This window comes from Amborella trichopoda, chromosome 1, assembly GCF_054954075.1.
Source record: "Amborella trichopoda isolate Santa Cruz 75 chromosome 1, AtrichopodaSantaCruz75HAP2 v2.0, whole genome shotgun sequence".
NCBI classification, from domain to species: Eukaryota; Viridiplantae; Streptophyta; class Magnoliopsida; order Amborellales; family Amborellaceae; genus Amborella; species Amborella trichopoda.
Genome location: NC_142336.1, coordinates 22,525 through 166,703, shown reverse-complemented (window position 1 = coordinate 166,703; position 144,179 = coordinate 22,525). Strand labels below are relative to the sequence as shown.

Here is a 144,179-nt window from a genome sequence, read left to right as displayed (position 1 = left end):
CTAATCCTATATGTACAATTGCTTACTCAGGTAAATTTACAGTTTACACGATATTGTTTATCTTTGTTATCACATAATCAAAAACAAAAATATTGATTACTTGGTCATGTAGTCACATTCTCTGCTTCTCATTCACTAGTAAAAGACTATGTTTTGAGCTCTAATTTGTGCCATAAACAGTATTTTCATAAAAATAATAATCACATAAATATGCATGTACATGATTTTCTTACAAAATTATTCGCTTTGAACAGTATTTCATTCACACAATGATTTTCCAAAATAACAACTGAAATATGCATATATTTGTTTAAGTTTTTTTAAAAAAGGCGAAAAAAAAATTCATACCTTCAATCTGTAACTGTAGCTTTGAAGAACACCGTGGGGAAAAAAGTTTATATTTTAGGTATTGTTTTGAAATAATAATTTTTTTCAAAAGCAACGTAGCAATATCTGCAATACACAAAAAAAAAAAAAAAAAAAAAACTCTCAAAAAAAAATATAGGTAAAAAAAAGATATGATTTTTTGATCTGATTTAAATCGTATTATGAAAAAAACGTGTTTTAAATGTTTCTATAAAAACTACGTGATTTTTTACCAACTTTTTCAAAAAGTTACCGTTGAAAATTGTTTCCATAAAAATACCGACTTTTTTAAAAAATCACCGTTTAAACGGTGATTTGTTAACTATGGGTAGAATAGGGTTTGAGGAACCAAGTTCCTATTTCAAGTTTCATCAAATGGAGCTCTTTTTTTTTTGAGCACAATGGAATAAGGAAGTTCTTTACTTTGTACAATAATAAGAAGTTCCTTCTTCGTCCCTAACTTCATGTTAACGAACACACCCTTAATATATTTGTCATTGTCACTACAACTTGAAATGGAACTATCAATAGCGATGTCACACTAAATATAACTGTGAATGCAACCATTAATGTTAATGTGATTTTCATTTACTACAAAGGTTCCCAAAGAATTAATTTGAGGAAAAAATTTTCTTAACACCTCATGCTCTTGAAATTGAACGTGCAGCAGCTGCAAGTAGATGGTTTCAAGTGTTTGAGGTGGGGGTAGAGGTTGATGGGGAGGCCCTTGGAGGGGGTGGGCATGGGGTCCACGCTTATGAGCTCGTGGGGGAAGAGGAGCTCCCACCTGAAATTGGTCACAATGTTGTAAAGGAATACGAGTATCTGAATGCGAGCAAAGTCTTTGCCAGGGCACATCCTAGGTCCTCCGCCAAAGGGGACGAAGGTTTAGGGTGCAGGAGGGCTGTCTCCCTCCGACTCCTCCTCCTCCTCGAATCTCGCCGGGTTGAACTTTTCCGGTTCTGGGAAGTGCTTGTCCATCTTGTGGGTCGAATTCATGCTCCAACCGAGCTGAAAAATTATTCCCCTTCTACTCATCAGGCCAGGCCCAGGCCCAGGCCCACAAAAAGGTTGTGGAAATTCAAAATACAAGTTTGAGTTGTAAAATGGCAGATACCTTCCAGCCCTTGGGGATGGTGTATCCGGCGTAGGTGAGGTCGGTTGAGGGCTTCCTATTGTTCCAAAAAAAGACTAGAAATGAGCACTTATGCAATATGCAGCTTCCTCCATGGCGCAATATACAGTAAAAAAGCGAAAGAGAAAGATTTTGTTTGTTTGTTTGCTTGCTTGTTTTTAGTACCTTAAAGTTCCTTGAATGGGAGGAGAAAGCCTCAGCACTTAATTCACCACGTTCCAAAAATACTTCATCTTCTGAATGTCTTCCCGGTTCAGCAACTGGCCTTGGGCCTTTGATTTTGCGATCTCCCTTTGCTCTGCAAATGCAAACCTCTTTCAAAAACACAAGGGGACCAATTCACGGAGAAAAACAGTGGGGATAGGCGAGAAGAAAAAAGGGAGCAACCTCGTAGGACTCGATCGTAGCAATGGGGGTTGTGGGCGAGGTGGAAGAGGAGCATGGCCATGGTAGAGCTGCTGGTGTCATGGCCGGCACTCAGCAAGAGGATTACATTGTCAGCAATCTGCTTGTCCGTCATCGAATTTCCCTCTTCATCCTTCACCTTCATCAGATGTGACATCAGATCATCCTCTTCCTCTGCTCCTACTACATAATTGCTCCTCCTGCTTTGGACCATCTTCAGCAACTATGCCCGTAGCAAGTCGTCGGATCTGGCCGCCCTGTAGTACTTAGTCCCCGAAAAATAGATGGGAAGCTGGAAGGCCCCCTTGGCCACCGTGCTCAACTCCTCCAGTAGCCTTGCTTGATCCTCTTTTGACCCTATGCTTGTGAGCAACCCGCACGCTACAGAGAAGGCATACTTCTTTATAGGTGGAAACGCATGCACCACTCCCCTGCCCTTCCAGTCCCTCTCGATGCGCACCTTGCAGAGGAGATCAAACCGAGCAACGAGCCTGTGGAGGGTGTTTGGCCTCAGGAAAGGGACCACCACCATCTTGCGAACTCTCATTGCCTCCTCCCCCAGCTACGTGAGGAAGGAATCCCCGAAGAGGCGGGCGAGTGATGAGGGCCAGCAGGTTAGGAGGAGCCCCTTGCTCTCATTCGAAAAGAGGAACTTGTTGCCATTGGGGCCACAGAGGGTGGCGATGATCTCCCCCAAAAGGTGCGTCTTGAAGACATCGGGGTCATGTCTAAGCATACTCTCTTGTACGAACAACTCGGGTTTCCCTGAGCGGCCAGAATGCAGGATGGCCAATGTCTCTCCGACTATGGGCCATCCCAAGCTTCCCGGAGGCTCACAACTGCTGCGGTGATTGGACCTCCTCGTCCTCGACTTGGACCACGCCACCGCCACCGCCAGAGTCGCAATGGCCAGGGTGAAGAACATCAACTCCCCCTCCTCCAATTTCAATTCCCACCTTGCCTCTTTGATTCACAATAATGGTGGATTGCGTCTTTGATTCACAAGAGTGGTGGATTCAATTGTTGCACCATGGAGAAGAAGCAAATGGTTGAATTGACCAATTGCAAAATACAAGTCTTTGTTATTCATTTTAGTTTATTCTTTATCATTTCTATTATTTAAGTGCGAGATTTTAAAAGTGAAAAAATAATTAGCGTGATCCGACAACCATTTCAAGTGGAAGAGCTGGACCTAATTAATGCCAATCTAGAGGACTTTTTGGTTTTGTGTTTTCACGTCGATAAAGAGGATGGGATTTGAGTAACTTTTACTTGTTCCTCATTCAGAAAACCAGTTCATTTACTGCTTGTTTGGGGGCATAGGCTTCACCGAGCGAATGCAGCACCTTGCGTGGTCACTAATCTCCACACGGAACGTAAAGAGTTTGGCTTAACTCATTTCTTAAGAGGGAATATTAAGTTTAGGGCAAGCTTCGTATGCTTCCCCTTCAGCATAAAATTTACATATCTCTCCCTATCCAACCATCATCCTCTCTGAATGAACGGTTGAGATGTGGCTCTAATCACAATGTTACGTCATTACACTATTTTATATTTATTTTTTATACAAAATATTCATACACCAAATTTTGAGCCTCCACTCCTCTCTTAAACTCCCACTTGTTGAAAAAAAAAAAAAAAACTCAGTAAAATAAAATGACTAAAATACGTTTGAAAGATTCAAGAGGTATTTTGGTCATTATATTTTATCGAAAAATTATTTTTAATATTTTTTTAGGTGTGCTCCATTGAGAAGATGGCATGTACCAAATTCATATTCATACAATTTGTTAAAAAAATCTAACAATAAAATACTATGAGGTATCAGATCTTAGATCAAACGGTTAGTAGCACACTTGATTTAAATTGAATGGCTGGATGGAGGGGGGAGTATGTATCTTCTATGTTATAGGGGAAGTATAGAAATCTTTTCCTTAAGTTTATATTAGAAACAGGCTCTGGCTTGAGCTGTTGGCGGTTGATGTCTAGGATGCAACTGCGATCACCGGGTACATTTCTAGATAGGAAAAGAGTCTACTAAGAATAAATTAGCAAGAAGAAAAAGCATGCTTTCTATGTTTCCCCTATAAAATAAAACTTATATGCTTTCCCTTATCCAACCGTCGATTCTGAATGGACGGCCGAGATAGTCCCAATCACAATGTCACATCTCTACACTATTTTATTTTTAATTTTTTATACAAATTATTTTAAAACCAAAGTTGGGGCTTTCAGCCCTCTCTTAAACTCGCACTAACTAAAATATTTTAAAAATATGATCAATAAAATAAAAATGTCCAAAATATTCCTAGAAGTTTCAAGGGGTATTTTGGTCATTATATTTTATAAAAAATTAAATATTGTTTTTCAGTGCGCCCCATTGTGAAGATGACACGTACCAAATTTCATATTCATGCAATTTGCAGAAAAAATTAAAAATAAAATAGTCTGAGATGTCGGATCTAGATCAAACGATGAGTGACTCACTTGATGTAAATTGGACGGTTGGATAAGGGGAGAAGTATATATCTTATATGCTGCAGGGAAAGTGTAGAAAGCTTCCTTAGAAAAAAAGGGGAAGTGTAGAAAGCTTTCTTAGAAAAAAAAAAAAAAAAAGGTCACAGAGAGTCCATGTTTGCACCACAAGCAAACATAAAGAGAAAAGACTCATCTTCGCTCTATCCCCCTTTTCAAAAGTTCTCCCAAAAAGATGCGTCTTATTTTTTCCTTCTCTAAGAGCATGTTTGATAATAGGAAGTTAGGGGAGGAAGAAAGAACTTCTCCATTACTGTACAACTCCCATTTGAAATTATGAGTAGCATGGGCTTTGGTGCAAAGTAGAGAAACTGGATATACGGGTGTATCTTTTCAGCCCATTTTTCAGTTTTGATTATTGGGAGTCCTAAAGGCTACTTTCGAGCTACTAGACGTCTAAGACAGGGTGATCTACTTTCACAATTTTTGTTTTCCATTTATGCGTAATGTTTTAGCCTAATGCTTAGAAATATTGAAAGTGCTGGTTGTTTTAATGATTCAGAGTGGCAAACAATGGTCCTTGTGTTTCACACCTTCAATGTGCAGACGACACACTAATCTTTTGTGGAGCTACTTTGGACCAAGTTAATACTGTTGATACATTTTTTAATTGTTGTGAAGTAGCTATGAGGTTGAAAGTGAAAATGGAAAAAACTTTGTAAATTGGGATACATTGCGATGATTAATTGGTGAGAGAATTGGTTGAAAGTTTGGGGTGCAAAACTGATGTCTTCCTCATCCCCTATTTAGGTTTACCTTTATCTGCTTCTAGGCTACCCAATTTGGTATGGGATAAGGTGTTGCAAAGGGTTCAAACCAAATTGGACTTATAGAAACCGAAGTACTTGTCTAGGGGTGGGAGGGTGATTCTCTTGAGTGGCCAATCTTCCGGTATATTTGATGTCTTTGCTGAAAATGCCTAGAAGTGTGACATGAAAGTTAGAAGAGATTATGTACAATTTTATGTGGGGATCTTTTGAAGGTGGAAATAAATATCATTTACTGAGATGAGATAGAGTATGCACTCCTAAGATAGAAGGTAGATTGGGGATTAGATAACTTCAGATTATGAATGATGCTTTGCTGTTTAAGTTGTGGTAGCGAAGTCTAATTTCTAAGGATCACCTGTGGTATCAAATACTTGGCACTAACTATGGGGTGGATCAGTATGGTTTTTGGATTGGTGGGGATAGGGGAAGTTTGAAGAGATCTAATTTCTGGAAAGATATCTTTTTATGCAAAAATTTGATATCCCCGAAACATTCGATGGGGAGTTGGTATGGGAACAAAAGTCTCGTTCTGGCAACACATATGGGTTGGAGAAGTTTCTTGAAAGCTAGCTTGCCTTGAGCTTTTTGAGAAGGTAGTGAATCTGGAGGCAAGGGTGAGTGAGGTCTATTCCATATTGAATAATAAATTGGTGTGGAATTTATGTTTCCCACACAATAAAATGGACGATAGAGTTGTCTCATATTATGCAGCATTATTATGGGAGCTTGAAGAATTGTACCTATCATGGGAGATGAAAGAAGAGATAATTCGGGATTTAGAAAGCGATGGAGTATTTACAGTTAAATCTATGTGCTCTCTTTTATTTCATGATGGTGGAGATGGATGCTGCCTCAGATATGGAAATGGCTTATTCCACATAAGGTGTATGTTTTTATATGGTTGGTAGTACAAGATAAGGTGCTCACAGTTGATAATCTCATTAAGTGAGGCAAAATATTACCAAATATTTGCTTATTATGCAAGTTAGACGAGGAGTCAAATGCCTATCTTTTTGTTCATTATCCTCTTAGCTTTGCACTTTGGTGTGGTTTTCTGTTTGGATTTAGTTTGCCTCTCCCATTAGGTGTTTTGGGTATTGTCTCTAATTTTAGCTTTCCCAGTTTATCTAATGTGGGCATTGTTATTTGGAAAGTTATCAGAGGGGCTGTGTTATGGGAAACACAGAAGGAACGGAATAGAAGAGTTTTTTAAGGGATTTCTTTGCCCTTTGAGAGGATTCTCAACAACGTTTCCCTTTCTATATGGAGATGGCTAAACGTAATTAGAGATTTTCAAGGTATCACACACGTGGATGTTATGCGCAACATCATAATCTTATACATCTAAGAACACTTAGCCGTAGATCAGTGGGTAGATGGTCTTCTCCTGTTGAGGGATCTTTTAAGCTGAACTTTGATGGAAGTTCATTTGGTAATCCGGATAATGCTGGTATTAGAGGAGTGATTAGAGATTATGTTGGAAGAGTTATTCTTGGATTTCTAGGACCTATAGACCAAGCTATAGCAAACTTTGCAAAAATGGCAGCTTTGCTACGCGATTTGAAAATCTTTAGAGAGAAAAATATCGGTAATTGCTATGTAGCATAGGGTGATTCCATGAATATAATTAACTGGTGTACACATAAGCATAAGGTGTAGTGGACTATGAGGTTGATGTGGTGCGAGATCTTGGATTTGACATGAGAGCTAGCAGTTTTATTTCAGCATGTTTTCAAGGATGCAAATTCGTGGGCTGACTCTCTCGATCGTTACAAATGATGTTCATATGTTGTAATTTGTTTAGATAATCAATAAATTTCTTAACTCTTGTCAAAAAAAATAAAAAATATAGCCTCACATCAAATCCTTGTTAGGAAAGTACTGTAGGCGACGAAAATCTCTATAATGGCTTAAAAATCAATTTTCAATACTGAAATTAAAATTTGAAACTAAAAGAATAGTACAGATCTTACGGATCTAAGAACACTTATTTTTAAAGCAAAATGGACGATTCAAATAATTATTTTTAAAGCTGGAAATCCTAATTTTCTTTTTCATTTTAGATCACTTGAGATGGATCATGTTTGGATATTTTGTTGTTAAGATGTTTATTTGATCATGTAAGAAAGTCTTGATCAAAATTATGCAGTTTTTGATGCATTGAGTGATAAAAATCACACACGCTTAGAGGGAGAAAAGGAGGAGGGATTAAGGAAAGAGAGAAGGAAAGGGATGGAGACAGAGGAATTTGACTGTGAAGGTACGAGAGAAAAAAGGATCCTCGCCTGCGTCTCTTTGTAGGCTTAGAGAGAGAAAATGGGACTCTCTCTCTCTTAGAAGTCGAATGCTGCATGAGTGTCCATAGCTTTCCCAGTTCCAATTCCAATGGGTTGGGGTCTGCGTTCTCACTCGAAGAACAGTGAGGGAACAACGCAAGGGAAGAGTTCCACTCCTCCTTTTTCGGGTCGGGAATTCGGCCTCCAGACTGCCCTGCTGCACTACCTCTCCATGACTTCGATTAAATGCCTCACTGAGGTTATGCTATGACAAGTGAGCTCAGACCTGCCGCCGGTGACCCCACCCACCCTGAAGAAGCTCTGGAGATGAGGAGGTCATTCCAGATGACATAACCTTCTTAGGGATGTTGTGCACATGCATCGAGTAGAGCATAAGCAGTTCGGACACTACAATTGCATGGTGTTCACACCCTGTAGGTGAGGTTTACATGAAATACACCACAAGTTGCAGGGATGCTGCGTGTGGTCTGTTTGGAGGTTGAAGAGAAAGCGGATGCCCTCAGCCGAGAAGGTGAGCATTGGAAGCGTGGCGAAGAGGCCATTCTCCAATTTCCCTCTGTAAAAATTATTGAGATAGCTGTTTAGCTTTTTTTAATGTTGACTTGAGGGCATCCCAGAGGTTATTGGTAAACTTACTCGCACACAGACACATACTTAAGCAGGAAAGAGAGACAAACATGGCAATTCCCTCTGTGGGAGTGAGTGGGTCCCATCCTACTTGTCATGTGCTGGCGCACTCTCTGATAGAGATTGATTGTATACACCACCCACCCCACATGGCTACTTTGGTTGTATAACTTGTGAGGCTGGTAACCTCCAACCCTCTTATCCCTTCTAAGCATACATACATGATACATGTATGGAGCCTTTCTGAATTGTATGTGGGATGCATCTCTTGGGTTATAGAAAGAATCCCATAAATCCTAGTATATAGCAGCAGACTCGGAGGCTCGCCTTTCGCTTTAACAGAAGAAGAGATGGGGTTCAAGGCAAGGTGCAGGAAGAAATTCCGAGGGACTGTGCGATTCTTGACGTTGGCTTACTCCACCAGCGGTGGTGGTAGAGATGATCTATTTTACGAATACGATCCGACTCCTTATGATGGGGGTTATGATCCAGATCTTACTTTCGGGAAGCCCCTCCCCGCATCCAAACAAACCTGCTATTCTCCTTCCAAATATTCATCGTCATCCTTTGAGAATTTCGACTATGGAAGCCTTCCTTCCCCTTATGGGGACTCCCAACCAGCAGCAACTACTACTATTACTCAAGAAGAAAAAGAGGAAAGGCCAACCCGTGATGAAGACAGCGAGTCCCACCATGACCCCGGCGACTCACATGGAAATGGAATAGAAGATGACGTGCTGGAATTGAGCGGGCCACTGGTGAACCCGTCTCATGGTGATGGTGAGGAGCAGCCAGTCTACCATGGCTATGGGTGGCCATGGCCGGAAGAATATGGGTATGGATATGGTTATGGAAGCACTGACCACGGTTTCAGAACTTCTCCGGCATCTGATTATTGGTGGGATGAGCCAAGCCTCTTTGCAGACCCTTTCAATTTGAGGGACTCCCTTCCCCCTTCTCAGAGCTATTATAATGGAAGAGTTCGCAACAATCAACAAGAAACTGAACAGGGAGGCCATGCAAGTTCATGGAAAGGGGCTGAGGAGTTAATGGATTCCATCTTTGGATCGTCAAATCCCAATTATGAATACCCAGCCCCTGAAAGGTCTGGCTATGACCAACACATCTATCAACTGGACAAACATGAGGAATCTTCATGGTTTCAAAGTTCATACCGCTATGCATCTTACTAGTGACTAAGGGAAGTTGTTCTATGTAAAAGTAAGCTACCTCTTTAAATCTTTTTTTTTTTTTTGTAAGCAATAAGCCAACTCTGTAAATTTTGGGTTCTTATCAGCATGCCTATCTTCCAAGGTGGACACTCAGCCACCCAGGGTCGTTGTATATAAAAAATTACCTTAAACCATGGCCTAAGTTGGGTTCTGCACTGGTGATATTTCCAATTTGAACATGGTTTTAGTTTATTGATTCATTACATTTAGAAATACATACTGGCATGGAACTGGACATTATTGTTAACCAACGTTTAGGAAATTGCCTTGGCTAAGGTACTTGACCCCTGGCCGAGGCGAGTAACTTGACCAAGACTTGGACTTGGCCAAGTTATGGACACCAATTTAAAATGTATGAAGATCAAAAAGAGAAATAGATAACTTTTCTAAAAAACATAAAAAATCAGAAAAAATATTTACAGTCAATAGAAATCAGAAAAAGTATTTAAATTCAATAGAAATCATTAGAAGGCTAAAGAAGACAAAAGAATCTATAAAATATGAGCTATTGAAAATTTTGATTTATACCTTGCATATTTCAGAAAGTTTTATAAAAGGGAAAAGATATAAATGATCCCAAATCATCCTCAAAACTATCAAAATCATCTAAAAACTCATTTCTAAGCAATGTATTGGGCACATCTATCTTTTTATATTTTTTAACTTTTTTTTATTTTTTATTTTTATGGAGCTTTTGGTTGGGGGGCAAGTTGGGTGCCCAACTCGCACCCAACTCACCTTGTCACTTGGACTTGACCGGGTCACGAACATTGTTGTTAACTCTTTGAGACTGATAATAGGATATTTCAGGTTAACACGTAGATGATTGGGTGCTTTACTCTTTGGTGCACTTCCTGGTTTATTTGTTGAGTTGGTTATGTCACAAGTGATTATTTTGATCTGTATGCATTCCATCTCTTTATCCAAGCTGAAGTGCTTATAATATCATCTTGATGCATTTAGGCTGCTGGGATCATGTCTGAAATATAGAACTCTCACCTTGACTTCTTGTTAACATAATTCTATTAGTTTTTTTTTTATTTTTTAAGGGAAATAACTCTATTAAGTCTTAACTCGTCAAAAGATAACATGCTGCATAAAATAGTTGTCATAAAAGTTTTCGATAGTAATATGTAATATCCAGGGCAATTGGTTCCTCATTCTGAGTTGAGATATCCATATGCGTCATCCCTTTTTATTCATGGTGTGCGCCAACTTAAGGTCACCATTTCTCTTGTACTGATGACGTCCTTGGCGGAAGGTTTTTCCCTTTGTATATTTGAAATATATTGTGATGATTTACATATGCCAACACCAGAATTATCCTCTTAAAAAGATTGAATTAATAAGCATTTTTCAATTGGGTTGAGATTTCCAAAATACTCCTGGAGTTCCTCTTCCGGACCCTTGTTAAATGCTTTTTTCAGGCTCACAAGTCTGAACCACTTCCACTTGGAAGTACCTTATCCCTCAAGAATTTCAATGTTTCCCATATGCCACTTTGTGCATCATCTCGTGCATTCTTTATGGTGACCAGCTGCTATTGGCTTTCATGATGGGTTGCAATAGGATGAATTATTTGACCTGTGCTCACAGAATACGGATTTTTTACAAGGAAGTTTGGATTTGTTGCTTTTGGAGTGCTGAATGTCTTTAGCCCTTGTAAATTTGGGGAGAAGATAGTTGGCTTGGATTTGAAGAAGCCTTTCTACCATTGGTGGGGCTCGGAAAGAGAATTTGGCAATGGCAGTATGGGATCATTTTGGTCATTTTGGGATTATATGGTAGGGGATTCAGTGTTCCATGGTAATTTGCAGTCTAGAAAATCCGAGTTCCCCCAGGATACTTGTTTTAGGGTAACTGTGCTAGTCAAAATTCGCATTGGGGATAGTCATTGAAATTCTAAGGCTGCATTTGGGAAAGCTTCCAGGACCCATCATGCGGTGTAATGGTGTTGGTCGTCAAAACTTTGTGGTTTGGTGCACACAACCCCATTCCTGCTGTAATGCAAAATGCTGCTAATAACTGGCATCTTGCATTGTAAAAAGGGATCAGGAGTCCTTTTACAATCAACTGTGTGGTGCATAGAAGAGGCAATAGAGATCTGTGCATGAGCTAGTAGGCCCATAAGCTGTAAGCTATCTGAAACAAAGCCTAAATATGGTTTTGTTTCAGATAGCTTACATAAGCTACAATTGTAATTAGGCACTGGTTTTATTTTGTTAGATGTCCGATTTCTTAAGATGTTATGCTCTCATTGTTTCAAGAAACTATTGAATCTTGATAAATTATTGAAGCGGTGTGGTGATTTAAGTAGAAGAAAGCAGTCTCAACCACAAATATACAGTGGCTTGCTAAAGTAATAATTCTATAGCTATGAGCAAGAAACCATCAGGCACCAACTGTGGATAAAGAATATGCTGTATGAGTGGAGTCTCACTCTGCAATAGAAGAGAAGTCAATGAGGCTATCCATTGCCAAGGAATTCTCCTCATGAAATTTTGGATCTTTGCAAGGAGAGTGAAGGGAATGTTGCATAGGCACTCTGAAAGATTTCTCTTAAGTGGTTGGGTTGCTGTTGTGACCCTGGGCATTTTTGTACTTGTGAAGGGATGTCCGTGGATGGTGAGATATCATCTCAGTAGCTCATTTGTCATGGTTCCCATTTTAAACAAATAACAATACTGTTAGTTTTCCAAAAAGAAAAAAGATAACATACCATGTGCATGTTTCTTATAGTGGGATGATTGTTTGTTCAATTCCTGGGTAGTAGGATTAATGGTTAGGATTTTGTCCGGTTGAGACCAGAAGTAAAAATGGAATTGCCAGAAACTGACAAGGTGAGATTTCCATTTCTTCATCAGGAGATAAGTACTTCCTAACAGAAAATCATACTGTTAGCTTGCCTGGTAAGATGATGATAAGCAAAAGAAAAAACACCACCATTTGTCACTTGTGTATGCTTTGTGTGCGTGCCTATTAAATCCATCTCTGGTGCAAATTGCCTCATAAGCTACAATTGCAATTAGGCACTGGTTTTATTTTGTTAGATGTCCGATTTCTTAAGATGTTATGCTCTCATTGTTTCAAGAAACTTTCTTCATCGGGGTGCATGATTATCTTGGCCAATATTCTCATGAATTAACTACTGGTGTTCGACAATGTTGCCATTGTGATTGAAGCTCTGCGCAATTGTCAGCCGGCACAGTTTCCGACCCATTGATGCCACTGCATTCAATGTATGACTTGTAGGACTGCATCCATGTCCTGATCGTCGAGAGCTTTTCACAACAAGTTTAGAGAGATTAGAGTGGATGCAGAAGGAGCGCAAGTCAATTATCTGCAAACAGTTGCTGCGTGAAGTCATTTACCTTTTGAAGCTATGTAACACTCAACTTACGCGGTGCTGACGAAATGGAGGCCAGAGTCACGACACAACATTGCGAGTGCTCATGGAGGTAATGAATAAGAAATGCGGCTTCTAGGTTGGTCCATCCATGCCTCTGCCAGGTCAGATCCAGCTATCTATTTTCATCAGCCAATATTTTCGGGTACATGGGTTCATTATCTGAATAACTGCCAGCTAAAAGTTCCTGAATTGCTTCCAGTTGGAAAGAGTGACCATTAGTGATAATCACTCCTGGAATTGCTAGTGTTATCTGGTTGCTAGTGCTCGATCTCATGTCATGCCTATAGCAGATGTGCTTTGTCGCATTTTATATATCAAAATGATTCTACCAGTAACCACTAAGTCACTAACCTTAGAAGCATTAGGTGACCGATAGATCCTAGAATGCATCTACAGTTGAACATAAGAAAGTCTTGTTGATTATATGTCTCCTTGATACCATAGGACTCTGTTTTTTGGTCGTTATCGTGGATATCAGTGAAGCACTTCACCAAGGAATCCGCCAATGCATATAGTTGTTGTAGAAGCCATTTGACCTAGTTTTCATCCCATGAGTCAGTGCAGAAGTATCTACGTTGTTGAGTATGATAGCCTGTTCTTCATGATGGCTTTGAACTTCTATTTGTAATTCAGAACGTAGAACATTCTTTCCTTATCCTAGTTGAGTACTGTCCAAATATTGGATGCCAACCTTATTTTGGTTGGGTGGAAATGAAATCGAATGTAAAGGCAATGAATGCGTGAAACCAAAAGCGTTGTCGATGGTATATGGTTTGGCTATATCAAATATTTTGGTGCTTTTCAATATGCAAATTATTACATTGAACCATGGAGAATAAATATCGGCTATATGTAGACACCCCGATCTCGACTGGAGAAGTTGCGGATAAGTTGAAATGTCCCAGGCAGACCACTCAGATATTTTGAACCATTCACCCCACCTAAACCCTTATGTAAATCTGGCTCCACAAAACCGATATTGCCCCAGTTGGATTAAACGCCTCGAAAGGCGGAATGAAGCAGATAGACTCAAAATCACCCGACTTAAAGGATTTTGCAGAAGGGAAGGATTTGGCGTTGCTCTAACGGCCGCCAAAGCTTTGCCAAGACCCGAAGACAAGGCAACTAAGACACCTCTGCCACAAAACAGGCGATTGGAACAGACAGAAATCTGGTGACATTGCCAATGAAAGGAGAAAAACTAGTGTTTATGAGAAGTGGATCCCAAATAAATGACCAAATTAGGTGCGCACACGAATATTGCATGGATATTTTCATCATTTGTTGAATGGCATAAAATGTGTGAAGCACCTGTGCTTTACATTTGCATTTTCTGAAATGTCAAGGTTTTTTCGTTTTATATTTCGAAAGTGGCTTCTTGTTTTTGATAGATCCGCCTATTTCAGTTTTTAACTTTGATAAAATAATTGTAGGGGATTTGATCTCATCACACATTTAAATTGAATTGCAGGAATTTTGATCTTTATGAACAAATATGGCTCACTACCATTTCTCTACTTGCTATCTCTTGACATTCTCTCTTCGTTTCTCTTCCTCATTCTCAACTCCTCTTCCGCATTCTCAACTCGCTGTCACAGCCCTAGTTTGAAACCCAACGCTTCGACCGTGAGGCACTTGTTTTTTGGTCCGTTAAGGACGAGTCAGTCGTCCCAAATGAGCACAACCACGTGCCAATCACAACTGATAGGCAATTGGGCCTAGTGCGCACCACTCACGCTAGCACCACTACTTAGTATGCACCACAAACACAACAATAGAAGCCAAACACACCACAAAAGAAGGACACACAAGTTGGCTCAAAGAGCCTTATCAATTCACTATAACCAAAGAATCCTTACAAGAGTACTCTTCAACCTTCCTCAGGTTGAGGTACAAATGAGGGTTCATTCCCTTTATATAGGCTCAAGGTTTTACAACCGACGGTTAGAATCAAGCCACATGTTATACATCCAATGACTAGGAACCCTATGGCCTTTATAATGTTCTAGAGCCCTCTACACACTCTAGCCCTTTAAGACTAGTCTAGAAACTCATTGGATCTCTCATGAAGGCTCTAAGCTTATTTAGAGCCTTTTGGGTCCAGATGATGAGAAAAATGGGTCTAAGTGCATAGTGTACAAGGCTTTGCTAGCAAAAGCATAGCGACATGTTTGGGGCATGGCGTGGCGCTGCAGTTTCGGGCAAAGCTGGTGGTTTTCTTGAGGGGGAGAGAATTTTATTGGAAACAGAAATAATATCGATTTGGTGAGAAGATTTGATGGTACGTAAAGGAGTTTTCTTGAGATATATGAAGAGAGTTGGGGTTTGTATGATAGGGCAGAAAAAGCTGGGAGGAATCTGGAAATTAGGAGGGCGGGATGTAATTTCCTCTAGGCAAAAACCTATGGATGTCCCTTTCGTTGCAAAGCATGCTGAGAAAGAATACATAAAGACTTTCGGGTCCATTATGGGCAACACAAAAATTACAGGACACCCAACATTTCGACCAAAAACCTGAAATGATTGAATGACTTTACGATATATATATATATATATATATATATACAAAGAAAAACGTGGGTGGACCATTTGAGTCCATTGTGATGGGATTAGGATTGAAGTTGAGATGATTATGTATGGACAAATATGTGGCGTAGGCATCTGAACTTTGTAAATCTTGCATCCGACTCTTTGACCGATAATCTTCGGCATAGGTTTTTGTCTTTTTTGTTTTGAAAAAACTTTATATAAGTGTGAAGCTCTAAACAGTCAAATTAAGGTGCACCTTAAAAATTTTACTAGAAGAGGTTGTTTTGATGCTCAAATATCCTCAAATTCATCATCTCGACCTCAAGATGCATGGACATAAGAAAAAATGGATTTCAATTTTTTGAAATATTGCAACTTCTAATGTATTTTTGGACCATCAATTTTCAAGATTTTCAAGTTTTCATAGATTTGCTCGATCAATGCTATTTTTGAATATTTAAATTTTATAATTAGAGATGAAAATATATTTTAAGGCTATCATAAAGATTTCCGGTATTGAAACCATATTTCTTAATACTATTTGAAAGTGTGCTTTACTTTGATTGTTTAAAGCCTTGGCTTTATACAAACAGCATCCATTTTTTTTTTGGTATTTTGATATTGGTAACGCAAAAAAATTTATTGCATCAATCAATCAATTTCTTCCTCCCTCCACTCCCAATTTGCATTTCTGCTGTTAAACGCCGACAATGTGTGAGCTTCCCCATCAATCTTCATATAAAAAATGGGGAGGTTTGTATAAGGTGCTCATCTCATGTTATACAAAAACAGCACGTGCAATGATTTCATGTCACCCTTGTATAGTAATATGATACAACAACATTAAAAAACCATGTTATGGCCATTTTTTTGATCCAAAATTTGAAATATATATTATTTTCATTCTAATGAGCAATCACAAAAAAAGTAAATTTGAAAACACAACCTAGAAAGTATTTTTTAGCTTAATTAACATAGGCTGTTCATTTTGGTGAGATACTTAGATCTAGGCCGTAGAAAGGTTTTTTTATTTCCAATTTTTTTGGATGGCTTTATTATCATTAGATGAACAATGTTAAAAAAGAAAAAAATGATTTTGAGTTTATAAAGCCTAAGATCTTGAAATTCACAAAATGAATGGTTTAGATTCGTTTTTATAGGGGACTCATTTTGACCATATATAAGGTTCAAATTGATTTTTTTTTTTTGGGATTGATTATCGAGATGAAGAGAGTGTGTGTGCAAAATTTGGGGTCATACAAATATGACAAACATGGTTTTCTAGAAATCATTGCTGCATTAGATCATTGCTCAAAGAGCACATATTTAAATTTTGTTGAAAGATGTAGTTTTAGTGTCCAAAACCTTCACATGGCTTGAAAATCTATATTCAACCAAAGTTATAAAATTTACAATTCTAAAAGTGGTACATATCGAGTAGATCTATAAACACTTTAAAATCTTAAAAATAGATAATCCAAATAACTTGTCACAAGATGCACTATTTTTAAGAATTGAATTTTTTATTTTTTTACCTCCAAGGTCGAGATGATCAATTGAAAAGTTTTCCAACTTAAGAACAATATTTTCTATTGGATTTTTTAGGTGCACTTTGTTTGTGTAGTATAATATGGTAGCTTGTATAAACTTTTTCCTATAAAATAATGTCACATCCCTTTAAATTTAAACTTTAACTACTAACTTAAAAGAGTAAAAAACCATAAACTAACAACTAATAATGGTTGGGTAGAATTTTATGGGACAGGCCTGGTCTAAACTCATAAACCTAGTTAACATGTAGAAATCATTGGGCGGAAATTTTCTTGCTAGCAAGGAGGGAGGCAGGGTGATGATCTGGCCATCAAATTAAAAAGCAAAGCTCAAAGGAAATGGCTTAATCATGTTCGCCAAGGCCATGTGTGAAGTTTTAATACATTATTCCTCCGGCAGTATTGCAGTTCTCGACCCCTTCAGCGCCTGGATCCTTGATACGAGAGATGAGACTGAAACGGACCATGATTTTGGAGCTTCGAACAATGTAGATTTAATGATCTTTGAAGAATTGAATGAATTATCAAAAAACAAGTTACAAGTTAAACCTTTTTTTATGATTTAGAAGTTTTGTTTTTCAAATTTGATGGTCGTTTGACATGTAAAGTTTGAATCCAAAATCCAACTTAAGCAATCAAAGTAAGGCATACCACCAAACTTGTCCAGAAGATGCAAATATGGTGTTGGAACTTTTATGATGGTCTGAAAAAAATTGTTGTCATCCCAAATTATGAAATCTAAAACTTCAAATCTATAAACATTTGAAAATATTGATGATGGACAGTTCAAATATGCGACAATAAAAGTAACATACACCTCCAAACCTGTCAAGAAGATACAAATTTGGTGTTGAAAACTTTTATGACGGTCTTAAAAAATTTGTTGGTTGTCCCTAATAAATATTGGGTTTCTATATAACTGTCAACAATAAGCAAACCTAAAGCTCTACAAATAGTACAGATTGAACAGAGTTATGAACACCTGAAAATCTTGATAATGGACGGTCTAAATATGCGTCATAAGTTGCACTGTTTTTAAGACTTAAATCTTTTATTTTATGGTTTGTATCAAAATATCTCGACGTGGTAATGTTCAATTAGAAGGTTTACAAGCATAAAAACAACTTTTTCGTGATGAAATTTGAAGGTGTGTATAGCCTCTTACGAGTCATTTTCCTTTTTTTTTATAAAATGTTCATGCAGAGCAAGGAGCGGGAGCGGTGCAGCGGTGTTGGAGGGAAGTAAAAAGGCGAGAGGGGTTAGTGGTTCATAAGATTCGAGATGGGATGATGATTGTGTGTGCTGCGGAATCACACAAATTGAAATTTGAAAGGCGAATCGGGATGCTAAAACAAAGTTTCACTTACTGACAAACGTCACATGCGAGGGGAGAGAGCATAGATTTCAGACAATTTTTTTTCTTGTTTTTTAGGGGAGAAACCATACCTGTACTAGTGTTAGAACCAATGCGGTGTCTTCTCTCTCTTTTTACAACTAAGAGTGGCATTAGGAGCAGTGATGTGGCAGTATCATGTCATCTCATCCTCTCGTGGGACAATTTAACTCACCCCGATGGCAATTTTTTTTTTTGAATAAATGGGGATGGCGACCCCCTACCCATTTTATTAGAAACTAAGAATAAGTTACATGGATGATCCTTTTACAACCTTTCTTTTTTAAAAAAGGAACAATAGCAACTTCAGATCAAAAAAAAAGAAAACGCACGACACACCATTGCTTTAATCCTAAACACTGCTTTTTTGACACTTAAGAATCGGCCTTCATATATATTAATAACAATGTATATCACAAGAATGTTTGGTAAGGGGATGTATTGCAAAGTCGGGAGAAAACCAAACTATGAGCAAATGTGATTTTGAAAGTAGAAAGAGGGGTGCACATGGGAGATGTGAGAGGAGAGAGACAGGGGAATCTTGATTGGTGTGGGTTGGACAGTAAAATTGGAAAAAAAAAAAGAAAAGAAAAAGGGCATACGTCGTTGGATAGAAAAGGAAGGGTGGGTAAGTCGAGGGTGAAAAGAGGGAGCAATCATAGAGGCAATTTGCTGAGCTCGAAGAGAGAGAGGGGTGGGCCCCGGGGATCCCCATTTCTTTCCCACCATGAAAAGGACGCTGTCTCCACAAGTGACAAAAGTATGGTGTCATTGATGATGAGCTCCACTCAAACGCCCATGTGCCCTTCTGCACCGTTTCAGCCTTTCGCGGGCCAAACGCAAAAATATTAATCCTTAGACTTTAGAGAGAGAGAGAGAGAGAGAGACGAGTGCACTACTCTCCACGTACTAAAAAGGCCTTATGTACGACTACCAAGTCACTGGCTCACATTTCAGGTTTTGCCTAGCAAACAATACGACTCAAGTATCTAAATCTGCCAATTAAAGGAGATGCAACTGCATCACCAAATTGAGAGAAAGAGAGAGAGAAAGCAGTAATAAGTAGTAAACGCAATGAGTGCGTGAGTAAAAAGTGCGTCATGTGATGAGACGGGAAAGGGCAGTAAACACCACACCACATCCCACAATTTTTTATCCAATAATAATAACAACAATAGCAATACTAATAATAGTTATATTTATATGTATACATGGGAGAGAGGGAGCCAAGGCCAAAAGGCTGCTGCCAAAACTCGGTTAAAGCAAAAATGTCTTTGGATCGCGTGCTCCTCCTCCTCTTTTATTAAAGTTAACAAAGTACACACTCACCTTGTTACTTATAAAAAAAAAAAAGAAATTTGTGTAAGTGTGAGGCTCTAAAATTTCATTAAAAACACCTTAGAGATATGAGAAAAAAAATAAATTTTAAGTTTTAAAAATAATGTATCTTGTATTATATATTTGGACTGTTAATTTTTTAAATTTTCAAGATGTTATAGATTTACTCGTTTTTTTATTATTTTTAAATTTAATACAATGCCTTTATTATGCCTCCCATGGGTGTCATCAGTGTCCAAAGGCTTGCTGATTGAACTTTGCCCACATGCTTTCTATTACATTACATATGCACATGTATACTTTGTCTATCATGGTCAGTTTGTTGTTGATTTGTTAATCATCATAGAAAGAATAAAAAAATAATATGAAGAAAAAAAAAGAAAAGAAATGGTGCAGTTTGTATAGAGCCTAGCGTTAAATAATCGAATTAGAACCAACCTTCAAAGAGTGTCGAAAAATGTGGTTTAAATATTAGAAATATTTTTGATAGTCTTAAATTATATTTTCATCTTTATTTAAAAAATTTAAAGCTTAAAAAAAAGGGTAGATCGATAGATCTATGAAAACTTAAAAATTAAAGGCCCAAAAATTCATTAAAAAATATACTATTTTCAAACTTGAAATCCATTTTTTTCTCATATACGTACATATTGATGTTGTGATGAGCAATTTGAGCATCAAAACAACCTCAGAAAATTTTAAAGTAGGCTCTAATTTTTTGGTTTAGAGCCCCGCACTGTATAAACTTTTTCTAAAAAACAAAAGGTTGGTCCTTAATCGTACTCTTTTTCCCCACGTGCGATCTGAGAGTTGTGCACACGCGCACCCCTTGAGTTAAGGTATGATGGGTCGTAGTGGTCCCTAACAGCAAATGGACGGTGTGGAGGAATCGGAGGAGACCGAGAAGCACGGACCGGCACTGACTATGTCCTTTTTTAAAGACCACAGTGACACCCTAGTGGCAGCACACATACAGAGAGACACAGTATTCACCCGCCATGTGACTCTCTCCCGCTCCTGTCCATTTCTGACTTTTCTCTCCGATCTCTCTATGCGCTATGGATACTCCTTTCAAAACCCAACACCATATGATCTCTATCATGAATATGTAAAAATTTAAGATGATAGTTTTTTGAAAATTTTTTATAGATCATTGATCTTTATCCCTTTTAGAGGGACCACCACTTAACATCTATATTCAATAGCGATGTTCTTTGAATTTTCCCACTTGACTCCTTTATACATGAGCTTTATCAAAATAATCATGAGATATGAGTTATTTAATATTTTATTTATATTATTAATTTTATTTTAAAATAAAATTATATCTTACAAAACTATGTACTATTGTGTTGATACAAAAAAGTCACATTCACTCGAATCGAATAGCTTGGAGAGCCATTTTTTTTTATGAACTTTGGCTAGGGTAGGGTAATAATAAATGACAAAACCGCCCTGCAAATGGTAAATTGTACTCGTGATGAATTTCACCGGCCTCCTCGGTGTGAAAGGCCATGGTAGAGAAAAGAGTAATAATATGCATGGAATCGTAGAAAGGTCAGCATGGTCCAAAAAAGAAAAAAAAAGAGTAAAGATACTAGTACTGGTCTAAACCCAAAAGATAGTGTGAGATAGATGAGATCCAAATAGCAGGCATTTTTTCACCATGAGAGTAAACAAGGCTGAATGTGAGACATGTCGACCCCCCTTTATTTTTCTATTAATTAGGGCATCAGCAAACGACAGGAAGAAGAGGAAGCAACAGAAAGATCCATGGCTAAACAGATCTCCGTGGGATATGCGAGAAAACGCTTTCTCTCTCGCTCTGTGTATATATGTACTGGCACCACGAAGAGGCTCCAATGATGGTTGTTGGGCGACGAATTTAGAGAGAGAGAGAGAGAGAGAGAGAGAGAGAGAGAGAGGGAATGGGAAGGAGGTACAGGGGGTGATGGAGGGTGAAGATCTTTCTTCGTCGTCTCTGGTTGAAGGCCACGGCAGGTGTTACCCCACCTATGAAAGCCCATCATCATCATCAGGTTACGGTAGATCCTGCAGCAGCAGCTGCCGGAGGAGAGGAGTTGGAAATGAGCACCAAGCTCACAACCCACAATATTTTCAGTGAGTGAATGAAGGTCCTCTCTCAGTCCTAATGGATCAGCGCTCTCCCCCTCTTTGATAAGTGAAAAAGGAGTCTTCTCTTCCCTTTGCCGCGGTGTCTTGAGCGTTATGACGAGGCCCAGAGATTGAATTAAATTTTGGGGCCAGGCACCTGAAATTACAAGTCCCTACCCCCTTTGCCTTAAGGTCAATTTCGTGAGCACCCTCTTGTGAGGAGAGGAACAAGATGGATGCCTATGAAGCCACTAGGATTGTGTTCTCCAGGATTCAGAACTTGGATCCGGAAAACGCCCCCAAAATCATGGGGCTATTGTTGATTCAGGACCATGGGGAGAAGGAAATGATTCGGCTGGCCTTTGGTCCGGAGGCTCTGGTCCAGTCCATTGTAGCCAAGGCAAGGAAGGAGCTGGGTTTGGGCTTGGCCTTGGGCTTGGGCTTGGGCTTGGGCTTGGGCTCGGGTTCGCGCGTAGGAAATTTGCCCAATACTTGTTCTCATTTGGGTTTGGCACCGCAGCAGCAAGCATGCCTCCCTCCTAGTACCTCAACCAGTACTTCTATGGTTTCCAGTTGGGTGGATGCTTTCCCAAATGATGAGGGGGAGGATGAGGGGGTTGGTTCTGATGTGCAAAAGAAGGTGGACCAACAGATATTGGCCCCCAATCCCTCCTACGCTGTCAGCAGCGGTGGCGGTGGCGGTGGCGGCGGCGGCCTGGTGGATCCGGAAAGCAGCAGCAGTAACGGTGGTGGTGTAGGAGTGCCTTTGAGCTTGTATCGCAGTAGTGGTAGCGGTGTTGACATGTTGTTGGATGAGCTTCACCTTCAAGACCAACTCTCTTTCCTCAATGACAACGCCAACGCCAACCCTGCTCTTTATGCCGCAGCAGCCGCTGCAGATAGCATGACCACCTGCGACAGCGGCCTGCTTTACTCGTACACCAACTGGGGAGCTATGGGCCTCAGCCCCCTCGGTGGTCACAGGCGTAGCTTGTCCGTGGCCGACATCTGCTGGGGTGGTGCTGCTAATTCTTCCGATGTGGCTCTTGCTAGCTCTACATCCGGCCTCGCCTGGAAGCCATGCCTATATTTTGCGAGGGGTTACTGCAAGAATGGAAGCAGCTGCAGGTTTTTACACGACGGCGGCCACGGCCGGGGAGGAGGAATCTCCCCTCCCACCTCCTCCTGTGAGGTTCTTGTATCCTCCGATGAGGGGGAGCACGAGCACCCAAATCAACAACAACAGTGCCACCCTGCCATTCCTCTCCTCCTCAGATCCAAGAGTCAAAGGTCCGTCTCCAGTTCCCAGCAGCAGCTTACTCCACTTTCTCCTTCTCTACCTTTTGCAGCCACTGCTAAATGCATGATCCCCCCATCATCCCTCGACAATTACGTACTGGGCAGCGAGGCTCACAGGTCCCTACTGCTTTTATGTTTTTTCCTTTTTCTGCTCTTTCCTGAGTTTTATTGTTTATCCTTTTTCTCTTCTCTCCAATTTCAACAAGCGGGACCTGTTTTTCCTTTCGTGTTTGAGGAAAGAAAACAGTATATACTGAGTCCTCACTGCCTGCCTGCCTCCAGAGTTCCACTGGCGGACGATGGCAACAAATATTTCTTTACAAGGTCACCGAGGAACAACAATGAGTTTGGTGGCGGAGGATTAGCGAGCCCCGGTTCCAGGCAAATTTACCTCACCTTCCCTGCGGATAGCACCTTCAGAGAAGAAGATGTTTCCAACTATTTCAGGTTCTTGCACTTTCTTTTCTTTAGATTTATTTTGTAGGAAGAGTCCATCAATCTCTCTCTAAAGGATCCACCGGACTGAGACAAGGGTCTCCCCCTTTGTGTGTCTTTTTTTCTTGAAGCATTTATGGACCTGTACAGGATGTGCGTATCCCATACCAGCAGAAGCGCATGTTTGGGTTCGTGACCTTTGTTTACCCTGAGACTGTGAAGATGATCCTCGCAAAGGGCAACCCGCATTACGTCTGTGATGCTCGTGTGCTCGTCAAGCCCTACAAAGAGAAAGGCAAAGTTGCGGACAAGTACAGGCACAAACCCTAAACCCTCTCTCTCTCTCTCTCTCTCTCTCTCTCTCTATCACTTCTCTGTTGAATTGATTAGCTTAGAGACTGATTCTTCTTGTCCAACCCCCAGGAAGCCTGCGGAAAGGGGAGACTTCTCACCAACCGGCCTTGATTCAAGAGATTCATACGACCTTCAACTTGGTTAGCTTTCATATATATGATGTTCAGCTGAAATTTCCTTTTTATTTTTTAATTTTTGGTGAACATGATAAAAATAGGATTTTTGTGATTCAACAGGAGGAGGAGGATCACGATTCTTCTATGATTCCCATGAAGTTCTGAGAAGGAAGCTGGAAGAGCAGGCAGATTTGCAGCAAGCTCTAGAGCTACAAGGAAGAAGGTTCATGGAGCTCCAGCTCCTCGATGTTAAAAGGAGGAGCAGCAGCAATCGCATTTCTGTTGTGAACCAATTTGATCACCGAGCTACTGGCCCCGCCAGTATTACCATAACCCCACCACCTAAGACAGCGGAAGGTAGGCTAGCTACTGGCTTTCCTCCTCCTTCGGGTTTCACAAGAGGACAAGGATGGAATTGGGTGGTTTGTTTTCCATGTATCATTTATATCTCTATTATTTTTCTTTCGTGCCTGCCAGATAACAGTTGTTTCAGCCCCCAACCTTTACCTTTGGATGGGGGGGGGTATTTTCATCATCAATTGGGAGCCGCGGCAGCAGCAGCAGCAGCACTTAACTCCCCAAATAAGGACTCCCGTGGGGTTTCAGAAGAGGAGAGCTCCCCCAAAGAACAACCTATTCCTTTCCAAGAAAGGTGATCATCATATATCTTTTAACTAGAAAAAAAAATCAATTCATCCTGTGATTAACAATAATCATGATCAGTTGCGCTACCGCGGATCACAATCTTCCTGATAGTCCATTTGCCTCTCCAACAAAGATCGGCGGTGCGTCCATCTTCTCCAATAACAACAGCTTCACAGCAACAACTTCTTCCTTCGCCCCCCCAACAACTGCATCCCTCGATGTGCCCCCGGCCTTCAATTCATGCTTCTTCCAATTCCCCAGGTTAACTTTGCTCTCTTGCTTATGAAATCCACCCACTTTTTCATGGGTACACATTACTAGCTGGCCCCTCCCCTCCCCTCCCCTCCCGAAAGAGACTGGGAATACATCAGATTTATTTTCACTGATTTCTTATAGGTTTTGCGCATCAAATGATTTGTCAGAGTGTGTTGTTAAAATCTTTTCTTTTTAAAGTTTAGTATTCATTTATTTTTCAATTTATGTGTAAAATTTAAAGGCCAACATCCGTCCCTAGGATCAATTTTTGAGGTGCGCTCGGGGGATGTACTGCAATAACTCTAGGCTCCTTGATTGATTGAATGAGTGGTTAATTTATTGGGACTTTCCATCCTTCAGGTTCTCTTCGGGTCCTGGTGCAATCGGAATGTGACTCGGGGGTGGTCTTTGGCGGAGTTGTAGTCTCAAACTTTGCAGGCGGAAGGGAGGGTGTACAAATAATTGTTTGCAAATTAACCACTGAAGGGAAGGGAAGGGAAGGGAAGGGAAGGGTGAAGAGTATAGGTAGCAGCTGGTAGAAGTAGACCCTACAGAGGCCTTTTTTGATATACCAAAGGCCTGCCCCACCTCAATTTCCTTTTCTTAGAACTACTCTCCCTCTCTCTAATTATAGACAGACACATACATGCGCCGGCGACAGTGGAAGATACCCGTTTTACTGAGCTCAGCGTATCGTCTCTTTACAGTAGCTGAAAATCCACTGTACAGTTGAATGACAAACAAAGCAAGGATGGAGCGAGCATCTGGAGGAGAGGATTGCCTTGTCTTTGTCTTGTGGTTATACAACACAGAACACACACCAACACCCCCAATGGCATTTATACAAAACATGAAACCATAAAAAGGAAAACTCTTTTCTCTCTCTCTAGCCTTGTTTTGTTTCGTCTTGTCCCGGACTCGGTGACTGCCTGCGTGTGTGGTTCAGATTGATTTGGTGTGCGTGTGTTTGTCTGTGTGTTCTTCTTTTTATATTACTGGGGGATCACATGGGCGCTGACATACCACTGCCCCGCCACGCCCTCACATACATCTACTACTCATTACTTTATGATCCATATGGGTTCTAACATAACAATAATGATATGGAAATGAAATGGAAAATAGATATCTGACGACAAAACAGGCGATGATGTCTGTCTTTCCGCCAGCTTTTTACCTAGTGTCCCAATTCTGCAATGGTCGTGGACCACGTCTCGGCTGTGGCCCCTCCCATCTCTTTTCCCGCTCCATCTTGCCACTCTCGACGCAAAGCCTAACGTCCTTTTTTTACCACAAAATTATTATCATCTCGTGGGAAGATATCGTCCTAATCACTGTTCAAAACAAAGGATCGGGCCGACTAGTCGGTCTTGGCTCGATCCGATTTCGACTAGATCGGTTGATTAGTGTCTCGATTTTTTTTTAAAATGCAATTTTGATAAAAAAATCTCAAAAAAACTCAAAAAATTCTAAAAAAAACCCAAAAAATTGAAAAATATATTTAAAATTTACATTTATTGTTCTTATATAAAAAAAAGCAAAAAAACAATTATAAGCATAATTGGGTTTCAGAGAAAGTGATTAGACATTTGAAGCAATACCTTTTCAATAATCAATTTGTTTACGATGCAGATCCAAACAATCTCAAGATGAGATGGCACACTAACTTTTCCACTGAGACAATACATTCTTCGTTCACCCACCTAAGGCATTTTCATCCTAGGGTTTTCGGCATGAGATGTTCCGGTGATTTAGGCAAGCTTGAAACTCGAGTTGGATTTTCCGACCATGTCACTTACCTTCAGAGGTTTTCACTTTTAAATTCTTTTACCTGACATTTTCTTTGATTTCTTTAGGGCTTCTTAAGGTCTTCTATAGGTTTTATTTATTTAGGAAAATGTTTGCCTTGTCAATTATGAAGATAGAGCTAAGGCAATAACGCAGTAATTATCATATACAAGTGTCCAAGCTCATTCGTTTTTAAAGAAATTTAATAAAATTTGAAAATAGGGAGAGATTTGAAATAGAACCCATAATTTAGAGATGTCATAATTTTAATAAAGAATTAAAGTTTATGAAAATACAAATATATAATGAATAATTTCGAACAAGAGAAAGATATTATGAAAAACAAATTTTTAGTTAGCAGTTTTAGCTTCTGCAATCATAGAGCCCTTTAAGCAGTTTAATGCCATGCAGCGATGGACAGATGCACCCGACCCTTTATGTCATACAGGGCTAGACGGATATACCGACCTTTTGTCTTACGGAGCTAAACATTTTTTGAATACACTCGACTTTTAACTCTATACGGGGTTAAATATTTTCATGTTTTGGACGTTTTCTAAATTGTGATTTTGGTTAGCAGTTTAAACTCGTGCCAACAAGGAGTATTTGAAAAATTTAGAAAATTAATTAAATGTTTGAAGACAGTCTTTTTTTTTTTCGTAAGAAAATTGCATAGGAAAACTAACTTTTGTCTTCGGAAGGCTCTGGAATTGGAGTAAGGGCATTTTTGTCGCCCAATTTTTGGGAGATACTAACAGTGTCACTTGGCGACATGCCTTGTGTCGCCTAATGATCTGGGCGCCACACCCTGTGCCGCCCAGGCTACCTCCAAAATCAAATGATTTTGATTCCAGAGGTTTTGGGGGTTGCCTTATGCTCCCTTCTTTTTTTTTTTTTCGGTTTTATAGCCTTTGCCCTTATTTTGGGGAATTTTTTACTCCACTGCCCTAGTTATGGGGTGTTTTAATTGTTAACCTTTTGTGTGCAATTGATTAACTGAGGTAGAGAGGGACATTTTATTTGCACACAGTTTTCAAACTGAATTTTGACATACTCAGCCCCCTTAGGTATAGGGTTTTGTCCCAAAATTCTAGTTAATGAACCGTCTTACACACACACACATATGGGGATGAGTTTGCCTCCTTTTGCCTCAAGGAATCTAGCTAAGAGAGAGAATGCTCTCGAACTAGCCAATGTCGTCATTGATGAGGTTCACCCATCTTCGATATGTGGTAGTTGGTAATTATACTCATATAATAGTGGAGTGCCTAGCCAGTTTCAAGCCTTCATAACAGGCATAAGAAGTTGGCTTCAAGAGCGACGCCAGATCGACTAACAATTTAAGCTCTTGTAGTGATGGAGGAGTCATTTCTTGATTTTAGAAAAAAGAATTTTGAAAATCATTTTTTTTTTTAAAGAAAATAAAAGACTAATTTTTAAAGCATTTTTGAAAGAGGGACGGGTCTTACAATTTTTGTCACATGTGGGCCCTTTGGTGGTTATTTTCTTTATTTCTTTGTTATTCAACTATTTAAAGAAGATGAAATGGATTTCCTTGAGAGATTATGAGGGTGCAAGAGTCTTGAAGTTTCCCTTGGCTTTTGGAGTTCTCATCTCGTGTTTCACAAAACTATGAGGAGTTCTTTGTGTTCTTGTCGGGTTTCCTTCTTGGAGAGGTCTTGATGTTCTTCCCAGGGTTTGTCGAAGTTTCTTGGGTCTCTAATTCATGTTACCTTCCCATAACTTCCTAGGTTGGATCTGTTGGGAACCTATAGGGATTAGGAGTTTCCATCGTACAGACCTGCTTATGTAGTATTGTTGTAACTTGCAAGTACCTGTTTGTACTTGAGGTTTTGGATCAGAGGCTCCCTATTGGATTTTTTCCCATTTTTCTTTATTACACGTGGTGCCCTTTTCGAGTTTTCACTTCCTTTTCTGTTTTGGAGCCAATTATGGGTAGTATTTCTTGAGATATATCGCATTAGTGGGATCGTTGAGTTCATATCCCTCTCCTGATTTTTTATTTTGTAAGAATTGTCTGCATGCACTCTGATTATCACGAATGACCCATCCCAGTTATGTTTGAATTTGCCTAATAGGTGTGGATTTGCAGGAGCGTGAAAAATATTTTTGAGTACCATGTCTCATTCTATGAATTGTAGGGGAACAACTTTTCTTTGGTACAACCATTTGATTCTACAATGGTAAGCTATGATGTTCTGTATTGCTCGTAGTCGTCTTTCATCAAAAGTATCAAGGGTAGTGACTCGTGCTTCAATCTTTGTTCCTCATCTAAATCATTATGAATGAGCACTCAGAGAGATGATATCTCAACTTCAATCCATATCATACACTAATGAGTATGGGGTCATGCCAATAGGAGTCTTTTCATTTGTTCAATAGGCCCATAACGTGTCATTTAACTTTTCGTGCCAATCTTTACCACCTTCTATAATTCTATCTATAATTCTGAGAAGTCCTTTTTTTGTGGCTAGTTGGACCTCGATCTTGTTGGGTACGGAGATCGTGAGCAGGGAACCAGATGTGGGGTCTGACCCAAGATCGCTCTCTTGAAAACCAATTTGCGCGTATGGGTTAGTGAGAGAGAATTATAGGATATAAGGTGGGACTTACCTCATAGTGGGTTTGTGACATACTCAGACATGCGTTGATGCGCTCTTAGATCACCACAGAAAGCCCCTAGCCTGACGCTGGTTCGGCTTTGACTCCCTTGCTACACTGCGCTTTATTAGCACACATGCATAAGATGGATTGACAAGTGGGTCAAAAGACCTCGACTTGTCGTTAGATGGGTGATTTATCAAGAGAATAACAGGGGAAAGTAAAAGGGGTGACGAAAGGAAAAACGAAAGACGACTTATTAATTTGACATCCTTTCGGCGCCATCTTAACAAACAACCTTATAGTGACAATATTATTAATAAAAAAAATATCTCATGAAAGAAGTAAGGAGAAAGAAAACGATGATGCGTGTGGATAAAAGAAGAACAATGCAGTGATAAAGGGGAAGACGATAAGAGGTATCGAAAGAGAGAGAGAAGATAACAGAGAGTAGAGAGACTGATATAAAGATAGAGATTGATAAAGAATAAAGAAGAGGAGGAGAGATAAATTGAGAGTGATGGAGAAAGAAGAATAAGAGAGAGGAAGAAAGAAGAATGAGAGAGAGAGAGAGGGAGATCGAAAGGATAGAAGGGAGTTTTAGAGAGAGAAAGTGTGAAAGAGAGAGAAAACGAGAGAGAGAGAGAGAGAGAGAGAGAGAAAGCGAAAGAGTGAGTGGGGGAGTGACGATGAGAGAGAGAATGAGAGAGAGGGAGTGAAGGCAAGAGAGGGAGAAAGAATGAGAGTAAGAGAGAAAGTGAAGTCAAGAGACAGAAAGAAAGGATGAGAGAGAGAATGAGTGAGAGGGAGTGAAGACAAGAGCGGGAGAAAGAACGAGAGTAAGAGAAAAAGTGAAGTCAAGAGAGAGAAAGAGAGGATGAGAGAGAAAGGGAGTATAAAGATGAGAGAGAGATAAAGCAAGAGAGAGTAAGAGAGAGAAGGTGAGATAGAGAGAACGAAGACGAGAGAGAGAGAATGAAAGAGAGTGAGAGAGAGAGTGAAGGTAAGAAAGGGAGAGAGGGAAGGAACGAGGACGAGAGAGTGAAGATAGGAGAGAGAGTAAAGATGCGAGAGTGAGAGAGAGGGTGTGTGTGTGAGAGAGAGAAGGCGAGAGAGAGAGAGAGTGAGAGAAGGAAAGAGAGAGAGAGTGAGAGAAGAAAAGAGAGAGAGAAGGCGAGAGGGCAAGAGAACAAAAGACTGAGAGAGAGAGTGAAGGCAAGGGAGAAAGAGGGAGAGAGAGAAGGAACGAGAGAGAGGGGGAGAGAGATAGAGAAGGAGAGAAAGAGAAAAAGTAAGAGAGAGAAGAAGAAAGGAGGGAAGAGGGGACCATGGCTAACCGAGAGGAAGAGAGGGAGAGAAAGAGAGAGAGAGACAGAGGAGAGGAGAGGAAACGAAAGGTGTCACATCCCAACTTTTATAATACTAAAATTCTTGAGATGTGACGGTTTATTCTTAAGGAACAAAATAAATTCTAAATTTTACTATATAATACTCCAAAACAAATTTTCCATTCACAAGTTTTCAATCTTTTACAAAGTTTATTTTACAGCTTATAATAACATGATGATGATGATGTCTATATATATATATATATATATATATATACAACTTTGATAGTACAAAAGTTACAAATACGAATTTATCCATGCCTACAAACTTCTCACAAACTACTCCTGCTGTACATACAAATAGTACGGCTACAATTATTCTGAAAAAGAATTCACAATAGCTTGATGACTCAGTAAGTGACCATCATTATTCTTACAAATCATGTTTAGAGTGTCTAAAAGAATGCATATTAAGCAGAATTTCGACATATTGATTTCATGCATTCTAATATATGCTATTAGACAGATTCATTTCTAATCTTACACATATCCTGTATTCCATATTAGACAAAGAAAATAAGCATGATACATAGACCATATGCACATGATCATATTAAGATCAACAATAATCTAAATTTAGCAGTTTAAAACATTACTTCAATCAAGTATCAAATATGATCAAACAAGCATTCACAACAACAGGAGCCCTGCAATAGAAGCACTAACCTTGGGTCCCAGGCCTCGGGTCCAAGTTCAAAACTTCTACTAGCCCACAGGAAGAAGCACCACCAACAGGTAAATCCGTTGCGTAGTGCCTCACACACGCACATAACCCAGCGCGCTTTGGTGCTTTTGATAGGCACTGGCCTTGCAAAATGCGACCCTCTCATATGCCCTCCTGGCAAGAGAGAGTTACACTACCAAAGGGGTCCCAATGAGTAGTGCTTCACATAGATTTTTTGGGGGAGCGACCACGTAAACACACACACTCCTAACTCTCATCCTATCATAGAGAGTTAAAGTCACAGCTGCCAGCACATATATCTCATCAGATGCATATTTCTATGCACACATATCTTATCATAAGCATGTTGCCATGCACACACATCTTATCAGAAGTATATTTCCATGCACACGCATCTTATCAGAAACATGTTTCCATGCACGCACATCTTATCAAAAGCATATTGCCATGCACACACATATTATCCAAAGCATGTTGCTAGAAGCATGTTGCCATATGCACACACATCTTATCAGAAGCATGTTGCTATGCACACACATCTTATCAAAAGCATGTTGTCATGCACACATATTTAATCAGAAGCATGTCTCATATATAAGCACAAGAAACATTAACATTTCTATACTATACATGTAGTCACAAGGGACATCACTATGTCATACTATCATGCATATAAATTCAAAAAACCTTATTATGTCAATTGTAGGTAATATATCAATGTAGTAGATATCAAGAAATATTAATATCATCTTTTCAAAATATCATTGAAATTATTAGGATAAATTCACATAAAGCAATTTATAGCAATCACTTGCACATAACACTTGCACATGACAATTACGCACAACACTTGCGCATAACACTTGCACATAACACTTGCACATAATGCTTACAGTATTTTTGAATGATCACATTACATAAACATGTAAAATTTATAGTGCAGAAACCCAAAATTTTAAACAATTGTTTTTCAGGAAAGTGAGGTCACTTGCACATAACAGTTATAATATCTAAAATTTATGCGAAAATTATTACAAATAAATACAGAAATATGTAAAACTTACAATATCAAAAATATTACAATTAAATACAGAAACATCTCTGGGAGTATTACAAAATATCAGTTTTTCAATTAATGAATTTACAGGAAAACTGAAGTCACTTACACATAAACTTACGATATCTAGAATTTATAACAATAAACAGAAATATTACAATCTTATTGAAAAAAGAAATATCATAATTTGTTGTATCTAAAATCCAGAACCATAAACGGAATATCACAATTTTTCTAAAAGTGAAAATATCAATATTCAAATAACTGTTTTACAAGACAGTGAGATCACTTACTTATATGTTACTCTAATATGTTGTCATCATTGCCGGAGTGGAACTGGAATAAAGGGTGTTTAATGTAGAGAGAGCTCACTGTAAACACTCATAACAAAAGAGAGAGAGAGAGATCATTGTAAGGAATGCTCAGTGTTCCCTGTTATCAACAATGAGCTCACTATTCAACAGTGGGAGGGAGAGAAAGAGTACGCCTTGTTGAGATAGAGTCCCAATCCTCCTTTTAAACTAAGCCCGTAAAGGGTCTTTTATGAGAGAGAGAAAGTATAGCATGCTAGAAACCATACCCACCATACCATTAAGCCCGTAAAGGGTCTTTTATGAGAGAGAGAAAGTATAGCATGCTAGCAACCATACCCACCATACCATTAAGCCCATAAAGGGTCTTTTATGAGAGAGAGAAAGTATAGCATGCTAGCAACCATACCCACCACACCATTAAGGAGCGGAGTTAGATGCCAATCCACTATTTCTTTTAATAACTTTATTTCTCGGATCATCAGATGAGCAATTGATGCCGTGGGTTTCCTACTCAAAGCGTTTGCTACCACATTAGTCTGGCCCGAGTGATATGGGATGACATAATCATAATCGTTTAACATGTCCATCCATCTTCTTTGCCTCATGTTCAACTCTTTTTAGGGGAACAAGTACTTGAGGCTTTTATGGTCCATTAACACCTCAAATTTGGTCCACAGAGATAATGACTCTAGATTTTCAGGGAAAATACTATAGTCGCAAGTTCCAAATCGTGTGTTGCATAATTTTTCTCATAGGGCTTCAACTGTCCGGAGGCATAGGCAATGGCCTTCCCTCACTGCATAAGTACATAACTGAGTCCTTGTGAGAGGCATCAGTGCAAACTGCAAATTCTCATTTTCTTGAGGTAAGGTTAGTATCGGAGCCGTGGTCAGTCTCCATTTTAGCTCTTGGAAGCTATTGTCATAGTCATCTGACCATACAAACTTCATATTCTTCTGTGTCAGCTGAGTAAAAGGGAGCGTTATCTTTTAAATCCTTCTACGTAGTGCCTATAATATCCTGATAACCCCAGGAAACTACAGACCTTTGCAATGTTTGTAGGTTTTTCCCACTGGATCACAACCTTAATCATAGAAGGGTCAATGACGATACAATCTTTAGAAACGATATGCTCAAGAAAGGCCACACTAGAAAGCCAGAACTCACACTTGCGCAACTTGGCTTATAACTTTTTTGACCTTAGAGTCTGAAGCACTACTCCTAGGTTCTACTCATGCTCATCTTGACTCTTTGAATACGTCAAAATATCGTCTATGAAGACCTCAACAATCTATCCAAGGTCCATGAAAATAACTAGGGCATTTGTAAGGACCACAATTTTCTCCCAGTCTAGTGACGCGCACGGCAATGGAGGGTGAGACAGAGGCCTAACGCTGTTTGGAGCATCGTCGCGTGTGTATAAGAGCTTTGTGTCGTCTGTGGTTAAGAGGCAAATGAAAGAGAAAGAAGACGCATCACCGCGCGTGTAAGGCACATCGCCGTCAATGTATCGTCGCACGTGCTGGTGGTAATGCCATGTGCGTGAGGACTATCGTCGTCTGTGAATTCATGGCCCAACGCCGGCCGTGTAAGAAGACGCAACGCCAGCTGTGTAAGGAGACCCATCGCCATCTGTGAATTCAAGGCCCAGCACCGACAGTGAAGCGAGAAAGAAAGAGAAGTAATGCCGTGCGTGAACCAGGGGTAACACCATATGTCTAAGAGGCATCGCCGCAAGTGTTAGAATTGAGTGGGAATAGACCGCTGGGACTGTTGGAGTAAGGCAGTCCATGAGGGACGTCCTTTTCTTTTCCCGTCTTCTTTTTCTCTTTCCCCTTAAAACACATGGCTGCCTTCTTTATGCCACTTGGAGGTGGCTTGTTGCCACCTCACCTCCCCCCTTATGCCACTTGGAGGGGGCTTGTTGCCACCTCACCTCCCTCCTTATGCCACTTGGAGGTGGCTTGCTGCCACCTCACCTCCCCCTTCTCCTTACACATTTATTACCCCGCTCTCTCTCTCTCTCTCTCTCTCTCTCTCTCTCTCTATCTCACAAAAAGACTCCCAACCTTGAGCCCTTTGGTTAGCTACTGTCCACCATTAAAGAGTACTTGTTAGAAGCTTGAAGGAGGAGACTGTAGAGGAAGTTTTGGAATACCAATGCATTGAGGTAAGTGGATCCATCAGTATTGCATTATAACCATAAGGATTCATGGATTTTTATACTTATGAGATGAGTAATGAAAGTGTATGTGATGTGGCGATTTCTTATACCTTGTTCACTGAAATTTGGGGCTTTTGTTTTATGATGAATGTGGATGTTGAGAATGAAAGTATGATTCATAAATTATGTAAGAAATGCATGTTTATGTGTGTACATTGGAAGAGAATAGCTGTTATCATATCTTCACCATGAAATTGAGGTTATGGAACATGTTCTTGAGGTATGTGTGGCAATACTGTGAAATTCCAAGATTGTACACGTCTTGGTAGGGGATTTTTAACAGTCAAATGAAATTCGACTGGCCTTAAATCATTGTCATTTGAAAGATATGAGAGTCTAGTAAAATGTTCGTGTTCTCCCACTGCTGAAATTATTTAAAAAAATAAAGTTATAGATCAAAATATATGCGTGTATCACAGTTGACTATTTTTCCTGGATTTTTCACTACATTGTAGTGGTCATTGATTTTAACTAATCAAACGAGGTCCATTTCATATCAAACCACAGTCGTTTGAAGGGTCTTTGAGTGGACTAAAATTTTCATGGAGAATTATTTTGAAATTCTTCCTAGATTAAAATTTATTCTTTATTTTATGAAAATAGGTCAATTATCACCTTGTTTGGCATGGACCTTTGAACAACCAAATGGAGCCCAAATGCTTTCAAATTGGCCTTGTTAGAAAGATATATGACTTGGCCCAAAACTGGATTTTGAAATTGTCTCAAAATACTTCACGGTTTGATAATTATAGTGATATGAACAGGTTATGTCACTGTTCTATGTACATAGCAGGGTACAACTAGTAAATCCCCATTTCCTTGAACCTCTAAGAGGTTAAATGAGGTCTAATTGTCTTCAACCTACCCCCATTTGAAAGATGGGTGTGTCTAATATAAAATTGATTTTGGAACCATCTTCAAATTCCAAACAGACCCAAAGTAACGACCCTAATTGTGAGTGTATGTCATTGTCTGTAATTGTAGGAAATGTGAATTGTGATGCTGCTACTGTCATAATGTGATATTGCTACTGTCATACAGTGATATTGCTACTGTCATAATTTGATACTGCTACTGTCATAATATGATACTGCTATTGTCATACTGTGATACTGCTACTGTCATACTGAAATACTGATATCGTCATAATGTAACACTGTTACTGTCATACTGAAATACTGATATCGTCATAATGTGACACTGATACTGCGATAGTGGAACGGTGATAATGTGATATTGTGATACTGTGATGCTGATATTGTAAGCCCTACTGATACTAACCACTACTCAATGAGCCACCCATTGGTAGTGGGTACTGTTATAGTGTGATTGTGAAACTGATACTGACTACTATGCAATGGGCCACCCATTGGTCCCCCCAAATCGTTATTAGCACTATGCATTGGGTCACCCAATCATAGTGTAACGCTTTCTCGTCAGAAGGGCACATAAGAGGATCGTGTCTTACAAGGCCTCTGCCTATCAAATACCCCAAAGCGTGCTAGTGACGTGTGTGTGTAAGGGCATTACAAAGTGGAACACCCACTTGTCCTTGTCTTCCCTCCTGAACGAGAGTAGAGATTCCATGCTACAAAATTTGCTTGACCTGATCGATGGAACTTCTATGTAAGGACCGCAATTTTCTCCTAGTCCAGTGAGGTGCACGATGATGAAGAGTGAGATAGAGGCCTAGCGTCGTTTGGAGCATCGCGACGCATGTATAAGAGCTTAGCACCGTCTGTGGTTAAGAGGCAGAGGAGACAGAAAGAAGGCGCATCGCCGTGCGTGTAAGGGGCAACGCCGTCTGTGCAATGCCGTACGTGTTGATGGTAACACCACGTGTGTGAGGACTATCGCCGTCTGTGAATTCAAGGCCCAATGGCGGTAACACCACGTGCGTGAGGACTATCACCGTCTGTGAATTCAAGGCCCAGTGGTGGTAACACCATGTGCATGAGGACTATCGCCGTCTATGAATTCAAGGCCCATCACCGGCCGTGTAAGAAGATGTAGCGCTGGCTTTGTAAGGAGACCCATCTCTGTCTGTGAATTCAAGGCCTAGTGTCGACTGTGAAGTGAGGCAGGATGCGAAGTAATGCCATGCGTGAACCAAGGGTAACGCCGTATGTGTAAGAGGCACCGCCGCAAGTGTTAGAATATACCGTTGGGACTGTTGGAGTAGGGTAGTCCATGAGGGACTTCCTTTTTTTTTCCCCTCTTCTTTTTCTCTTTCCCCTTAAAACACATGGCTGCCTTCTTGATGCCACTTGGAGGTGGATTGTTGCCACCTCACCTCCCTCCTTATGCCACTTGGACGTGGCTTGCTGTCACCTCACCTCCCCCATCTCCTTACCCATTTATCACCCAGCTCTCTCTCTCTCTCTCTCTCTCTCTCTCTCTCTCTCTCTCTCTCAAAAAGCCTCCCAATCTTGAGCCCTTTGGTTAACTACTGTCCACCATTGAAGAGTACTTGTTAGAAGCTTGAAGGAGGCGACTGTGGAGAAAGTTTTGGGATACCAGTGCATTTAGGTAAGTGGATCCATCGCCATTGCATTATAGTAAGAAGGATTCATGGATTTTTATGCTTATGAGATGAGTAATGAAAGTGTATGTGATGTGGCGATTTCTTATGCCTTGTTCACTGAAATTTGGGGCTTTTGTTTTATGATGAATGTGAATGCTGAGAATGAAAGTATGATTCATAAATTCTATAAGAAATGCATGTTTATGTCTATACATTGTAAAAGAATAGTTGTTATCATGTCTTCACTATGAAATTGAGGTTATGGAACATGTTCTTGAGGTATGTGTGGCATTACTGTGAAATTCCAAGATTGTACATGTCTTTTTGGGGGCTTTTTAATAGTCAAACGAGATTCTATTGGTCATAAATTACCGCCATTGGAAAGATACGAGAGTCTAGTAAAATGTTCGTGTTTTTCTTCTGTTGAAATTATTTATAAACATAAAGTTATGTATCAAAATATAAGCGTGTATCACAGTTGACTGTTTTTCCTGGAATGAAAGTGTATGTGATGTGGCGATTTCTTATGCCTTGTTCACTGAAATTTGGGGCTTTTGTTTTATAATGAATGTGGATGATGAGAATGACAGTATGATTCATAAAATTGTAAGAAATGGCTATTTATTTGTGTACATTGTAAGAGAATAGTTGTTATCAAGTCTTCATCATGAAAGTGGTTATGGAACAAGTTCTTGAGGTATGTGTGGCATTACTGTGAAATTTCGAAACTGTACATGTTTTTGTAGGGAGATTTTGAACAGCCAAATGAGGTCCGATTGGCCTCAAATTACTGCCATTAGAAAGATATGCGAGTCTAATAAAATGTTTGTGTTTTCCTACTGTCGAATCTCTTTATAAAAATAAATTTATGTTTCAAAATATAAGTGTATATCGCTGTTGACTTTTTTTCCTGAATTTTCCACTGACACTACTGTGGTCACTGATTTTAACTAACCAAAAGAGGTCCATTACCTGTTAAACTATAACCATTTGAATGGTCTTTGAGTGGGCTAAAATTTGCAAGAGAAATTATTTTAAAATTCTTCTTAGATTGAAAGTTATGCTTTATTTTATGAAAATAGGTCATTGTGGACAACTTTGAAAAAACTCAGAATTATCACCTTACTTTGCACAAACCTTTGAACAACCAAATGGAGCCCAAATACTTTTAAATTTGTCTTGTTAGAAAGATATATGAGTAAGCCTAAATTTTTATTTTGAAATTGTCTCAAAATACTTCACGGATTGAGAATTATAGTGATACAAAGTAGGGTATATCGCTTTTCTATGTACACAATAGGGTACAACTAGTAAACCCCCATTTCCTTGTACCTCTAAGAGACCAAATGAGGTCCAATTGTCTTCAAACTTCCCCTTTTGAAAGATGGGTGTGTCTAGTATAAAATAGGTTTTGGAATCATCTTCAAATTTCAAACGGACCAAAAGTTACGACCATAATTGTGAGTGCACGTCATTGCCTATAATAGTAGAAAATGTGAATTGTGATACTAAAAGTATGATATTGCTACTGTCATAATATGAAACTGGTACTGTCATACGATGATTCTGCTACTATCATGATGTGATATTGCTATTGTCATAATGTGATAATGCTACTGTCATATGGTGATACTGCTACTGTCATAATGTGATACTGCTACTATCATACTGTGATACTGTTACTGCCATATGGTGATACTGCTAGTGTCATTATGTGATATTGCTACTGTCATAATGTGATACTGCTACTGTCATACTATGATACTACTACTGTCATACTATGATACTGCTATTGTCATAATGTGATACTGCTATTGTCATACTATGATACTGCTATTGTTATACTAAGATACTGATATCGTCATAATGTGACACTGATACTGTGACATTAGAACTGTGATAATGTAATACTGTGATATTAATACTGTAAGCCCTACTGATACTGACCACTTCGCAATGGGCCACCCATTGGTTGTGGGTACTATTATACTGTTATCGTGAAACTGATACTGATGCTAACCACTACACAATGGGCCACCCATTGGTAGTGGGTACTGTGATACTTTTTTATACTATGATATACTACTGAATACTGTTATGCTGGCATTTTTTGACTGTACCTTGACCCACCAATGATAAGACTGAGGTCGGGAGGTGAAATTGGATAACAGGGTGGGTCGCACCCCCCAAATCTTTATTGGCACTATGCATTGGGTCACCCAATGGTAGTGTAACGCTCTCTTTCCGGAAGGACACATGAGAGAGTCGTGTCTTGCAAGGCCTCTGCCTATCAAATACCCTAAAGTGCATTGAGGATGTGTGCGTGTGTGAGGGCATTACGAAGTTGGACACCCACTTGTCAATGTCCTCCCTCCGGAATGAGAGTAGAGGTTCTATGTTACAGGATTTGCTTGACATGATCGATGGAACTTCTATTTCAGGAGTAGGCTCTTCTAGCTTATATTGTATAAAACTGTGAACTGTTAGTTTTACTATCCACTTAAAATGAAATGATTTATGATTTATGCGCTGCATGTTCATGATTATTGATCTGTGTTTATCCTTATATTGTGAGAGTATTATAGAGCATAATAGAGGAAAATTTATTGATATCTCTGTAAATTAATGAGTACTGTTAACTGCTATCACCGTTTATAGAAGTTGAAATGCAAGGGTGGAGATCTGATTATTGGGCTGTTAGCTCATTCCATATTTTTCTCACATGATTTTAAAGTGATAGTCTTGATCTGAAGGACGAACGATAGCTTGCGTGCCAAATGTGTGAAGTTTGAAGTTTTGGAGAAAAGATTCTGCAAAAGTTTTTCATAGTAGGTGTTTAGTAGCCATGATGTTTTCGTACTCTGTATTCTGTGGGCCAGTAGTGCCTTGAAGTGATTGTAAAAGAATTTTTTTTTGGTTAGAGGATGTTAATAGAAATGGCTTTGTTTTTGTGTTAATATGTATCTGATTAATGGATTTATTTTAGTTTTATTTCGTGGTTTTCTCTTGATTTCGCCTGTTATATGCATTGAGCCACTCCCACCTCAGTGGCGTTCGCGCCTCTGGTCGCAATCTTGCACTCTGTCGGCCTTCAGTAGGGGTCAAGGGGCTGGGTCATGACAGTTTTGGTATCAGAGCTGCCAGTATATGATTATTGACCTAGGAAGTTTTAGGAGTGTCTTTAGAATAGTTTTGCATAGGTTAGTAACTGGGTGCTGTGTCTTAGGCCAAAGATGACGACAACTCGTGCCAACAATGCGGGTTCCAGCAATGGGAATATAGGGGCCCTCGGGGAATTTTTCAAGACTTTCGGGGCCATGGCTCAAGTTGTGGAGGATTGTGAGGAGTTCCAACTGAAAATAGAAGGGAGAGTATGGCCCTCGCCATCTGGAAATGTCGGAAGGAGGGTTCGACCTCCCCCTAGGGGAGACTGTAGGGGAAGGACTCAACTAGGTGCGGTTAAGGTTCAAAAGATTTTTCTAGGGGACGTGAGGGAGAACCACCTTGTGACCGAGTGATGTCGGAGGGCGGGAGTGTGTTATGGTTGTGGCAAACTTGGCCACCAAATCAAGGACTGCTCAATAATGAAACCAAAAAAGCTGAAGGTAGGACCTCCACCTTGAAGACATTCTCAAAGAAAAGGGGATCAGAGAAGTGGTAAGGCCTTGAAGACCTCCTGTGATGACATCGAGCAAAATCAACTTGTACATTGTGACTTCTGTGGGAAGTAGGGTCACATGGCTTCTGAGTGCTAGCTGAAGACGAAAGCATGCTTAAAGTGTGGCAAGTCAGGCCACCTGATTAAGGACTGCCCAGTAATCAGGAACAAGTCTAGCCTAAGAACTCAAGGGCGGACCTTTAAACTTAGAGGAGCGGAAGCTTTGGCCTCAACTTCAGTAACCAAAGGTATGATTTTGATTTGTGATGTAGAAGTTAGAGTTTTAATTCTGTTTCCTCTCACTCTTTTTGTCACAGTATATGATGCATACATTATAAATGTTAAACCTGTACAACTTGATTGGTCTCTGGTAATATGCACACCTATGGGAGAATCTATAAAAACTAATATAATATATAAGCATTGTGGGGTTGTACATAGGGACATATGTTATCTACCTGATACTCCTAGATATCCAAGACTTTGATTTTATCTTAGGTATGGACTGATTGTCCACCCACTGTGCCACAGTAAACTGCAATGACAAGATTGTAACTTTTAGAAGTCCAGGCCAACCTGAACTGAGGTTTATAGGTATCAATGATATTTTTCCCCTCTACACATCATCTCAGCCCTTCAGGCTTTCAGCTTGTTGGCCAAAAGATGTGTAGGATACTTGGCTTACGTAGTAAATGGGGGTATCCAATCCAATTTAGAAGAGATACTGGCGGTGGGAGAATATCTAGGTCTTTCTCGAAGAGTTTACCTCTCTGCTACTAGTGAGGGAGATCGAGTTTGAAATTGAGGTAGCCCCTGATACTGCTCACATTTCTAAAAGCCTCTTACAGGATGGCCCCAGCTGAGTCAAAAGAATTAAAATAGAAATTACAGGAATTAATGGATAAAGGGATTCACTCGACCAGATGTATCACCATGGGGTGCATCGATTTTGTTTGTAAATAATAAAAAAGATTGGTCTTTGAGGCTGTGCATTGATTATAGACAATTAAATTAGGTAACGGTAAAGAATAAGTACCCCTTGCTCAGAATTGATGACTTAATTGATCAACCTTAAGGGGCCCAAGTATCTTCTAAGAATTGACCTCCGATCAGGTTATCATCAGCTGCGGGTTAAGGAAGAGGATGTTCCTAAAACCGCTTCCAGGACCCGGTATGGTTCATACGAATTCCTGGTGAAGCTGTTTGGATTAACCAACGGACCAGCTGTTTTTATGGATTTGATGAATCAAGTTTTTAAACCCTTCCTAGATGACTTCGTAGTGGTTTTTATCGATGATATTCTGGTGTATTCGAAGAGTATGAATGGGCATGAATAGTACCTAAGGATGGTGAAGTCTGACAAGCTATATGCCAAGCTAAGCAAGAGTGAATTCTGGCTTTCGAACGTAGCTTTCCTTGGGCATGTTGTTTCCAAGAACGGGGTTGTTATTGATGCTAGCAAAGTTGAGGCTGTAATTAAGTGGGGAAGACCAATGAATGTGTCTAAAATCTGCAGTTTTTTGGGTCTGGCCGGGTATTATAAAATTCTTGTGGAGGGATTATCGAAGATAACACTTCCCCTGACTTGCCTAACCTAGAAGAAAGTAAAGTTTGTATGGTCAGATGACTGTGAAAGAAGTTTTCAGGAATTGAAAAAGAGACCCGCAGCCTCGATACTGACCTTGCCTAAAGAGAAATGAAGATTTTATAGTTTATACTGATGCTTCACACAAAGGGCTTGGATTTGTATTAATACAACTAGGAAAGGTCATAGCTTATGCCACTAGGCAGTTAGAGCCGTATGAGCAAAATTACCCCACTCATGATTTGGAACTGGCAGCTGAGGTTTTCGCCTTAACAATTCGGAGACCTGATCTTTATGGGGCACAGTTTAAAGTATTCACTGACCACAAGAGCCTTGAGTACTTATTTTCTCAAAAAGAGTTGAACATGAGGCAAAGAAGATGGATGGACTTGCTAAATGATTATGATTGTACCATCAATTACTGGCCCGGTAAAACAATTGTAGCAGATGCCTTGAGTAGGAAACCCGTGGTATCAGTGGCTCACATGATGGTCCGGGAGATAAAATTATTAGAAGATGTAGTAGAATGGAATCGAACTTTGTCCCTTGGTAATGAAGTTGGAACACATCATCATGGACTTTGTGTTTGGCTTACCTAAATTGGGCTTTGAGCACGACAGTGATTGGGTCATTATGGATCGACTAACGAAAGCCGTCCATTTCTTACCGGTCCACACTGCCTATACTCTGGACAGATTAGCCCTGCTATACATCAAAGAAATAGTAAAACTACAAGGAGTACCTATGAATATTGTGTCCGACAGGGACCCTAGCAGATATGTTTAGGGCCTGTCTTACAGACTTTAAAGGAAGCTGGGATGATGACTTACCTTTAATAGAATTTGCATATAACAACAGTTTACAGGCCAGTATTCAATGGTACCTTTTGAGGCCCTGTATGGAAAGAAGTGCAGATCACTAGTTTGTTGAGATGAAGTCGGCGAAAGAAGACTGTTAGGGCTGGAAATTGTTCAGATGACATTGAGCATATTGCAGGACCTGACTTAGTAACCTTGTGATTATGCAATACATACTTTGAATGTATTGCATGGCCCTGATTGATGTTAGTAAGGTACCTGATCTAGGCATATTGCGGGCCTAACTTTATGATCGATGCTTGTAATGTGTCTGTTGTGTGGGTATGGCCAGACCTTATTCATAAATTGATACCACTAAGTCAGCTGGTAGTGGCTGATCTGTTGAGATTGCTTGAGGTTGAATGGCTTGATTTAGGTCTATGTGTGTCAACTTGTTAATGTTTGCATGCTTGAATTGATAGGGTATCTGATTTAATGAGGCATCTGATTTATTAGTGCATGAGACTTTGAGTATAGGCTATGAGATGTTAGGTATAAACTATAGGTAGTAGTTTTGGGCAGTGGTGAGTCTATGGCTACCCTCCCCCTATTGATTGATTTCACATGTATGATTTTGGGGAAAAAATCCTTTTTAAGGGGGGAATTATGCAAGGACCACAATTTTCTTCCCGTACAGTGACGGCACGGCGATAGAGCGTGAGACAGAGGCCTAATGCCATTGGAGCATTGCCACTCGTGTAAAAGAGCTTAGCGCCGTCTGTGGTTAATAGGTAGAGGAGAGAGAAAGAAGACGCATCGTCGCGAGAGTAAGGGGCAACGTCGTCTTTGTGAATTCAAGGCCTAGCGCCGACCGTGTAAGAAGACGCAACGCCGGCTGTGTAAGGAGACCCATCGTCGTCTATGAATTCGAGGCCCAGCACCGACTATGAAGTGCGGAAGGAAGAGAAGTAACGCCGTGTGTGAACCAAGGGTAATGCTGTATATGTAAGAGGCGTCGCTATAAGTATTAGAATAAAGTAGGAATAGACCGCCAGGACTGTTGGAGTAGGGTAATCCATGAGGGACTTCCTTTTCTTTTCCCCTCTTCTTTTTCTCTTTCCCCTTAAAATACATGGCTGCCTTCTTTATGCCATTTGGAGGTGGCTTGTTGCCGCCTCACCTCCCTCCTTATGCTACTTGGAGGTGGCTTGTTGCCACCGCACCTCTCCCTTCTCCTCACCCATTTAACACCCAGCTCTCTCTCTCTCTCTCTCTCTCTCTCTCTCTCTCTCTCTCAAAAAGCTTCCCAACCTTGAGACCTTTGGTTAGCTACTGTCCACCATTGAAGAGTACTATTTAGATACTTGAAGGAGGAGACTGAGGAGGAAGTTTTGGGATACCAGTGCATGTAAGTAAGTGGATCCATCACCATTGCATTATAGTCATAAGGATTCATGGATTTTTATGCTTATGAGATGAGTAATAAAAGTGTATGTGATGTGGCGAGATCTTATGCCGTGTTCACTGAAATTTGGGGCTCTTGTTTTATGATGAATGTGGATGTTGAGAATGAAAGTACGATTCATAAATTCTATAAGAAATGCATGTTTATGTGTGTACATTGTAAGAGAATAGTTGTTTTCATTTCTTCACCAAGAAATTGAGGTTATGAAACATGTTCTTGAGGTATGTGTGGCATTACTGTGAAATTCCAGGACTGTACATGTCTTTGTATGGGGCGTTTGAACAGTCAAACGAGGTCCGGTTGACATAAAATCACCGCCATTGGAAAGATATGCAAGTCTATTAAAATTTTATTGTTTTCCCATTGTCGAAATTACTTATAAAAATGAAGTTATATATTAAAATATAAGCGTGTATCACTGTTGACTGTTTTTCCTTGTTTTGCCACTGACATTACTGTGGTCACTAATTTTAACTAACCAAACGAGGTCCATTTCCTATAAAACCACAACCATTTGAAGGGTCTTTGATGGGCTAAAATTTTCATGCAGAAATTATTTTGAAATTAATCTGAGATTGAAAGTTATGCTTTATGTTATGAAAATAGGTCACTGTGGACAGTTTTGATAAAACTCCGAATTATCACCTTGATTGGAACGAACCTTTGAATAACCAAATGGAACCCAAATGCTTTCAAATTAGTTTTGTTAGAAAGATATATGACTTGGCCTAAATGTTTATCTTGAAATTGTCTCAAAATACTTCGCGGTTTGAGAATTATAGTGATATGAAGCAGGGTATGTCGTTGTTGCATGTACACATCAAGGTGCAACTAGTAAACCCCTAATTCCTTGAACCTCTAAGCGATCAAATGAGGTCCAATTGTCTTAAAACTACTCCCATTTTAAATATGGGCATGTCTAGTATAAAATTTATGCTGAAACCATCTTCAAATTCCAAACAGACCAAAAGTTACGACCCTAATTGTGAGTGCACGTCAATTCCTATAATAGTAGGAAATGTGAATTGTGATACTAAAAATGTGATACTACTACTGTTAAAATGTGATACTGCTACTGTCATATAGTGATACTGTTACTGTCATAATGTGATACTGCTACTATCATAGGGTGATACTGCTACTGTCATAATGTGATACTGCTACTGTCATACTGTGATACGGCCATTGTCATACTAAGATACTGATATCTTCATTATGTGACACTGATACTGTGATATTGGAACTATGATAATGTGATACTAATACTGTAAGCGCTATTGAAAGACACCACCCCTTCGAGGTGTCCTCCCAAATCAAGGTGTACCTTGGTCGTGATTGCGAGGCTTCAAAGCAAAGCATGCATTTCCAAGCATGCGCCCTCCTCTATAAAGCCATATCTCAAAGAGGCCTACCACAGTTTCGATGAGGCTTCAACGCAAAAGCATGTAATCATCAAAGCATGCGTCCGCCTCTACAAAGCCATACCACAAAGAGGTGTACCACAATTCCGACTGTGAGGTTTCAAAGTAAAGCATGCACTTTAAAGCATGCGCCCACCTCTACAAAGTCATATCACAAAGAGGTGTACCATAATTCCGACTGTGAGGCTTCGAAGCAGATCATGCAATCTTCAAAGCATGCGCCCGCCTCTACAAAGCTATATATCATAAAGAGGTATACCACAGTTCTGATTGTGAGGCTTCGAAGCAAAGCATGTAATCATCAAAGCATGCGCATGTCTCTCAGAGGCATACCATAGTTTCAACTGTGAGGCTTCAAAGCAAAGCATGCAAGGCATGCGCCCGCCTCTACAAAGAAATATCTCAAAGTGGTGTACCACAGTCTCAACCGTATGTCATGAGTGCCCTTATACTAGACCCCGTTACTGCCGAGGGGTTACTAATCCCCAATGGGGTTACACTTATGCCGCAGCGTGTCATCCTCAGTGGAGTTACATGAGGCCTCATTATTATCCCCGTGGAGTCACACTGGCCCTCCTAATCCCCAATGAAGATTTGCTTCCACTTGCCACTATTCGTAGGGCCATCATCTAAAGCTCTCTGCTTGTGAATAGTCTTAACTATTTTATCCCCAGGGAATCAGATTGTTATTCACATACCTATCCCCCATGGAGCTTTATCCACATGGCGACCCACATAACGGTCCAGATGCAAGACCCTAAACTGCACGGTCCGAACTATATGGCCTTAAACTGTAGCGGTGGTCTAGTTGTATGACCTTAAACTACATAGTCCTTGTTGCACGACTCAAAATGGTACGACCACGGTCCGAACTATATGACCTTAAACTGTATCGAAGGTCTAGTGGCACGACCTTAAACTGCAGAGTCCTTGTCTCACGACTCAAAATTGTACGACCATGGTCCAAACTATACGACCTTAAACTACACATCCATGGTCCAAACTATACGACCTTAAATTGTAGCGAAGGTTTAGTTGCATGACCTTAATCTGCATGGTCCTAGCCGCATGACTTTAAACTGCATAGCCATGATCCAAGCTACAAGACCCTAAAACTGTAATGCACTGCACGAACAAAGGGTCCATACGCACAACTCCAATCGAGAGATAGAACGCCTACTCGCTGAAAGGGTATTTCATCAACATCCCCAGTGGAGTTAGATGTGTGCAAGAGTCATACCTACCCCTTTAACCCGTACTGGGTGTGCTTCACATCAACATCCCAGTAAGAGTCACGTCTTACTACGACCCACTATCCCCGGGGATTTTAGGGCCCTTCTTATCCTCTCAACCCTCATGAGGTTCATTGTGCTCTGGCCTGTCATCCTCAACAGAGTCACATGCATGTCATTACTCATTATCCCCAAGAGGTCACACAGGACCTCCTAATCCCTGGTGAAGTCATGTCTGTCTGCCACTCCTCGAGTGCCGCCATCGCTATTTAAACATCTCACTTATGTACAGCCTTTACTATCTCTATCCCGAGGGAGTCAGATTGTTATCCACAACCCATCCTCCATGTAGCTTTACCTACTTGACGACCCATGCACTGGTCTGTACTGCATGACCTTAAATTGCACAACTCTGGTCCATGCTGCATGACTTTAAACTGTATAGCCATAGTCCAAACTATATGACCTTAAACTGCAGTGGATGTCTTATTGCACGACCTTAAACTACATGATCCTAGTTACATGACTTTAAACTGCATAGCCACGGTCCAAATGTATGACCCTAAATTATAGTGCATGTCCTGGCCGCATGACATAAAACTGCTTTGCCCAGGTTCAGGAGGCATGACCTTAAAGACGCCCCCACATACGTCCACACACCTTTTACATACATATTCGTGCACGTCTTCCCTAACCGACCAGTTCGTGTGCGCATACCACCTCCACTTCCTCCCCAGTGAGCCTACATACACGCGCATGCCCTTTACGTGCATCTTCATGCACACCTTCTCTAGCCGGCCTATTCGTGTGCACGCACCACCTTCACCATCATTACCATCTTTTCTTTTAGTGAGTCTTACCCATGCTCACCAAACGGCGAACCCTTTCGCAAGCCATACTCACCGTCAGCTAGTTGGTCACCATTGTTCACCACACCCACCATCCATCCATTATCAACTCTTCACAAGGCAATTTCATGCCATCTTCCCAAGTGAGTCAAAGTCATCACTAAGCCCACTCTATGGCCTCCACAAACTGCCATTCAGCACCACTACGGTTCAGATGTATGACCTCAAACTATAGTGCACGTCCTAGCCGCATGACGTTAAAAGGCCTCGCACAGGTCTCGAAGGCACGACTCTAAATATGCCTTCACATGAAAAAAAAAACGGGCATGGTGCACACCTAACAAGGGAACACCATGAGTAAAAATGACGGACGAGCATGGTTACGAAGCCATGAGTAAGAGAGTTCTGTGGAAAATAAAATCCAGGCACAGTGAAAGCCCCAAAAGGGCATCGTGAGTAAAAATGGATGAAAAAGGTGGACATGACCACAGTTCATGGGTAAAAGAGCCCAGAAATAGCAGAAGTTTGTGAAACCGTCTTTACGGTGCCACTTCTCCTGTTCAAGTGAAAACCCATAAAAGGGCGCTTGGACCGACAAGATAGGCTGACGCACGACCACCGCCTCAGCCCACATTCAATTTTCAAACAGTCACAATCCTGGCTTATGAGGTCTGCCTAAAATCCTCAAAAGCTAGCAGCCAATCACAACACCACATGGCTCATCAGGGAGTGAGAGTCGCATAAGATCTCCCAACCATCATGGCTCATCAGGGGGTGAGAGCCGCATAAGATCCCCCACATTTCAACATGGCTCATCAGGGGGTGAGAGCCGCATAAGATCCCCCACGTTTCAACATGGCTCATCAGGGAGCGAGAGCCACATAAGATCTCCAACCATCATGGCTCAGAAGGGGGTAAGAGCTGCATAAAATCCCCCACATTTCAACATGGCTCATCAGGGAGTGAGAGCCGCATAAGATATCCTAACCATTATGACTCATCAGGGGGTGAGAGCCGTACAAGATCCCCCATGTTTCAACATGACTCATCAGGGGGCGAGAGCCGCATAAGATCCCCCACGTTTCAACATGGCTCATCAGGAAGTGAGAGCCGCATAAGATCACCTAACCATCATGGCTCAGAAGGGGGTGAGAGTAGCATAAGATCCCCCGTGTTTCAACATGGGTCATCAAGGAGTGAGAGCCGCATAAGATCTCACAACCATCATGGCTCATCAGGGGGTGAGAGTCGCATAAGATCCCCCACGTTTCAACATAGCTCATCAGGGAGTGAGAGCTGCACAAGATCTCCCAACAATCATGACTCATCAGGGGGTGAGAGTCGCATAAGATCCCCCACGTTTCAACATAGCTCATCAGGGAGTGAGAGCTGCATAAGATCTCCCAACAATCACGGCTCATCAGGGGGTGAGAGCCACATAAGATATCCCATGCTTCAACATGGCCCATTAGGGAGTGACAACAGCATAAGATCTCTCCAGTTCAACAACAACAAGAGTCCTTGAGGGTGAGCACAATGACCAAAAGATCCCTCTTAAAATGCTAAGAACCATCACGAAGGCAAGAAACTGACGAAGCCAGGGTCTAACCTACCACAGGCTTCAGGGTATGCCTTGCCAAAATCCCCTAGCCTACATGGGACTAGACTTTCGGGATGGGTCAGAAGCCTCCGACTGGAGCCCCGCTAGACGGGACCTACAGAGATACCCTGGGCATCAAATGCAAACTTGGTATAGTAGCGAACATGCCGACCTAAGGTTCATAGCATTTGACCTTTAGAAAAGGCCTGATTCTGTCTGAGGTGGCCCTTATAAAAGCCTCATGCTTCAGAATAGCAAATAGTCCCTTGAGGGTGACGATATCAACAATATCCCTCAAACATCTCGAATGATTGTACTTCTCGATTATCTCGAAGGACAACATTCGGTGGGGCATGCTGTTGGAAGGTATTTTTCATCCACATGAGGCCCCCGCTCAATAAAGCCTAGCAAACAGTGGAAGTTTCGACAGTTTCAGAATAGCCCTAGAATTTGCCAAGATCTTCATAAGGTCTCTCAAAAGTCTCATGCTAAGTTTTTTCATAGTCAGATATGTCTAAGGCAGTACAGACTCAGAAATAGTTCCAGCAGAATTGGCCTTTAGCACTTTGAAACGATCCCTATAACTCGAGCTATAATTTCAGTATCTCAAATCGCTGTGGGACCACTACCATTGGATCTGGCACGATCGAAAATCTTCAGGGTATAAATTTCAGCTCGAACGGACACTCCAGGAAAAGGTTATAAGCAAAAGAGTGAAACGGGAGAGACCGTATGCTATTCCCGTGCGGCCACCCTGCAACTCCACGTCATGGAAGGGACAGTCACGACTAGTGACTTTCGAAGCTCATATATCACCCGTCCCAAGTCTGATCGTTCTCAAATTTGGTGAGCATGTTCGTCTAGTCAAGGCAAGCTATTCGATATGTAGCACGTCTTGTGACGACATCTGAGCGCGAAGAAAAGCTAGAGAGAAATTGTTGATCCGTGAAGAAAGTGCAGGAAATTCAGCTGCGTCGTGCCTCGCTCGAGCAGCCAGATCATGCCGCTCGCAAGCCCGATCGTTGCGAGACTAATTCCATCATATGCATATGGTCTCGTGCTATCACTGACCCTAATCCCATATGTGATGAACGGTCGGATTCTGCACACAAAGCAGACGAAGCGACTGCAAATTCAATCGCCGAAATTCCAGATTTCGGCCAAAATTCCAAAGTTGCAAAATCTTTTTCGGGCACGAATCAAACTGCGTTTGTTGCCCCACGATCGTAATGACATACTTAGTGTAATTCAGTAAAGAAATCACCAAAAAACATCAATGAACGAGTACACTATTGATTTGAAGTTTTAAGATCCATTCAAGTTTCAATTCAAATTTCAAGTCACATGATCGTGCGTTAAAAATACAATCCATGGCTCATAGTTGGTATCAAATCGATCGCCATGCCGATCCCTACAAGAAAAAAATCATCTTACGATCAACCGGGCATTAGAACGACCCCAGATCAGCCATGCAAGATCACACAAGTTCTAGAGCACCACATGGACTGTTATGGAATTCCATGAATTGTTAGGATGGGGCAAATCTGTCATTTTGTACCCTATTTTCTAATCTATTTTAATTCAATTTAATCTTAATTTCTAGCAATTAGGGTTACTTTTGATCATCAACCCATGTTTGGGGCAAATTTTATATATACGTATCAGCATTGTATGCACAAAAGGACTCAACCTTTCACAAAAGATAGAGTTTTTACTTAATACAAGTTTCTCTTTTTCCTCATTGTTGGGTCACGTTTGAGAGAGAAAGTGAGGTGAGAGAAACTTTTGACCGGTACCCCAAGGTTCGAGGTAAATCTTCTCTCTTCTTTTCTTTTTTTCCTCTTCTCTCTCTCTTCTTTCCTCTCTTCCCCCCTCCTTCTTCGTTTGAGTTCCTCACAGGGGTCATGTACGGCAGTGGCAGTGCCTTGCATGCCTCCCCTGAGGTTACACAGGTCGCGCATGGCGATGGCAGTGCCATGTGCGAGTCTCCTTCTCTTTCTGTTCTTATATCTCCCTCTCCCGGCGAGGCCTGTAGACGGCGCAGCCTATCGCCGTCCATAGACATAGCTTCGACGTCTTAGTGAAGAACCCAAACGACGGAACTTGCTGCCGCCCATAAGGGTCCTTCCTTGTTGCTTTTCTATAGTAAACGACGATACCCTTCGCCTCCCGCTAGAGACCTCGACAACGTCTACCGCCGTCCGCGAGCTTCCTTTGTGCATTCGGTACTTATCGCCGTCCTTCTGGCATCCCACGCCTATCGTTGTGCACCTCATGAGGATTACCATCATGCGCTTTACAAAGGACTATCGTTGTGCGCTTCATTAGAGACTATCGATGCTCAGGTGGGGGTGTGTTGTCTCCTTTTGTTGCCAATGGCGATGCCTAGTGCCGTCCTTAGTTCATTTCTCACTCTCTAGCCATGAGTAGTAGTGTCGAGCGCCGCTCAGGGGCCATGACGCTGCTATTCCACAATCGTGAGTGGCAATGCCTAATGCCGTCAAGACCCCATCTCTTTGCCGTCTCGTGTTTTCTTTTCATTCTCTTTTCTCTTCTCACTTGACTGAGGGTAAACTTAGCCTAACACCTATCAGTCTCGCTTTCGAGTAGTATTGCCGCCCTGCTGGTCTTAAGAACCATGCCCATCTTGCTACCACTCCGAGTCGATGACTTCCCAGTTGCCATGCTAGTCTCACCTCTTCGTCAAGTTTTTCTTCCGTTTTCTATCTTTATTTGAACCTTAATATTCATCGCCCTCTCGTATGAACTACATTGCTCTAAGACAAGGGTGGGTCTTTCTGATCCACTTGTCTTACAAATTAACCATAGAAGTTTGTATAGAAAGCAAGATGATTGTAGGTCAAGGGAGGCGATTTCGAACCAGCTAAAGTAGCAATGGGGCCTTCTTCGTGATCTAAGAGAGTGCCCATGCGAGCCAGCCCTAGTAAGTCCGAAACCCACCTTTAATTCCTCTCTCATCTGTTGGTATACCTACATTTCCTCTCAACAAGGTTCTGAGAGAGCGATCTCAAATCTCGGATTCGTCAGAAACCCGGGATACGTGCTGCCATATCATATAGATCCGGGGGGCAAGATCGAGGCACCTAACCAATTATCTCTATGGAGCCAAATTTGAGCTGTTGACGGACCATAAGAGCCTCAAGTACTTGTTCTCCCAGAAGGAGTTGAACATGAGGCAAAGGATATGGATGGACCTATTGAAAAATTGCGATTGTATTGTCCAATATCACCAGGGCAAGACTAATGTCGTAGCAGACGCTTTGAGTAGGAAGCTCTTGGTATCAGTGGCTCATCTAATGATCCGAGAGATGAGATTGTTAGAAGATATAGTGGGTTGGCATTCGGCTCCGCCCCTTATTAGTGTGGTCGGTATGACTGCTTACATATGGGTGGAACCCCAACTAATTCAGCGGGTTCGACTGACACAAAAGAGGGACCTTCAACTCATGAAGATTATGGAAGAGATGAAGCTGGGAAAGAGAGACAAATTCTCTATGAGCAGTGGCAACCTGCTGCGATTCACAAATTGGGTCCGCGTCCCGAATGATGAGGGTGTGATGAAAGCTATCTTGGAAGAGGCACACCACTCCCATTATACTATTGTAGACTCTCGCTTTAAATCTGGCAAGTTATGTGGTTTTCTTAGAACCTCAGGATAAAATTGCCTAGTAAACCCAAAATCCATAGGTCACACAATTTACCCTGTGAGCCGGAACCATTCTTCAAGCCCATAACCCAGCAGACGCCTGTTTTGACCCGAAATCTAGTAAACGCGTTGTTTTACGGAAAAAATCATTAAAAATAGTAAAAAAATCCGTTTTAACCCAAATTTCCTCTAAGAGCTTAACAAGACGTTGAGGAAGACAATAAAATTAAAAAACATCAATTTAGATAATTTTTGGTTTGGGAGACACGGGGTGTTCAACACAGGGCGTGTCGCCCGAGTCATCCTGCAAATGCCCTATTTTACCAAAAAAATCATTAAAAATAATAAAAAAAATCCATTTTGACCCAAATGTTATTTGATAGCTTCAAAAGAGGCTAAGGAGCACACTTGAAAAGGAAAATTTCAATTTGGAGCATTTTTTATTTGTAGGACACTAGGCGTGCCGCCCAGGCAACACGACTTGTGCCGTTTTACTCCAAATGCATTTTTATCATTTTTCATGTTTTTAGGGTTATATTGTGGGTGGTTTGGCCGTGTGATGCTATCCGCGTCGGTCAAATCCGAATTTTTAAAAACTAAAGATTGGTTTGACCAAGGGATTTGTTGGTTACAAGATGACTTTGCCCCAACAAATCCCTCGTTCAGATGAACTCACTTTGGGTGACTATAAAGGATGAAAAATGAGATGGTTGAGCGAGACGAGACTTTTAGAAAATTTAGGCTGGAAGAAAAACCTTAGGAGAGTAGAGAGACCTTCGTTAAGAAAACCCTAACCCTCATCTTAAGCCTAAGTAAGCCTAGACCGAGGGCACAACAACCCTAGATCTAAACCATTTCTAGGGCACAACCACCCTACTACTACCAGAGACTTGTTGATCGACATTTGGACCACAAGGGCAAAGGGAACCGGTTCTGATACGGGCGAGCCCTCGAAGGCTCGGGAAGCCGGGGCCATCTGGCCCGATTCGGTATTTTATTCTCCTTCATTTCTTCTTTTCTTTGATTTTATTTATTTTATTTTGATCTGGCTTTGATTCATTCTAATTGAAAATTGTGTTTTGAAATGCTTCGGATCACGCTGGTTCCGCCACAGATCTAAGAGCAGATCTACTCGTTTCTGGGCAGATCTGAATTCGATTGTTCCCACTTTCTCTACCATTGATTTTTCATTTATTTTTTATCAGTTGAAAGTGTCAGATCTGAGAGATCTACATCGTTAGATCACTCGATTCTGCACTACAAACTGCTATACATCCCGAAAGTACTAAGATGTACCAGGACCTAAAGAAATCCTTATGATGGAATGACATAAAAAGGGAGGTGCACTATTTGTGTCTAAGTGCCAATCATATCAGCAAGTGAATTCTGAGAATCAGAAGCCCACGGGGTTGTTGCAGCCCTTACCCGTGTCAGACTGGAAATGGGAGTACATTTCTATAGATTTTATCTCCGGCTTGCCTAGAACGAGTTCAAGACATGACATTATTTGGGTCTTTGTGAACCGGCTAACAAAAGTTACCCCCTTCTTACCGCTCTGCATGGCCTACACTTTGGGCCGACAGACCTAGTTGTACATTAAAGAGATAATGAGATTGCATGGAGTTCTGGTCAGTATTGTGTCTGACAAGGACACTTGATTTATCTCTAGATTTTGAGCTAGTCTGCAGTTAGCCTGGGGTTGAAACTCACCTTTAGCAATGCATTTTCACCCCCAGACTGATAGGCAATTGGAGAGGACCATCCAGACCTTGGAAGATATGCTAGGGCTTATGTCATTGACTTTATGAAAAGCTGGGATGACTATTTACTACTGATTGAGTTTGCCTATAATAAAGCTTCAAAGTCAGTATTCAGAATGCACCATTTGAAGTGCTGTATGGAAGGAAGTGCGAGTCACACATTTGTTGGAACGAGAATGGTGAAAGAAGGCTTTTGGGGTCAGAAATCATCCAGGTGACCTCAGATAAGATAGCATTGATTCAGAGAAGCTCATGACAGCTTAGAGTTGACAAAAGAGTTACGCCAATAGCCAAAGGAGAGACCTTGAGTTTGAGGTGGATAATCAGGTCTTTCTAAAGGTGTCACCTACAAAGGGTATCATGAGGTTAGGGAAAAAAGGGAAGCTGAGCGCACGCTATATCGAACCCTTTGATATCCTGGAGAGGGTCAAAAGCGTGGCATATCGACTTGCCTTACCACCCGAGTTGGCAAACATCTATAATGTCTTTCATGGATCTTTATTGAGAAAATATCAACTCTATCCATCCCATATCTTGAGATATGAGCCTATATCGATCAGAGAGGACTTAACCTTCATTGAGTGGCCAGCTCAGATACTGGATAGGAGGGTGTAAGTGTTGCATAACAAGGAGATTCCTCTAGTCCGTGTATTGTGGCAGTGCCATTCAAGGGAGGAGTCGACCTAAGAATGGGAAGATGAGATCCGAGAAAAGTATCCCCAGTTATTTGAATAGAAAATGTATGATTTAGACGACTAAATCCTTTTCAAGGGGGGGAATGATGTAACATCCAAGACTTTTTCGGTCGTTAATCATGTTTACATCTTGAATCGTTTCCTATTAATGCTTACCTCAATTTTCTTTTTTGATTTGTTGTATAACCTTTGTCAAGTGTTTTGAGTGGTTCCATGTTATTGTAGGGATCACAAGCTTTCCGATGGTACAAAAATCTCTCAAATCCGAGCTACCATAGAAAAACCATGATTTATACCCCAAATTGTTCTTTCACAACGCATCCCAATGCACCATGCATGCATCCCCATCCATGTATACACTCTTTTATGCATGAATCCCCATGAAAGCTCACCCATCCCTATGCACATGATTACTTCATGTATGACTGCCACACAATGTTTACACACATACTCTCTCTATCTTATCATATGCTCTCTCTCTTCATACATGTTTCCACCTTCATCAATGTGTTCTCTATGCTTGCTTATGCATGCCTTCTCTCCCCTCATGTATGATCACTTGTGTCCCATGTAGTACATACATGCTTCCACCCCCATCATTGTGTTTCTCATGCATGTATTTTTTCTCCTCATACATGATCGCTTGAGTTCCATGTGGCACATACATGCTTCCACCCCCATCATTGTGTTCCTCATGCATCATCCTCTCTCCTCGTGCATGATGACTTGAGTGCCATGTGGCAGATGCAATATTCCACCCCCCATGCTTATATATACCCCCATCCACTCATAAATTTGGTTTCTCTCTCGCCTCACCTCTTCACTCCCTCATTTTCCCCTCTTTCTCCCTTGTTCTTCTTCTTTTCCATTAGCCATTAAAACCTTCAATCCCATCAAACCCCCCTAAGCCTTAAACCTCTGAAGCTTGAACCCAATCCACTTGAAGCTTCAACTAAAGTGGAGCTTATAAAACGTTTCATCTGGGGGATTTCGATTGGAGTAGGTAAGTAGATCTAGTATCCATGGATTATGATGATCATTCAATGCTCATTTCAGGCCCTTTCGACGAAAAGAATACCACGAAAGTGATGGCTTTAGCGAGGCGATCGTTTTGACATACTATTTGATCCTCGAATAGAAAGTTTTGAGCCATTGATGAAATCCGGCAAAATATAAGAAATTTGAATTCTTAGATTTTAGATTTCGCCCGTTTCTTAACGTTTTGCTTTGATCTTTTTATCATAGAACGATAAAGAAGTTGCCATGATCATTTATTGACAAGAATGGCTTGATTTGATGACCGGGTCATCACTTTTTGAATTGAGGAAGTCGTTAGAATATGGAATCCGGTCGTCGAAAAATACATCTTTTTGCAACCTTAAATAATAGTTGTTCCGATCATTTATCAAATGTGATGCTTCCTTTGGATTGAAGCCCTCGACATCACGGTCATGACAGACCTATTTTCAAGTCGATCCGATGTCGGGGCTTCGTGATATGACCATTTGAATGAGAGGATCTCCTTATTTCAGAAATTTGCAACACATGAGCTTTCTTGGGCAACTTCACTATAGGATTTCTTCCGTCTCGGGTATTGCCATATATCAAAACGTGCACGTCGACAAGACAAATATCTTATTAAAATTTGTGCTTGATCCGACTTAAGATAGAGAAGTTATGGCCTTTTGAATGTGATCTTGAAATCATAAGACATAGCTTCCATAAATAGAAACTGGTTCACCGAGGGTGCGCCAGAATAGTGTTGAACTTATCCTTTTTGGGTAAGTTGGCCGCAGAATGGTCCAAAAGCGTTTGAATAAGTTGAAATTTGATATTTGAAGATTTTTGAACCATCTAAATCCTATGAAAGTGATCTGTTATTCATTTGAAGCTCCGGTGATAGGAATGTAGTTATAAGGTGCTCTTTCAGCATATGAGGGGCCGAATTTGAAAGCTAGTTTCGCGTCTGATCCATATTAAATTCGCCGAATCGTGACGAAACTTGGTGGGCATTCTTAGGGAGTCAAATGCTATCCCCACACATTTTTTGGGATCAAGCTAATGCCTTTCAAAAATTCACTCTAGATCAGGATTTATTTTAACAGTGCTTTCGTAGTCCGCAGGTATTTTTGTACCCGTGGGCCTAGGTCGCGATTAACTTCCTCCATATTTGCACTGAGGATACAAGTGTCAAAAAATACCCTATAACAGCTTGCCCCGCTGAATTTCGTGCTTCAAGAGAAGCGAGATGAACAACATTTGGAATCAAAATTGGTCCTTTGGCTTTCATTTTTCTTCTCAGCCACCGGCATCAACACCACCGAAAAAGGGGAAATCATAACACGCTTCTTCCCTGGGGTATGATTGAGGTGCTTCAACGACTGGGGGCCTTGTTTAAGGGCTTGTAGACCCAGGGTCGTCAAGACTTTTGGGGAGAAGAGATTTGAGCTGCTAGTGGGGGCTTTGCTTAAAGGTTTTTCTTCCCACTTCAGTCCAAACAATAAATATAAACTGCAACTGTAGTTTATCTTCGTTCACAGGGAAAGCAAGAAGACAAAAACTGACCCCAATCCTCCTTCAGTGTAGAATTTGAAGCTTGGGGAAGTTGTCTGCGCTGCATTTTGCTAGATGTTTCCCAACATATGAGTACCCGAGCAAAACCAAAGCTGTGAATTGGGGCAACGAGTAAAGGATGGAAAAGGGTTCTTGGGCGATAATGGAATGGGCTAAGACTAGGGTAGCAAGAGACTCGAGCACACTGTCCGGAAGAAAATGAAGATTCTCACTCGACGGAGGCATGGCATCGCTCCCTTCTCCAATTCTTCCCCTCAATTTGAAAACCCAGAAAACCAGAAGAAGCCCAGGAAACACTTTTCTAACTTCCCTTTTACCTTGTGGCCTACACTAAAATTCAGGCTTCAGCTCCACCAAACCTAAAAACTTTTGAGATGTAAGGCACAATTGTCGAGTGCTTACGAATCACTCGAGCTAAGCCCCATTTTTTTATCGTTTTACGTATAATCTAAACAGAAAGATTTGATTTTTCTAAAAAAACACATTAAATTTTTCCTTTTTTCATGGATATTATGTTGGCCCTCATAAAAGTTCGCCTCGGCTTATATTAGCTTGGCTCGGCTTAGCATAAATCGGCTGGGCTCAACTTTTATCAGCTCGGCTCAGCTAAAACAGCTAAATTTAATTCAAATAGAATAGAGTTTCATTGGCATGAGCCGAGACGAGCCGACATTAGCCAAGCTAAGCCGATATTAGCCGAGCTGAGCAAAGACAAATTCGCACCGTGCCGAGCTAATTTTAGCATGGGTAAAAGCTGAGCCAAGTTTGAGAAAATCGATACAATTGTGAAAAAATTATAAATATAAAAGTTATGAAAAATAAAAAATTTATTTAAATATGTACAAAATGAAAAAGGTATTTTTTGTTAAATCAAGATTTTTAATTTACTCACATTGTTACTTTACTTATCTTTACACCAAATTTCAATAATATTAAATTAATAAATAAATAAATTTATAGGGAATAAGTTTTATTTTTAGAAAAGTTAAAATACAAATTTATATCAGTACTATTAAAAAAAGCGATTTTTTGAAGACATGTTGTAAAACTCAAGAGTTTTTAACGAATTTAAAAAAATTGGAGATTTATTGAAAAAATCGTGTTTTAAACGGAGACTTGCCAACTATGATCTTTGCATATCTGATTTCTCATTACATTTTTTTAACCAAATCTGAAATATTCGCGATTCTTTAGCTTACCTTTTTGTTTGGTGATCCATATTTTTTAACCGACCTTTTGAAATAAAACCGATTTATTACCCAAAGTTTCATATGCCGATATTTTATTATTCCTTGGCTCGCTAACTATGATATGCACCTAGTTATTTCATGCCAACAATGGACATTTCTTATACTGATAATAATGCTCCTTTAAATGGTGTTTTTTGGCTCGTTGACACTAAGGGGGAAACAAAAGAAGAAACAAAACATAAAAACAAGAGCCTCACACAGGCAAACCTTGAGAAATTCATGCTTTATAAGTCATGGCTTCCCAAAAGAAAATAAAACCACTTCTAACTTTCCACCAAGTTCAGGCACAGTTAACGTTGACGAATGCAAAATGGATTCAGTAAGCAAATTCCCTATAAACATCACTCCTACCTCAATAATGCAACTAGCAGCCCTGTCCATTCATTAATCGAACCAAGATGGCCCAAGATCGACCAAAGAACTTCACATTTTACATGTCAATAAGAACTTTCAATGTGTCAGATCCTTCGAATTTCATAGTTCACAATTTAATAATCAAACATAATATATCCAATGGGGGAGGGAGAGCATTCATGCTATGCGAATTTGATGTATAGCTTTGTGCCTAAAACTTGAAATCTTTCTTCTTTGCCTTCCCTTCCTTTTTCCTACATCTTGCGCTTCCTCTGATTGAGAGAGAGAGAGAGAGAGAGGCTGGGCCTCCAATTCCTCTTCTTCCATCTGTTCCTCCTCACCCTCCAAGTCATCCCAATGCTTACTGCTATCAACAAGTTCCTCCTGCAATCAAAGGAAAATACATAATGAGACAACAATGATATTGCCCTCATTAAGAAAACTAAGAAAACCATACTAACATGGAAAGTCATTTTCCAACCAAAGAACTAAATAGCCTTAAGTTTTGCCAAAGCCGCCAAATCTCCAAGTATACATTGATACAAATTGGTGAATTTTTGTTACCAATATATATGCTTGTTGACAGCAGCTAGATATAACGATTGACCAACTCATTTGGTTCTATCAAAATATGCATTTGACCAACTCAAATGTCATTTGACCAACTCATTTGGTTCTATCAAACTATGCATTTGAGCAACTCATTTTGTCATTCATTTTTTATCAAATCATTAATAAGGCCATTGCAAGCGTTTCAAAAGCTCCCCAACCACAACCTAGCCTTTCCTCCCACCCAACCTGCAGCATTCCCCAACCTTACCATCTACAACCTAACCTTTTGGTTCGCTACCCTTGCAACGTCACTGCCCTTCTTCCTCCACCACCAAAAAGAAAAAAGTATCTTTCTATTCCCACAGACTGTCTGTCCATGCATTTTAGACTTCACCAAATGAATGTTAAATCAAGGTGATCCAAGCAAGCAATACCTCGCTCCATGACCTGGCTTGAAATTTCTCAAACAACCATGCAGTCAACTCCACTATCACTACCTACTCTACTCTTTATGCTTGACCACAAGCCTTTCCTCCCATTCCCTAATTCATAAGACTTTTTGTTTCCCACATAAATTAGAGTTCGAGAGAGAGATATGATTAACATGGAATAAAACAGTATTATGGAATGTGCATTACCAGGGTTTAATTAACTTCAAATCAATCTGGTCATGTATGTCACAATCAGTATTGAGATTGCCCATTAGAAATATCAAGTCACAGCATATAACAGAAAAAGTGACGACCTGAAATGGTTTGATAGTAGCTTGAAGAATAGTGAGGGTGTTTAGGGTCTTCCACTACATAGATGCACCTCTCTCTAAAAGATTGCTGGTTTGAATATCAAACCTCAATTCAGGTACAAGTTCAGTACAATTGAGCTCCAAACAGAAATGAATTCTACAAATAATGCAAGAGATAACTAAATTTGAACATAAAGTACAATCCCTACAAAAGGGCATCTTAGACAAAAATGAGACACAATATCTTCTCCAGTTCAATAATTACCTCTAGAATGAGAATTCAGGCACTCATGCAGCTTTTAGAGTCCAGCTAGATGCCAATCTCACAACAATTTTCACCAACTTTGTCAATGTGATTACTACAATAAAAAGTTCGTAAGTCTTAACGGTTACCCATAAGTATCAAAAAATCAATCCTTGTGGCTTTCAGTTTCGAAGTCATATACATCACTCTTCAAAAGAGATGGAAGAAACCATTTTCAACAACCAAAATGTCAAGGTTTTAGTTGAAATAAAGAAAATATGCCAGAACCTTCACAATCAAATATATCTAAAGAATGGGCATGTGTTTAAGCCAAGACAAAAGTACATTATTGCCTAAACCAGTTGCTAAACTTGAGGCTCACAAGGGGTTTACATTCATTTCCTTAAAAATCACGGAAAAACTAAAATTCCCATCCTCTACGATCCACATTTTCCTATCTGAACTAATACAGTTGCAGCTAACATTTCCTATGTTCTCAAAGACTTAGTAGTGGCTTGTCCATTGCTTTTCATTGGCTTGATAGTGCCTCTTTCACAATTGTTTCCTCACAAGGCAAAGCATCACTTGCTCACTAAAAGCATCAAAACCAATTGTCCAGAAGTAACTACTCCTCTAATTGGTTCTTCTGGAAAATTTTAAAAAAAAATTAGTTTTGACCTTCGTGAGTCAAAAGGATATAATGGCCAACACCATCAACGAACAACTAAATCCCTGTATTGCAGACAAAATTCAAATTTTGTTTTTGGTAATTGAAGTAAAACGTTACTTACAATTTCAACGGATTTCCATACATACGATACTGAGACCTCTGTTTTTGCCCAGATAATACAATGGTAAAGCTCCACAATTTTTAACCTAGGGTTCCTTGTTATGTCTCGTTTCTAGCATGGATAAAGCACTTCTGAAGCACCTTCCTTTATGCATATATACTAGAATGAACCATCCTATTGGTGATTTTAGAAATTACTCCAAAAGTTTTGACAATTGGTTGCCCCTTATATTAGTTAAAACTACCTTAATGTTTTCCTTTTTATCAAATGAGAGAATTGAGGGTAATTATGAATGAATACAAACTCTCAATTTTCAAAGCTCCCTGGTTGAATTATTGGGATCATGTGAATTTCAATTTATTTTATTTTTTTTCATTTCAAATTTGAGGGATGTATCCATCTATTTAGCACAGAACCAAAAAATTGAAATAATAAAAATTATCAAAAACCATTTCACCAAAATCCCTTGAAATACTTGTAGGACTATTTTGGTCATTTTCACTATTCAAATTATTTTTATAGTGTTCTTAGGGTGCATCTTTCTAACAACACAGCCTCTAAATTTCTGGTAAATTTGATAAGTAAAAAGGAAATAAAAAGTTTTGAAATTTGTAACTTCAGAGCATGCACAATTATAAATATACACACAGGAATCTTCATTGCCTATTTGAGACTAATGCAAAGCAGTCAAACTCACCAGCCAACTTTATCTTGGAGCCAGATGAAAGACCAATAGAGGTAACAACCAACTCTACCACCTGCAAAAAATTACATTGATTTAACAATAGAGGTAACTGAGAAACCATCTTGTTTCTTTTTGAGAAAAGGTTAACTGCCTGAGAAACCATCTTGTTCAACAAAACAAACAACAAAGATCTACAATGCAACCAGCAAAGGCAAACAAAAAGTATACAAAGTTGAATTTTCCATATTCAATGGTTATTTATACTTTTGTGGTCCCTTTTCAAAGTAATGACTAATCCCAACGTTTCATACTACCAAATATTCCATTGGCAGGTTGCCATCCGATTATGGGCATGAATCAAATCCCAAGTCAACTAAATTATTTGTGTCCTATGATGCAATTCATATCATCTCTCTCTCTCTCTCTCTCTCTCTCTCTCTCTCTCACAAACACACGCACAAGAAGAGGGAGAAATATGAACAACTAACTAAATTTGATCAAATTCAAGGTGAAATGAAACCAAATAGATGGATCTAGTAGTAAAAAGTTTTGAATCTTCTGATGAATCCTCCATGGATAAAACCCAAATGAAATAAATCCACATGCATCATAATTCTCCACTGTAGTCTGACGAAGCTATTTATTCATTTAATAAATCTATCAATCACAAGCTTTTTCAAAATTCTCCAGCCAAGATAGGGTCTACCCCATGATTTGGTCAGGTAAAGAATAAGGCAACAGGAGAGATCACCTAATGTCCTGAGAACTTTTTGAGATATCTCTGACTCGTATCTTTTGCACTCAGTATTAGTAGAGATTCTAAAGAAAACTGATCAACAAGAAAAAAATCTTACGGAGCCTGTTTCAAGTATATGTGAAATGACATCAAAGGACTTTATATGTTAGTATAGATAGTTTCAGTTGTTCTAGAATCAAGAAGTAGAAGTATTCAAGTAAACCTTCAATAGCGTGATACCAAGCATGAAATTATCATGATGGAGCACCCATCGTCTGATTAGGAATTGTTTCTTGGATTTCATTACCATCTGAAGCATGGTGAGTCTGTGGCTGCGGATGTGATCAAATAATATAAATGTTTGTTTGTCCATTTGCACGTGTGTGAAAGAGGGAATAAAAGAATTAGGATTTTTTATTGACATGGCAGGCCAGTCTCACACACTTTGATGTGTCCATAGACCACAATGCACTTCCAACAAAGGAAATCTGTGATCCTAGCTAGGGTCACTGTGACAGAGAACTTGCCAATGTGAGAGGCAACTAAGGCATGTTGAGATGGGTACCAGAGGACCTAGATACCGCCAGAAGGTCCTATTGCATTCAGAGCTAACCACTGGTAGGGGAAAACCCCAAATATTCTGAATTTGGGAGAGAGGGAGAAGGAAGGTTGGTTTCCACCAAACCAAGAAGAGACGAAGAATATTGTGAAACAAATTGATGAACAGTTTACCGTTTTCCTGGGTGACCCAAACCCCTTATATTCCAAATAAGGATCTTCATAGCATACCTAAGGGGCTGATGGCACTTTTGCTCGAGCGACGAGAATGCTGAGGAGTCGAGGGAATGGGGAGGACCTTAGCTGAGGGTTCTGTTTTCTCGTACCTTACTTTGAAAGAGTTTGGATAGCTCTCAAAATGCTCTCGAATTGGTGGCAGGAGCCTTACCTTTGGCATTCTTCAACTTACACTGGCGTCTAGATTCACTATCAACATTGATGAAGGCTTGAAAGGCTTCATGTGGGCTGTTGAACAGGAAGCCCATCACTGAAAGGATCTTGTGAGGATTGCCTTAGGCTTGGTCGATTGCGTTCATACAGCTAGAGTCTACAGAGACCGGTGAAGAAGATTTCGAGGAATAGGAGGAAGAGGGGTTATCAAAGGGGAGGGAAAGATGTGTGGGTGAGGAAGAAGGATGTTCTTCACTGAGATTGTACGGTAGCAGAGGGGGGAGGGGACCTTCAAATGTGGGAATGTGAAAAAAATGATAGCCAGGGGGGAATAGGAAGTTAAGGTGGAATTAAGGGTGAAGAGGTAGGCTGAGGGGTGGAATAAATGGCTAAGGATGGGCTTGATTGAGGGCTTGGGCATGAAGCCATTTGGTGAACAGGCTGAGTAGGCCTCAACATCAGTGCTTGATTAAGCTAGTTAAGAGTTTTTATGGAATTCTTTATTTGATCAAGGGTAAAAATGTTATCACACATTTAGTTTTAATCAGGACTTCTTTTTTGTCAATTAGAATTAAGATTCCTTGGAATTTAAGTAAGATCTTTTATTCTAAATAGTGGTCGTATTCAGGGTTTTGCTTTCAGACTTAGATATCATTTTGTTCAAAATCTTGGTTTCACCAGAGAGCTAGAAGCTTGGATTGTAAGCTTCCTGTTATTTCAATCAATTCGATCTTTGATTCCTCTATTCCTCTTTTTTCTTTCCACCATACCATCTGGTATTGGAGCAGTCCCGTTCCCAAAGCGTCTGTACAGTACATTTAAACCCACTTGTGGACCCTTGATATTGACCAAAATACACCCTTATACCCTATTCCTCATACAATTAAATCAGCATGCGTGAAACCTAGTTCCCATTTTGCAAGTTCCCATTCATTTAACTTAATTCTCATGCAAAATAATAAATACCATAAATAACCCAAAAAAGATGATAATCATGGGGCACCCTTTCATTAAATTGAGATACAATGTCAGTTTTCCTTATGAAAATAGTATTCCCCATATAATTAAAGTTCACAGCAGATCCTAAATCAATCCAATGTGATAAATATCCAATAATTTTAATAGTTGGTTGTATATTATGCCCAAGAAGAGCGGATTTTATTGTCAGCGCGGGTAGAAATAAAATTGAAATGAATGAAAATCATCTACTTAGTCACAAACCAAGGAAAGCAGAATTGATCTTCAACTAGGAAAAATGTAAAGGAAAAAATCCATGCCAGTTGAAATGCATGAGAATCATCTACTTAGTCACAAACAAAAAAAAGAACAACTGATCATCAACCAGGACAAATGAAAAGGCAATAAATCCAAGCCAATTTTAAAAGCAAGTACTATGTACTAAGCCTCTTTAATTTGTGCATTCGTCTGTTGCAAGGCCTTTTTCATTTTGACGAGTGTTGCTATTAGGGGAGTTTTGATAAAAAAATAAATACACAATATATTTTTCTTAGATACTAATTAACTTGGAAATGCATGTGCACCTCTATCCTCATACCATCAATTCAAGACAATTAAATTTGATATGTATAAAATCCAAAGGATAATTCTGATTCAAATTAAATCTCCCAAAAGATGACCAATGTAAGCCAAAATTTTTAACTTACCGTAGTTGACTTTAGTTCCTAACCAGCAAATGTGTTGCACCCATCACTTCTCCCTTTCCCTAAAATCTCTCCATTTTACATCCCAAGGGCTCATCCTTTCAATTTGTCTCTTTTCTCTCTCTCTCTCTCTCTCTCTCTCTCTCTCTCTCTCTCTCTTATCTCTAAATATAATTAAAGTCCTATAGAAATCGGCTTCAACCTAAGTCTCATCTATTCTCTTCTCTATTCTGTCTCTTAGACATTGATTCTATCTCCCCTTTCCTAAACCTCAGACCAAAAGAAGAACCTTGCATCTCACAAGTTTATCTATGCTATTACCAAGATTCTCTCTCTAAAGAGAGCATTTTTTTTGACAAACTCCTATGAAAACATAGTTATACATAAATTCTCTCCCATTCTACTTTAGAGAGCACCTCTCTCTCTCTCCCCCCTTTTCTCAACAATTGCCCTTACCAAGATCCTCTCTCTCTCTCTCTACACACGCACACACACACACACAAACAAAACCCAACAAAAACAGTGGTAAGATGGGGTTAACTACAGATGAGCCACCAGTTTTATAAAGTTCGATACTACCATAGTGATCTAGAAAATTTGGAAAGCCATCAGTTGTTTCTAAAGAACTAGCAGAACTAGTAAGACCAGTTCTCAATTACTTGTTAAATACATTTTTCAGAAGGTCAAAATAGTGGCAGATGAGTTGGCTAATTCGGAAGCAGACGCATCCAAGGATAGCTCATAGCTCTATGAAGCCATAGATCGTAGTCCTTTTTTCTCCATGGAGAAACATTCATTATAGTCTAGTATCTCTATTAAAAGAAAGACCAATAAATGGCAGAGGCTTGTGAATTTTAAAAAGTACAACTGAAAATTCACAAATATGCTGTCATTCCTAGAGACTTAAACAAATACTACTCTAAAATTGATAGATATCACCCTTATGATGTCTGATTTGGATAAGCAACAAGAAAAAATAAAGGCTTCATCTCCCATCTCAGTAAATAACATATCCACATAGAACTAGTGAGCCCTATATTTGCATAAGTTCATATGTTGATGCTCTGTTTCTCATTGCATGCCACAAAAGACTTATAGAAAGGAATATTTCCTAAGGTAAATATGCATTATTGAGAAAAGTTTCATTCATCACCTAGTTTTATGTTTCATCTTCTTCCAAAGGACTGACTATTTTTACTTTAAACCCCCTAGTTCAAGATGATAAGCCTTCTAACACAATATTGATGTCTATCAGCATGGAACACTCATGAGCACACACATAATCTTGCACATCCAATGGCAACAAAGGTTCATAATTCACATGATTTGGTTCAACAATACCATGGTTAGTGCATTATAATATTGAAGCATGCAAACTATCAATTCAGTCCAAACATTAAATATTAACTGCAACTGCAGTTCATCTTCGTTCACAGGGAAAGCAAGGAGACGAAAACTGATCCCAATCCTCCATCTTCGGAGTAGAATTTGAAGCTTGGGGAAGCTGTCTGCGCTGCATTTTGCTAGACATTTACCAACATATGAGTACCTGAGCAAAACCAGAGCCGTGAATTGGGGCAACGAGTGAAGGATGGCAACGGGGGTCTTGGGTGATAATGGAATGGGCTAAGACTAGGGTTGCAAGAGACTCGGGCACACTGTCCGAAAGAAATGAAGATTCGCAGTCAACGAAGGCATGGCATCGCTCCCTTCTCCAATTCTGCCCCTCAATTTGAAAACCCAAAAAATCAGAAGAAGCCCATGGAAGCACTTTTCTAACTTGGCTTTTACCATGTAACCTGCACTAAAATTCAGGCTTCAGCTCCACCAAACCAATGAACGTTTGAGATGTAAGGCACAATCGTATGAACCACTTGAGCTAAGCCCCATTTTTTTTATTGTTTTAGATATAGTCTAAATAGAAAGATTCGATTTTTCTAAACAAAAACACATTAAAATTTCCTGTTTTCATGGATATTATGTTGGCCCTAAAAAATGTTCAGCTAGGCTTATATTAGCTTGGCTCAGCTTGAAACGGCTCGGCTCGGCTCAGCTTTATCTGCTCGGCTTAACTAAAATATCTAAACTTAATTCAAATAAACAAGAGTTTCATTGGCCTGAGCCAAGCCGACATTAGCCAAGCTAAGCCGATATTAGCCGAGCCGAGCCGACATTACCCAAGCTAAGCCGATATTAGTCGAGCCAAGCTGAGACAAATTCACGCTGCGCCGAGCTCATTTTAGCACGGATAAAAGCCGAGCCTAGTTCGAGAAAATCGATAAAATTGTGAAAAAATTATTACTATAAAAGTTATGAAAAATACAAAATTTATTTAAATATGTACAAAATGAAGAAGGTATTTTTTGTTAAATCAAGATTTTTAATTTACTTGCATTGTTACTTTACTTATCTTTACACCAAATTTCAATAATATTAAATTAATTAATAAATAAAGTTACAGGGAATAAATTTTTTTAGAAAAGATAAAATACAAATTTATATCGGTACTATTAAAAAAAACAATTTTTTAAAGATCTTTAAAAAAACTCAGTTTTTAACGGATTTAAAAAAATCAAAGATTTATTTAAAAAGTCATGTTTTAAACAGAGACTTACCAACTATGATCTTTACATATCTGATTTTTTCACTACATTTTTTTAACCAAATCCGAAATATTCACGAAATAGAACCGATTTATTACCGAAATTTTGATATGCCAATATTTTATTATTCCTTGGCTCGCTAACTATGGTATGCACCCAGTTATTTCATGCCAACAATGGACATTTCTTATGCTGATAATGATGCTTCTTTAGATGGTGTTTGTGGCTCGTTGACACTAAGGGGGAAACAAAAGAAGAAACAAAACATAAAAACAAGAGCATCACACAGGCGAACCTTGAGAAATTCATGCTTTATAGGTCACGGCTTCCCTTCAGAAAATAAAACCACTTCCAACTTTCCACCAAGTTCAGGCACAGTTAAGATTCATTGACGATCTCAGAATGGATTAAGTAATCAAATTCCCATTAAACATCACTCCTACCTCAATAATGCAACTAGCTGCCCTGTCCATTCATTAATCGAACCAAGATGGCCCACGATCGACCAATGAACTTCACATTTTACATGTCAATAAGAACTTCTAATGTGTTAGATCCTTCGAATTTCATAGTTCACAATATATTTACCAAACAGAATATATCCAAAGGGGGAGGGGGAGCATTCATGCTATGCGAATTTGATGCATAGCTTTGTGCCTAAACTTGAAATCCTTATTTGCCTTCCCTTCCTTTTTCCTACATCCTGCGCTTCCTCTTTTTCTTAGCCTGCACATAGTTCAAAAAATTGAAACAAGAAAAAAAAAGCGAAAACCCATAGAACAACACGAACAAAAATTCCAGCCCACTCTAGAATGCACTCAGAACAAACATCTGCCACCATCTCACTGAAGTCCTTTGTGTCGATTTCATAGCTTCTCTTCTTCCCTTGCTTCCTCATACATGAACCATGTCACCCAATAATGAATAACTCACTCCCATAAAACGCATAAAACTTTGTACCCATGAATCAAACAATACATCAAGAATCTGGGCTCCTATTATTAAAAAAAATACCTTACTTTGCTGCCAAAGTAACATCATCCAAAGACTTTAATTCTTCCAACCTAGGAGTGACATCTACTTTGTCCTAATAGTAGCTCAACCTGGGTAAGGACCATGTGGAATCAGTATGACAAAATGCAAAGGATAATTGAAAAGAGGTCGAAAGAATTTCATATATAAATCTAGCCAACAAATCATTAAGTGCTTGCAGAGCAACACTAACATACAAAAGAAAAACTTTGTTTACCCTTTTAGCACCAGTTTTATCCATTGCCCCAAGCACATACCTGTCCAAGGACAAAAGTTCTCAAATGCTAATCAAGAGTTTCCCCACGATAAATCCTCTCTCAAAAGGGCAAAAAAAAAAAAAACTCACACAATGAGAAATAAGAAAATCCACAAAATAAGTCCTAAAATTGATGAAAATGATAGTCAAATAAGAAGGTAGTTAAGGTGCAGACATACATGTGCGTTGTTCCGAGTAAGGTTCCTGGTGCAATCCTTTCTTCCTTCTCTTCGAGTACCTTATTTGGAACAAGAGAAATAGAGTGTTGGACTCCGCAAGAATAAAATGGTAATCAAAAGATGACTAATAATGTAGCTCACTGGAAGATGGTGCCCAAAATCTTTCTACGTACTCACTTGGTAAAGAGGCTTCCCTGGCTCTTTCCTTTATTGCTTCGAAGATCAATGATGTCAGGTGCCTTCACACCAGTTGGCGCGCTGCGGCGAACTTAAAAAACTCAATTTATTAATACAGCAGTGAGAGAGAGAGAAAGAGAGAGAGAGAGAGAGAGAGGTTGGCAACTGATTGAATACCGGCCTCCAATTCCTCTTCTTCCATATGTTCCTCCTCTTCCTCCAAGTCATCCCAATTCTTACTGTTATCAACAAGTTCCTCCTGCAATCAAAGGAAAATGTATAATGAGACAACAATGATATCGCCATCATTAAGAAAACTAAGAAAACCATAGTAACATGAAAAGTTTCCCAACCAAGGAAGATTTAATTGCCTGCCCATGAAGTTTATTATAATAACACAGGATTTATTCTATTAATTCAACAAACCAATTGAAAATGGATAGGGAGAGCATTCTGTGTGACTCAAAAAACATAGATGTTACACGTGACCCCACTTCTTAGTTGTTTGATTCAAAATTGATGGCTACGATTGTCCATGCCACAATGTCATGCCAAACGCTGTTTTATTTTTCATTTTTTATACAAAATATTTTTGGATGAAATTTTGAACGTCCCATCATAAACTAGGGCGAACCTAAATAAAATAGAAAGCCATCTACTCAGATCTGATGGCTGAGATCAGGGGTCACATATATTATATGTGGGTGGGGTTACATAGAAAGCTTTCCCAAATGCATACCTCATAATTAGGTTGTTCTTGTTGTTGGACACCAAAACCGTCACCATATAGTGGGCGTCTGAACTACATAATAAAAATTTCACAGAAGCTGTCAGAAAAGAATAAACAATCGCACAGAAGAAGAATCCATACAAAATCTTATAAACACTACGACGACTTGAATGCAAGAATCATAGGAAGCTTACTTTATCAACAAGAGGCTTGCCCCAACCTCTAGGATGATAACCAAAGCTAGCACCAAGTGGAACAGGAGCATTCGGGCCAAGAAATCCAATTGAAAAACTATATCACGCATTTCAGCTACATTGCTCACATGTCTACACATTACAACATGAGATCAGATTTTTTAGGACATGAACATCCATTAATGAAGAGAACATCCAACAATCGCACAGAAGAAGAATCCATACAAAATATTATAAACACTATGACAGCTTGAATGCAAGAATCATAGGAAGCTTACTTCACCAACAAGAGGCTTGCTCCAACCTCTAGGACGATAACCAAAGCTAGCACCAGGTGGAATAGGAGCATTCAGGCCAGGAAATCCAATTGAAAAACTATATCACGCATTTCAGCTACATTGCCCAAGCAATCCATTTCACAGGTCTACACATTACAACATGAGATCAGATTTTTTAGGACATGAACGTCCATTAATGAAGAGAAAATAGAAAAGTTTAGATACCATATACAGATTACATTTTTTTTGCAAGTTAGCAAATGTGTATTTCACAATATAAAAGACTTTCAAAATGAGTACCATAGGCAAAAAAAAAGAGAAGACAAACCACAGGAAAAACAATTGCGGTGTAGGTGATTTTGTTTATCCTTCCTATTTTGGCGGATGCTTTCACTGGACCAGTGCGTGTAGTACGCTCGAACTAGTACATCTCTAAACAATTCATCATATATTTATCCTTTTGCCTTTTCTCTCCCCTGAAAATAGCCAAGAAAGGGTACTGAATAAGACACTGCAGATACACCATAAAAGGCCTTTGATTAAGGTTGCAGAAAAGAAAGAGGCAAAATATGAACTTGACATGTTTCTAGCATACAATGCTCATGAAGAATATCATTTTCAAATAAAGATAATTTGAAAGGCAAGAAAACAACACAAATATTGTGGTATATCAAAATGTAGCGAACAAAAATACTCTTCATAAGGTGGTATATGAAGTTGGACAGCTAACAAAGTAGCTTCAGGAGTCTTGATAGTATAGATACTTACAACGGCATCAAGGATAACTTGAGTGTCAAATATATCAGGGAAAAGCTGTTTTAAAAAAAAAAAAAAAAGCATCTTAAAAATTACTGGCCACATAGATAATCACTGCATAGATTCTGGCCTCCATCCACAGATAAAAAAAATACACAAACTAATTATTTTAATGCTTGTCTACTAGAAATGAGGGCCTCAAAATATTCAAGGAGTTCTAGCCATTTTGCTAAAAGATAAAATGCATATTTTTACTTCCAAACTATGTTAAAGGGCTTTGCTTTGCTTCTTTTTTTTTCGTGATTATTCCCAGAAGTAGAATCAATATTTCTTTACAAAACCTAAGATATACTTTCAGAAATTAATACAATTTCAAAATCCATTCCCATTTTCATGAACAACAAGCAAATGACAAACTCAACTGTAGATATTATGCAAGTTCCACAAGGAAAGCAAAGACTTCCTTTTTTCTTTATTTACTGTGGCACCCATTACTCTAATGGTTGCTTTCACCCATTACTAAATACATTTAGGCTGAGAGAAACCACTATATTCTTACTAAATGGTTGAGAGAAACCATTATATTCTTAGTAATGTATTTACTTCGCTTTAAGCTTTCTATCATCTTCCCAGTGGCAGCTGACCAAGGTTGTCATGTCATGGATGCAAACAAAGTTCTCTTTAGGCATGTTGTTTGATCCTAGGTTTAGAATGGAACTGTCCAATGATGAAATCCGAGACCTGATAATCCTTCTTTAACCCCTAAATCCAAATTTCCTTCCTCACCACGGCAAGGACAAGATGGTGTAGGAGCCAGCTAAATCAGGGTGTCTTTTGGCAGAACATCTTTCTATGAGAAGCTTTGGCCAAGTGATCTTCCCCTGCCATTGCCAGCAAGGTATGGCTCTCCCCAGCCCAGCCCAAAACCTAGGTTCTCGATTGGTTATTGATTAGCAAAAAGGCTCTCATGGTGGACCACATCCAGCATGGGGGAATACACTTCACTGACATATACAAATGTATCATGTACAAAATAAAACTAGGAATCAATTGGGCTAGTAGGATTTCTATTTGCGCCTGGAGACTAAACTAGTGTTTGAATATTTTTGAGCCCACTAAATCTCTCGAGGTGTCTTCCCAACACGCATTTGGAAACTTGCACAGCTTGGATGACTGCAGACCTGTAGCCCTGTTGCGAACCACCATATGGAGAAGAAAAGAATAGCCACAGAAAGAGAGGTTGTAAGGCAGGAGAAAGATAGAGAGAGGACCTTGCTTTCAAATTTGAGGAAAGGCATCGGTTGTACAGAGGCAACGGCGCGCTTCTTGACAAGCTTGATCTGCAACCTGTCACCATCCATGCTCACACTGCTCTGTAGAGCCCGGTGAAGCAGTCCTAGGTCCACTGCCAATGCACTGCGATCATCATTTTGACTAGAAATCCTGTAATCCTCAAAGCGAACCTCCTGCCAAAAAGGATCTATAACACAATCAATACCACACCTGAGTCAATCACTCATACATGACTAGCTTAAAAAAGGATACGAGTCCAGAGGTGACCAACCTTTTTGAATTGCGCAATGGCCTGGATGACATCACCATTAAGAAGATTGTGAAGCAGAATCGCATGGTCACGTGTCAAGTAGACGTGACAGACCCTACCAATCTTGTCAAAAGCCAGAATAAGTCCTGCAAGAACGAGGAAAGGGGGGGGGGGGGGAGAGAGAGAGAGATTATCCACCTTTTTCACCATCAAAATCTAAGAGAAATAGTACAAGTAACATTAAGAAGAAGAGAAGGAAAGAACAGCCACTTCTTTCCAGAAGATTGACACCATGGGGTCTGTGAAATGCTTTGAACTTCATTCACCCTTCCTCGTATTCTGTGTTTGCATTGTAATTGAGCAAATGCGGAATCTCACAGCCAGGATGCTTCCCCCTTTCACAAGCCAAGTGAAATGATAGCTCAAAGTTACTAACTCCCCGAGCCAAAATATTAGGAGCATCTTGAGCACTTCAAGAATAATAAAATACAGACAACTAGAGTACTCTGAAATGCAATTCAGATCATTACAAGCTATCCAATCATAACAACTAAAGCCAAATATGCATCTCGTGATAAACAACCCAAAGATCCCTGAAAACTCACAATTGATCATCAGGATTCAAAATATAGTGCATTCCACGTGCAATATCCAAGTCAAGTGATGCTTAATATCCATATAGAGAAGAAAATTGATGACCTACAATCTAAGCCTGTGTTTGATCTATGCAAAGGGAAAGACATCCCTCTATCACTCGGATGAAATTTAATAAATGCTCATTGGGCATCCAATTGTGCATTTGTTCACTTCACATACCAACACTTTGAACAGCATGTCTACATCTCTGATGAATAACGTCACAGAAAAGATAGAAAAAGAAGATATGCTAGCTTGGCAGCCATGAGGGAGGTATCGTATATAAAGGGGTATCCATAACTGGTAAGGCAGTCTATTTTCTTGTATCTTTATATAATTGTTTCATGTCTCAATTCAAATTAAGTCCAACTTGTCCTAGCTGGCAGTTTAAAGCAATGGCTTCGTATGTCATATCTCTTTGGGAACGGCTGCACATGTATTAAGATATTGTTTGTTTTTAATATCCTATACTCAGGTAGGTATTATATATTACGCGAGAGGAGCATCCCCCTATTAGTCCGCCACGTGTTCCCACCATGTTAACAAATCCCTCTCTTTCCCACTATGTAAGATATTTTTGGCCCCATTGCTTGAAGCTATAGCATCAAAACCGCAAGAGTTGCCTAATCATTGATGAATGGCCTTTAGAGAAACCAATCTCTTCGTAATATAAGATAATATTCATTGGTATGATGATAAAATATATGAAGATGACTATAAGCATTTAAAAATGTTACGATATGTATCATTCATACAATTAGAGTGCTCAAATCATATATGCCATCAACAAAGAAAATCAGGATTTTTCCCACTCCAAAAAAAATTAATAGATATTTCAAAAGGAAAAAAAAAGAGAAAACAAAGAAAAGCTCTAACCTAGTAAGCAATTACTCATTTTAATGCTCTAAAGGCCATTCATCAATGATTAGCCTTGGCAACTCTAGCGGTTTTGATGGTATAAGCTTCAAGCAATGGGCAACGGGGCCAATAATATCTTACACAGAATTAAGAGAGCAAAAAAAAAAAAAAAAAAGAGAGATCAACAAAAAAACCTGTTTCATTTATGTAAATATACTTATCATTTCTCTCGTTCCATTGATGAGCTCAGCCAAAAACTCTATAATGCTTCCAAAACACTCAGGTAAGCACCAGTAGATGCCATTCCTTAGAAGAATCTCTCTCTTAGTCATGATGCATATCTATGAAACCAAGTTGAGAGGGATGTGGTTTCAATACTGGAAATCTTTGTGATAGCCTTAAAATATATTTTCATCTTTAATTATAAAATTTAAAGCTTAAAAATAGTGTAGATCGAACAGATCTATGAAAACTTGAAAAACTTGAAAATTGACGGTCCAAAAATGTGTTACAAATGCATTATTTCCAAACTTGAAATCCATTTCTTTCTCAAGTCCATGCATCTTGATGTCAAGATGATCAATTTCAGGATATTTGGGCATCAAACCAACCTCTTCTAGTGAAAATTTTCAGGTGGGCTCTAATTTGATTGTTTAGAGCCTCGGCTCTATATAAATGTTTTCCTTTATTAATATGGTGGGAGGGAAGGAGAGTAAATTAAGGAAAATAAAGAGAGGGATTTATCAATAAAACACACAAAATCCTTGAAAAACAAAGGGATGAGACTAACTTCCACTGCAATCTCCTAGGGAATCACCCTAGCTATTGACTTTCCTGAATTCTAGGATGCAGGTGAAAATGAATTATGGGATGCAGGTGAAAATTAGTAGGGTGAAAGCTGGAAACCCTGTTTGATAAACTGTAGTGCTCGTACTTTCACCTGTTTGGCAACGGGAAAGCTGGAAACTGCATCTAACATTGTTCATTATGTATTTTATTGATATGATGTGCAAAATGCACTTTAATAACATTTTGTAAGTAAATAAGGTTCCTTCCTTTCATCAAACATAATAATACCAAACAAGTAAATAGATTCAAGAAATACTTTATTGTGATTGGAGATTTTATAAAAGTATGAACCGCCTTTGATGCTACCAATATTTACATAAACAAGAAACAAAATTGATTTTCTCAATATCAAAATTTCACTCAATACACAAGCAGCATGTAAGAGTAAACATATTCCTATTATTTAAGAAATAGATATTTAAAAGTTTAAAAGCTATCCATTCCATTTTGCCATCACACCAGTACATTATAGAAGATTTGCCACCTTTGAAATAGTAACATGAAAGCAATCACTCAAACAGAGAGATAATGAGCGAGAGAGAGAGAGTATAGCAAAGTTTTATTCCCAGAATGGACACAACTGTGTTGCAATGTCATGTTCGTCCAATCTATAACAGAAAATGGGCCTTGACATTCGAATAAACAGAATCAAATGTAGCTACATTGCAAAGTTTTATTCTCAAAATTGTAGAAATAAGTAGTGATGTTTAGCCTGTTTTTACAAAAGTTGCAACCCTACTAACTATTTGAGATTTCAATGAAAAATACATGAATTAGAACAAAGGGACCAGAAGCAAGCAATATTTGAAGTCTAATGACAATTCATTTCCCCAATCTATTATGCTAGAGACCCCATGTATGTGTGAGTTGTGACTTGTGACTGCTAGTTTAAGCAGCATATGATGCAAAAGTAGGTTCCAAAAGACAGTCTAGTTATAAAAGACATCTAACAATCAGCTTCTCATTTTGATGTTCTTGAAAGAGACAAACGTCATGAAGAGCAAAGGTCACAGAACTTTGATCAATCAACTGACTAATAAAAATTATTTTCAGAGTTAAATAAGGAAAGTAAAGATCACAAGAACTCAAAGACATGTGAATAGATCCTATCCTAACAATTTCGACTCATTGGCAGTGAAAGACTGATACTATCTTGAAAGGCAACAGAAGACAGTAAATTAGCATGCCCACAATTACATCAATACGCATTGATTCATTCAATAAGTATTGATTTATGCAAAATTATTGATTACTGATTCACGCAATAAACTTCATCAATAAGGATTGATCCATGCATGAATAAATTCCAATTGGAAATGTGACATGAAATGCGAGGAAAATAGAGCTAGCAAGCAGCGTTCTAGATGTCCATTTCATTGGAAGCAAAATCAAGCACAAGTTCTCAAATACACAGCTGTGGGACTCATCTCCTTTCTCTTTATTGCTTGTAACGCAGTCATGAGACTATTATAAATTTATAGGTCAATAGGCCAAGCAATTTAAATCCAGACCTCAGATAGCTCCAAAAATCCAAATCAATACCAGAATACCTCTCTCTCACACACACACTACCTTGTGCATTTTACTGCAGTCTCTCTCCAACTTTATATTCGAAGTCTCTGTCTTTCCATAGGCACAATCTGCTATAGTTGCGGAAACCCATCACTCTCTCATACATGTTTCCCCCCCTAGGCAGAGGTTGCTATTAAAAAGATTCCTTCCAATTGCATTTAACTAATAGAGACAACCAATCTCTCACTCTCATCTATATCACCCACACTTGCATAGGCAACTTCTCTCTGTCTCTTAACTCCCTTTATTGACTCAGAATTACATGACTCCTCAACTAAACCCATACAACAAATCTTCTGCAACTACAGACTCTTTCTCTAGCCTCAACTCTTACATGACACGTTGGGAATTGATTATCACATATTTACTCCCTCAATTTACCATGACCAAAAAAATCAATAGCCAACAAATGAACAATAAATAGGCTCATTTTGAAAATTGTAACAGAAAGTCAGTAAAAAATTACAAAATTATAAGAGGAAGTTATTTATCATACTGTTGAGTTCATCAAAGGCTAACAACCCAAAAAACGGCTACAGAATTGTAAGCTAATACCAACTAATTCCATTAGAAATCCATCAGTTGAGATCAAAAAATAGCATCTTGAGCATTAAACTAGCATGTTATACCGCATAGAACTTTGAATGAACAATAGTAATTTCTACATAAATATAAAAGATGTAAGGCTGCAAAAAATAAATTAATTTATCTTTGCAACATGTAACCCTTTTTGGTGACCCAAAATAAATCAGTGATTTAAAAACATTCTTTTTATAGTTTATCAAATCGTTGACCATTATTTTGATACATCACTAGAGCGATTTAAAAACTGTAAATCAAAGAAAAAAAAATTAATGTTCACTCGCCACTCTAGGGTTTCCATAGAATTTAGGTTCACATTTACTACATGCTCACTTTGATTGACAATTATTTCGATAAATCAGGAAACAAAAACATTGTTTTTATAGTTTTCCATAAATTAACCAGATTCGTTTTATTTTTTTTCATAAGAGAATCAAAATTTCCAGGCATAATTTTTATTCACGATTTCGTTGAAATAAAATTTTATTGACTTTTTACAAACTGCAAATCAGGGTTAGGGTTTTCAGCAGATCAATCAAAGCGAAGAAAATGCCAAACCAGGGTTAAGGTTTGCAGCAGATCAATCAAAGCGAAGAAAATGCCAAACCAGGGTTAAGGTTTGCAGCTCAAAGTCAACCCTCTTTAAAAATTGTAAAATAAGGAAAAAAAAATTGATGTTCACTCACCACTATAGGGTTTCCATAGATTTATTCGGGTTAATCAAATACAGGGCAAAAAATTCTTAAATAGAAAATTTGTAGGAGATGCAGAAGAGTGGGCGACCGGGTGGTAGATTGAGTGGCAGGAGCTCAGCTCAGTCGATTGAGTGCTTTTTGTTGGGGAATAGGGTGGGTGTGCCCGACTTTCACTAATTTTGCCGCGCGGGAGCACCCATCAGCAGCGAGTTTCCTTCACTGCGAAAACTTTAAGAATCCATTTGAATTTTATCATTGAGAAGTGGTTGTGTTTCCTCAGTGAGAGCAATCTCTCTCACTTGGGTATGTTGGATGTTCAGGTAAAATATTGAACGTGATAGTAGAGGATGACCCATCTCACCTCACCTCACGGATCAGGACCTATTTGAACTTTAATAATGGAGTTTAGAAATTGCAGTTGGGAGCTTTCCCTCGAATCCCTCTAAGTCCAGCGTTTGCAAGCGTCTTAAGTTCTTGAGCGACTCGGGAACATTTGTAAGACTCGTATTTCTTAATCCAAAATACCTCAGATGAATGAGGCATCCCACTTCATCTGACAAATACTTGATGCAGATGCCTTCTAGGTCCAGCACCCGCAAAAACTTGAAAACCCAGAAACCAGAAGAAGGCGATGGAAGCACTTCTAGGTTTGCAGCTTGGCTTTTACGAGTTGTTTTTGTTAAAAAAAAAAAAATTTAAAATTTTCTGTTTTTGTGGATATTTTGTTGGGTCCACAAAGGAGCTCAACTCGGCTTACATCATGTCGGCTCAGCTTACATCAGCTCGGCTCAGCATATATCAGCTCCGCTCGGCTTATATCTGCTCAGCTCAGCTAACAGCTCGGCTAAAATAGGTTCAAATATCGTTTTTTCATCGGATGAGCCGAGCTGAGCCGATTTTAGCCGAGCTGAGCCGATTTCAGGCACTTATGGCCGAGCTGAGCCGAGTTGAGCTAAGCCACGCCGAGCTCATTTAGTTGTAATTAGCGCCGATAAAAGCGGAACCGCGCTCACCAAGTAGCTGGCTTAAAGCCCAAAAATAAGAAAATCGATAAAATAACCAAAAACAATATTAATAAAAAAGTCCTGAAAAATAAATAAAAATTTAAATATGTACAAAATGAAAAATATTCGAGCCAAAGATCTTAAAAAAAAAACTGCCTACTTATTTAGTTACTTAATATAATCGAAATTTGATTTAAAGATAAGTAATTATTGATTTCACAAAAAATTCCATAAAAAATTTCACCAATGAGTTCCTTAAGAAAAAATGTTCAAAAAAATATAAGTAATATATTTCTAAAACAAAGTAATTAAAATTTTGATTAATTTTATATTTTATTATTATTTTTTATTTCATTGATCTATAAAAACTAGCACTTTGGATGGACCACTACTTTATATATTAGGGTCTTTGAGTTTTTTTGACAAATAATCTTATACCTTGGTTCACACTTCTTGTTATTTGCTAATTAGTTATTGTATTTAGTATTATTATTGTTGTTTCATTTTATACTCCTAATAAATCTATGATATGTTTTGCGTTGTGACAATAGAGTAAGTATTGTTGCTGGATTTATTGAACGTTTCAAAATTTTTTTTGCCAAGTATTACTCTAATGACACTAGTAAGGTTATAAAATTATTGTTTAATGGCTTTAATATATCTTTACTATAACTACAAATCATAATCCTATATTGTATAATTTATATATCTGATTTTTTCACCATGTTTTTTTAACTAAATCTGATATATTCACGATTCTATAACATAACCTATTTTTTGGCGATCCGTATTGTTTTAACTGAATTTTTCCTCAAACTTTTTGAAATAAAGTTGATTCATTTTCAATATTTTGGTTTGCCAATATTTTATTATTTCCCAACTCGCTAACTATGCCTGCACCCCATTATTTCATGCCAACAATGGACATTTTTTATGTTGATAGTAATGCACTTTGAGAAATTCATGCTTTATAGGCCATGGCTTCCCTAAAAAAAAAGAAATGATAAAACCGCTTCTAACTTTCCACCAAGTTCAGGCTTTAAACATCACTTTTATCTCAAATAACTAGCTGTCCTGTCCATTCATTAATCGACCCAAGGTGGCCCCGAGATCAACCAAAGAACTTCACATTATATATGTCAATAAGAACTTTCAAAGTGTCAGATCCTTCGAATCTGAGAATTCACAATATATTCACCAAACAAAATATATCCAATGGGCGAGGGGGAGCATTCCTGCAATGCAAATTTGATGCATAACTTTGTGCCTAAAACTTGAAATGCCTCTACTTTTCCCTTCCTTTTCCTGCATATTGAGCTTCCTCTTTTTCTCAGCCTGCACATAATAAAAAAAAGAAAGTGAAAACCCTAAGAACAACAAGAGCAAAAATTCCAGCCCACTCCGTAATGCATTCAAAACAAATCTTTGCCACCATGTCACTGAAGCCTCTGTGTTGATTAAGAGCTTCTCCTCCTCCTTTGCTTCCTCAAACCTGAACGATGTACATCCCATAATGAATAACTCACTCCCATAAAACTCATAAAACTTTGCATGCATGCATCAAACAACACATCAAGAATCTGGGCACCTACTATAAAAAAAAACCTTACTTTGCTGCCAAAGTGACATCATCCGAAGCCTCTAATTCCGGCCTAAGCGTGACATCCACTTTATCCTATGACAAAATGCAGAGGATAATTTAAAAGAAGTCGAAAGTTCAGATATAAATCTAGCCAATAATTCATTAATAGGTCGTTTGGGTCCCTGGATAAGCAAATCCTGGGTTTTTCTCAATACTTGGTTTTGCATATTCTAGTACCTAAAAAACCTAGTTTAGCAAACAATGTTGTTTGGCTTACTGCTGGAAGAACCCAGTACATTGAAAATACCCTGTTTGGCACCAAGAAGATGAAAACCACGTTTTGGCTGTTTGTTGCTAATGCAGTTTAGCCGTTCATTCTATAAGTTGATGATTCCCTTGTAATACATGACCAATATAAAAGAATTTTTGGGAATCAGTTATCAATAATATAACAAATATATTTGACGGTTCGGATCATACTTTGCGATATGTTTATAGGTCGAATTATGATTCTCTCTTTCACTCTCTCTACGTACACGACCCATGATAAGTTATTCCCAGATTACATAATGAAAGCGTTAAAATAGGCAAAATAAAACTGGCTGAAAACAAAAGTTCATGTAACAAAAGCATTACAATAGATCAAAGTGCATACACATCGATATAAATGTTCATGTAACAACGCAATTTACATTATCCCCAAATTGGGTTCGAAAGTTCATGTAACAACGCAGTTTACATTATCCCCACATTGGTTCTACGTACTCCTATAAAGTATGAAATGGACTTATTGTTTCTCTCTTCACCTCTTCACTGAAGGAGCTTTGCCAGCCCAAAGTCCGCGATCTTGGGCTCTAAACCTGCATCTAGTAGTATGTTTTCGGGTTTCACAGCGCAATGTAAGACCCACTGGAGGCACTCATGATGCAAGTAAGCTAGGCCCTTTGCTGTGCCTAGAGTAATCTCAAGCCTCTGGTTCCAGTACAGAGTGGTTCCCTCCAAGAACAAGCGCTTGTCTTATGACCTATTTAATAGCTTTTGTAAACCATCAGCACAAAAGCCCCACAACCTCATTAAAAAGTTTATACGGTATATCATCCCTATTGTGCTCACTTCTGCCCAAAACTCTTCCTCCAAGAACAAGTGCTTGTCTTATGACCCATTTAATAGCTTATGTAAACCATCAGCACAAAAGCCCCACATCCTCATTAAAAAGTTTATGCGGTATATCATCCCTATTGTGCTCACTTCTGCCCAACACTCTTCCTCACCTTGCATTACATCATGTAGCCTCTTCACCCCAACTACCCTACTATCACTCAAAACTCGCTTATAAACAGCACCAAAAGCCCCCTTATTGGCTTTGATATACGCTTGTAGCCTTTCTATATGGCCTCAGGCATACCATGTTTCCTATCAAGGAACAACCAACCCACCTGCTAAGAATCCGATGTCTATCCCACCAATTGCACTGACAAATCAATACAACAGAAGAGTTGTATGCTTGCTCTCCCCATAAATTTCAAGTCGGAATTTCAATTGAAGGTAGTATTGATGGGTCAACAACTGTATGTCAAAAACAATTATAACAGTAATCTAAGAAAAGACAAGACTCACATGACAACATGCACAATACAAAGGGAATGCAGCTAACACATTAATTGCAGTCTTAGGCATAAGAGGGGGGAAAAAATAAAATAAAATTGAAGTAAGCCATGAGTTCCAAGTTGTCTAACACAAGCAAACAAATGCCATAAATGCTAATTGGTGATGTATTAACACAAGCAAGTCTTGCAAATTTTCCATTCTAAAGCAGACTATGATCTAGTTCATATATTCAGTTTGAGAGAGAGAGAGAGAGAGAGAGAGAGAGAGTTCATATCCATTGGTTTATCTCTCATAATCAGATTATTTCCATGGAATTTGAGAGAGTTGCAGAATATCAATGAATTGAAATTAGGCCAAAAATAGGAGAAAAAGAAACCCAAATATTGCATAAAATTCATTCTTAAAGCACATACTTATTACCCATGAAAATTGCAGCTGGATTTCTTAATAAACATGTAGGTGGGTATAAGACCAATGGGCTAGAACGCGTTCTTTTAAAATTTTTCCATTGAATTAAAACTCAAGGGTTTAAATGCATGAATATCTTAATACAAAACCATAATACATATATTCCAGCCTACAAAGATGGTTTATACACATTTGAAAATAAAAATTCAACCCTAATAGTTAAACAAGTATTTCTCAAGGTTGAGGCTGACACAAACATGCTCAACTTATCAAATCCTAACCAAAAGAGCAAACAATACACCCAAACCTTTTTAAAAGGTCACCAGTTCTCTCAATGGAGCCATCCATCTCATGTAGTTCCCCTCACCCTCTAAGCAAAAGCAAATCCCCATCTAACAGTGAACCACCAGAAGTGATCCTAGTTCAAAAGGAAACAAATACTAGAATTTTAAGTGTTCTCAAGGCCTTGCACGGACAACCATATATCAGCGAACAATCATGTTCTTCCCCCACCTGTTCAAGAGTAAAAGGGCATTGTATACTCAGGAAGGACCATTCTCCCCGTCGTCCCTCCCCTGCCCCTGCGCTCCCCGGCCCCTCTCCCCTATTTGAAAGAAACAAAGCTAGAAAAACCTTTCTTCATCCATAAAGCATAGTGCTTGAAAGAAATTCAAGAGTGCCCATAAAGGTTGCTTGAGAGGATTCTTCCTCGCCTCTCTTCATGCAGTTGGGCTTCAAGCCATTCAAATTTTGGCCTATACAGGAATCTGGAAAAGGAGTACAAAAGAATGAAGGAAATCCAACTGAAAAACCATATCAAGCATTTCAGCTACATTGCCTTAGCAATCCATTTCACATGTCAACACATTACAACATGAGATCAGATTTTTTAGGATAGGAACGTCAATACAAAAGTTTATATGCCATATACAAAATTACATTTTTTTGGAAGTTAAAAAATGTATATTTCGCAATATAAAAGACTTTCAAAATGAGTACCACAGCAAATGGCCAAATGCCCAGAGGCCTAAACCAAGAGAGAGAGAGAGAGAGAGAGAGAGAGAGAGAGAGAGAGTCTTCACCAAGACATCCACAATTTTTTTTAACAAAAATAGAATAAATAAAAGAAAAGAATATGCAGCTCTCCAAATTTAACAATGCTGAACAACATAAAATATCATACCTACAATTACAAGGCAACAAAAGGAGAAGACAAACCACAAGAAAAGCAAGTACTGCGTAAGTGATATTGTTAATCCTCCCTATTCTGGTGGACGCTTTCATAGGCCAAGTGCATGTAATACTCACCAACTAGCACATCCCTAAATAATTGCTAAGTTACAGTCATGAATAGAACGCTACAAACACACCATAGAAGAACTTTGATTATGGTTGCAGAAAAAAATGAGCAAAAATATGAACATGACATGATTCTATGATACAATGCTCATGAAGAATATAATTTTGAAATGAAGACAATTTGGAAGCCAAGAAAACAACACAAATGCTATGGTATATCAAAATGTAGCGAATGAAAATACACTTCATAATGAGGTATATACGTTGAACAGCCAAGAAGCTACATGCATCTTGATAGTCTTGATACTTACAAACCGAATCAAGGATAACTTGAGTGTCGAATTTATCTAGGAAAAGCTGTTTTGGAAAAAAACAAAAAAGTGTCATGGGAATTATTGGCCACATAGAAAATCACTGCATAGATTCTGGCCTCCATCCACAGATAAAGAAAATACACAAACTAATTATTTTAATGCTTGTCTGCTAGAAATGAGGGCCACAAAATATTCAAGGAGTTCCAGTCATTTTGGAAACAGATAAAATGCATCTTTTTACTTCAGAACTATGTTAGAGGGCTTTGCTTTGCTTCTTTTTTTTTTTTCTATGATTATTTCCAGAAGTAAAATCAATATTTCTTTACAAAACCTAAGATATACTTCCAGAAATTAATATTATTTAAAAATCCATTCCCATTTCCATGAATAGTGGGCAAATGATAAACTCAATTGTTGATATTATGCAAGTTCCACAAGGAAAGCCAAGAACTTTTTTTCCCCCTTTATTTACTCTTTTGGATTACTTATAGCAACAGTATAACCAGAACTCTTGTACAGTTCAATGGGCTCATAAATAATTCTAACACTGACTTCAGTCTACAAGCACAAATAGAAATCCTACTAACCCAATTGATTCCTAGTTTGGTTTTGTGCATGATACGTCTGTATTTGTCAGTGAAGTGTATTCCCCCACGCTGGATGTGGTCCACCATGAGGGCCTTTTTGCTTATCAATAACCAACCGAGAACCTAGGTTATGGGTCAGGCTGGGGAGAGCCATACCTCACTGGCAATGGTAGGGGAAGTTCACTTGGCCAAAGCTGCTCATAGAAAGATGTTATGCCAAAAAGAACCTTGATTTAGGGGTTATAACAGGGTTATCGGGCCTCGGATTTCATCATTGGACAATTCTGTTCTAAACCTTGGATTAAACAGCGTGCCTAAAGAGAACTTTGTTCACATCAGAGACATGACAACCTTGGTCAGCTGCCACTGGGAAGATGATAGGGAATTGGGCTTCCAAAATCATTGATGTCTCCACATTTGAATATTATCTTTAGTTTCTGCCATCAACCGAATATGAAATGGCGCAAATATGCAAAGATGATACTTTCCAGTCCCCCAGGCCCTTGCAATGGTTGAATCTCTAGCAAAAGCCTAAGCCCTCGTAACCATACCATCATTGAATAACGAGCATCCAAAGTTAGTCATCCTATATTGCAAAGTGCCATCACCATTTTCCCCACGGGGCCCTATTCATCTCCTTTAGGAACCTAATGTGCAATCCTCCATACCTAATGGATTTGGAAACAGTGTCCCACTTTACTACATGAAACTTATGTTTTCTGTGTTCCCCTGACCAAAGGAAGTTCTCATTATGTGCTGAAGTCTCTTAACATTAGACAAAAACCAGACTAAAAGGATATGAGAAAGAAAGGGAGAAACAAAAAGCAGAATAAAAGGATATGTGAGAGTCCATTCATACTGCTCAATTTAGATAAGAGGGGGGGGGGGGGGGGGGAATAGCTGCTGCGAGGACTCCAATTGATCAAGACTGATAAAGAAACTGATGCAATACACCCAGAGATCCAGGATCTCCAATTCTAACTGAAGCTCATACAGTTGAGGAACTGGTCTAGCAACTCCCAATTGACATAGTCGTAAGCTTTAACTCAATCTAATTTTGAGACCAAGCCAGGAACAATATATTGGTGTCTTGCATGAACACATTCATGTGTGATCAGAGACCCATCGAAGATTTGTTAGTCCTTTGATGAAAGTGCCTTGGTTAGGAGAGAGAACACTATCGAGAACTTTCCTTAGTCTAGTGCCAACACTCTAAAAGAGAATTTTGTAGGAATGGTTGAGCAGGCTAATGTGCCTAAAGTCTTTGAACTCCATTGCTCCTTCTATCATAGGCACAAGGGCAATGAAATTGGAATTCATCCCCTCGTGATGATCCCTCTATGAAAGCAGTCTAAGAAAAACGACAGTACATCTTGGGCTAAGGTATCCAAGAATTGCAGGAACAGAGCCACTGGAAACCTGTGTGGCCTGGAGCCTTGCCACGCAGGAGATATTTAATCACCCTTGTGTATTTCTCGAGATGGAAAGAGGCTGCTTCAGCCATTGGGCCCGCTCTTTGGCCAGAGCATATAAACTGATGTTGATCAGTCTCAGCCCAAGCCGGGGTTGAGCTGGTACATAATTTCTAAAAGAAATGAGTGACTACTTGTTGAAGTTCAATATTCAAATCATGAAATCAAGATGACGTTCAAAACTCATCAGCAAAGATCTTGGTCCAATGCCTTATTGCCAACCCCTTACCAAGAGACCTAATATAGAGCCTATACTTTTCTAAGTCCGTCATTACCTTGTCCTGGACTTTGGGATCAGGGTTGAGTTTCATATTGCATTGTTGAAAGCTTCCATGAATTCGGTCTTACTTTGTACCTCGTGATCGATACAAAAGTGAGCAAGGCTAAGGTAGTACCTTACTGACGTAGGGGCTTCTCAAGTTGGTAGTTCCATTTCTCTTCAATAATGTTCAAATATTCCCCATACCTTTTGATGCAGGACAAAAATTATTCTAGTTTTTAATTTCTTGTTTAATTTCAAGAGACATATTTTAATTTTAGTTTTTAGGATATTGTTTTTAGGGTCTTTTAGTTTTCCAAGGATTAAGAGTTTGTAAGTTTTTTGGGATTCTAGGATTTTTTATATTTTCTTTATTTACTATTCACGAGTACCATTCATAATTACTGTTCATAGGTATTGTTCATACATTACAACTCATAAAGGCATTTTAAAATTTTAATATTGTTTAGGGTTAGTTTAGAGTCTTAATTGTTTACTTGGGTTTCATAGGCTTATAAAAGGTTGGATGTCAAATTTAGGGATACTTATGTTATTTGAATGGATATTATTTTAGGAAAAAATAAAGTTATTTTTTTCTTGGCTTGATTTACAACCATGTTCTTTCTCTATTATTGTTTTTTTACATGTTTAAGGTTAAGGAAAACGGTGGATTTAATTTTCCACCTTTCCTTCTTGCATCAAGTGGTATTAGAGCATGACACGAAGATGGTTAGAGATTGCGATGGCTGGTCATGGAGGCTTTAACTACATTGATACCAATCTGATCCAACTGCACATGGAAATCAATAACTTGAGAGAGAGGGTTATAGAGCTATTGCCGTGCGAGCGAGGCCAGTAACAACATGCCCTAAATGAAGAGAAATCTACTAGGGTATATCCAAATCATGAAGCTTCTGGAGAATGGCGGGAATCAGAGTCCAAGTCTGAGTGGGAACAGACTGATGGCGTATTAAATTACAAATGGTTTCCACAACATTGACGGGAACATAATTTTGAAGACGAACAAAAAGAATCTAATCTTCGATTGGATTTAATATTCTTGGAATCAATAGAAAGTCCTATCCTTAATAGTCCTCATATCTTTTATAGTGATCGCATTTTTTATAAGGAACTAGAAGATCCCATCTTCGATGAAAGTCCTATTTTTGATGATGAACAAGATTTCGTCGTTGAACAGACCTCTAACTAAAAAAAAATGAAGATCTAGAAGATACCAAGAAGTAGAACATTTAGGAGATTTAGGGCAATCGAATCAGAGTAGCACAGTGGAAGCATGGTCCTCTCAGAATCTGCAAATTGGGGCCCTGGATTTAGGGAGTAATAATAAATATCAATAAAGCCTCGAAAGACCAGAAATTGAATTTGAAGTATCTTACACGATTTTCAATGGGAGTTTAAAAATAGCGGAATTTGATAAATTAACATCAATTCCTCTATATATGTATCAAGATTGGTTTCTTGAGGAATTCTTTTTACCATGAACAATGATACAAAAATCGTCCGCCCGACTGCCAAGGCGGCTTTTTGGAGAAAACGGGTAGGCATTCTTAAGGTGAACGCTATTAGGCGCAAGAACTAGGTGCCTAAGGTGCCCGCCTAGGCGATGTAAAAGGTGGGCGCACCTAGAAGCCGCCTTGAAAATATCATAATTTATTCGTAACTATTAATTCGTTATTTACATGTAACAATAATGACATCACAAAACATATATGCATTCAAAAGAATCAAAATAAGTAACAACAAAGCATTAACATGGTTAAACCTCAAGTTTTTTCCTAAATGTGACTGTATAAATAGATTGTGACAGTCTTCACTTTTTTCATGGTTATCTTCATTGATTTCCTCTTACCAATCGCTTCAAATATGAGTTCTATGCAGTTTGTTACGCAAGGTGAGTCGAAAATATGAGGCCTCCTCTCCATCAATAACCTAGCGGCTGCCATATGGGCAGAGTACATATCGGTCACTACATGGACCACTTTATTCTCCTCTATGCACTTGTCTACCAAATCATAAATAAAGGCCGTATTATGGGACTTATTAGAAGCATCAATAGACCTCAAGAACATGGTCCTTAATGGACAATTCACAAACAAATTCATAATGCTTCTATTTCTCTTGTAACTCCAACCATCAGTCATAACAATGTAACGATATATTGCCCATGCGTCCTTATGGGTCTTCAAGAAGTCATTAGGATTGAGGTTCTTGAAGTTCGCTTATCCATTGTATTGCATTGGGAGTAAATTCCATTGAATCATATGTCTAACTTTTCCCAAATTCAAAAACCCAAGTGTTATATGTAAACAAGAATAATGTCTTTGAAATTCTCTTTGACATTTTATCACCATTGGCAGGTCGTTACAGTAAAATGATATTTTTATGGTGTTATGCAACCCCTTCAAACTTCACTCAAAGAGAGATTGGTATGCACGATTTTTATATTTACGCGATAATGCACCATTGACAGGTCATATGACGCACATCCAATGTTCGAAAATTCGGCTGCCCGAACGCCTAGTCAAAAAAAATTTCAAACACGTAGACGTAGCCTGGGTGGGTGCATAAGGCGTTTTACTTCTGAGCGCTCGCGTAGGCGCTATTGTCTAGGCAGCCACCTAAGCGCCGCCCCATGACAACTTGTGGACAGCAGGAAAGAGGTATGGGCCTTTTTTGGAGATTATTGAAGACAAATGGAACTCCCAGCTTGAGAGGCTCCTACACTTACCCTACTCACTTTTACACCGATGTTGAAGTACATAGCATGGCTGAGTTCATGGAAGCCTTTAACCAGTGCAATGTGAAGCTCAACCCTGACCCTAAAGTGCAGGATAAGGCTCTCCTGGTAAGTTTAGAACTTCTTCAATTTGAGTATTTAATTTCAATTAACCAGATGGCTAGATTCCTAATTTACTAAATTACTATATTCACAATTTTACATTTACATGAAATAGGCGCATGTTGGAAGCACCCCTCGTTTGAGGTAGATGGCCATGAAAATACTAAATATGACTTGCAGCTCTTTTGGATGTGAGCGCAACTTTAGCACGTTTGAATGGTAATATTACTTATTAAGTTAATGTCATACATACTTAATAATAGTCTAGTAGACTAGTTAGTACTTAGCAAGTTAGTAACTAAGTGAGTTTTTTTTAATTAGGTGCATACAAAGAAGAGGAACAAACTAGAGCAAAAACAACTGAATAACCTAGTCTTTGTTCAGTATAATCAAAAGTTGCAAAAGCGCCATCATCAGCTGGAGCACAATCAAAGGGATGCTGTTGAAGCTTTTGATATTGATGACACATGCGAGTGGATGGTCCATGCCAGTGAAGATGAGGTTTTCCTTGAAGAGGGCTTGACCTCGGGCCAGGTTCGTGAGGCTGCTGGGACAACAATGCCCCCTACGCATACCACACGTGCTCAAACTCAGAGTCAGAGGCAAACGAAGGGGAAGGGGAAGGAGAAGGCAGTGAGGAAGAAGGGGAAGAGGGCATTGACATTAAGAGTGGATGATGAAGAGGAAGAAGTAGATTTAAAGGAGACAAGGGATGACACTCAATATGTTGAGGAGGGCGATGACTCTGATGATGATGGCATAGCAACAACATCATCATCAGATGCTCCTCATGATGAAATTGAACACCCTGAGTGATGACGCCGCTGATGCCATAGAGTTGTTTAGTTGATGAATGATGACTTGATGTATTTGTTTTTTGATTTTGCCTTGTTGACTTGTGTATGACTTTAGCGTTGATTCGTTTCTAGTATGAACTTCTAGTTTCCTAGTTCCTACAATGACATTTGGGATTTCAAGCATTTTAATATTTTATACAATCTCCTTGAGACTTGTATGATTGTCTCATCCGTAAATATGTAAAGTGATTGTCCTCATTGTAGTATTGTATTGATGTATTATCATGTTTTCGTTTATTTCATGATCATGAGGAGTTTGGAGTTCTAAAATTGCCCAAAAAACTCCATAAGGCCATAAACCATGCGCTAAAAACTCCCCAAGGCTATAAACTATGCCCTAAGAACTCCCCTATTTTATATGATTGGAGTGGGGAGTGTCTTGATTTTGGTGAGGGCACCCTGTCCCTGGGCGCTCGCCTAGGCGGGCGCCTGACTGCCTAGACAGTCAGGCACCCAAACCGCTTAGGCACCCGAATCCGTTTTTTTGAACATTGCGCACATTGGTAAACCAAAACAATAGTATTAATTCGTAATTATTAATTTATTGGTAATAAAAAAATAGTATTAATGAGTAATTGTTATCATATAGTATATACAATAAAATGGGGCGAGGTGTGGGGATCCAACCTTTTTTAAAAAACACAACACAGACCACCTTTGGGTCTAGGCCCCCGCTTAGGTGGCCGCCTTAGCACCTAGGCGGCCCAGAGCCCAAAACCGCCTATTAATAATTTCCTAAAAGCTACCCACAGAGCAAAAAAACACTAGACATTCACCCTCACTATTGCATGCCATTAATCAACAACATACACCTTTGAGATTATTCTAAAATTGCAGTTTAAAAATTTATGTGAATTTATTTATTTATTTATTTTTTTGGAGAGTTCAGTATTAGGAATCGAACCTGAGATGTAGCGTTGCTAAAAAGCTAATAACCACTCAAGCCCACTCCAGACGAAACTAACCAACAAAAGATAGTCCAAGGCCATTTGTACTCATTCCCTATCCCTACCAACAATATAGGAGGAATAAACAAAGTTGAGATTGAACCTACATACCTGTTGCCAACAACGATGTTAGTGGAGACAACGTCATCCTCAATGTAGCCCAAGTTCACTTCAGCTTACCCTCAGACTCCTCTCTACAAAAACAACCAACCAAAAACATTCCCATACTATCAGTGCTCATTCGCTGTTCTCACCAACCCATATAGGAGGAAAAAACTAAGTTGAGATTGAATCTACATACATGCTGTTTACAACAAAGTTGATAGAGACCACATCACTCTCAATGCCAAGATCCCCTTCAGTTTACCCTCAGACTCCTCCCTACACATACAAAACCACCACCATCAATAAGTAATTGTTCTTGTATATGGATCCAAAAAGCAAGAGATCCAAGAAATGAGAAAACTTAAGAAATTATGTTATCCCAAACAAGTTATTTCAGTCTCCCTAACTTATTTCTCCAATACAAAAGTTAAGGGAAAATATGTAACTTTAAGTCAGAATTGCCATGATACTCCAGACCAAGATAAGTTAAAAAAGAAGCACGTTTATCATGACATTGGTGGTACATTTAACATTTACAGGAATCATCATACAAAGGATGTCATATCTACTCGAAAGTGTAACAATTAAACAAACCTAAAATATCCATCCAACAAGAGCGCATTGCATATGTCCCATGTGCAACCAAAAAAAGAAACATACGGGAAATAATTCTCGTTTTAAAACACAAGACGTATTTTCATGGTCAATAAAGCTCACGATAATTGACCCTTTACAAATGAATAGGTGTAGTCACTTCAATAAAAAAATAAAAACCATTTTAGATATAGAGGACCACATAGGACCCCCACCATATTTCGATAATTATAGTGTGAGTAAACAAGAAAAGAGGTCCTTTCAAGTTTTTTATTCTTGAGGTATTGCGTAAATTTTTTTCAAATTCCAGCAATTCCTTTAAATTTGTGGAATTTCGTACTATGCCTACAAGAATTACAACTAAATAGAGGAAGAACAAGCATGCATATATTAGTGCATTCACATGTACATAATAAGGTTAAGTGCAACTTAATCTCTCATCATCCATGCTATCTTTCTAGATAACTATTAAAGAGAGTAAATTATGGGATTTTGAAAGCAATACAGTTATATAAAACAGGGTCCATAGCATCTAAATGAAGTTTTTCCACTCTAAATAAGGTTCAACAAAGCCTTAAAAACAGTAGGCCCACCTCAATGAGATGCCATGTACAATATATCTCATCTCTATTAAAAATTGTATTCAAATCAATGATTTGTACATATATACCTGATATTAGTGCACAAATATTAATACTGATAGAAAGTATTGGTGCATATACACAATTACAGCTCAATATATATATCACAATTCAACTACCAAGGAGATCGAGTTATCAACCATTTGGAAAGAAGCATACACAAGAAATGTCGTGTTCAAGGAAGTCCTACTAGAGAAGTTAGGGTTCAAGGGTAGGGTTTAGGGCTTAGGGTTTAGGATTTAAGGTATTGGGGTTTAGGGTTTAGGGATCAATGTGGTCCCCACTAGAGGTAGAGAAGAAACTTTGGCAGAATTATGTCCTTTACTACTTCAACATGAAGCTATGTTCTCTTATGAAAGGATGGGAAAACAATCAAGTATAAATTCTTATGATGCTTTTCTTACCAACAAAATTATTCATCTCCTGGGAATTGTTTTTGTAGAGGTAGAGGCAGAGGAAAAAAATCAACGAGGACTTGTTGGATGTGGTAGAGGTGGATTTTATGGAAATACTACTAGGTGCAACATCCTACACCCACTCAACAATAATAGCATTAGGAGTTCCAGTCAGGGGAATAGTGGTATAGTGTGTCAGATCTGTGGAAGGTATAATAATAGAAATCATGGATACCCAAAACCACAATATGCGAGCAACGAGCATGTTGCTCTAAATATTTTTGTTGCTAAGGTTGTGAATAATGAAGGTGGTGTTCATAATGTTCCAGGACAACTAGGAACAATGAATACATCTATGGAGAATCTTGCCATTACATCTCCATCCGAAGCTGCATTGATAGTGGAACAGCCAACCATTTGACAAGAAATCCAAGTATGTTCTCTTCCCTTGTCCCTTACTCAGGTAGTGAGTCTATTATAACTGGAGATACTCTCACCATATCACATTTGTTGGAAATGTTTACCATTCAGTTTTTTAAAGGTCCTATATGTTTCAAAGATGTTTTCCTTATCCATAATTTCAAAGGTAATCTCATTTCTATGTTTCGACCAGCTAGAGAAAATCATATCTTCTTTGTATTACTCCTGATTGTGTTTTACTGAACGACCAACTTTCGGGGATCACATTCCCTAGCGGTTCACGATGTGGGGGGTTCTACATAATTGATGATGAGTCAAAGACATTCCAAACTCAGGTCGTGTCTTGACGTGCCAATAAAGATGCCAATGAGTGGCATCATACAATAGGTCGTTGTAGAATGGAGTCTCTAAATAAGTCAGGTAAACAAGGGATCATATCCTCCAATATTGATCTTGGTGAGTTTATTTCTCATGGTTGTCAACTGATATTGTTTTTAATAATAAAAGAACTTCGCCATTTGAGTCGATACAATTTGATATGTGGGGTCCAACGCCAACTGCATCTCCTTTCAAATCCATCTATTATGTGATATTTTTTCAGAGTGTGGTTTGTCTAAGGCTGAGGCCCTAAATAATCAAAGTGAGGCGCACCTTTGAATAGTGTCGAAAGATGTTATTTCAGTACTAAAGTTATTTGTAATGGTCTTAAGATTTATTTTCATCTCTAATTATAAAATTTAAAGCTTCAAAAATAGTATAGATCGAGCAAATCCATGAACACTTGAAAATCTTGAAAATTGACAGTTTAGAAAGTGCAAATAAGATACACTATTTCCAAAATATGAAATCCATTTTTTTGTAAGTCCATACATCTTGAGGTTGAGATGGTCGATTTGAGGATTTTTTGGTAGCGTAACATCTTTTGGTCTGAGAATCTCTACAATAGATCCAAAAAAGATGTGAGAGCTAAGAGGGGTCCAAATTCCCCTGGGGAAAGTTGAGACTAGCTCCCAACCTTGCTGGTGCATCTGCTGCAGTGTCAACATTCCTATTGAGCATGTCCCCAAGAGACTTGGATACTGCTACATATGTGGGCAATTTTGACAAAAATTTTATCTAGTCTCTAAGGGTAGGGGGAATTGCCAGATGCCCAAGTGATTGTGTTGCTAGAATACCCTCTACCAACAATTGTGTGCTCCAAAGATGATTAAATCCTCTGGATCCTTCGAGTAGGGCCTTGACCTCAGCGACTGTGGAGTCCTCGACTCCTATAAGCAGGGCATAAGAAAGGAGGATCAGGCCTTCAAAATTCCTAAACAGGCCTCTAATGCCTGAGGGGCCCTAATTGCTTAGAGAGCAGCCATCTGATGATCCTGGGTTCCCACGGCCTCCATAAAGAAGCTCAAGGAATCCTGTGGGTACTTAGGTGCAGCAATGCTTGCCAATTTTGGTGAAGATCCGAAAAGGAGAAGATGAAGAAGCTTGGGTGATTTAGGGCCCAGAATGTGACAGGTGACCTTCGTTTTTCAATAAGAGCTGAGGCAGGGGTTCTCTCCCCTCTAAAGATCCCATTATTCTTCTCGATCCAAATGGTCCAAAGAGTGACTGAGATGGAAGCGCTCCATAGAAGATTTCCTGAATTTTTCCAAGGAGTTCTAAGGCATGAGGAGAAGAGGTGAGGGATCGGTTGGGGAATGACCCACAGCCAGTTGAATAGAAGAAGAAGGCCTATCCAAAGGGCCAAGACGACCTTGCAATGTAGAAATAGATGTTGATTGGTTTCTTCAGCTTTGAGGCACATGATGCATCCGTTAGGCAAAGAGATACCCCTTCGCTGTAGTTGATTAAGTGTCAAAGCCCTTTCATGGAGTGTTATCTGAGTAAACAGCTGGATTTTGGGGGCAAAAAGGAGCACCAAGCTTTGGTGGCTATAGAGGGAAAGACAGAGAGGGGAGAAGGCGAGGAGTATAAGCTTCAGTAAAATGAAGCAACTGTGATGGCACCTGATGGAGAGGGGGATCAGAAAATCTTGTCAGGGCCTGTGGGAGAAAAAAATATCGAATCGAGCAAGGCCGAGAGATTAAAAAATTGGTGAAGCTTGTGGTCACCTAAGAGTCTCCTGAAATTTGGGTTCTAGGATCTCGCATTAGGTGGACCAGAAATGCTTTCTGCCACCGAAGAGGAAGGGTCATGTGCTAGACAAAAGAAACTTCCACATGAGTTTTTCCAGTCTAGGGACTACGGCCGCTGGCATAAAGAATGAAGAAAAGGGAAATGCTGGAAATTGTGGCCTTGATAAGGGTTGTGCAGGCTGGTGAAAAAAATCTCCCTTTCCATGAAGCCAGGCGCCTCTCAACTTTGTCTATAACCGGGTTCCATAACTAGATTCGAGGAAGGCCAATGCAAAATGGAAGGCCAAGATAGGATGAGGGCATTGGCTCTACAGCACATCCCTAGGTACAAGTCCTTCATTTATACAATTTAAGTCAGCTCCTGAGTCGATCAGAGCTGAGGTTTCAAAACTATAACTCTTTGCAACTATAATTTTGACTTGAACAAACTATTTTTGTACAACTATTTTGTTTATTAAATTGACAGAAGGAATTGGTACTGTGTGTACTTCTGAGGATTCAGGAGTATCCAATACTTGATTTGGATCAGAATTTATTAATTCATTGAATTCTATTTCATCTGTATCAGACTCTTGTTGAGACATTTGTTGTAATTCTAGTGATTGAATTCTACTTTTTAACTGTACTATTTCTGTTTTTATTTCTTTAATCTCTTTTTTGAGATCAGAGATTGTAGGTTCCTTTTGTTGAGAAGTGTGTTGATCACTTACTCTTTTTATTATAGCAGAAAAATTATATTCATCTGGATTTTTATTGATAGGTATTGGTTTTGATTTATTTTTGGTAATATTAATAAATTGAGTAATGCCAGCTCTTTTTTCACTAGGATCACTAATTTTGTCAATAATATCTAAGATGAAATTATCTTCTTGAGTAAGTGTATGAACATTATGTTGGGGTAAAGGACAATTACAATCATTGTCTTCTATTGAATTAGAGGATTCTGTATCAGTGGTAGAATCAGAAGTATTTGTCCACATAAGCTCACCATCATCTATTTGGTCTAGATGAGAATCACTAGAAGTGGAGGAGGAAGAATCATAGGAAATTATATTATACAATTTTGATTTTATTGTATCATCTAAATTTAATGATTCTATTTTCTTTTTTAATTTACATTGGTGTTTATAATGTCCTATTTTGCCACACTTATAGCATACTGGTAATTTCTTCCTTTTCTTTGTATGAGGGGAAAATTTATTGATTAGCTTTCTTTTAGTTTTTTTATAATACTTTCTATCTTTTTCCTTATTTTTGGATTTATATTTTTCCTTTTTGTATTTTTTCTTTTTCTTGTATAACTTGTCAGGCATATTTTTCTTATCAAGGTAATAACCAAATTGCTCACAAAAATCACCTAATTCCTTTCTCTTCGTGATCTTTTGTTTATCTAGTTGTCTTTTTAATTTCATATCCGTGCATAAGGCTAAACCTTCAGCACATATTTCAGCATAGAGTTCTCCAAGTGTATATGATGAATAGACAATTATTCCATTATGTTTCTTTCGCAGTCTTTCTTTGACTTTTTCTGCGAATAAATATGGAAGACCAGCTATAAATTTTTCCTTCCAGTGGTCTAGCTGACAATCTTCTCTTATTAATAATCTTGAGAAAAATACATCTTTATACCATTTATAATGAGATAGGGTATGACAGCGTAAATTAGAGAGCAGATCTTCTGATCTTGCTGCTAGCAATGATGTACTGCCTACAAAGTGCAAAGTAATTGTATATATTAGAGTGTTGACAGCATCACTCTCTGTGTATATTACTTCTTGATTTTGTTCATTTCTTCCTGTCCATTGTCTTGTATTATTGAGAATCCTTTGTTTTGTATCATCATCTACATAAAAATCCCACCATCCTCTTAACCATCCTGTAAATCCATTAACTATTGCTTTATCAACCTCTTGATCATGGTTGCCTGCCATTTTATTTGCAGAAGCATACATTGTCATATGCCTCATAACATCTAATATTTTTAATTCAGATAACCCATCAATTTGCCAATTAACTATTGATCGTCCTGAATAGGCTACTGCCTGTTGTATAGGATCTTCTTCCATTTGAATATCAACAGGGGTAGGTCTCTTATGATAGGGTAAGGCTGTTATAGGTTTCCAATATTTTCCATAAGCTATCTTATTGATGGTTTCAGTTATAGGAGTAGTATCCATAAATGCTTTTTCTTGATTTTGGATAGCATCTTCTATAATTGGTTCTTCTTCTGCAAGCATCATTGTTTCATGCTCAGGTATTACTATGGCTTTTCCTTTGTCAGAAGACTCAGGTGGTTGAGGAATAATGGTTGGAGGAGGAATATGAATTTGAGGTGATGGTACTCCTTTAATATCTAACTGGGATAGTTTTGATATTAATTGATCCATAAGGGATTTATTATTGTCTCCAATGTGAAATTTATGTTTATTTAATTCAGGAGGTGGTTTAAATAATACTGATTTAGGAATAGAGGTAACAGAAGATTTTTCTTTGGATACAATTCTTTCTATTCTTTCTGTTTGCTTTCCTAAAGATTGTAAATATAAATTTGTATAATTGTTTTGTTCCACAATATGAGGAATGTATTCTTGTTTTTTATTTAACTCTTTAGGTATGATTTTATAGGGTGTAGCCACTATGTCATATAGTGATTGAGGTTGTGTAGGCTCATTCTTTTTTGGAATAGCTGCCTTGAGTATAATACTCTTTTCAGGCAGATGTATACTAGCTGTTGTAGTACCATCAGTGCTAATGTATGTTTTTTCTTCTATTGTTTGAATTTTATCAAACGAGGGAATAGTAATATTCGTTTCTATACACATTTCTTTGAACCATTGAAAAAATCCTATATTTAACCTTTCCTTGTGTAAAAATTTATTATATTTTTTATGTATCAATTCTATTAATCTTGGTTGAAATTTTCTCAAATACCATTCTCTTATATTTTTATTCTCTTCTGATAAATAATCTTTTTTGATAAAGTCTTTATTTATTTTTCTCTTTTTCCTTTCTAGCTTAGCTGCTAGATAGGCTGCTATATACTCATCTGAATATTGATTATTATCATAAGTATCTTCTTCTATTTGTAGAGTACATACTTGAAAATCTTGTAATTCCTCGATACTGGGTTCAGTAGTATGTGTTGTATGAGATTTGGATGTGTATGTAGGAATCACAACATTATCTGTGGTTCTTTGTGTTCCCTGAAATTGAATGTCTGAATTTGATGAAGAAGGTTGAGTAGGAGGTAATATAATAACATTTGGATTATGAGAATAGGATTTTCTACTTGGTATTTTATTTTTAATATTTCTTTTCCTATTGATATTAATATCATCCTGTACTTGTGGTTGTTGAAATTTAAATTCCATATTTCCATCTGTATGTTCTATTATTTGATTGGGAATATGATGTTGAGGAATTTCTTGTGGTTGGTTGGCATTTTGTAATGCCCATGATTGGGGTAATACAATATCTGACCATTTTATGGTTTTTGGGACAATCATATTAGATTTTTCTATATTTGTTTGAAATAATATTGTTTGATCTTTTTGATCAAGTTTTAAAGTATTTGGACTTAAAGTATTCATGACTTTATAGTATATTCGATATACTATGGCCAAATTTTGTGAGCCATGGATCATGTTGAATCCATGTGTTTTTAGATTTATTGTTAATATGTCTAAAATATTTGGGTCAGTCAAAGAAACAGAAAAATTAGGAAAACAATTAAAATATATTGGACCACTACAAAGGCTGGATTCAACCATGCCAAGTAGAGAGTCTGTGAAAATATTGTCTTTTATCTCCTAGGCATACAAGCACAGAAGTGTTCAACCCTAAACGGGTCAAAGGTTTTTCGGCTATTTGAATAAGGCCAATGTGTAAATATTTGTAATTATTTTCTTTATGTTTTTCAATTACTTTCTTTGAGAGTAGGTGAAAGTCTTCTTGGTTTTGAGTTACTGATAGACTTTCTTCTACAGTCTTGATGGCATAACCCATCTTGAGTTTAAATGATCCCTTATTATAAACATCGTGAATTGGTACCTTAGGAATATTCCAATTTTGAATATTTTCCTCAATATCATTTATAATAATTTGTTCTTTATTCTTTACTCTAAGTTTTTGAGATGAAGTTACAGTTTTTCCCATAAGATTACGGGTGGCTAATCTCATAAGGAATCTTACCCCTGGCAATAATTCAATAGAAATTGGGGCTACCCCTGGCAATAATTCAATAGAGAATTCGATTTCCCTGTCAGGCGATAATCTTGGCAATTCTTCAAGAAAACGTTGGAAAATTCTCGGATAACCGGAGTGGCATCCAAATTTATCTCTTCCTTCCTATCTTCTTTGATATAGGCAAGAAAGCCTTGACACCCTTTTCGAAGGAGGCGATTAGCTCGAATACAGGAGATTAAATATGATGGGGAGTCTTCTTTGATACCCTTGAAGTAAAATACTGGTTGATTCGGAATGTTATGTGAATAATCTATTAAAAATAATATTCATGAGTAAACTACCAAAATTTCCCAATGTTAAAGAAATGAATGGGTTCATGTATGAGCATTTACACCATGGCCATGTCTGTGTGTGTGACAGACATTCATGGTTAATAAGCAGTGTTATTCCACATTGCTTGGGCCTTGGAAGCAGCCCGTGTAACTCAGCCAAGTGCGAGGTTGAGTGGACTAGGCCTGTGCATGACCCAAAAGCCCCTTAAAAAAAAGATTTCTTTAAAATGCTAATAAATAAAATAAAATATTTAAACCAGAAACAAAACTAAGAACAACATGTAAGGAATCCAAATAAGCTCAAAAGAATATAACAAATTGGATTTCAAAATATGGTTTAGGGTTGGAGATTCTAGAAAAATCCAACAAAAAAAAAACAAAAATAGGGCATTTGACAATAAAAACTCACAAACGATTGTAAAGCATATCCAAATTACATATACATAAATTGATCCCACAAGTTTATATAATTCTTATGTTTTTTTCATTCTTTAATGTACCCTTGTTGTACCCTGGAACTAAGGCAGGCCAAAATCTGATAGAACCAATGCCATGAACTAGAAAGAAGAATTAATAGATGTAAAATTCAAGAAACCATCAAATCCAGACAGTCCAAAAGATGGGTCAGGAAAGAGAAGAGAAATGACATATAGTTGTTGTCAATACGAGTTGACTTTAATTATGCATGGCATCTCTTCAGAGTATGCATCCTTATTGAGGCTTTGTTGAACCTCATTTATAGTGCAAAAATTTCATATATTCATTTCTTATCTTAAGATTTTGTCACATTACTGTCCACCTCTATCTTAAAATTGTCACATTACTGTAAAGAGAAGAGAGAGAAAGAGCAGTAGAGAGAGGAAGAGAGTACTGTAGCTAATTACAAGTTCGAAAATAGAGAAGTAGCCAATCAATCTTTTTTTCTTCAGGGAGAGTATAAATAATGCTACATAATTTAGTTTAGAGAGAAATGTTAATTAGAAATAGGGAAACATTAAAAATGCCTGTCCCATTTACAGTACCCATTGAAATTTTTGAACAGTGAGAGGAGAGAGTACCCATTCTAACTTCCTTCACACCCAAGCCTACTTCCAATAGGAGAGAGAGCAATGAGAGAGAGAAAGCAATACCTAGGTGAAAAGTCTTGGCATACTCTATCGTTCACAAAAAAAAAAAAGAAGTCATGGCATACTCTACACAAACCTTGCTACATTCATCGCATGCTTCATTGAGGAGTTCCAAGGAAGCAGACATGGCCTTGCCAGGTTTCACATCCATAACCAGATAAGAGCTCCTCTTTTCTCTCACTAGAGCAGCTTACGAAGTAAGTTTTAATGCCCTATATAGCAGCCTTTTAGCAAAAAGGGTCTTCAATCCTCCATGAGCGGTGATTGTTGAGAAACAAACGGTTTGTAGTACGAGAGAGAAAGATGGTTTGCAAAATGTGTGGATCTATAGAGGGAGAGAATGAAAGTTAGTCTGGGTAGTTGGACTTTGCCATAGTATAAGAGGGGGAAGAGTCCAGAAAATTGAAAGAGAAGGAAGATGGAGAGATTTTGGGAGATGGAGAGAGATTGTGAGTGGGGAAGAAGAGATTAAAGAAAGATGAGAGCGGTAGATGATCAGAAAAGAGGTCGGGCATGTGAAATGTGCCTATTTTTATTACTTTGGCTCATACTGTACAGCTCGGCTCGGCTCAGCTACACTCGGCTCGACACGGCTCGGCTTAAAACGGCTCGACTCGGCTTAGCTTGTGTCGGCTTAGCTCAGTTTACATCGACGCGGCTCAGCTTTTATGGGCTTAGCTCAGCTCATGTCCGCTTGGTTGAATTAAATTTTCACTGCTTTTAGCCGAAATGAGCCGATAAAAGCCTAGCAAGTCTATCTGAGCCGAGCAGATATTGTCCAAGCCGAAGCAAGCCAAGCGAAGCCGAGCCAAGCCTATATAAGCCGAGTCGAGATAGTGTGAAAAAAAAAAATAGTCAAAATACGAAAAAAAAAAAACCATAAACATAAATTTACGTTTCCACAAGAAAATTTGTGGAAGTTTGGAATTAACGAAATTCATTGAAATTTTGAAATAGCGATATTGTGGAATTTCAGTGAAATTTTAGAACACCAGACAAATTTTGGACATCCTTTTTTATTCCCATATTAAACGATCTTTTTTTTTCATTTCAGCTACAAACTGTTGTCAAAAAATCAGAAATAGACAATCTTCAAATTTTTAAAAGTTAATTAGGGTTTCCATATCCCAATTCTTTGCTTATGTGTCGTCTCTTTCCCTTTTATTTTCTCTCTCAACTAGACTATTTATTACCTCTTTCTTCATAGCCATAGCCATAGCCGAGCCGGAGTTAGCCAAGATGAGCTAAAAAGCCAATAGAGGACTAGATAGAAATTAAAATAAATATAAAAATATAAAAATATTTAAATATATAAAAATAGATGCGGTTAGCATGCAGTTAAGCCCGCAAATGTAGAAATGCGGACGCTTCAATAAATTTATTTTTGAAAACATGGGGATCATGAATATGAAAAAATAAATAAATTTTAAAAATTAAAAATAATAATTCAATTAAAAAAACAGTTAGATCGTTAGTTTCAATTGTTTTTAAATGAACCACCTATTTGCCTCCCACTTTAAGATAGATTGATGCTTTATACCTCTGGCCCGCACAAAACAATTCATCTGAAAAAAAAAATTATTAAAGCCAAAACCATTCTTGCTCTCAATGCTACTCCCATCCTAACCACCGTTAATCGAATAAAACGGTAGATTTCTCTCTTATCATCAAATACGGTACTTCGTTGAAAGACAAGTGCTCTTTCCCCTAAGGACAAGTTAAGGGAAGAAGAAGGAATTTATATATTATTTTATAAATAGTGTTGTTACTTATTATATATTATTTTATAAATAGTATTATTATTTATTATATATTAGTTTATAAATAATAATTATATACTATTTAATAAGTAATAATATATTAATATATATCTTTTCATTATATCAAATTACTTAAATTATATAATACTATGAGATAACATAAATATTATATAATATATAATATAATTGATATAGATAGTGAGGCACTGAACACCTCAGCCACTATGGTAAATAGTAAGGGTGAAAAGGGTCCCCTGGACAGAGCCCTCTCAAAGCATGAAAGTAACCCCTAGATGTGCCATTAATAAAGTCCAAAACTTAGGGTTTTGAAATACACCCTTTGGATATGGCATTTTGGACAAAGTCTCATCAAGAATTTCCCAATCCACATGATCATAAGATTTTTGATTACCAAGCTTGGGATTTTTGCACCACAGCAGGAATGTATGCATTCGTGTGCTATTAGAGCCCCATCGAGAATCTGGCGCTCCTTCACAAAGGTCCCTTGGGATGATAAGATCACCTGACCATGGACACGTTTAAGGCGGGAAGCCAGGCCCTCAAGAGAATTTTGTAGGAAGTATTAATCAGACAAATGGGTCGAAAGTCTTTAAGCTCTTTTGCTCCCTCTTTCTTGCGGATCTTGGCAATGGAAGTGACATTCATCGCCTTATGGATAGTGGCTCGATAGTGAAATTAAGAAAAGAAAGCCATGATATCAGTCCTAAGGTTATCCCAAAAGACTTCGAAGAGGGCTATGGGGAAGCTGTCAGTGTTGGGGACCCGGTCTCCATTGAGATCTTTAATGGCCTGGAGTACTTTGTCCTCTTAAAGAGGGCTTTCCAAAGAGGCTGCAGATAAGGGAGAAATAGAAGAGAAGGAGAGGTCCGCCATTACTGGCCTAGGACCAGAAGGGGAAGAGAAAAGCTTGGAAAAATTTTCGACAGCCGCTGCTTCAATGAGATTGGCATAGTCAACAATTCAGTCCCCCATCTTGAAGTGGGTAATAGAGTTCTCCCTTCTTCAACAGTTGGCCATCTTGTGGAAGTAAATTGTATTTTGCTTGCCAAGCTTGAGCCATTTGACTTTGGCCCGCTGAGCCCAATAAATTTCTTCTTTCTTTAGGAGGTATTGGTAATCATGTTTGTGGATGGATCGAGAATCCAGCTCAGAAGGGGAGAGATGTCTAAGTTCTTCAATGAAGTCGCAGTGTTAAATAGATCTCAAAAGGAGTTTTCTTGGTATCATAAGTTTCCAGGGAGCTGTGAGCTCCATGATTTCAAGAAAACTTCAAGCATTTGAAGCTTGTTCTATAAGATACAACTGGCCCACCCATTCACAAGGGGGGAGAAGGACTCCCAATGGTTACAGGCATGAGAGGGGAAGCCAGGCTCTTAGAGCCGAGACAGCTCAAAGCGAAAAGGATTAGGCCCTCGAGGAAGGGACTGGGTAACTAGCAAGATAGGTGTATGATTTGAGGCGGGCTTGGGAAGCACCAAAGAGTGGGTGCCAGGGAACTCATGATCCCACTCGAGAGGGGTTAGAAATCTATCTTCCTCTGAATCATTGGTGGTACATACAAAAAATTACTCTCCAGTTTAGTACTATTACCACAAAAAGTTCTTAATATCTTAAACATCTTAAAAGAATAAAACATGAATTTTAAAATTATAAATATTATTCTTTTACCAAAGTATCTATACATAATTAAGGTAATAGAAAAATAAGAAAAATTAACATAAAAAAGATTTCTAGATGTGAATAGGTAAATGCCTCCATGTTTGTCACCAAAAAATGACATACTTGGTGAGCCGCACCAGATTGTCTACTGGTGTGTTAGAAGCAACAACAGATTAATCAGGTCAGAAGCGTCAACAGATTAATCGGATATAGTGGTAGAGCCACACACCAAAACATGTCTAAAAGCTGCATCTTTGATTCATCTAATCCATTCAGCTACTCACACGTTCTATGAGCAGATTAAATATTGCCAAACTCATGAGGTGCACAATATCATTGTGCATATGACAAATCAAAATGAAATGACTCCAGATCCAATGATCCCATGGGCCAAATGAAAAATTCAATAGTTATCAAGATAGAATTGGGAAGAGGAAATAAGAATTCCAACTAAAATAAAAGCGGTTATGCATCTTACCAATTACTCATCAGTTTATAATTAAATCTAACAAGCAGGTCATAAATGACCAAAACAAAATTCATGTCTATAAACAGAGTCTTATGATGTTGATTATTTCTTAATGCACACCTAAAATGAAATCAAATGAACATAGTTACATACCATCTTAGACATACCTATGAACACATTATTCACAAAATCCCTCTGAAAATACAAGAAGTGGATCGTTATCAAGGGCTTCAACATGTTGTTTCATTCCATGATAACAAAATTCACTAATTTAGGGTTGCCACAACACAATAAAGACACTATAATAAGCTCCATCAATTAACAATATCCTCAATTCTTTACTACAATTTCATGACCCCTGGCTAGGTATGATTGAAGTGAGAAATCAATTTTTTTATGACTAGGGTACGGACCAAGATTGGCTATATAAAACTACTTGGCCTAGATCGCAACTGAAGTTTGTCAGAGTGGTTTGTGAATTTTATATACAATTGTGGGATGCCCATCAGATTGGGTATACATGGCCCATGTTCAGCCACGCTATGCGGACTCCAAAAGAAAACGGTTGTACTTTTTTGTGATTGAACCATGAAAAAACTTTAGTCAACATTATCATAAAAAAAAAAAAAAATGAAATTTTTTTTCAATAGGCTTTAGGCCAAATTCAATGCTCTTTAGTAATGCCAAAATCGGTCCGTCCTACTGTACAGTAGACCTGCGAGCCTTTAGTATCTTGACATTGCGGCTGCTAATGAGCAACATTATTTCTTTTGCTAATGCTCATTGTTTTGTTTCAATTTTCTATGTTTGGAGTGACTACTTCTCATTTTGAATTCTTTTTAGTACGTATTTCATATATAAAGGCGCAGTAGGGAGGAATCGAAGGAATCCCGAAAGATGGGCACACGTGGGGATAGGTTTGACATGCACATTGTGTAGTGGGAACAAGAGAAGCAGCAACAAATCTCTGAATGGAAAAAGTGTCACAATTATTGTTTAGGAAGGCTAGCTAGACATAAATGTGGGCTACCTTCGAGGAACTATGTTGCGTCGTACACTCAATAGTGCAAACTGAGGATTTGGCATTCCAAAAACGAGCAAATGGATTTGTATACCCGAAGAGATTATGGAGCATAGTGAGCATAAATTAGTTATTTTATGTAGTTTCTCTATTTTCCTTAAATATTCGTTAACATAGCGTGCAATTTAATGTCCCTACAATTTCGATGAAATAGATAAGCTATGTGAATAGAAGCATATAGATCTAGGACACCCTTCTGATGGTCCAAGAGCGAGGGCAACCAGATAAGAGCTGCTGCTCGCTAGAGGAGACATGGCAGACGATGGAGGTAAGGAGCAAAGAAAGGCCCAAGGTGAGGAGTCCCTAGAAGAACGACTGAACCAGATGCTGCTCAAGCCAAATTGCTACAGCTGAGGCCGAGCAGCACTTCCATCTTTGACAACGATGTTAGTCCCAGTAAAAATAATAATAAATAAATAAAATTGAAAAAATAAAATTACTCGGATTTGTCCTTAAATCACACGAGGGACTTGAGGTTCCATACCAATTCTTATAGACCAAGCCATGCGGTGACAGGTAACCTTGAGAGTCATCTTTGGTGAATCTCATTCACATTCCATCTCTATTTTTTTGTACTTTTCACTATCTTTTCTAGAGGGGTTAACCTCCTTTTATAGAGAATAAATTTATTTTGTAACTCTCACATTCATGGTCTATAAGAGTTGAGATCCAAGTGTAACTCCTGCCTTAATTCCCTTAAGTGCAGCTAATTAGGATTAACAAGTTGTCACCAAACTGTTAATCTTATGTAATGAACTAAACCTGTCATTAGTCCACTAATGAGACACGTAATAGGATGTCATCCAAGCATTCTCATAATTTTATAAAAGATATTATAAATTAAATAAACTTTGTATATCTATAATATAAAAACAAATTCTTACAAAGAATCCAATTCCAAACACGCCACTGGGTTTTCCCTCCAGTGACACTGGGTTTTCCCTCCAGTGCAACATCCTATTAAAGCTCAAAAATAGATCCAAGTATATGACATGACCTCATGTTAACCACATGGGATTTCACATATACTTCAATATGGCTTTTGCACCATTATTGGAAAAAAAAAAAAATTTGAGAGAAAAGGGCCTGATATGCCACATTTCCAACGACTCCTACTTGGCCTGAAGGCTGTTTCACTTCTTATACACGGCATTGCCTCATGCTTTCCAAATGGGATTTTCATATACCCAGCCAGTGTAGTCAAACACCACACTTAGATTTTCTGGCCTCCATAGCCATATATATGGCATTGCCCCATGCAATTTGTTTGGGATTTCACATATACCCTGCCAATGTGGTCATACACCACACTTAGGTTTCCTGGCCTCAACAACCTTGTATATGATACTGCCTCAAGCTACTTGCATAGGATTTCACATATACTTTGCCAATGTGGTCATCTGCCACACTTAGATTTTCTGGCCTCAACAACTTTGTATATGGCATTGCCTCACGCTACTTGCATGGGATTTCACATATACCCTGCCAAAGTGATCATACACCACACTTGGATTTCCTGGCTTCAACAACCTTGTATATGGTATTACCTCATGCTATTTGCATGGGATTTCACATATACCATGCCAATGTGGTCTTATACCACACTTAGATTTTCTGGCCTCAACAACCTTGTATATAGCATTGCCTCACGGTACTTGCATAAGATTTCACATATACCCTATCAGAGTGGACATACACCATACTTGGATTTTCTCGCCTCAACAACTTTGTATATGGCGTTGCCTCATGCTACTTGCATGATATTTCACATATACCCCACCAAAGTAGTCATACACCACACTTGGATTTCATAGCCTCGACAACTTTGTATATGACATTGCCTCATGCTACTTGTATGGGATTTCATATATACCCTGCCAATACGGTCATACACCACATTTGGATTTCTTGCATCAATAGTTTTGTATATGGCATTGCCTCATGCTACCTGCATGGGATTTCTCATATACCTTACCAATTATTCACCAACACGTTGGATTTTATTTACATCTATCTCTTAGCCAAGAGAAAAAAAAAGGCCCATTGCTTCTGCATGTTTCTCAAACATGTCATCCACCACTGGTCTTTAAGTCCAAAGCACAGATTCGAATCATAGGTCAAAATAATAAGAACAATAACAATTTGACAAAGCTTTAGGTGGTGGAGGTTTGAGTCCTCTTCAAGGCATTGAGAATGCTCATTGAATGAGCAATTCCATGACTTTCTTAATGTGCATTGATCACCATCGAGATAACAAATTCAATTCTAATTTGGTAATGATGATTTACTCCCACTATCCAATGAATAGCTATCAATAATACGATAATTCAATCTAACACGATACATCATTAAAGATTTTTAATGTTATGTGGATATACACAGAGCACTATAAGGTGTCAATGATTACTACATCTCAATGAAAAATAATAGCTTAGCATCGCATCCTCATGGGTACAAATTTAGTTTCTAAATATAAAGAAGAATAGTAAGCAAAATAAATAAAAATAAGTCGCAACTAGGTTAAAAATAACGAACAACATGATTAATTCAAAAAAAATATCCTTACACAACATGGCCAATAGGCTTACACTTTCCAAGGATATTGTAATGCATAATCTTGTAAAAAAATAAGGGAGGAAAAATATATTATCACAAATATACATATATTGTTGAACTTGGAATATTCATAAGCATTGATCACCATGAAATATTTCAAATCAAGAATTTCTTTACATAAATAGTTGTCTTGTCACAATATGTATAATTGCTAGAGGGGTATATTAGAAATAAAAAAGTAAATAGTGAACACCAAATTTCTCTTTCGTACATAGCAAATGTGAGAGTATATCTCTCTTTTCCTCTCCATATATTTTCATACAAATGATTAGATGAATGAATATTGAGCTTTGCCTAAAATTACGCAAGCTGCCTTTTGTGCATTAAGAGGTTTAGCTAAAATATAAAATAATGTCTTACAGTATTAACATCAACGCAACTTTTCGATGATGTCTATGGTCATGGACATGGGGATGATGGTGTGCATGTGGTTCATAGACCATGGTGTAAATGACAAGCTAATGAATGTGTGCTTCGTGTTTATTGAAGAGAGCGACTTACTTATCTTTAGGTAGAGAGAGAAACTTAAATTTTGAAAAAGAGAGAGACTTATGTTTTGAAATAGGACGCTGATTTGCATTGGTTTCATGCTATTAAGATAAAATAGAATGTGAATAAATTTCTAATTTAAGGCAATAAAAAATTTACCATAAAATATTTGTAATTAAAACCTTCCAAATACTTTTAATATTCAAAGTGCATTGATTTCATGCTATTTAGATAAAATAGAATGCGAACAAATTTCTAATTTAAGGCAATAAAGAACTTACCATAAAAGCTTTGTAATTGAAACCTTCCAAATACTTTTCACATTCAAAGTGCATTGATTTCATGCTATTTAGATAAAATAGAATGTTAACAAAATTTCTATCTAGAAACTATTCAAACCAATACCAAAAAATAAAAAAAATGATTCAGACATAATAAATGGCATCACCACAAAAAACATTTAAGAATGTGATAAAATACAATATGGTACAAAAGCGATATTGAAGTATATGTGAAATCCCATTGGTTAGCATGAGGCAATGCCATATACTTGGATCTATTTTTGTGCTTTAATAGGATGTCGCACTAGAGGAAAAACCCAATGTCACTGGAGGGAAAACCCAGTGGTGCATTTGGAATTTGATTCCTTATAAGAATTTGTTTTGATATTATAAAAATACAAAGTTTATTTAATTTTATAAATATCTTTTATCAAATTGTGGGAATGCTTGGATGACATCCTATTATGTGAGTCTTTAGTGGACTAATGACAGGTTTAGCTCATTACATATGATTAACAAGTTGGTGACAACTTGTTAATCCTAATTAGTTGCACCTAAGGAAATTAAGGCAGGAGTTGCACTTGCATCTCAACTCCTATAGACCATGAATGTGAGAGTTACAAAATAAATGTGTTCTCTATAAAAGGAGGTTAACCCTTCTAGAGAACACATTTATTTTGTAACTCATGGGAAGAACTTGCTCTATATAGAGAACAACTTTTCACCTTTACTAGTAGATGTGATTGCTAAGAATTACAAGCACCAATAAATAGTTGCTTATTCTACTATTTAAAACTAGTTGATCGTGCTAAGTAGTTGTATCACTTTATATGACATTATCGTTTATCTGCATAGTTGTGCAACGCCCAACAATCAATTTGGATCGATGGGTTTAATGGTTACGGTGTAGTGGATGACGAATGCTCACATGGTGTACCATTATCATTAAAGGAATGAGGTGACAATCCATTTTAAATGAGTTTCGAGTCCAAAAAGTGTTCAAGTTCCAACAAACCAACTCAACAAAAGCTCCATATGCCAAAAATAAGCTAGCTCTTCTCTCTCTCTCATATGGACTAAATATGTAAGACATATGCTTATATGTCCACACCAACAATCAATTTGGATCAATGGGTTTAATGGTTACGGTGTAGTGGAGGACGAATGCTCACATGGTGTACCATGTTTTAACACATACCAATGGTGAATGATATACCTACTAAATTTTAAAAGTACATTATCATTAAAGGAATGAGGTGACAATCCATTTTAAATGAGTTTCGAGTCCAAAACGTGTTCAAGTTCCAACAAACCAACTCAACAAAAGCTCCATACGCCAAAAATAAGCTAGCTCTTTTCTCTCTCACATATGGACTACATACGTAAGACATGCTTATATGTCCACACTTCACATACACAAATAGATGTGAAATGAGTGAGAGAGATTCATCTTTTGTGTTCAAGAGAGGGTGTGAGAGCGATAGCAAATGCTCACAAACGTTGGTCCATGCAAGAGAAAGTACCCAATGGATCTAGATTCTAGAGACATTCATAAAAGGCAAAAAAATTTCTATCTAGAAACTATTCAAACCAGTACCAAAAAATAAAAAAAATGATTCAAACATAATAAATGCCACCACCATACAAAGCATTTAAGAATGTGAGAAAATACATAATAAAGTAGAAAAAAAAAAAGAATATTGTGAAACATGAGATAAACACAGCGAGAGTAAAAGATCAGAATCGAAAGAATCATCAGCGTGATATAAGAAAAGATGTGAACGACTAACGTAACCCTAAATCATGTGCATAATTGTAGCAAATATATCACTCGAAAATCAAAATGAAACATTAAGGAAATGTGGGAAATATGCAAGCCTCAAATTTTTGAGGGCAAAAATAAGAAAATCCTAAAAAACTGACTCGCAAATCAACACTAGGGTGTATACACTGATAACAACTGTACATGTTAATATGTTAATGCTAACAAAACCAACATGAGAATCTGAATGACAAACTATCTACATAAGGGACCACTTGATTTTATAATATTGTGAAACATGAGATAAACACAGCCAGAGTAAAAGATTAGAATCGAAAGAATCATCAGCGTGATATAAGAAAAGATGTGAACGACTAACATAACCCTAAATCATGTGCATAATTGTAGCAAATATATCACTCGAAAATCGAAATGAAACATTAAGTAAATGTGGGAAATATGCAAGCCTCAAATTTTTGAGGGCAAAAATAAGAAAATCCTAAAAAACTGACTCGCAAATCAACACTAGGGTGTATACGCTGATAACAACTGTATATGTTAATATGTTAATGCTAACAAAACCAACATGAGAATCTGAATGACAAACTATCTACATAAGGGACCACTTGATTTTATAATATTGTGAAACACCAAGTTAATTAACGCGGAAAAAGTTGAAGAGAAGCAAGTCATCTTTGGATTCTGAGCACCCTAAGGAGAAAACAACTTTTAGAATGCAACTAAATTCAAGTTCCAAATGAAACGTGCCCCCTAACTCAATACAATCACAAGAAAATACTTTTCAGCTTCTAGAAAATTTGTCCTTTTGTTGGGTTCAATGATCACAAACATGTACTAAGGCAAATTGGATAGGTTCTTAAGCGTCTATCACATCAACAATGGATGTTAGAGAACTCATAGATTATAAAGTGATATTTCATACTTATGGGAAATATCATATGATGGCTCAATAAGTATAGCCATATTATATCCTCCGACGAGTTTTGTTTTTTTTTTTTGGAATGTGTTATCTTATATCATCGGATAAGGTTTTAGAGTTTCCTTTTCTACTTCTCAATAAATGAAATTTAACAGTATGGTTCATAGACCGAGTATGCCTTTTAATTGTGCATTTATTGATTGAATGCATGTTGCCCAGACAACCGCCATGCAGTTGGACACGAAACATGATGTGGTAAAAACCTGCTCCACATGGAAAGCAACTTTGCGCCAATCACTTCTAATGGTTTAGAAATGATTACCAGGAAATTACAAGTAGTAGCTTATTCTACAGTTTAAAACTAGTTAATCTTGCTAAGTAGGTGTATCACTTAGATTATAACTAAATATTGCTATGGAGAAATGATCGCCTATTTTACAGTTTCTCTTTCAGGTGCTTATTTAAGAAAGCCCTGGATAACTAACTCACAGATGAATGTGACCAATACAAAGAATTATTTTCTTTGTTCATCAAAGAATTCCATTCTTTGTGCAACTTAAACAAGATTTGAAATAAATCATGCAAAAGAAAGCACAAATCAATAAATAATGCAAACAAGACAAACACATCAAATCAGTAAAATCCATAGCAAGTATATTACCTCATTCTCCAACATGTGTAGAAGAGTTGTCTTTCCAGTCTTGCCAGGCACTAGACAAAGGAACTTGACCTCTTTCAGCGTAGGGAAGTAAGTACACCATACAACCAATCAAGCAGAAACACAAATCCAGCCTAAAAAACCCTCAAGGAAAAAAAGAGGAAGAATAATAAAATATGAGAAACAACTTGAAATATGAGAAAATGGACCATAGAGACAACCATATTTAAGAAACAAACCAAAAATGAGAAAATAAAAGGACAAAACAAAACAAAAGTTGAGAAACGAAAGTGAAGAATGGAGAAAACAACTGAATCAAAATTACATTTCAAGTCAAACCCTCACTCATGGACTGATTAAACAGCCAAAAATAAACAAAGAAAATGAAGAATGTCACACAAATAGGCTTTATAGTAACTAGCATTTTTAAGTTAAAAAAATGAAACTCACCATTTTTACTCATAATTCACAGCACACCATATGAACCTACAACTAAATTTCAATGAAGCTACGTATGTTCTACTTTAAGTGAGAGGAGTAAATCCATGAAAAGATAGACTAAATTAAATCATTTATAGGAACAATCACATCCTAAACATAATACCAGTAAACTTCCACTCTAAAGAAAATAAATAAAGAAGTTAATAAAAATCAAATTATAATAAACATACAAATTCCAAGCTTATAGCAACAAATCAATCGCATAAACCTTCAAAAAGAAACTCTGAAAACTAGATAAACCATATATAAGGCACCTCAAAATTTCAAAAGCAAAGCAAGATAAACCAGAAGAAATCCCTGGAAGGGAAATACCTGTGACTTGGATTCAACGTAAGAAACGCTAATACTCTTCGTGCTCCCTGGATTCAATGTCCTCTGGGTTAGCTAAAACACCACCCATATATGTAGACTAGTGTAGAAGAAAGCCTAACACTGGTTTGCAGAGCAAGAGTGGAACAACAAGAGAATCGTAGAAAGAAAGCGATGAACAAAGGCTTTGAAGCAGAAAGAAAGCACAAAGAGGAGGAAAGAGAGAGGGAAAATATCACTTGCTCCTAGGGTTTCGAAGCAGAAAGAAAGCACAAAGAGAAGAGAAGAACAAAGAGGAGGAGAAGAAGGTAAAAACAACACTTCAAAATTCAAACTAATGGGCCTCAACAAATATATGATCGTTGGGTTTGTCTCTACCTCAACCGTCTTTTTTTCCCCTTGACGACAATCTCTCTCTCTCTTTGGTTCGTTCAGGCCTTAGATTGAGCTTTCTCAGGCTCGTCATTGTTGAAGTCTAAATGGAAATAGAGATTGAAGCCTAGCTCTTAGAGAGAGATTGAGGTGGAGATTGAAGCGGAACTCTTGCTCTCTCTCTCCAAAATAAAAAATAAAAAATCTAAAAGATTTGTCACCATCAATAAATCGCTTCAAGAAATCGACTAACAAAGGCTAGTAGAACCCCATACCTTTCCATCTTACTCTGAATGGAGCAACACCATGCTTTGACATTTGTAAATATATGTATCCATTTTGTATATAGGCGTACAAGACAGAATAGACCGTAAAAGATACGAGAATAAACATAACAAGTTATGGCCTAATGGGTAGTCTGAGAGAGAGACTATTACAATCTCTGTAAATAAGACTGAGCATACAAAATGCAAGATTCAGAGAGAGAGAGAGAGAGAGAGAGAAAGCAAACAAAGGATAGATTAAAGAGAGAAAGGGCAGTTAAGGGTATCTTACTGGTGATGATGAGGGAGAGAGAGAGAGCAACTAAAGGATAGCTTAGAGAGAGAAAGGGCAACTACAAGCAAAAGGAACTTTACCTTCCAAAACCAAATTCTCAATAAAAGAATGAAAGAAAAAAGAAAAAGAAAAATGCATATAAAGTTTTTGCATTCACCTTGGTCATCAAGATCTTGAGTTTTCTTCTTCCTCCTTTCTGCTCGTCTGAATTCCCCTAAGCTTGAGTCTGACTTTTGTAGGAGATAGCGTCCTTCCCTGCAAAAAAAAAAAAAAAAAAGCCAAGCACTTAAAAACCTAAATGAGCAAGATAATCAATAAAAATTTTAAGCGTCTGAGCTTTGAAATCATCTTTGACAACTAAGCGTTCCACTGGGGGGGGGGGGGGGGAGAGAAGAAAATTCCACTGGAAACCACGTAATAAGCCCCAGAAGCACAATTCCATTCCCTAAACCCTATAAGAGTTCTAGACTCTCCAAAATATGGCCTTTCCATTAAAAAATAAATATACCAAAAAAAAAGGAAAAGAAAATACTTGATAAGCAAATACAAGAGAAGCCCTAGAAGCATAACTTCAACAATACATGTCCTAAAAAAATACCAAGACGTCCAAATCCAAACACACAGGCAAATCATAGACATAAACGCATGGACAAAAAAAAAGATAAACTCCATAAAGACCTAGTGTGATCTTATAACCAGCAAAGTCTCATCCGCTTCTACAACAAAACTTAACAGAAAATTTCTACATAATAGAGAACAAAGACGGGAAAGCAAGACTATAACCTTACCAAGAAAATGGGAATTAAAAATACTAAAAACCACAAAATTAGACCTAGAAAACACAATTCTGACCCCTAAATCTTGGATAAACCCTACTAAGTAAACTATCAAATCAAAATGTTAGCATGAAAGTTACCCAGGAATGCACCACAAAAGAGTCCTTCCTAGAAATAGAACTTCAACACAGGAAACCATAGAAACACACTAAAAGAAGCCACAATCCAGACATCCAGTTAAATCATAAGCCAAATTACATACAATAACAACAAAATTAACCAATAACTTCAAGTGATCAAATGACCTGCAAATTCTCAGCCAGCACCATTACTAAAACTTACAAAATCCTTAAAAAACAAAGGGATGAGACTAAAAATGAGATTGTACCCCTTCTAAATTCTAACAATGAAACAAACTAAATGGCAAGGATGTTTTGAATTGTAGTCTAGGACACCAAAAAATTAGACCTAGAAAAAAACAATTCAAACCCCTAGAACCCTAGAAAAGCAAAGAAACAACTCCAAAAAACGCTCGCCATCAAAATCTCAAAACACGCTCCAATCAAGCTCAAGAAAGCCACTAGAAATTGAAGCTCAACAGCATCAACCCTACCTAAAAGCAACCTTCGAGTCTGTCATTCTCTCTCCCTCCCTCTCCCTTGAAAGCGTTACACATGGTTTTAGAAATTGTCGATTTTAAGTTTGAAATTGCTTGTTTGAATGATAATTGATGGCAACTAGGTCAATTCCCTTGTAGAATCGGGTATCAAATTTATCACGACAAAATCACCTAATTTTTTAAGAGAACCACTTAATTTGAATCAAACAATTCACACAAGAGCTTTAAATTCTAGCTTTAATATACATTTATATTTAATATTTTAATATCTTTTTTACTACAACAAAACAATGAATTATTTTCAAATTGCCAATCCAGATTAAGTTATTTTTAAAAGGAAAAAGTTTATATTGAATTGAGGCTATAAAGAATCAAATTGGAGCCCACCTCAAAATTTCCACTAAAAGAGGTTGTTTTGATACATAAATATTCTCAATTTGATAATCTTGAGATCAAGATGTATGCACATTAAAAAAGCGTATTTCAAGTTTTGGAAATAATGTATATTGTAACACATTTTTTTACTGTCTAGTTTTTTTATTTTTAAAGTTTTCATAGATCTATTCGATTTACGCTATTTTTGAAGCTTTAACTTTTATAATTAAAGATGAAAAATATATTTTAAGGCTATCACAAAAATTGAGGGTACGCTTTATTTTGATTGTTTAGAGCCTCAGCTTGATAAAAACCACGCATTTTTTAAAATTATAGATATTCAAAACCCAAAGATCTCAAATTAATATTTTTCCTAATTTTTTGGATTTTAAAAATCCAAAATTAAGAATTAAACTAATTTCAGATTTGGAATATCAAACTTTAAAAAAAATTAATTCCAAATGTGTTTAGTTTTGGATTTTAAAAGTTCACTAGGGGGATTTTTTTAAACATCAGACCTTCAAAATACTATAGCTATTTTATCATTTTCGAAAGTAATAAACAAATTAGAAACTTAAAAAAATAAAAAATAAACTTTTAAAGTAACAGCAATGACACATTAATTACACTAAAAAATACCATCCGTTACATAACGTTAAGTCGATGTTTCCTTCAGCTTTTTATCAAACGACTACTTTCCTAAACGGCTACATCCAATGCCCTCCTTCTCTCATCGTAAACGGTTACATCCTAAACGGCTAGTTTCGTAAACGGTACCCTACTCTTACGAAAAACCCTTCTATGCTCTTTCCTAAACGGCTACATCCTAAACGGTACCCTATTTTTTCGAAAAACCCTTCTATGCTCTCTCTGTCTCTCTCTCAATCACCATTCGCTCTGTGAGAAGGAGCCTCAATCTTTCTCGCTTTCTCTATCAATCACCAAGTGTAAGTGTTATGTGAATTTGTTGCTTTTTTCTGTTTTGAAGGCTACATCTTTTTCTTTGCTCTTCCTCTGCTTCAATGAAAGCAAGAGAGGCATCACCCTCTTCGTGAGCAGATGGTTCCAAGAAGACCTTCTTCATGGCAACAATACGTGAGAAATTTGTGCTTCGTAGCCTCTTTATTTTGAAACTCTCCAGGAATTAGGAAGTTAAGGTTTCACTTGTTTAAGGGTTTGATCTTGTTTCGTTATTTCTTGGGTGATACTTTATAGTATTAACTTTTATCCATGATTGATTTCTCCATTTTCCCTGCTCTGTGATAAACCACAAATTAACCCTCCTACACTTCTTTATGATTTCTGTAGTTATTTGTGATTCTTGATGAAATTGTAAATTTAGGTATCTGATTTGAATGGAGTTTAGAATTCTGTTCATATTTCTTGTTTTTCTCTTCATTGATTTCTTTTTCTTTGATAACAATATTTTTATTTTTTTGAAATTGTTTTTTTTTCCTGTCGCGTCATCTGTTTATGAACTTTTTGCCTTTCATTGGACTATGTAAGTTATAGTGGGGTTATTTTAATAATTACTTTTCTTTTTAGGGTTCAATATTGGAGATTTTGGTTGGAGTTTGGAATTTTATGCCTAATTTGATATGAATGATTAAGTTTACACCTTTTTCGTTTTCCTTTTTGGTTTTTCTATGGAACAATGGATGTTATGTTGGGTTATTTTGGTGTTTATTTGGATTTTTTTTGCTTGGGTAGATTTGATTTTTAGTGAGGAAAAGTAAGTTTTTTTTTTTTTTCATTGTAGTTCTCTTAAAAAATATTTGAGTTATTTTTTTCGTTTTCCAGTTAGTTCATTTATATTTTTCTATTCTCATTTTTCTTTTTTTTTCAAAATTTGATTAGTTAGACTGGTGAATTGGTTTGGTTTGACTGGTTCGACCGAAGTGGTGCCTCCATTGGTTCGATGGCCTCGTCCTAAAAACACTGGTTGGATCATGGTTTTGGTTGGTTTGGTGCGCCATGCTGAAATCATTGGATGGAATGACATCGAAATTTGTGATGCAATTGTCATTCAAGAAAATCATGCTACTTGTTAACACCCAAAAGAGAAAAAAATCTTATAACTCATATTGAGAATTTACACAATTTGTTTTTTGTAATTGTTGGAATCCCCTTAAGGGGCAGTTGATAATGCTAATACATATTGCTTTGAAACTGAAGTGAAGTTTTGATAAGATTTCTATCACGACCTAAAAAAAGGAAGGAAGAAAACGAAAAACTACTTTGTTTGGCCTAACAAATGCATGAAAAAACTCGATGTCATTTGGCTGTTGTTTATATTTCCTGTGTTATAAAGACTATGGGATTGGAACAACTGGTTAACTAGGACTGTGAGGTCTGGAATAATCTGACCCATATTAGACCTAAAAATAATGTACGTAGAGGGAGTTAGATATGATGTAATCCTTCTTCTCCCATTTGGTAGCAGTTCCTTGAAATATCTTGATGAAAATCTTTTCTGTGATGATCTTTTTGTATATTTTTTTCCTGGAGATGGTACTAATTAGATGGAATGAACCTATACCTTCGCAGGTCCAGCTGGCTATGCTTTTTAATAATTTCTACTTTGTTGAGGTTGGTTCTTTATTCTGTACTGTTAAAAACTGGAGGGAATGGAATGTCATTTTGGAGTAGGTGATATAGCAAACTATGGATCAGTGCTTGTTACGTCTTTGACAAACCATTGTCTTGCCATCAAGTCAATTGTATTGGGTAGTGCGTTGCAGGGAATAAGATTAGGGTTGCTGGTATTATTTGTGAGTTTATTTGACGCGTGCATATGGATATTGTGTTTGGATGTTCTTATTCTTGAATCTGGAGATGTTAATATATTGGTTCTGAATCATCTTGCTTGCAGGTTGCTACCATGTTTGCAGTGATGAAAGATACGGAGTATGCGACTAAGCCGAAATGAGTGCAGAAGTGAGTTAGGCTTCCTTTTTCTACTTATTGGCATTTAAAGAGATATGCGACATGTTCAAAGCAGTGGCTTAGAACTTTTCTTCTAGGAAGCATGTACCATTTTATTATTTATTTTGGGCCATGTTTTGGACTGAATTTTAATAAATGAGTGCCATTTAACTCATAAAAAATGGTTAGAGATATAAGTATTGTTAGAATGTCTATTACTTTATGAGGAAGATAATGAAGAAAATCCTACCACTTCGACTAACCAAAAAAAGAAAAGCTTCTTCCATTGGTTAATCATATCTTTTAACTGTTCTGTAGACTTTAGTAACTGCAGGAATTCTCCTTCAATGAAATGCTTTCAAGTATTTATTTTATTCTAGCATTTGAATGTACAAAAGTTTTGCTTTATGCCAGTTTATAGTCTCACCAACATATGGTGCTTTGTTATTTGTTATTTGCTATTCTTTCCTTCATCTGTCTTGAGCTTTTTATCTGTGGCATATGTCTTTCTACTGGTTCATAATTTGTGCAATATTTGATTGTAGCAAAATAGGAGCACAAAAGGACACTTGTTTCTTGTTGATACGTTGTATTCGTTGCCCTGGAGCATATGATTCTGCAATTGGAAAAAAAAAGTTTTTTTCTCCTCAAATTACTCTTCTGTTTGGTACTTTTGAGTATGATGCTCCCCTTCTTTTGTTAAGCTTACTGAGCTATTATTATGTGCAGGAGAAAAAGGCTTTAAAAGAGGAAAAAGCCAAATTAGAGGAGAAATACATGTGGGCTATTGTTGATGGAGTCAAACAGAAGGTTAAGAATATGAGTATTGAATTCTTGATGTTTCGTCATGTTTGAAAAGTTTTCCTTCCTACATACATATCAATTTTTGCTCTTTTTGGCTCATACTCATCTGATAATTCAAAGCTTCGTTGTTGGTGTTGTATGATGTGGTCTCTTAGGTATCTGGTTTCTGATGCTTTTGATCTGCAGTGATAAGTTGGACTGTAAGAATGATTATATATGTGGATTAGAATCTGTCTTTACACATATCTACACACATGTACATAGGTACATGACTTATACGTACATGCATGCATTCATATGTGAGTATGTGCATTAATTGCTAAACCTCTTACACATGCAAATCATGGAATTCTATTAAATGATGATGGTGTTTTTAGAGTCGCACATGTCTATTTCCTAGCATGGTTGCTAGTTTGCATTCATGCACGATATGGACAAAGCTTTGTGTTTTATAATTTAAGCATGGATTGTGGTTTATATTATGGCACGAAAGTAAAGAAATAATAAACCTGAAGGTGCATACAGCTAAGCGTGCTAAATTTTGGAAGCCATGTAAGTTGAGAAATTTTAATATCTAACATCCATTTGGACCTGACAACATATCCATTAAAGTGATAAATTTTGATATCCGACATCCTTTTGGACCTGAAAACATATCCATTGTCATTGTGGACAATAATTAATAGGATTTCTACTTCACTCCAAAGGCCATAAATATTATGTATGGGAAGTTGGGATCTTGGATAATAGGATTTCTGTTGCTCTCCAAAGTGAAACCGGACTTGAAAATATTGTTTGAAATGGGTTGTAGCTATGGATCAGTCGCTTAAAAATATTTTTAAAAAATATAGGGCTAACTATTGGTTAGTAAAGTAACATGTACATGTGCATGTTATTCATTATTTTTTCCATGTTCCACCTCTTGACACGTGACAAGTTTGGGAAGTGGGTACCTTTTTGTCAATGATGATCTTCGATGTGGATATTTGATTTTGGTTTGCATCCATGGAAAGTCCTAGAATGATAGTGTTAAACGCCCTTCCAGTCAAAACTTTCGCCTTGAAGGACCTAGGGGAGTGTAAACTATTGTTTTGTTTTGAATTCCATTATGGGTATAAGCTTCTGATGACCACATGGCCAGCATTGGTAAAAGATATTGCTTGTCAATTACTAGCTTCCTTTCATACTTAATATATGTAATCATGCTCATATTAAAAAAAAAGAGGTAATAATGCCACAGAAAATAAAAAGGGTTTAGCATAATTGAAACATTCTTGTTATGGATGTAGGATTTAGCTGTCACATGATGAATGTCACTGCAATGGCTTGAAGTCATTGTATTTGTTGGTGAACTTTGTTCTTTGCCTGTGTTCTGCATCTAAGAGTCCATTTGCCTTGTTAACATCCTCTTTTCTAATGTCAATGTTCATGGCCTTCGGCTTTCGTATGTTCAAAATAGTGCATTTGCAACGTGCTTGCTGTTTTTTCTCTCTCATTACATGCTATCTATTTTTCTTCTTCACTTTTCAGATGAACTGGTTTTTTCCTCTTTCCTAAACATTGACACGCAGCGAACATTGATATGTTATTTGGTTTTTACTATTGGTGATCATATACGAAGTTGCTGCCATTTATTGGGAACCCATGTGGCACAGATGATCCTTCTTGTGGACTCATTTGATCTGTGTATGCATGTTAGGTTGGCAACTTCAGGGTAGAACCACCTGGCTTATTCCGTGGACGTGGAGAACATCCCAAGGTTCTGTTATGCAATCCTATACTTTGACATAATTCATGCCAGTTTAATGATGGATTTTAGGCAGTTCCAAGGGGTTTGAATGTCTTTGATGCCACTTCCTGTTTCGTGGTATATTTTATTGTTTTTGTTTGGTTTACATGGTGGTGTGCTGCAGATGGGAAAGTTGAAAAGGCGAATCTTTCCAAAAGATATTACTATCAATATTGGAAAGAATGCTCCAGTTCCAGAATGTCCTATTCTGGGTCAAAGGTCAAAAACCTATATCTTTTAATTCGCAACTCGTAATACCTTTTTTGCGTCGCGATCATGTTTGGATTGGACTAATCTTTTTCTTTCCGGCTTTTGTGGCATTAATCTATAACCCTACACAGGTGGAAAGATATAAAACACGATAACACTGTTACATGGTTAGCATTTTGGAATGATCCGATCAACACGAAAGAGTTCAAGTATGTCTTCTTGGCTGCCAGCAGCTCTTTAAAAGGGCAAAGTGACAAGAAGTATGAGAAAGCGAGATTGTTGAAGGTGATCTCTGTTTTAGTTCAAGTCATTGTTATCATGGATGGTAAAGTACACTATGATCGAAAGGACTATAGAAAACCACAGTCCATTGGATCATTCTGTGCATAAAATGATGGACAATGAGGGAAAGAGAGTTGGACCAACCAGAACATGGCATGACCCCATTCCCCATGTTAGGTCCCACTTCCTCGTCTTCACCTTCTGTATTATGCAGTGGTATTTGCTGGATGTGATGCTCACATGGTCTAATGGTGGAGCATACTTTCCCTTGATGACTATGACTTGATGTTGATATTTGGCATTGTATTAGTAAGAGTCATCTTAAGTCTTCTTACATACCACTTTATACGAACGCAAGATTACATAGACAGCATCAGAGAGACGTATGCAAAGCATTTTAACTCCAAAGATATTATGAAAAGACAAATTGCTGTTGCGACATACCTTATTGATAGGCTGGCTCTTAGGGCTGGCATTGAAAAGGTATAGTATCATACTCATTGTGTGTTACATTTTGTTATTCTTTTCATTAGTAAGGCAGAGGACACACGGTTGAATTAAGTGATATTACTTGTTTTATCACCTAATACATTTAATTAATTGTTGTTTGATAGTGGGTTTGTGGATTATTTGAGGCATACCTTAGTGAATATTTAGAGCTATCTTCCCTATTGCTGATAAAAAAGTAGTGTTTTATTGATGCACCAGACAATACTAGCCAAGACAGTTCTCATGGCCCTTTTGACCCAATCCATCAATCCTTTTTTTTTTTTTTGTTGTGAATGTTAACGTTGTATTCCTATAAGAAGGACTACAACTGTAAGAGGAGAGAGAGGACCGAGAGTACCCTCGAGACAGGTATCTTGGTCAAAAAATAGGTCCAGAGACCCTATACCAAAAATTGGCCTTGTCGCATGCCTGATTACAAAAAATATGGTGTAGCAAAAAATGGGGCTTATAAGAATGCCAGAGTACAAGTAGGAGAGAGAGGCTAACTACGGTCCTAAAAACCCTCTGTGGTCCAGAGCAAAAAAGGAGATGGACCGGTCGGGGTCTTCCACATGTGCCCGTGCTCCGTCTTTAGCGAGAAGATCGGCGAGCTCGTTCGACATCCGCCAAGTATGCATCCATAAGACGTTCATATCCCTGCATCCTTTGACAACTCCTCTATGATGATCCACATCCTAAAGTCACAAGGAGAAGGAGATCCAAGAGGGGAAGGCCAACTTTTGAAGGAGTTTGTTTTTAGTTTCTTGCTGTTTTTACATTCCTTTTTAGGGCAATTTAGGGACCGATTATTTTATAATTTGAGGAAGGACTTATGGGATACTTTTATAATATTTTAACTTAAGTGGGGTAGTTTTGGTCCTTTTTTTTAATATAATGTAATAAAAGGGGTTCAAGTTTTAGGGTTTCTAACAATTTTGGGATTTGAACAGTAAAAACAAGATGTGAACAATAACACCAGTCCCTATCTAGGGATTCAAGGTCTCTTGTTTTTGTCCACGCAAATCTGGCTTGCTGTGATGGTCTATTGAGCTCTTTTGCCTTTATTTCTATTTTCCTGCACCAATTGGTATCAAAGCCTAGGGGTTTTTTCAACAACAAAGCTGAGAATCTACAAACAAGTCTAGGATTTGCTGATTTTAGGTTGAGTTTTGCTAAGTTAGCCTAGAACTTACTGTTTTCTGCCGGGTTTGCTGGTTTTCTGCCTACAGTTTGTGATTTCAGTGAACCTATGACAGCAAGAACAGGTCGAGGCAAGGGTATTCATATGGATCCGCCTCGTGATGAACTGGATCAGGAGATAAGAGGATCTGAGCTGAGAAGCTCAAGAACTTACAGGGCGGCTTGCAGGCATTGATTGTGGGTGAGATGAAGTTTGGTCTATCCAAGACGATGTTCAGTACAACCCTTTTCACAGTTGTGCTCCACTAGATGTGTTGAGTGAAGAGAATATGATCGGAGGTACAGGGTGGCACTCAAAATCCATAGATCTAAACATATATATTCTTTAGAGGGGAAGGCCAACTTTTGAAGGAGTTTGTTTTTAGTTTCTTGCTGTTTTTACATTCCTTTTTAGGGCAATTTAGGGACCGATTATGTTATAATTTGAGGAAGGACTTATGGGATACTTTTATAATATTTTAACTTAAGTGGGGTAGTTTTGGTCCTTTTTTTTAATATAATGTAATAAAAGGGGTTCAAGTTTTAGGGTTTCTAACAATTTTGGGATTTGAACAGTAAAAACAGGATGTGAACAATAACACCAGTCCCTATCTAGGGATTCAAGGTCTCTTGTTTTTGTCCACGCAAATCTGGCTTGCTGTGATGGTCTATTGAGCTCTTTTGCCTTTATTTCTATTTTCCTGCACCAATTGGTATCAAAGCCTAGGGGTTTTTTCAACAACAAAGCTGAGAATCTACAAACAAGTCTAGGATTTGCTGATTTTAGGTTGAGTTTTGCTAAGTTAGCCTAGAACTTACTGTTTTCTGCCGGGTTTGCTGGTTTTCTGCCTACAGTTTGTGATTTCAGTGAACCTATGACAGCAAGAACAGGTCGAGGCAAGGGTATTCATATGGATCCGCCTCGTGATGAATTGGATCAGGAGATAAGAGGATCTGAGCTGAGAAGCTCAAGAACTTACAGGGCGGCTTGCAGGCATTGATTGTGGGTGAGATGAAGTTTGGTCTATCCAAGACGATGTTCAGTACAACCCTTTTCACAGTTGTGCTCCACTGGATATGTTGAGTGAAGAGAATATGATCGGAGGTACAGGGTGGCACTCAAAATCCATAGATCTAAACATATATATTCTTGATTTTGAAGGAAAGTTGCAGCCCAATGACTCGTGTAGACTGCTTAAACACAGTAGAGATGGTCTTTGATTACAAGGATGTGCCACAAAATAAAAAAGGTTAAAATTATTACCTTTAAATTGAAGAAAAGTACTTCGGTATGGCGGGAATTGTTGAGAGCAAGGCAAGAAAGAAAAGGAAAACCTGAATTATGTCAAGGGAGAATATGAGGAAAAAGTTTTGAAGGAAAAATCTTCCTGAAAATTATTTACAATCTTTATATCAAAAGACGTATGTGTTGCACCAAGGAGATAGGTATGTGGATGAAGGACTCGATTTCTATGAGGCCAAGCCCGCATATGTAGAAATGCGGGCCTCTTAATAAATCTATTTTTGAGATGGATTTTAAGACTTGATTTTTAAGGACATGTAATCTTTAACATGGAGATCATGAATATGAAAAATTAAATAAATTTTAAAAAGTAGAAATAATAATTCTAGTAAGAAAACATTTGGACCGTTAGTTTCCATTATTTTTAGATGGAATGCCTACTTGCATCGATCTTTAAGATGTATGCTTTACTCTTTCTGGGCTGCATATGTAGAAATGCGGTCCAGCCTGCATGAAACAATTTTTTGTGGATGAATATACAGAGATGAGTTGATGTGATCGAGTGGGAGAGTAGTTCATTACCAGATATGTGAATGGAATGTGCCCATCAATTCAAGATGTGCTTTTGCAGTGGTATTGGATCCTTGAGGAGGTCTACAACCTTGCAACAATGGCTGAAACTTAGCAGAAACAATCCTCGAACAGGTGGGGCACGGGTGTGAGTGATGGGGAAACTAGGGCAGCAGCCCGTAGTGGTGATTTTGGAAGAAAAAGTAGCATGATGGTTGCTGGTTTGACATCTCGCACTGCTGGAACGACCAACCAGCAAGGTGCCCTGGGCCATAAAGGGGTTGTTTTGGGAGTTGGGCAAGCCGGAAGGGGTGCCAGTGGCAACATCTAGTGCTACAGGTGTTTAGGCACTGGGTAATGTCTCATCATAGTGCCCAAATCACAAGTTTGTTAACCTTTTCGAGGAGTTTTAGGATGAGTACAACTAGCACTCATTTTAAATTGATCCCATCTGTGATGATTTTGTTGATAAAAGGGACCCCGAAGTGACCTATACTGATCATGGGGAGGCATTAGTGATCCAGTGCATTATGATTACACCTTGGGTCGTGGAGGAAAATGACTGGTTATGGACAAGCATACTTCATACTTGCTGCACTGAAGATGGGAAGAAAAGGAAGGAACGTGGGGCAGAGGAATTGATGAGGAAGTTTGGAAAGAGCTATGGAAATGCGTAATCATGACGGGGCAAAAATTCAGTGTTTGCGTCATTCTCTATTGTTCTTTACTGCAGTGAAAGGAGACTTGACTTAGTGACTACTATGGAAAAGGAAAGGGATCAAGCTGTCATCGTAACAGTTGAAACATTGATGAAGGAAAGGGACAAGGGGCACATCAATTGGAAAAAAGTTCCTTAAGAACTAATGGAGGTTCGATTCCCCCATGATGGATTGATCTAATTTTTATCTTAGAAAAGATAGTGGGCATCTTCATTCAGGGGAAAGAGAGGATCGAAAAACCATAGCCTAGTAATCCAATCATCGATTGAGGAAGTTGCAAAAATATAGTTTCTTAGTAGATGGTTGATAAGCTTAAGCTCAAGATGGAAAACCATCCATAACCTTACAAAATTATGTGGTTCAAGAAGGGCACTGAGGTAACTATTTCTAAATGATGTCATGTTTCTTTTTCTATTGGAATAACATACAAAGATGGAATATGGGGAGATGTAGTGCCTATGGACGGCTGCCATTTGTTGTTGTGGAAACCATGGCAATATGATCGGTGTGCCACTCGGAGTGTTTCAAGAACACTTACTCCTTTGCTAGGGATGGAGGTAAAGTGATTTTGGGACCCTCTCAGATGGAATGTGCTTCAAAAATAGAAGAGCACAATATTAATCTCTTATCTTTTATGGAATTCATGAAGGATTTTGGTGAGAAGGGTGTGCTGTCGGCTTTTGTGCCAACTGAAGAAAAGGCCGTTAGTTTTATTCCTCCTAAGCTAGAGCCATTGACGAGGGAGTTCAATGATGTCGTATACCAGATGATCTTCTTGGGGGATTACATCCTATGCGAGACATGACATCTAATATTACATCGACCTCATCCTTGGTTTTAGCCTCCCAGATAAAGTGGCCTATAGAATGAGCCCTAAGGAGCATGAGGAGTTACAGAGGAAAGATTCGGAGTTGCTACATAAGGGGTTTATTGGGGAGATGAGCCCACTTGCAGTGCTAACATTGTTGATGCTAAGAAAGACGGTTCTTGGCGTATGTGTGCGGACAACAAGACTGTTAATAAAATAATCATAAAACATCGCTTTCCACTACCGCCCCTGGATGATATGTTGGATATGGTGGGGGCTATGATTTTCTTTAAAATAGACTTGAGAAGTGGTTACCATCAAATCAGAATTTCTGGTGATGAATGGAAGACATTGTTTCAGATGCGAGAGGGATTGTATTAGTGTCTGGTTATGCTGTTTGCATTATCAAATACACTAGGACCTTTATGAGGCTTATGAGCCAAGTCTTTAAGCCGGATATTGGAAAGTTTGTGGTGGTATACTTTGATGATATCCTCATATACAACAATAGTGGCAGGCAACATATGGACCATCTACGACTCGTGTTGGAGCTACTATGAGGGGAAATGCTGTATGCAAATTTGGAAAGTGTGAATTCATGACCAGTAGTTTGATTTTCTTGGGTTTCATGGTTTCTGTTGAGGGAATAAAGGTGGATGAGAGAAAGCTCTCAGCAATAAGAGAAGGGCCCAACCCTACATTAGTCCATTACATGCACTGCTTCCATGGGTTGGCCTCTTTTTATCGACGATTCATTAGAGGATTCAACACCATCATAGCACCGCTCATATTTGAAGAAGGGTTCTTTCAAATAGACCACTGAAGTAGAAAAGAGCTTTGAGAGGATTAAGCAAGCTATGACCGAGGACCCTGTGTTAGTATTGCTAGACTTGGATAAGATGTTGGAGCTAGAGTGTGATGCCTCACATGGTGGTATTGGGGCTATTTTGAGTCAGGAGGGCAGACCACTAGCATATTTCAACGAGAAGCTAAATGGTACGTGCTGACGACATTTTATGTGATCATTCAGGCCTTAAGACACTGACATTATCATCTTATTCAACAAGAGTTTCTTTTATTTCATATAATGGTGTGTTGAAGTATATGGCTGAGCAACATAAGCTGAATAGCCGGCATGAAAGGTGGGTGGCATATTTGTAGGAGTTCACCTTATGATTCGTCACAAGGCTAGGGGTTAGAATAAAGTCACAGATGCCTTGAGTTGGAGAGCGTGACTTTTGACCACTATGACATCTATGGTGACAGTTTGAGTGTCTACATGACTTGTATGCTAATGATGATGACTTTGGAGGGATTTGGGCATAATGCCAAGGTGGAGTTGCAGTAGATTGTGGTACAATATGGGGTTCCTCTTCAAAGGGAATCAATTATGCATTACTGTTTGTTCTCTTAGAGAGGTCCTTATTTCATAATTTCATTGTTTTTTTTTATTTTGTTTTTTTGTGTTTTTTTTGTTTTTTGTGGGGTGGGGGGGTCGGGGCAGCCTTGGGGGACACTTTTGGTGAGCTACCATTGTATTGGTGAACTCCAAGTATTATTGGCCCAAACTTAGTTGCAATGTTTCAAAACGTGCTAGGCGATCAGGGGGGTCCGGGCCGCCCAACGCCTAGGCGGGCGCCCAGAACTTGGGCGGCCCAGTACATTTTTTTTTTTTTTGGTTTTCTCTCTCTTAAATAGCCTCTAATGGGTTTTAAGTTTCAAATGAACCTAAAACCCACAATTTTGCCATTTGAAACCTAAAGCCGACAATTTTACCCCTTTAGTATTAAAAAAAATGACCCAAAAATACCTTCAAGGAGCCGCATTCCACCCCTGGGTGGGGTGCAAGTCCTAGGCGGCCGCCTAAGGATATGCCTAGGCGGCCTCCCAGGAGCTGGGCAGTCCGCTTTTTGAAACAGTGCTTAGGTGACATGTGACTAGGCATGTGGAGAGGTGCACACATTGTCAAGTTGCAAAGGGGTAGCATCATAATGCATGTTAATATTCTCCACTTCCCATTCCTAGTGCACCATGGGAAGATGTTAGCATGGACTCCATGTTCAGTGTTTTGCAGACTCAATGGGCTATGAACTATAGTTGTTGTAGTTGACAGATTTTCAAAGATGGCCCATTTCATTGTTTATAGGAAAACACTAGATGCAACTCATGTGGCCAACTTATGTCTTCGTGAGGTGGTGAGATTTCATGGGATTCTCGAAATGATTATTATTGGTTCGCTTACAACAGGTCCCACAGTAGGACAATCATTAAGAACCCATTTCAGGTTGTGTATGGGCGAAATCCTTCCCATACACTGGACTTGACTCCTCTACTAGCTAACTGGGATGGACACTTAGACGTGGACAGCATGATCGAGCACATGGATGTCCATAAGCAATTTTGAGGTAACTTGGAGATTGCCACTACCAAGTACTAGGAAGCTGTAGATAAACCTATCGATTTAATGAGTTTCAGATGGTCGATTTAATGAGTTTCAGATGGGCGATTTGGTGATGGTTTATCTATGCAAAGATGGGCATCTTGCGGGCTAATACAAGAAGTTGAATAGTAGGAAAAATCGAACCGTTTTGAGCGCTGAAGAAGATGGGGAGTAGTGCCTCTAAGATCGAACTCCTTGCTGAGATTGAAACCTCAGATATATCAATTTCGTTGATCTTTGCGGGCACCACTACCTGAAGTAGTAATAGAAGAAGAGCTGAACTCTTGGTCGGGTTTTTCCCAACTGGGGGAGAATGATGCGCAGGACAGTCCTTCGACTAGTCAAGACACTTCTTGTGGGCCTTTTTCACCCAATCAATCCATCCTTTGATGACCCCCTTTATGATAATCCACGTCCCAAGGTTGCAAGGAGATCCAGGAGGGGGAGGCCAATTTTTCGAAGGAGTTTAGTTTTAGTTTGTTGTTGTTTTTACATTCTCTTAATGATTTATAGTATTTTAATTAAAGTTAGGGGCTGTTTAAGGACCTTTTATGTTTTAATTTGAGTGAAGGGACTTATTTTTATAGTGTTCTAAATTAAGTTGAGGTAGTTTTGGTCTTTCTTTTTTATTATAATGTGATAAAAAGGGCCTCGGTTGTTGGGGTTTCTAACCATTTTGCGGCCTGAACAGTAAAAACAGGGTTTGTACAGTAATACCAGGTCCTATCTAGGGTTTTGGGGTATCTTTTTTAATGCAAGGAATGCTAGGTCCACTTAAATCTGACTTGGTTTGATGGTTTATTGAACTGTTTTTGCCTCTTTTCTCTATTTTCCTGCCGTATTTATCCATTGAAGAGGGATGGAGGTACCATATTTCAAAACTCCCAAGGTTGAGTGCTAGAAAAAGAAGCATGATACATGCACAAATATACAGAAGCCAGGTACATTATGGGACTGTTCTAATTAGTTTTGGGAAAGGCACCTATCTTGAGAAGTATTACTCTATTCCAAAGAATAACTGGTGCTATGCTACTTGATTACTAGTTTAAAATGATCAGTGCATTCCATAATGTAATAGCAGCAACTGATTGGTGTCCCTCTAATCCACTCCTCTCTTGGATAAGTTCTGTTGTGCCTCATTTTTTTTAACAAAGTTAAAAAGCAAATCTTGGTTGTGTTCTTTGATTGATTAGTTCTTTGTGTTCAATTCCTATTGTGGATGTTTTGTGTTTGTTGACGTTTTTGTACACCTCAAAATAATAATGAACAATAGCAATTACTTTCAGGGGTCAGAGGTCCTTATGTTATTGCTTCTCTTTAAGTTTGAGTAAAAGTATGTACTTCCTTTTCTTATCTGCCGAGGTTTTCCTTCGTATGATCGCCTTTCCTTCTCGGTAAACCCTTTGCAGCTTCCCAAATTAAGTTTATACATAATCAACTTCCATTGGCGTGTTTTGTTGCTAAATCTGTATGATCCTGGACATGTATTCTTTCTATCTTAATTGTGATAGGAGTTCATTGTCCTTCGTCCCAGTTCCTATCTATTGTTGCAAATCAGGGACTGGACATCATTGTTGATACCGCGTTTCTCACATAGCTTCCTTCTATGATTAACATTTTGTTAGCGATCTTGGTATTGCCTTCAAGATAGAAGTGACTCTCATTTATCAATTTCCATCATTCTAAGCAAAACTATCAATTAGTCTTGAAAGGAGCCATCAATTAAAAGTTGCCATATTAATTACATGTACCTCATTCGGGAAAAAAATTTAATATTTACTATATTAACTGTTGGAAAATATGAATATTTGAGTGGCCTTTTTTTTTTTTTTGTTTTTTTTACTATTGATGCCCCTGTAGATTCATGTATGGAGTCTTCCTGTTCACACTTCTCAATCAAAACCTTATTGATCTCTATCGAACCTATGCGATGTTTTTTCCTTTTAATGAACAAGTTCATCGCTTTAGTGTGTTTCATATAATAGATTTTGAACGATGGTTGGGATCCATTCCAAATCCATTGTGAAAGAGGCTGGAAAAAGTGGTGTTTGGCCATTTTTTAATGATACAATAAGGATTAGCTAAACAAGCACAACTGCATTGAATGCTATATGGAAACTAATTTATTGCATGTTTCCCCTTTCACAAGTGTGGTCTTACTGTGAAATGACTACTATATATTGTGTAGATTGTTGTCTCTTGACCAAAAGCACATGGTTGGAAGTAGTGAGAAAAGATATGACGACTTATGGCCTCATTGAAGGTATGACCCTTAATAGGGCAAAATGGCAGACCGAGATTCATGTAGCCGACCCCAATTAATTGGGAAAAGGCTATGATGATGATCTTGTTGTTGTCTCTTGACCTTGTTAATCTTTTAGCGCCTATTCCATTATAGTGTCGTATCTAGAATAGCTTCCAAATTTATTTTCCATTATAGTGTCGTATCTAGAACACCTTCCAAATTTCTACGTCCATGTCAGCTTCTGTTGCTGAGAAGGTCAATTATCTCTTTGTTTTAAAAAATCTTATATTTTGAGGACTTTCTGGACTGCACTTAGGCCACAACTGTATGGCGCTCTACATTGAGGCGAATATTTGGGTTTAGATTGTAAAAAAGGAAAAATCCTCCACCCTATGTGCAACATTGGTTTAAAGGCTTGAGGAAAACCAGAACCTGGTTGAATTGATTTTCTTTTCTTTGTTACAAGGATAGGTGTTATGTTCTCTTAGTTTTTTTGTTTATTGTCTAGATACCATTGTACGGACAGCGTGATGCCATTTCAAAAGAAACCTTAGTCTCCCATTAGCTTTGGTTTGTTTGTCAGTAATTAGTCATTCTTATATGTTGATGTAGTCACTCACAGCGCGGATGCCTTTCTCACATGTTTGTGAAATCACTAGCAATTGGAAGCATAAGCTTTTTGTTTCCCTTAATGGTTTTCTTTAACATGCTTCTTGGGTGAATCAGGATGATGATGAAGCCGATACGGTAGGTTGCTGTACATTAAAAGTGGAAAATGTTACATTACTTCCTCCAAGTTCATTACAGGTATCATTGAACATCTCAAGTAACTGTTTAGCTTCTTATCGACTGAGTGCAAATCTTCATCTTGATACTTTCTTTCCAGTTTGATTTCCTCGGTAAGGATTCCATCAGATATTTCAACACGGTGGAGGTTCTGCCTCCTGTATATAAAGCTATAGGAGATTTTGGTTCTGGTCAGTGCCCATTTCCTGAAAATGTAATCTGTTTCTCTATATGAATTTGTTGGCCTTGCCATTGAGTTCTGCTATTCATTTTACTCTGAGTTCTGCTATTCATTTTATTCTGAATAGGGAAAAAGGAAGGAGATGATCTTTTTGACAAGCTGGATACGAGTAAACTGAATGCTCATCTCAAGGAATTAATGCCTGGCCTCACTGCAAAAAGTTTTCCGTACATATAATGCATCTGAGACTTTGGACCGACTGGTACTACTAGAATGTTTTTCATGCTTGGGCTCTTGAAGTTCAAATTTTGCACACTATCTGCATTTTTATGATCGCTCTCTCTATCTCTCTCTCCATGCTGGGTTGGTGTGTGTGCTTTCTCTCTGGGTGGGTGGATGTCGTGCGTAGGCACATAAACGCATGTGTATGCATGCATGTGTCTTCAGTGTTCACATGAAAACTGTGTGTCTAATCCTACTGCTGTTTTTCAGTAGGATGACTAGAGCATTTCATAAAAATTCACCTCTAATTCTAGCTTGTGGAAAATATTGATGATTTAGTTCTAGGGTTCAAAACCATTGGTCAATTGGAAGGCACTTCTTCTTGCAACCTTCAGAAAAAAAATTCAATGTATCTAGTTTTTCTAAAGTTTAAATACTCTTCTCAGCCTCGAGATTTGGCCCTTGCTCAAGCTGAGCAAGTTGGTAGAGGGAAATAGTGTTTTTTTTTTTTGTTTTTTAAATCCAAGGGAGGGAGGGATTCCCCCCCCCCTCCTTCCACCAAAAAAAAAAAAAAGTCATCCCTTAGCAATAGAGTCTTCCCTTAGCAACGCACATGAGATGATGGGGACTCTAATCCTCTATTTGAGGATTTTGCCACTTGATTGTTTTATTTGCCACATTAGGCTATTAGCTGTAAAGGGCCTCTTGGGGTTTAGTCAAGATTTATTTTTCCTTGACATAGGTCCCTTCCTTCGGTCAAGATTTATTGTTTCTGTTTGTGGCTTCTTTCTTCAATTTCTGAGTAAGATTTTATAATTTCAATCTATTTCTGGAGGCCAATTCCATGTTGTCTTGTTCTTGTCGAGTCAAGATTTATTTTCCATTGACATAGGTCCCTTCCTTGAGTTATATGGACCTTTTCTTGTTTCTGTTTGTGGTTTTTTTTTTTAAGTTTCTGAGAAATATGTGCTTTTGAAGCCACTTTTTTTTACGTGTGACTTTGATTCTCTTTGTAGATTTTTTATTTATGGAATGATATGTATAATCTATGTATAATGATATAAATATATTTCAAGTTATCGAATAGAAGTCATATACACATAACACCTATATCGTATAATAATGAAAATATTTTGCATAAGAACATAAACATGCAGTATTTAGGAAACGTCCCATCCATAATATTACCATGACTGTACATAATCCACTATTTAAACTCATAGTAGTTCAAATCCAGCCACATTGATGAGAGAGATAATGGTTTCTCTCACCCTCCAGATTCAACCCATCTTGGAACAGTAGAAACTATAACATTCATCTTGAAAAGTTTAGCCAGTATGCTATGATACAACTTGTATCCATTCAAAGCACAAAAGAACTCATCAAAAGACAACATACCTGATTGTCTTCGTGAAATGATGGAATATCATATACAAAGGTGAAAGAATTTCTTTTGCAATGAGCTCCAACTGCTGAGGCATGGTTCCCTTTTAAGATGTGGGTTCATGAAGTACTTCAATCATCCATAATCCATTAGCTATGGTCCCTTACCTTTCATAGCAATCTGTTGAAAGGCTTCACCATCAAGTTAAGAGAACTGTGGAGTTCTTATACTATAACCAGGTCAGTAATGGCAGAATGCTTTTTCCATGGGTCGCATTGGTCCACCCTCAAATTTTGCTCGTGCATGTTGAAAGTTCATTAAACAATTGCGTTGTAATAGTGCTAGAGGGCCCAGTGCTTAGGGACCTTGCAGGGGCCTTGAGTTCCATACATAATCACTATTAAACTAATGAAGGCTATTTTCAATGGGAGCTCATTTGGTTTTCTAACACATTTAACATGATAAGCAGACAATATTTAGCATTACAGGTATGGATGTATTTATTTACATGTATGGATGTATTTATTGAATATTGTCAGTTTACATCCACCTTGCGCATGTAATGTCTAACTTAACTATTGCAGTTGATGATTTGGACTTGAATAATGTGTAGACTTTTATGGGGTGTTTCTTACCTGGCAATTGGGAAATAACTATGTGGTCCTACCACAGGTTAGCAAATTCAGTTTGTCACCCAATAATTAACTAGGGAATGCATGTGAAGATAACTTTCTTAGCATTCATGGCTTCGGTAATCCCCGCATTCTTTATTTCATATTTAAATTGTGCTTGCAGACTTTCCCATAAGGTGCTGCCTCACTCAGCAACATAATGGACCAGGAGACAATTGCAGCCTGAGAGGTGTTGCCTTTGCAACATGCTCTCATAATCTTTGCCAATGGAAATGTTACACGAGTAATCCCTATTCTTTAGTATACAAATACCTTTGATCCTTTACAATCTAGTTCTTGTATCTGTTGTACATGTCTTGTGAAAGATACACACATAGAGAATTAACATTCTATGAAATCATAGGATCATTGTTCACACAAGCACATGCATGGACATGTAATATGGAAATATCTGAATGTTCATTTAGAGCACTATTAAATTGTACATAATTTATTGTGCACAGTTCACAGTTAATGTGAAATATGCAAATAATAGGAGAGATCACCTAATGTCCTTAGATCTTTTTGATATATCTCTTACTCATATCTTTTGCACTAAATCATTAGTAGAGATTTCTAAAGAAAATTGATCAACAAGAAACAAATCTTATGGAATCTATTTCAAGTATATGTTAAATGACATCAAAGGACATTATATATTAGTATAGCTAGTTTTAGTTGTTTTAGAATCAAGAAGTAGAAGTATTCAAGTAAACCTTCAATAGCGTGATACCAAGCATGAATTTATCATGATGGAGCACCCCTCGTCTGATAAAGAATTGTTTCTTGGATTTCATTACCATCTGAAGCATGGTGAGTCTGTGGGTGCGGATGTGATCAAATAATATAAATGTTTGTTTGTCCATTTGCATGTGTGTGAAACAGGGAATAAAAGAAATAGGATTTTTTATTAACATGGCAGGCCAGTCTCACACGCTTTGATGTGTCCATAGACCACAATACACTTCCAATGGAGGAAATCTGTGATCCTAGCTAGGGGTCACTGTGACAGAGAACTTGCCAATGTGAGAGGCAACTAAGGCATGTTGAGATGGGTACCAGAGGACCCAGATACCGCCAGAAGGTCCCATTGCATCCAGAGCTAACCACCACTGGCAGGGGAAAACCTCAAATATTCCGAATTTGGGAGAGAGAGGGAGAAGGAAGCTTGGTTGGTTTCCACCAAAACAAGAAGAGACGGAGAATACGGTGAAACAAATTGACGAATATTTTGCCGTTTTCCTGGGTGGCCCAAACCCCTTATATTCCTTAGTGGGATGTTTATTTCATTCTCGTATTATAATTGAAAGATAGAGTGATTTAGTTCGTGCTTTTGATCTGGTTGCATTTGCTGGATGGAATAGCACTTTGATTTGATGTGCATGCGTGGTGTTTCAGAATGCTAGATTCCCTGGATTGGATCCATCGGTCTCTGATCGAGTTAAGAACCAGACATGGGTATTGTCTTTTTTGTATTGTATTTGGTGAATTGCAGATTTTTAGCTAGATTAGGCATAGGCTCAAAAGATTTGAAATGTTTAGGTTTTAGGTTATTCACTAAATTGCTTTTGTGCCTTTTCTTCTTTTTAGGCTGTGAAGTCCGATCACATAATTGATGTCATTCAGAAATTAGGTTCACCGCTCACTAAGGTACAAGTTCATGTTGAAATCCATTGGCTTTCGAAAATCGTATTCTTGTGCGTAGATGCAGGAGGGATGGAAAGAAAAATTAATCTCCAGTCACTACTTTGTTAGTATAACTGCCTTAGTTTTTCATCTCTACAATGACAAATGATGCAAATATGGTAAAAATCAGGGCATGGTATCTGCCATCATGACAATTCTATGCTTTATAGTTTATTTCACAAAATTTTGAGAATTGGGGTTTGACAATCTCTGTCTTCTTTTTTCTTACAGTGCTGATGGAAGAAATCTTGGGCTCCCCCAATTACCAGGTCAAGGATGCTCTTTCATAGCTTTCGATCAAACACATACAAACTGAGCTTTATGGAGAGTCCTTCTGGGATTAAAGTGGAGTTTCTTTCTATTATATGCATTCTTCAGTTTTTATTTGCATTAACATGGTTGCATTTTGTTGAGTGAAATTCATTCTCTTTCTCCTCTTTGTTTTATCTTTCTCTTCCGATATAAACTTCCTCAAAAAAAGAAAAAAGATAAAAAGCTGAATGTACCTAGGCAATTTCCATTTACACTAGGCAATATCTAAACAATTCTTAGACATACTTAGCTGAAGTGCCCTCAGTCAACTATGTAATAGCCATGTTAATGCTTTTCTAAATCAAATTTGAATTCTAACATCCTTCTCATTTAAGCATGAATTGGCTATGCATGGAAAACTGTTTGTGGCCCAATTTGCCATATTTATTTCCTCTTATTCCAATATGGCTTTTTTTTTTTAGCTGTTATGTGTATTGGTTTTAACGCCAAATGTTGTGACTGTTTGGGGGCATAACTTTTATTTATTTCTCAATTATAGTAGATAGTGTGTGTCTCTTATAATTTTTTTATCATTATTGATTTTTATTTATATTTGTAAGAAAGCTTTACAGAATTGGGGTTTGACAATCTCTGTCTTCTTCTTTCTTGCAGTGCTAATGAATGAAATCTTGGGTTCCCCAATTTACCACCAGGTCAAGAATGCTCTTTCCATAGCTTTCGAACAAACACAGACAAACTGAGCTTTTTGGAGAGTCCCTTTGGGATTAAGGTGGAGTTTCTTTCTATTTTATGCATTCTTCATTTTTTATTTGCATTAACATGGTTGCATGTTGTTGAGTGAAATTCATTTTCTTTCTCTTCTTTTTGTTTTCTCTGTCTCTTCCGATACAAACTTCCTCAAAAAAAGAAAAAGATAAAGAGCTGAATGTACCTAGGCAATTTCCATTTACACCAGTCAATATCTAAACAATTCTTAGACATGCTTAGCTGAAGTGCTCTCAGTCAAATTTGAATTCTAACATCCTTCTCAGTTAAGCATGGATTGGCTATGCATGGAAAATGGTTTGTGGCCCAATCTGCCATATGTATTTCCTCTTGTGCCAATGTGGCTTCTTTTTTTTAGCTGTTATGCGTATTGGTTTTAACGCTAAATGTTGTGACTGTTTGGGGGCTTAGCTTTTATTTATTTCTCAATTATAATAGATAGTGTCTCTCGCAATTTTTTATCATTATTGATTTTTATTTATATTTGTAAGACAACTTTTGAGATTTGGGGTTTGACAATCTCTGTCTTCTTCTTTTTTACAGTGCTGATGAATGAAATCTTGGGTTCCCCCCATTACCACCAGGTCAAGAATGCTCTTTCCATAGCTTTTGAACAAACACATACAAACTGAGCTTTATGGAGAGTCCCTCTGAGATTAAGGTGGAGTTTTTTTCTATTATATGCATTTTTCATTTTTTATTTGCATTAACATGGTTGCATTTTGTTGAGTGAAATTCATTTTCTTTCTCCTCTTTGTTTTCTCTGTCTCTTCCGATACAAACTTCCTCAAAAAAAGAAAAAACATAAAGAGCTGAATGTACCTAGGCAATTTCCATTTACACTAGGCAATATCTAAACAATTCTTAGACATGCTTAGCTGAAGTGCTCTCAGTCAACTATGGAGTAGCCATGTTAATGCTTTTCTAAATCAAATTTGAATTCTAACATCCTTCTCATTTGAGCATGGATTGGCTCTACATGGAAAATGGTTTGTGGCCCAATCCGCTATATTTATTTCCTCCTATTCCAATATGGCTTCTTGTTTTTAGCTGTTATGTGTATTGGTTTTAACGCCATATGTTGTGACTGTTTGGGGGCATAGCTATTATTTATTTCTCAATTATAGTAGATAGTGTGTGGCTCTTGTAATTTTTATCATTATTGATTTTTATTTATATTTGTAAGACAGCTTTTGAGATTTGGGGTTTGACAATCTCTGTCTTCTTCTTTCTTGCAATGTTGATGAAGGAAATCTTGGGTTCCACCCTTTACCAGGTCAAGGATGCTCTTTCATAGCTTTCGAACAAACACATACAAACTGATCTTTAAGGAGAGTCCCTCTGAGATTAAGGTGGAGTTTCTTTCTATTATATGCATTCTTCATTTTTTATCTGCATTAACATGGTTGCATTTTGTTGAGTGAAATTCATTCTTTTTCTCCTCTTTGTTTTCTCCTTCTTTTCCGATATAAACTTCCTCAAACAAAGAAAAAAGATATAGAGCTGAATGTCCCTAGGCAATTTCCATTTACACCTGGCAATATCTAAACAATTCTTAGACATGCTTAGTTGAAGTGCTCTCAGTCGACTATGGAGTAGCCATGTGAATGCTTTTCTAAATCAAATTTAAATTCTAACATCCTTCTCATTTAAGCATGGATTGGCTATGCATGGAAAGTGGTTTGTGGCCCAATCTGCCATATTTATTTCCTCTTATTCCAGTATGGCTTCTGTTTTTTAGTTATGTATGGAAAGTGGTTTGTGGCCCAATCTGCCATATTTATTTCCTTTTATTCCTATATGGCTTATGTTATTCTAATGTGTATTGGTCTCAATCGACTATGGAGTAGCCATGTGAATGTTTTTCTAAATCAAATTTGAATTCTAACATCCTTCTCATTTAAGCATGGATTCGCTATGCATGGAAAGTGGTTTGTGGTCTAATCTGCCATATTTATTTCCTCTTATTTCAATATGGCTTCTGTTTTTTAGTTGTTATGCATGGAAAGTGGTTTGTGGCCCAATCTGCCATATTTATATCTTCTTATTCCAATATGGTTTATGTTGTTCTGATGTGTATTGGTTTTAACGCTAAATGTTGTGACTGTTTGAGGGCATAGCTTTTCTTTAGTTTTCAATTATAGTAGATAGTGTGTCTCTTGCATTTTTTTATCATTATTAATTTTTATTTATATTTGTTAGATAGCTTTTGTGAATTGGGATTTGACAACTTCTTTCTTGCAGTGCTAAATAAGGAAATCTTGGGTTCCCCCCATTACTAGGTCATGGATGCTCTTTTCATAGCTTTCGAACAAATACATACATACTGAGCTTTATGGGGAGTCCTTCTGGGATTAAGGTGGAGTTTCTTTTTACTATATGCATTCTTCATTTTTTATTTCCATTAACATGGTTGCATTTTGTTGAGTGAAATTCATTCTCTTTCTCTTCCGATATAAACTTTTTCAAAAAAAAAAGAAAAGATAAAGAGCTGAATGTACCTAGGCAATTTCCATTTACACCAGGCATTATCTAAACAATTCTTATGCATGCTTAGCTGAAGTGCTCGCAATCAACTATGGAGTAGTCATGTTAATACTTTTCTAAATCAAATTTGAATTCTAACATCCTTCTCATTTAAGCATGGATTTTGCTATGCATGGAAAATGGTTTGTAGCCCAATCTGCCATATTTATTTCTTCTTATTCCAATATGGTTTCTTTTTTTTAGCTGTTATGGCCTCTATTTGGATATAAGATGGTGCCACAGACATGGGATGAGTTTTTGAAATTCATTCTCTTTCTCTTTGTTTTATCTTTCTCTTTCGATATAAACTTCCTCAAAAAAAAAAAGAAAAGATAAAGAGTTGAATTTACCTAGGCAATTTCTATTTACACCAGGCAATATCTAAACAATTCTTATGCATGCTTAGCTGAAGTGCTCGCAGTCAACTATGGAGTAGCCATGTTAATACTTTTCTAAATCAAATTTGAATTCTAACATCCTTCTCATTTAAGCATGCATTGGCTATGCATGGAAAATGGTTTGTAGCTCAATTTGCCATATTTATTTACTCTTATTCCAATATGATGTTTTTTTTTTTAGCTGTTATGGCCTCTATTTGGATATAAGATGGTGCCACAGACATGGGATGAGTTTTTTATGAAGGTAGCATAAATTTCAAAAGTAAGGGATATAAGATGTGTCATCTTTTTTTGTGATTGATGAGCGTGAATGTCTCTTAAATTTCTAGTTGATGATGTTCAATTTGCTTCTATAGCAATGAACATTGTAAAAGTTTTGTTTCGCAATTTCTGAAGGGCAAATGTATTATTTCTTGTAAAATAGGTATGGACCATGAGAGGTTATTGGATTGGAACTGGACCATACAAATTCTACAAAGCTAAGTCTTTGCACTATTGGAGGGGCTGAAATTGTATGATTATAGATGGGGCCCCTCCATTGCGGTGGAAGGGGATTCAATGAAGAGCACGTTTACTATGCTCCCTCAGGAGTATAGTTTACTTTTTCTACCTTGTTCAGAAGACCTATTAAGGATTTTTTAATCTAAAATTTTGGATGATTATTTAAAAAAAAACAAACTTTGAAATTTGAGTTTTCTAACACTTAAATCTTATCCTCTAAAAATTGGACGTTCTTGGGAATTAAATCAATACAATCACAAGTTGCCAATGAACCAGTAATTTGTATGTTCTTGGGCATTAAATTAGTTGAAATGTTCATCGAAGTTACTAATTGTGTCAAGTAGTCTTGTCTCACAACACTTAGTGGATGAATTAAGTTATGCTCTATTATTTTCTTTTCCTTAAACTGTATATTTATCCTCGTGATTGGGTTTATTAAAATACTTTCTTAGAAAACATTTTTATGGACAACATTTTTTAGAAAACATTTTTGACAATGATTTCTAGAAAATGTTTTCTTTAGAAAATATTTTATAGAGAAAACATTTTCATATGAAAATATTTTCATCTAGAAAATAATTTCTCACATGAAACAATTTCTAGAAAATATTTTTTGAAAAAGTTTTTTTAGTAAATATTGTTTGGAAAACGTTTTCTGAAAAAACATTTTCCTAGAAAACGTTTTCCTAGAAAGCAATTTCTTATAAAATAATTTCTTGAAAAATGTTTTCCTAGAAAACAATTTATAGGAAAAGGTTTTCCTAGAAAAATGTTCTCTTAGAAAGCACTTTCATAGAAAAAGAAAATATTTTTTTGTAAAACGCTTTCTTAGAAAGCATTTTCTAGTAAAACATTTTCTTAAGCAATATTTTCAAGAAAACACTTTCAAAGAAAACATTTTCCAAGACAATTTCTTGGAAAGGTTTTCCCAGAAAACATTTTCCTGGAAAACGACAATTTCCTGGAAAAAGTTTTCCCAGAAAAAACTTTCTTGGAAAAGGTTTTCCAAGAAAACAATTTCTTGGAAAAGGTTTTCCTAGAAAGTACTTTCTTAGGAAAATATTATCTTGGAAAACATTTTCTTAGATAATTTCCTG

At 38.0% G+C, this 144,179-nt stretch overlaps 4 protein-coding genes, 3 long non-coding RNA genes, 1 other non-coding gene and 1 pseudogene across 119 annotated transcripts; 6 read left to right on the top strand and 3 right to left on the bottom strand.

Annotated features, from left to right (window-relative positions):
• Nucleotides 1–914: 914 nt before the first annotated feature.
• Nucleotides 915–2,257, bottom strand: LOC18425135 (cytochrome P450 716B1-like; annotated as a pseudogene). The gene is made up of 4 exons (XR_016051631.1): nucleotides 1,889–2,257; nucleotides 1,667–1,799; nucleotides 1,484–1,538; nucleotides 915–1,377 (listed from the first exon to the last, which is right to left on the bottom strand). The product of XR_016051631.1 is annotated as a cytochrome P450 716B1-like (transcript).
• Nucleotides 2,258–8,391: 6,134 nt separating this feature from the next.
• LOC18425132 (uncharacterized) lies at nucleotides 8,392–18,507 on the top strand. Of its 7 annotated transcripts, none has more exons than XR_002279430.2 (3): nucleotides 8,392–9,356; nucleotides 12,620–12,877; nucleotides 18,059–18,507. XR_002279430.2 is itself a non-coding variant. In XM_011630944.3 (2 exons), exon 1 carries the CDS (start codon nucleotides 8,486–8,488, stop codon nucleotides 9,326–9,328), a length of 843 nt encoding a protein of 280 aa, XP_011629246.1. In that variant the 5' UTR covers nucleotides 8,392–8,485; the 3' UTR covers nucleotides 9,329–9,356; nucleotides 18,059–18,507. The 7 variants fall into 7 exon arrangements, 4 of the variants coding, with proteins under 4 accessions (XP_011629246.1, XP_006829763.1, XP_088717263.1 ...); XR_016051570.1 differs by having other exon boundaries at nucleotides 12,567–12,877; XR_016051517.1 differs by having other exon boundaries at nucleotides 12,550–12,877.
• Nucleotides 18,508–21,331: 2,824 nt separating this feature from the next.
• Nucleotides 21,332–25,688, top strand: LOC18425131 (zinc finger CCCH domain-containing protein 53). Of its 4 annotated transcripts, none has more exons than XM_088860974.1 (8): nucleotides 21,332–23,117; nucleotides 23,283–23,447; nucleotides 23,586–23,746; nucleotides 23,859–23,929; nucleotides 24,026–24,262; nucleotides 24,383–24,557; nucleotides 24,629–24,811; nucleotides 25,166–25,688. In XM_088860974.1, the coding sequence occupies exons 3-8, from the start codon at nucleotides 23,616–23,618 to the stop codon at nucleotides 25,197–25,199; spliced, it is 831 nt and encodes a 276-aa protein (XP_088717100.1). In that variant the 5' UTR covers nucleotides 21,332–23,117; nucleotides 23,283–23,447; nucleotides 23,586–23,615; the 3' UTR covers nucleotides 25,200–25,688. The 4 variants fall into 4 exon arrangements, with proteins under 4 accessions (XP_088717100.1, XP_088717060.1, XP_011629245.2 ...); XM_088860934.1 differs by having other exon boundaries at nucleotides 23,586–23,752; XM_011630943.3 differs by having other exon boundaries at nucleotides 23,567–23,746.
• A 34,627-nt stretch (nucleotides 25,689–60,315) lies between these two features.
• Nucleotides 60,316–80,225, bottom strand: LOC105421638 (uncharacterized). Of its 50 annotated transcripts, none has more exons than XM_088860192.1 (14): nucleotides 72,450–72,597; nucleotides 72,122–72,267; nucleotides 71,844–71,975; nucleotides 71,659–71,721; nucleotides 71,097–71,178; nucleotides 70,916–71,010; nucleotides 70,743–70,801; nucleotides 70,525–70,564; nucleotides 70,290–70,378; nucleotides 69,571–70,001; nucleotides 68,222–68,471; nucleotides 63,340–63,400; nucleotides 61,873–61,966; nucleotides 60,316–60,697 (listed from the first exon to the last, which is right to left on the bottom strand). In XM_088860192.1, the coding sequence occupies exons 2-6, from the start codon at nucleotides 72,190–72,192 to the stop codon at nucleotides 70,984–70,986; spliced, it is 375 nt and encodes a 124-aa protein (XP_088716318.1). In that variant the 5' UTR covers nucleotides 72,193–72,267; nucleotides 72,450–72,597; the 3' UTR covers nucleotides 60,316–60,697; nucleotides 61,873–61,966; nucleotides 63,340–63,400; nucleotides 68,222–68,471; nucleotides 69,571–70,001; nucleotides 70,290–70,378; nucleotides 70,525–70,564; nucleotides 70,743–70,801; nucleotides 70,916–70,983. The 50 variants fall into 50 exon arrangements, with proteins under 50 accessions (XP_088716318.1, XP_088715973.1, XP_088716065.1 ...); XM_088859847.1 differs by having other exon boundaries at nucleotides 70,920–71,010; XM_088859939.1 differs by having other exon boundaries at nucleotides 70,295–70,378; nucleotides 70,920–71,010.
• LOC148783461 (uncharacterized) lies at nucleotides 78,676–80,290 on the top strand. Its single transcript, XR_016051236.1, has 2 exons — nucleotides 78,676–79,436; nucleotides 79,486–80,290. It is a non-coding gene; the product is annotated as an uncharacterized LOC148783461 (long non-coding RNA).
• A 1,277-nt stretch (nucleotides 80,291–81,567) lies between these two features.
• Nucleotides 81,568–117,838, bottom strand: LOC110006457 (uncharacterized). 43 transcript variants are annotated; one of them, XR_016049613.1, is made up of 10 exons: nucleotides 117,606–117,838; nucleotides 116,374–116,471; nucleotides 115,290–115,336; nucleotides 114,480–114,610; nucleotides 85,825–85,870; nucleotides 84,522–84,981; nucleotides 83,005–83,764; nucleotides 82,227–82,291; nucleotides 82,049–82,108; nucleotides 81,568–81,951 (listed from the first exon to the last, which is right to left on the bottom strand). XR_016049613.1 is itself a non-coding variant. In XM_088857846.1 (7 exons), the coding sequence occupies exons 4-7, from the start codon at nucleotides 114,492–114,494 to the stop codon at nucleotides 81,777–81,779; spliced, it is 315 nt and encodes a 104-aa protein (XP_088713972.1). In that variant the 5' UTR covers nucleotides 114,495–114,610; nucleotides 115,290–115,967; nucleotides 116,374–116,471; nucleotides 117,606–117,834; the 3' UTR covers nucleotides 81,568–81,776. The 43 variants fall into 43 exon arrangements, 8 of the variants coding, with proteins under 8 accessions (XP_088713972.1, XP_088714032.1, XP_088713712.1 ...); XR_016049201.1 differs by lacking the exon at nucleotides 85,825–85,870 and adding exons at nucleotides 92,921–93,003; nucleotides 93,111–93,190 and having other exon boundaries at nucleotides 114,480–115,967; nucleotides 117,606–117,837; XR_016049432.1 differs by lacking the exons at nucleotides 83,005–83,764; nucleotides 84,522–84,981 and adding exons at nucleotides 92,921–93,003; nucleotides 93,111–93,190 and having other exon boundaries at nucleotides 115,290–115,967; nucleotides 117,606–117,836.
• Nucleotides 117,839–118,810: 972 nt separating this feature from the next.
• LOC148783460 (uncharacterized) lies at nucleotides 118,811–121,121 on the top strand. Its single transcript, XR_016048921.1, has 3 exons — nucleotides 118,811–118,885; nucleotides 118,975–119,081; nucleotides 120,859–121,121. It is a non-coding gene; the product is annotated as an uncharacterized LOC148783460 (long non-coding RNA).
• Nucleotides 121,122–121,397: 276 nt separating this feature from the next.
• On the top strand, nucleotides 121,398–138,714 carry LOC18436646 (DNA topoisomerase 1 beta). Its single transcript, XR_016048890.1, has 9 exons — nucleotides 121,398–121,721; nucleotides 123,415–123,474; nucleotides 123,629–123,723; nucleotides 123,846–123,999; nucleotides 134,416–134,496; nucleotides 134,576–134,666; nucleotides 134,784–134,918; nucleotides 138,332–138,391; nucleotides 138,524–138,714. It is a non-coding gene; the product is annotated as a DNA topoisomerase 1 beta (transcript).
• Nucleotides 138,715–139,541: 827 nt separating this feature from the next.
• LOC148783459 (uncharacterized) lies at nucleotides 139,542–143,190 on the top strand. 11 transcript variants are annotated; one of them, XR_016048755.1, is made up of 6 exons: nucleotides 139,542–139,661; nucleotides 140,201–140,318; nucleotides 140,934–141,009; nucleotides 141,962–142,016; nucleotides 142,763–142,825; nucleotides 143,006–143,190. It is a non-coding gene; the product is annotated as an uncharacterized LOC148783459 (long non-coding RNA). The 11 variants fall into 11 exon arrangements; XR_016048847.1 differs by having other exon boundaries at nucleotides 140,907–141,009; nucleotides 142,763–142,843; XR_016048825.1 differs by having other exon boundaries at nucleotides 142,763–142,843; nucleotides 143,006–143,076.
• The last annotated feature ends 989 nt before the right edge of the window (nucleotides 143,191–144,179 follow it).

Coding starts and splice junctions, on each gene's coding strand:
- LOC18425132 (XM_011630944.3), top strand. CDS start 8,486: ATGGGGTTCAAGGCAAGGTGCAGGAAGAAATTCCGAGGGACTGTGCGA.
- LOC18425131 (XM_006829699.4), top strand. CDS start 21,934: ATGGATGCCTATGAAGCCACTAGGATTGTGTTCTCCAGGATTCAGAAC. Junction 24,558..24,628: donor CCTATTCCTTTCCAAGAAAG/GTGATCATCATA, acceptor AATCATGATCAG/TTGCGCTACCGCGGATCACA. Junction 24,812..25,165: donor TGCTTCTTCCAATTCCCCAG/GTTAACTTTGCT, acceptor TCCATCCTTCAG/GTTCTCTTCGGGTCCTGGTG.
- LOC105421638 (XM_088858749.1), bottom strand. CDS start 72,192: ATGCTCCTATTCCACCTGGTGCTAGCTTTGGTTATCGTCCTAGAGGTT. Junction 71,011..71,096: donor AGAAGAGGAATTGGAGGCCG/GTATTCAATCAG, acceptor GAGTTTTTTAAG/TTCGCCGCAGCGCGCCAACT. Junction 70,565..70,742: donor TTACTCGGAACAACGCACAT/GTATGTCTGCAC, acceptor GTCCTTGGACAG/GTATGTGCTTGGGGCAATGG.
- LOC110006457 (XM_088857586.1), bottom strand. Junction 82,109..82,226: donor GATGTCACTTTGGCAGCAAA/GTAAGGTTTTTT, acceptor TACATCGTTCAG/GTTTGAGGAAGCAAAGGAGG.